The sequence below is a fragment of the Canis lupus genome, chromosome X, assembly GCF_011100685.1.
Source record: "Canis lupus familiaris isolate Mischka breed German Shepherd chromosome X, alternate assembly UU_Cfam_GSD_1.0, whole genome shotgun sequence".
In the NCBI taxonomy this organism is placed as follows: domain Eukaryota; kingdom Metazoa; phylum Chordata; class Mammalia; order Carnivora; family Canidae; genus Canis; species Canis lupus.
In genome coordinates this window covers 101,133,477-101,277,655 of record NC_049260.1, presented here as the reverse complement: position 1 = coordinate 101,277,655, position 144,179 = coordinate 101,133,477, and the positions used below count along the sequence as shown (strand labels likewise).

The window sequence follows — 144,179 nt, the reverse complement described above, 5'->3', positions numbered from 1 at the left end:
CTTTTTAATTCTTCCTTAATTTCCTGGTTAGCCTTTTCATCTTTTAGCAGGATGGTCCTTAACCTCCACGTGTTTGAAGTCCTTCCAAACTTCTTGTTGTGATTTAGTTCTAATTTCAAGGCATTATGGTCTGAGAATATGCAGGGGACGATCCCAATCTTTTGCTATCGGTTCAGACCCGATTTGTGACCCAGTATGTGGTCTATTCTGGAGAAAGTTCCATGTGCACTTGAGAAGAATGTGTATTCAGTTGAGTTTGGATGTAAAGTTCTGTCGATATCTGTGAAATCCATCTGGTCCAGTGTATCATTTAAAGCTCTCGTTTCTTTGGAGATGTTGTGTTTAGAAGACCTATCGAGTATAGAAAGCGCTAGATTAAAGTCACCAAGTATAAGTGTAGTATTATCTAAGTATTTCTTCACTTTCATTATTGATATATTTGGTAGCTCCCACATTCGGGGCATATATATTGAGAATTGTTAAGTCCTCTTGTTGGAGAGATCCTTTAAGTATGATATAGTGTCCCTCTTCATCTCTCACTACAGTCTTCGGGGTAAACTTTAGTTTATCTGATATAAGGATGGCTACCCCTGCTTTCTTTTGAGCACCATTTGAATGGTAAATGGTTCTCCAACCTTTTATTTTCAGGCTGTAGGTGTCCTTCTGTCTAAAATGAGTCTCTTGTAGACAGCAAATAGATGGATCCTGCTTTTATATCCAGTCTGAAACCCTGCGCCTTTTGATGGGGTCATTAAGCCCGTTCACGTTCAGAGTTGCTATTGAAAGATATGAGTTTAGTGTCATCATGATATCTATTCAGTCCTTGTTTTTGTGGATTGTTCCACTGGACTTCTTCTTAAAGGGGAATTTTAAGAGTCCCCCTTAAAATTTCTTGCAGAGCTGGTTTGGAGGTCACATATTCTTTCAGTTCCTGCCTGTCTTGGAAGCTCTTTATCTCTCCTTCCATTCTGAATGAGAGCCTTGCTGGATAAAGTATTCTTGGTTGCATGTTCTTCTCATTTAGGACCCTGAATATGTCTTGCCAGCCCTTTCTGGCCTGCCAGGTCTCTGTGGAGAGGTCTGCTGTTACCCTAATACTCCTCCCCATAAAAGTCAGGGATTTCTTGTCTCTTGCTGTTTTAAGGATCTTCTCTTTATCTTTGGAATTTTCAAGCTTCACTATTAAATATTGAGGTGTTGAATGGTTTTTATTGATTTTGGGGGGGGATCTCTCTATTTCCTGGATCTGAATGCCTGTTTCCCTTCCCAGATTAAGAAAGTTTTCAGCTATGATTTGTTCAAATACATATTCTGGCCCTCTGTCCTTTTCGGTGCCCTTGGGAACCCCATTAAACATAGGTTTTTCTTCCTCAGGCTGTCATTTATTTCCCTTAATCTATGTTCATGGTCTTTTAATTGTTTGTCTCTTTTTTCCTCAGTTTCCCTCTTTGCCATCAACTTGTCTTCTATGTCACTCACTCATTCTTCCACCTCGTTAACCCTCGTCGTTAGGACTTCTAGTTTGGATTGCATCTCATTCAATTGATTTTTAATTTCTGCCTGATTGGATCTAAATTCTGCAGTCATGAAGTCTCTTGAGTCCTTTATGCTTTTTTCTAGAGCCACCAGTAGCTGTATGATAGTGCTTCTGAATTGGCTTTCTGACCCAGAATTGTAATCCAGATTTTGTAACTGTGTGGGAGAGAGGACTTTCTGATTCTTTCTTTTGAGGTGAGGTTTTCCTTCTAGTCATTTTGCTCAGTGCAGAGTGGCCAAAAACAAGTTGTATTGGGAAAAGGAGAAAAAGAGAGGAGAGAAAGAAGGAAAGAAAAGAGAAAAAGAAAAAAGAGAAAAGGAAAAAAAAAGATAAGAAAAAGAGAAAAAGAAAGAAAGGGAAAAAAGGGTGGGGGAAGCAAACAGAAATCAAAAAGCAAAAAACAAAAAAACAAAAAACATGGGGGAGTATCTTCTGATTCTGTGTACTTTAAGTCCCTTGACTTCCCCTGGAACTTGTCTGTCTAGTTGGTCTTCTGGGGGAGGGGCCTGTTGTGCTAATTTTCGTGTGTTAGCACTTGGGGGAGCTGCTCTGCCCCCTGCCTGGTTCAGGGCTCAGTGGGGGTTGTTTACCCTGCGAGGCCCCAGGAGGAACAACTGCAGTGGCGGGGCCAGCTCTGGAGCCCTGGATTCAGCTCCCGCAGTAACTAAGGAGCTTTCGGTCCGCAGGGCCTGGAGGCTCCTGGGCAGGGCCGCTGATCTGCTCAGCTGGGGCAGGAGCGTCCTTGCTGTCCTGGGCCCTCCCGGCCTCTGCCTGTCCCGGGGGGAGGCCGGATCCTGGGCTGTGTCCCAGCGCCCAGTGCTCCCGGGCCTGCGCTGTTGGATTCGCGCTCCCGGGCCACGCAGCCCCCTCCGCGGAGCCGCCGCCCGAGGCCCCCCGAGCTGCTCTGGGTCCAACCGTGCACACTGCAGCCCTTAGGGAGCTCGGCGCACTCTCCCAGGGGCGCAGGTGTCTGTTAGTGTCCCAGGGAGCCTCAGGGAATCCCCGCCCTCCTGGGTCCTGCTCCTACTCCCTGCGAGCCCCTTTCTGCCCGGGAAGGTCGGTGCAGCTCCTGCTTCTCCTGGACGGGGCTCTCCTGTCCTGGGGACACTCGCCCGGGTCTTAGCCCGGCTCCTCGCGGGGCTCCTCCCACTTGGAGGCCTTTTGTTTCTTTGTTTCTTTTTCTCTGTCTTCCTACCTTGATAGAAGCGGGAACTCTTCTCACTGTAGCATTCCAGCTGTTCTCTCTTTAAATCTCTGGCCGAATTCGTAGATTTTTAGGATGATTTGAAGGTTATCTAGGTAATTTGGTGGGGACAGGTGATTTGGGGACCCTACTCTTCCGCCATCTTGCCCCTCCTCCCTCCCCAAATTTCTTTAAACATTTTTGTCTTTGGGCTTTCAACTGAGCATTCCTTTGAGGAATGGAACTCATATTCAGTACATGAAAGGCATTGGGACAACAAATTTCTTTAATCTCTTCAATATTCTATCAGTATCTTTTGCTTGACCAAATTGATGTATTCCAACAATGTTGACTATAAGACAAATCTTATTTTACTGTTGACTCACATTAGAATACTTGGAAATGTGTTCCCATGTGCACCTCTTCCCCCTTGCAAAATGGAATATGTTACAAATACTGAGTTGTGTGTCAAGGAGGATTTCTTAGTCCCACAATTATTTGCAGGGCGGAGGGGGGGAGGTGTTGTTTGGAGTCTCTCTTCTGCCATAGGTCCACTGTTCCTTTTATCCTTCTTGAGGAAAAAGATTTATCCTAAGCCTGGTTGACTTCCTGATCATACCTCTTTACTTTTTCTGTGGATCTAAATAGGAGAAAGTATAGGTGTGATGCTATATCTCACCACTCAGAATTATGTTTTAACACAAGTTATTCATTCCGGCATGAAAATTCCTTATGTTACATTCTTAGATACTTCAAAAAGTAAATTAAATGACCGTTTAAAAAATTATCCAAATTAGAATTCAGGTAAACAAAATATCATTTTAAAGCTCAGATTTCTATCACCTCCGTAACAACATTGTCAAAATGCTTTCATGGTGGTTTATGGCTTCACTTATAAAAAGTTAGAAAAAAAAAAAAAAAAGTTAGAAAAAAGCCAAATATTTAATCATAAATTGCTACTAATTTATTGTTGAAATGACTGAGGCAGTAAGATCTTTATAAACTGATAAAAGGTTGGACTGATAATTTCATGTGTTTCAGTTTCTAAATGTCATATTTGTTATCTTCAGACAAGCTACACAACCTCTGGGTTGTTACATTTAAAATAATAATTTATCACTATCCTATTTCCTTTTAGTATTGTTAAAAAAGCAAATTAAATTGAGTAAATTTGAAGACCTAATTGGCTTTACTAAATGGTTCATGAATCAGGCAGCATCCCATCTAGCAAGTAGAGAGATCTTCTAAGGAGTCAGTACAAAATAGCAGGTTTTTATAGAAAGGAGGGTGGGAAAAGGAAATTATTAGCAAAATAAGAAAAGGATTTTTCAGGCAGGTTCATCTTCCCTTGGGGGAAAGGGAAAGGGTTTTATCATGCAGATTACATATATTCCTTTGGGGGATGAAAAGTGCAGATCACCATACTGGTGCAGACCAGAAAGTTTCTGACTAACCTGTTAAACTACATTTCTGGGGGGGGGGGGGGTTGAAACCGCAACTAGATTAGGTATTAAATCCTAGTTTGGCAATTTGGCATAGCATAAATTCTGTGTCTTGAGCCTGTATTTTGTTTTTTAACAGTTTTATGTGAATATAAATTAATGATCAGAAAATCTTTTGAGATTCATGGATGAATCTGACTTTTTAAAGGTGTCTCATAGGCACTCAACTAGTTTATGATATAACTAGTTTATGCATTCTGAATGCATTCATATCTTTTCTTCAAATTATTTTGTCCCTTTCTCATGTTTTTATGAGAATTTAAGACCTTCCAGATTGAATCATATCAGTATTCCCTATAGCCTAAGATTCTACATTCAATTGTGGCAGTAAGAAAAATTTTGTGGGAAGATGGATATGTTTGCTTTTCATGACATCCACCTTAAAAGTTTAGAAACACTCCCTAAAAATTATAACTATTCCACAATTCATTAAGGGTCTGTCATACATAAATGTACCTTAATGTGAATATTAAGTATTTTATATTTGGACCACTGTGTTTTTCTACATGCTGATAAACACTAATCTGACTAATCTTTACCCATTGAATTGCCTGATTTATTGACAGAATAAGTTGGATGTTTTGGTATTTTATAGATGCAGCCAAAGACACACATGATAAACAAACTGAATAGGGAAAGCAGTTATGACAGTTAGGTCTGGGGACACTGTCAAGCTCTCCTGGCATTCAAGATCCTTTTTCAGGGAAACCAAAGGGCATGACAGAACCAATGGTCAGGTCAGGCTAGCATCAAATATCAGTAACCATTGAAAAATGTAGGGACTGATGGTAGACCTGGGTCAGGACCTAACTACCAGGTGGTATCAAACATATATGTGAGTCTAAGTGACCTCTCTGACTGTCTTATCACATATAAACTGGATGGTCGTTTAATTTCAAGATAAAGGTTAAGATAGAAAACTCCTATGGTCTGGGCCATATGCTTTCAGATAATTTAGACAAAATCACTTGTTTAAATTGAGTGATGAAGGAAGGAGGGGTTATTTATAGAAGTGTAGAATCTCAAACTAGTAGGGAAATGGGACTGATCTAATCATTACTGACCAGACTTCACCTAGAGTATTAGATTCCTTTTGGAAACCTTCCTTTAAAGAGATATGATTAGACCTGTGTCCTTTCAGAAGAGGATTACCAGTGCGATGAAGAGACTCCAAGCCACAACATAGGGGAACCCAGGATGTTTAATTGGAGTGAAAAAATATTTAGGGAGGGCTGCTACAGGGGATTAATTTTGTTCTGTGTGGCTACTTAAGACAAATCTAAGGGTAGATTTCAGTTCAATATCAACTGGAGGCTGTCCTAATAAAAAAGGTAGCCTTGATAGTGTTCCCTATTATTATTGGTCTTCAGGTATATAGATGTAGGGCAGGAAGAGAAGAGAGGATTCCTGAAGTACAACAATGCTTGGATCAAGTGAGTTGTTGGTAGAGTACTGGATCTGTATAACTAGTTAATAAAAATGAAAAAAAAATTGAAAATACCCATATGGATCTCCAACTTTTAATTTTTTTTAATCAAGTGAAGCCTGATAAGTTTTGGGGGATAACATAGTTTGGCAATGGATAACATTTTTATTCTTTTCTTGAGTGAAACTCATTAGAAATTGGAGCCAGGCTGCCTAGGTCCAAATGTAGACTGTGTCACTTAGCTTATCTGCTGAATGACCTTAGGAAAACTCCTTTAATTTTTGTGCCTCAGTTTCCTCATCTGTAAATGGGATAATAATATCTACCTCAAGTGTAAAGCATATGAACAGTGCCTTGTTTATAGTAACTATTCCCTAAGTGTTAGCTGTTGGTTCTTAATTGAGATATAGGTATAGGAGTTAGCTGGAAGATGAACTATCAGTGCTAGCACTGATTAAGTAGAAATGGAGATTTGGCTTTAGATCTGCATCCAAGTGGGTATGCTAATACGTTACCCCTGCTCAACTTACCCTCCTGGTCTTTGTCCCAGTTGGACAACCATAGGCCTTCTCTTTAGGAGTTAGTCTCTTTCCTGTTTGGCAAAGAATGTGAACATCCATGAGCAAGATGGTTCCAGAAAGTGAGAAACTCAGAAGGGGCCAAGTCGAAGATGCTCAGTTGCTTTTTTCAAACTTATTAAATCAAATAATTCACTTCTTCTCCCACAGAGAGGATTGAATGAGGGATAAAAGGGGAACATTATTCTAGTAAAGCTCTCTCCCCATGGAGATCTAAGACAAGAAATGAAGGTTCGCCCTCTAATGAGGACACTAAGAAAAAAATCAACTACCATTTCAAGCACCATCATTTCATATCCCCAAAATAGAATAAAGCAAAGTTCTTTAATAAACTTAGCCTTCTACCTTATTTTTCACAGTCCTGCAAAATTTCATTAGGATTTGGCACCAGTCCCTGGACTAGCCTTTGGGAGCCACTAAACTAGATGACTTTTAAGATGCTTCTAACCAGGAGATGTTATAATTCTATGATAGAATTTCATTTGTACCTGGTCTGCAGAAGAGAACCAAGGGACTAAACCTGGGTCAAGGGACAGACAGATCCTGAAAATGTGTTTGTGAAAGGGTTGGCAGAGCAGGGTATTTTTCTCCTTGGAATCCTTAATCATATTTCCGTACTGTCAATATGAAGAAGAATTTATCTAAAAGGCCAGAGGCTTGTTGTGAGGAGAACTTGATGTTGAACCTCTGTGCCCAATTTCAGGCTTTGGGATTTTCATTGCCAGCTTATACATCATGATAGTTGGAAGAAAATACAGTTGTGTCAGTTTCAGCATCTCTGTCAGTAATAACATTTCAAATATGTTTATTTCTTTGTCTTAATATTTTATTACTAGCTTGTTATTCTCCTCATCCCACATGTGGTCCCATTCCCCCCTTGTGAATGCATGAAGCTACTGTGCAGCAAATTGATATAGAAAACCACATATCCAGGGTGATTTATCATTAATGTGAAATTCTATCCTAATCTGAAAGTTGAGGAGCAAGAATCCCAAGCTATTTCAAAATTCATATTATAAGACAGAGAATCAGATGCCCCCAAACCACAACATCTTGTACTCTATTAATCGTACACTGACAGAGCCCTTTGGTTGCATTTGTATTTCCAAATAAATACAAACATATGTCACCATTTTTTATCGATTTTGGACATTCCCAGGAAGGAAATGCTGTTAAATTATAATAAATGATGTCAACTAAAACAAATAGCATAAAACCCATTAAGAAGGCATTTATTGCAGAACTTGGTTTGATTTGTGGGCATCAGCTGAAATCATGTCAAAATAATGTCTTCAGAAACCAAATAAAAATTTGTTTGCAAATTTGTCTGCAGCAAGCATTTCTAGAGCATAAAAATCCTTAAGAATCAATATGGTTTTATTCAGTATGCAAATGTACTGAAAAGCATTGCAGCAAAAATTCCATTGCTGCATTATATGATAGTGTTAGTGAATTAATAAATAATAATAGATGATAAATAATATAGTGACTGAATGAGATAATACATTTATGAAGAAGTAGAGGGAGAAAAAGATTAAGGGGATAGTCTTGGGAGAAGATCAATTTTCAGATAAGCTAAACTAACATTTTATATTCAGAAAATTAATGGAGTTTAGTTCTATAACTCATGAAGTCCAGTTAAACTAAATTTCACTGTAGCCTTTAAAAAGGGAAAGGAGATGCAAAGTGCCTACTTCTGAAGTGATAACCACTTGAGTTCTAATATTAGTCAGCCTGCATCTATAATTTGCATAACTGTGTTTGCCTTCCAGGTAATTGGGAATTTAATTGCTATCAGAATAAAATTTGAGTCTTAATTCCAAATGATGTCAGTGCAATGTATCCCAATGTGCAGTTTCGAGAGTCACTGTAATTAGGCAAATGAGAGGACTGCAGTTGGAGTTGGGTTTCAATATAAAATCAAAAAGTTTATTTTCAGTATACCCAGGTCCTCTTTTGCACCAATCTTCTTTCTCCTTTCATTGCCTTATGGGATGCAGTTATCAAAAAATGCCTCACCTGTGGAGCTAAAGCTGAGACTGCCTTTCTTTGGCTCTCTCTTCTCCTCCTACTGAAACAGAGCCACTTTACTTTCTACCCTGCTTCCAATCTCATTTCTAGTATGTTTAAAGTAGCTAATTTGATAAATGGGTCAATATCTTTATTCTTTGTTTCTCCCAGGTAGTTTATTTTTATTTTTGCAAAGTGATATAATAATAATAAAAATAAAAACAAAAATAAGCTGAATCTCAATTACCAACTATTATCACCATAGTTTCACAAATGAAAGAGCATTTTAATACCTTTCCCAGTTCAATGAAAGCAAGAAGGATATAATTGCAGAATAAAGGACAATCGTTTTAATCGAATACATTTAGCTTTATGACAAACTCTCATTACATTGACCTTATTCTAATTTTGTAAAATATCAGTGAGACTTCATCACAGCCCAGCACTATTTTGTAAACTGGTGTTTGAATACTGTTTTCTTTCTTTCTTTTTTTTAAAACTTGATGGCATTGCGGTGGTGTTCAGAAAAGAGGGCTATGGTTCTTGTTATTGATTTTCTGTGGTAAAGTATGGTTATGGAATAAAGCAGGACAAGGCTACCCGGCTACTCTTAGGTATTGGAGAATAAGCAGAGGTTCTGGAATAAAATAGAAAGAATGCATGGAGTACAGGAAAGACAAATAAGCCCTGATCAGCAGGGAACGGTAGCAGAGGCGTCATAGGGGTTTTACAAATCTGGCTGCTCAAGGAGAAACGCCTGCAGGTTCTTTTCCTGGCTCTTACAATCTCTTTGACATGAATGGTTGGAATTACAAGGTTTTGTATGGTGGGTTTGGCCTTTTGCTGTCCACATCACACTGTGCAGCCAATTCCCTTGTCTCAATGATTGGATACTGCAGTTTCCCTTCCTCTGTAAGGCACCATTGATATTACCCCATTCCAGGTTGTCAAGACAGCATTTCAAAATTGATTTGAATTTTGCAGTGCTTTGTAAGCTAAGTCTTTTAGAATCAGGGAGAGGGAGGTTGCTAAATTATGTGTATGTTATATGCACATAGTATATTTGTATGTGTATGTATATTCCAACTTCCAGTACAGATCATACCAGTTTTTTTTTTCCTTTGCTAAAAAAGGACCAAAAGAACTAAATCAAAGCTTGAACTAAGTGTTGTCAGGGCCCTGGCTTTGGGGGTTGTTAGAAGCATTGTGAGGAAAAATCCAAAAGAACAATGCCCTGTTGTTAGCTGTGAGTGAAACCCAGAGACCATCAGAGGGAGTACTTTAGCTGCTGTGAAAAGGCTCAGAGGGAGACAGATAATAAATGTACAACAAACAATCCAATGTCAGAAATGATCACAATTGCAAAATGAGACTGAAAACCTATTTTTTAGCAATTTCTACTGATAAAGTCCTAACTCCAGCTATGGTCAATATTAGCTAGATGATTCTTTGAATCTGGCTAATGTGGAATCTTGCAAGGACAAAGAGGATTTGCTCACTAACCAGTAAGAGGTACTGGTCATGCATGCTTAAATGTGCTAATAGTTCTGGTCTTTAATAGGACCAATTTAATGAAGACAATGTTATGCCTTTTTAATTGTTCATCTATGATTTGACATTAGCCATTCTTTCTGACAAATATGAAGATTTGTTGGCCAGCAGTGACATTATCTGAAACCTAGGTCTTTAAATTGTTAGATCCTCCCCACATTTCCTTTGTCTTTGCCTTCCCTAGTGTCTTGGTACTCTTTTGATGGGCCCCACTTGCAGCCCAGACCATATCCTACCCTATTCCTAAGTCAAATTTTTAAATGACAGAAAATATACCAGCAGCTTCAGACCTTTTTTAATGGAGCTTGAAACACTGAGCCAGGAATGAACTTTATGCGTTTATTCTACCCCTGAATTTCAGTGCACTGCACCTCTCTAGGTGACTTTTGCTTTAATCTCTCACTCTATCCAGTTTGTCCAGTAGTTCTGCTTTGTCTTCCTCTAAGGTTATGTCCCCACCCTACATCTTACCTACTTCCTGGCCATCTTCTTTCCCTGGACTCTTGCCCCAGGCCATTCCTTAATCCTATCATCTGGCAAGATATGGACAACTCAATGAAGATTGTGGGTGACCACGGACTAGCTGGAGTAACTGAACCAAACCAGGCCTGGACTTGCGTCCCTTATTCACTCAAAAGGCTCAGGAGCCTAAAGGGTAAATAGTTGGTTGACGCTTGAGAAAGGGCTTGAGCAATGGTTTTCAGAGCTGGCTTGTACATGATCGCCCACATAACACATTAGATGCAATGTATTCTGGCCTGGCCATAAAATTGAATAGGGGTCTGTGCTGTTCTTGCTGGTCTGTTAACTATATCTAATGTTCCTTTGAGGTATGTATATCTGGAGCAACAAGCTGATCTATTTACCAAGGTCTTCTGGCCCAGTGGGTCTGTCTTGCATGCTGATAAAGGGGAAGCTTGGAGGATTTCACAAATATGCTAAGAATAGATACTTCTTTGTCTTTGTTTTGCTCATGCTATATAATGCTGTAGAATCTTGAATAAAGCTGGCACTGCTTGGACATCATCCACTGTGTCCCTCCTGTCCCCATCTCTTTACTTTTATTTTCCTCATCCCCTTACCCTCGGGACCCTGATCGTGTTGCCGCAGAGTGCGCAACAGAAGATGAGACCCTATGCTTGACTTCTGCATTGGAAACTTTCTAGAATTTCTTGTTGCTGGATTGGATCTCTTCTTTTTGACCATTGTTTGAATCTATGGACACTGCTCTGGAAATCTCAACTGTCTTGGCTAAGGCCAGCCTCTGCATTCTGGTCAGGTTTCCTTAGGACCTATCCTAGTTAATGAGTCTTTATTTGGTCCAGCTTCCTTTTCCATCATACTCTGTGGCTCAATCCATCTACGATTTGTCTTTGTAGGTGATGTGACGGGTACTACAAAAAGCTGCATCCCTGAAATCTACATCTGTGATACCTGCAATTTATTACTATTAGATTTAACCCTTTGAAATAAGGGATTGTGTTTATAGCAGACATCTGTAAAAATGCATATATTCCAGATATCTTTGTAAGAGTAGACTAGGCTAGTTTGTGGCATTGAGTAAACCCAAATAAATATGTAATGTATCAACATAATAGTTTATTTCTTGCTCACACTGTAGTTTGTGTGAGTATTCAGTTAGTATTCAGTCTCCTACCCACAGTCATTTAAAGATTCAATTTTTCCCTATCTTGTGGCCCCTCAATTCCCTAAGGCCTCATTGGCATCTACACCCGGCTGGTGGAAAAGAAAAGTGAGCCTGGAGAGTCAATATATTTTGAAGGACAGCCAGCAGTCTCTGCCATACCAAGTAAGGATAACATACTGCTACATTTTTAGCCTTTGATACCTTAACACAGTTCTGTTCATTAAATTACCAATACTTTAGGAAACAGATTACAAAAGAATAGGATATAGGCTAGATTCAGGAAATGAAATAGGAAGGAGTAGGGCAATACATTGCCAATACATATGTCAGTGATAGGAAAGGTTTCTTTCTTTTCTTTTCTTTTTTTTTTTTCATTAAGTTAGCTCAGTGCCCAATGTGGGGCTCAAACCCATGACCCTGAGATCAAGAGTCACATGCTCCACTGAGTGAGCCAGTCATGTGGCCCAAGGTCAGATTTCTTTGCAGTGACATATATATGGGGTCAGGACTCTCAGAAAGCCAGAGGGTACTAGAAGAGGAGAAACAAAGGGATGGAAACAAAATAAAGATGAAAAGGATATTTCCGTTTTGTTTCAGGTTAGACGTGGTTTCACGGTCTATTCAAAATGCTTGCCAAGTGAGGCAAAATGTGAACAATCTAGTTTTGCACCTATTTCTGCCAGTCATCTGTCTTTTTCAAGGAGTGGGAACAAAATACTTCCAAAGCCCTGGTTCTCAGTATGCTCCACCAGGTTCCTGCTTCTCATAAGATTTTTCAACTTAGTATCACACCAGAAGAATTAAAATCCCATCAGTTTCATCATTCTTGGTCCTTCCTCAGCTTCACAATGAAGCAATAGCTTTCTTTTAGCTATACAGTTGGTGTCATGCTGCCCACTGGGAATCTTATAATGTATGAGGCAAAATCTTTTCATATAGATATTGGGTTCTGTTTCTTGTTTGGCCACTTTATACAAACAAGGACTGACCTCTAGTTCATTTTCATCTTCCTCTCCTCCGCAGCCCTACAGACTGTAAGAGATTGACCTATGCTAGTGACCCACTGGCAGATCCTTAACCACCTGGGCTGGAGCTTGAGTTGATTTGGCAGGAAACAGGGAGGTGAGTGGGAGGGAGGAGGTTGCCAAGCAATGAGCCTCAGCTATTGTCTGCAGAGTTGTTAATGGAACTGAATCTGATTTGTGTTTAGCTGAAAGCACTTAGCAAAGGCAGACAGGAGACAAAGGTCTGGAGATACAGGGGCAAAGAAACCATAGCTTTTGCTTTTTAGCTTGTGTCCTGGATATTTTCACTGGGTGGCAAAAGAATCATTGAAAGTAGAGAGTCATGGGCAGTCAATCCATCCTGGATGACTAGATTTCTAAGGGTCTTAGGGCCTCGTTAGTGGTAGATAGTTATCCATGTAATGGGATGTGAGGAATGCTCCAAAATATTCTTTTCTTGCAGTGCCTTACACTCTATTATTAAGGATTATCATTTAAGAACTTTCTAAAACAATTTTAATAAATGCAGTTTATTTAATAAATACTTGTGTATGCTAGGCCCTAAGGGCCTTATAGATATTAACATATTTATTCCTTTTAATTCGAGAGTCTGCTCTTAACCCTTACACTATTCTGCCTCTCAGAGCCTAGGATGTTACTTTTTTTGGAGATGTGTAACCCATTCTAACAGATATATATATATATATGTTTTTTACCTAATTATAATGCCATCGCTTCCACCTAGTAGAAAGCAGGACTCTGAATGCTTTGAAAGGAAGGGGCATAAATGAGTCTGATGAAACTGTTAGGAGGATGAGGGTGTCAGAGTGAGGGTCTTGTTAAAGGGCTAGATCCCCTAGTACCTGTGCTAGCTAAACATGCAACATTCAAGGAATAGTACTCTCACCTTTTTCTTCTAGTTTGAATTTGATTCCAGTGATTAGCATTTTCTGTCTCACTTCTTGTCTTTATTTTAATTTTGTTTCTTTTGTTTTGTTTTATATACTCAGAGGTGGTATAGGCTGTATATGAAACAGATGGACTTCCATTCACCCAGGGAACAAAGAATGTTTGGGGCTGACTAGGAAGCCATGGGTGACCATCTTGAAACTGATTTCCAGTTCTATATTTAAAGTTCGTGCACCTTGTGTGGAGGCTTCCCTGACAGGATTTCTTCTTCTTACCTGACTTTTCTATGGATTATTTGGTACTAGGTGCTGCATTCTGATCATTCAAAGCCCCCCTTAGCTTCCTCTACACACTGTACTTTATAGGTGACTGACTGCCTCCTTCATTGGCACTATGTGGCAAAGGGCCACTCTGGCTCTCCAGAATATTTTCTTAAAGATTTTATTTATTTATTCATGAAAGACACAGAGAGGCAGAGACGTAGGCAGAGGGAGAAGCAGGCTCCATGCAGGAAGCCCGATGTAGGACTCGATCCCGGGACCCTGGGATCATGCCCTGAGTCAAAGGCAGATGCTCAACCACTGAGCCACCCAGGTGTCCCTCTCCAGAATGTTTTCACCTGCTATCACATAGCCCATTGCTTTTAGTCTATACTGGCTTTTTATACACCCCTGTTTATGGCTCTTCAAAAATCTCAATTTTCTGTATTAGATTTATATGTCTCACTAAATACTCCAGAGAAATATCTGATGGAAAAGGGAGCTGGTGATTTTGGTGAGCATTAGCCCACCAGTCCTTGCCCCCATAACATTTTCCCCAATCAGATACTATAAATGAGTTTATCATTAATCAGAAATCTAAGCACCCACTATGTGCAAGGTGCTAAGCAAGCTACTCTGTAAAGTAAGCCTGCTTTAGGCACTCTGAGCTCTGACCTCACTGGGCCATTACATTCTCTGTTCCTGGAGAAAGAAAAGCTATCTTGACTGACAAACAGACTTTTCATTCCCTGTGTGTAACTGGGGATTCAGCTCCTGCACTTCAGCACTGAGCTCGTTGTCTTCATAATTAATGCTAAAAAGAACAGATTTGGAAAGAACACAGGAACAAGAGGCTAAGTCTCCAGAGGGAGCCTTAGAAGTGGACTCTGCATTTTCCCCTACACCATTAATCCCCCATGGTCACATGTGGGGAATACAAATGCCCTCCTCAGGCCCTCTGGTTCAATTTCACCATAAGACAATTGACCTATCGCCACTGTGAGGAGCAAAGCCTTGAACAAAGAAGCTGCCGAAAGGACTTTGTCAAGCTGGAAATGAATTATTAATATGGCTCTGAAAGGGAATGGCATCAGAAACCAGGCTCTTTATTATTTACATTAATGAGCTGGAAGACAGTGCAGTGAACAAAATCCCAAGTTTGGAGAATGCTACATTTTGAAGTTTGACAATGAAATCCACCAAATGTAAATCCAGACAAATATGTCTCTGCACAAAAAGCCCAAAGGGGAAATATTTTCAGAGAAGGGAAGGGCTAAAGCAGGGTGTCAAGTCATTACTGAAATTCCCTATTGTCAATTTGTTTGAGAATGAAACTTAGACTTAGGAAGAAAAAAATGCCCAGGTTGCCTACTGGACAGGCACAATACAATGCACCTATCAAAGGAGACAGCATTATCTCTATTAGAGATGTGTGCACAGTACAATATGCCATTCGTTTCTTATCTGGGTTGAACGATAAATTATTCCAATACAATATCATATTCTGCTCCTCAGATAGATACCAAATCTTCACAGCTTGATTGGCAGAAGCATGCATGTATGTGCAGGCTTTCTGTGAACATCCCCTAATGCTAGCTGTTTTCCTTCTGCTAAATATAGAGCCCTCTTTCCTACCAGTAATCTCCCATCCTTGATCAGAATAGGTCTTTTGTTTAACCCTCTCTTTCTTCACTCTAGCCATGTATTCTCAATTTTCTGTGAGCCCCAGTCTGGCAATTCCATAATCAATCCTTGCCTTCACAAGAAGTGTAACAATTTCCTGAGATGAGAGACAGGGCAATGTTTTGCCCCACTTAATTAGGTCCTCCCGCAAACTGGTACTTTTATTTTGTTTGAACTGTACTTAGTCCTATTCTACACCTCTCAGTTTCTCTACATTTGGTCACTTGTCTTCTCTCACATTTGTACCTTTTACAGAGCTCCTAGTTTCTGTCTTATTCTGTCTTCAAGCATCTGTGACCTCGTGGTTATTGGTTGTGTATCAGGCTTCTGACACACTACTTACCCTCACCTTCCCTGTTCCCCTTTGTTATGACTCTACCTTGCTTAGCCCACTTGGCCCAGACCCATGCCTACTCTGATTTCTAGAAACTGCATAATCTTTATTAAAATTCCTTACTTTGCTGGCCAGTTTTCTCTCCTAGGTAGTACTTGGATTTGATATAATTGACACTTTGGAGTGATACCATTATGGATACTTCTCTTGTACACTCTGTACTATTTTTTTTCCCAATAAGGCTTTGGGTCAATTTGAGGAGAGATAGAAGGTTGGCTAAGGGGTACTTTTGTATATGTATGTGCACTTGCACACTCCCCTAGGGAGATACTTGGAAATTAGTGTAATCACTTTCTGTTAAATATCTATTGCAGCAAAGCAGGAATTTAAAAATGATCTTAAACAGTGTCAATAATATTGCTTCACAGTGGTAGATCCAGGCTAACCTTGAGTCTTGAGTCAGGAAGGCCTTTGGCAAAATTTGAGAAAGAGGTTTGATCTGATTTAGCTGCTCTTATTAGTAGAGCATAATATAGCACATGTGCATTTTTTTTGAAGTAGCAAGAGTTATGACCAATCATAAATGATCTTTGGCATTTTATAGTTTAAAAATTGTTTTAAAATGTGTTATTATTTAGTTTTTTAAAAAAGATTTTATTTATTCATGAGAGACAGAGAAAGGGAGGCAGAGCCATAGGCAGAGGGAGGAGAAGCAGGCTCCATGCAGGGAGCCAGATGTGGGACTCAATCCTGTAACTCTGGGATCACACCCTGAGCCAAAGGCTGATGCTCAACCACCGAACCACCCAGGTGTCCCTATTTAGTCTTTTTATTAGGTCAAACCATATGAAATTACTGCTATTTGAGCATTTGAACCTACAAAAATGAAATGGTAATTTCATACAGTTCACCCTCATAGTTTACACATGAAGCAGCTGAGATTTAGCAAGATTAAATGGCTTCTCCAAGGTCACTCATTTGCACACTAAGTAATACAGCTGGGATTCAAATTCCCTAGTCTCACTTTATTTTCTCCATTGTTCCTTTGTTTCAAGTACAACATTCTCTTAAAAAGCACTGGCTACAAGTTCCAGAGCTCAAGTATTGGGGTTTCTTTCAAGATTTTTTATTTTATTTATTTTACAGAGGGAGAGCACAAGCAGGGGAAGTGGCAGGCAGAGGGAGAGGGAAAAGCAGGCTCCCCACTGAGCAGGGAGCTGGATGCCATGGGGCCTGGTCCCAGGACCCTGGGATCATGGCCCAAGCTGAAGGCAGATGCTCAACCAACTGAGCCACCCAGGAGCTCCTCAAGTACTGGTTTTTACCTATAGTGGTCCACTGGAATTAATGATTTTGAAATGCTCCTGGACATTTAAGAATAGTCAAAAATCTTAAACTGACAAAGAAAAAGAATAATAAATCCTCATGCAAATAGTAATGCCCCACCTGTGTATCCTCTGGTTTGGAATATGACAGTATCTGGATATCTGTCTCACTCTTGTTTCTCTTGTAACCTCTACTTTTAAAAAATTTGCTGTATCTTTTTTTTTGTCATCTTCTCTTATTATTCTTTATCCCTTCCACCTCAATCTTTTGATTTGAGTTTAAGCTCTTGAGCTTACTTCTCTTTTTGGAGGTCTTTTTCTTGGCCAAGATCTGATTGTACCACTGACCTCAACTCACTTATTTCACCAAATACTGTGGAATAGGAAAACTGGAGTCTGGAATCAGACATCCCAGCAGGAGCCACTGCCACTTGCTCTCTAAGAGCTTCCTGTTTTCTAACTGGAAGAGTTTCTGGAAGAAGCTGGCAGGTGCCCCACCCTGCAATGCTGCTAATGTTGTCCCAAGGGGACATCCTTCAAACCTAAACCACCTCCTCTCTCTGCTGGGCCACAATACTATTGTGAAGTGGTGCTTCACTTAATTAAGTCAAACTGGCTAGCACTGCGCATATTAATGAGCACCCTAATGAGCATTAATTTTTGATGTTCTTCGTTAACAAGCATTATAAACTATGACAAATTTTGGTTTGACTTTGTGCCAAAATGAGGATGAGTGGTTTTTTAAAGCTGTAAATCCAAAAGCTTCCCTTGGGATGTGGAGGGCTGCTCATTAATACTTCTGGAGCTCCTAATGTCAAATAAGACAGATAAATGGCCTGATATGGTTCCTATTGCCCCTTCCCCCACCTGCCTTCATCATGCCTTTCTCTTTTAAGGGGATACTCCCCTTAAAGCACACATACACTCTTACTCAAAACCACTTTTCACTTTAGACTGTTGGGAAAAATGTTCACATCTTGGGAGTTACTAGACCTAGTAATTGCCTGCAAATTTCAGATAATGAAACTTCCAGCTTCAAAACACAAATGCTTGGCAGGGATAAATAGATGGATGGAGAGATGTTTCTTTTAATTGAGAATTGGAAACTTCATTAGAATTTTTTTAAGGAAGCCACGTTTTGTTCTGCTAGTTGTTAAATGAGAAAAGTGCAAGCAATGATGTGTTTAAGGCACACATCAAACCCAGAAGGAAGACTAGGGATGATAGGAGGGGCATAAAAAGGTCTTTTGGCTTCAAACCTTCTGCCTGAGGGCCTGCCAAGGTGCTCAAATTCCTCTCATTAGGTTTCCTCTTTAGGGGTTTTCTGTTTTAATGGAGCTAATGCTTTATATTACCTGGGAGGAGTAATCCATTAGTTACTTGGTAACAGGATTTGATTATTTCATTACATTCATTGCCAACCCTCAGGCTGTGCAGCTAAGGGCCTGAAATATAGAATGAGTTTACTTTGTTGGAAGAATAAGGCTGGGATTTATTCTCAGCCTGATGAGGTCCCCTGGGTAGCCATAGATAGGGAAGTCATGGGGCAGGAGGTTGCCAGGTATCTGGGTATGGATGGGCACTGTTTAGTAACTTTTTCCTGTTTTCCAAATTTCCTGAGTCTGCTATAGATCTTTCCATGCTAGATCTACCATCACTTCTAGGACTTTTGGCTAAGATCAAGTGTAGTATCTGTTCTTACCATGTTAGATCTACCAAAATGAGGACATACGGGCTAGATATAGAGTGTGGATATTAAGAATATGGGTTTTGGCTTCAGATAGTTCTGGGTTCAAATCCCAGATCAAACAACTCCTAGCTGTGCAATCTTGGGGAAATCACTTAACCTTCCCCAGTCTTAGCTTCCTCATCAGGGAAATGGGACTATGTGTAGCAGTGTCTATCTCACAGGTATGGATTAACATGAGTTGATTTGTGTAAAGACCATAGCACGATTGCTGACAATAAACAAAAAATAGCAAATGTTATCCTTTTTTAAAATGGTCTTTATAGTCTGATGTGTGGAGTATGCAAGGCCTCAGAGTCATCTTTCTCTGTCTCTCTCTCTGCCTCTCCCCTTCCTTCCACTTTTCCCTCCCTCCCTCTGTCTCCATCTATTACTTGTTTTTTTTTTCCTGTTACCTTTGTTGTGTGTTACCTATGGAGTATTTATCTTTCTCAGTTTTCCTTCATCAGCCACTGCCATTGTCAGGTCCCGTGGCTCCCTCCTCATTGTGTTATAGTAGATGATTTCCACACTGTTTGAGGAAACCCTAATAAGTTCACAGCACATATGTCTTCTTGATCATAGAAGGGATTTCAAATTCAAGATTAAATAGTTTTAGGATTAACTGTGACATTATATCCCCTTTCACTGCTGCCCATAATAAAAGTTGTTCTCTCAATATGTTATCTTCTTAACCTGCCAGTGATGTGGAAAGAATAAATGAGACAATAATTTGGTATAGAGGACAGAGGTAGGGAAAAGAGGGGTGGATTTTGCAAGGATTCTCTATCTTGCTATAAAACCCAGAAGTAAATTTTGCCTTTGCTTGTAGGCACGCAGGCGCATTGAATGTGACAGGCAGACTCAGTCAACTGACAGCTACTCTTTGTGTATCCAGTTCTATGCCAGGTGCCCCAAAGCTACTAAGACTTATGAGATGCTATTTCTGACCTCACGTTGCTTAAAGTCTAGCTTAGAAGTTTAGATTATTGATTTAATAGTTGAATAATATTATAAATAATAGTTCATAAAACTATTAGATGAAAATGAAGTGGGAAAGGTTTTGTGGGGGAAATGGGACCTGAGCTAGGCCTTAAAGATTGAGTTTGCATAGCAGAGAGGGATGGAAGGCATCCCAGTTATACATATATTGGTGGTGGTAAGGAATAAAGAGAGGTACTACTAATAGAAAGCCTAGTTGCAGGAGATGTGTGCAGGAGACAATGAAATCAGGTTGACAGGAACAGAAAGTTCCTTGTAGAAAACAGTGGGAAATATTACTATAAAGCATAAATATGGCCAGCTTCTAAGGGAATGAAAGACAGGCTGAGGATTTTTTTGTATACAATGTGATGATTTGATATACATATGCTTTGCAGAATGATTACCAAGAACAAGATAAGTAACATATTCATCACCTCATATAGTTAACTCTTTTTTTGTGTGTATTTGGTAAGAACGTGTAAGATCTACTCTAAGAAATTTTCAAATATATAAGACTGTATTATTAAAAATAGTCACCATGCTCTATACTAGATCCTCAGAAGATATCCTTCTTATAACTGAAAATTTGTGCCCTTTGACCTATAGCACCCTCATTTCACCCTCCCTCCAGCCCCTGGCAACCACCATTCTATTCTGTTTCTATGAAATCAGCTTTTTAAAAAAGATGCCATATATAAATGATACCATACAGTATTTGTCTTTCTCTGTCTGGCTTATTTCACTTAGCATAATACCCTCTAGGTGCATCCATGTTGTTGCAAATGGCAGGATTTTCCTTGTATTATGGCTGAAAGATATTCTGTGTGTGTATCGCATTTTCTTTATCCATTTATCTGATGAAGGACACTTAAGTTCATTCCATACCTTAGCTATTGTGAATAATGTTGCAATAAACCTGGGGTTGCAGATATCTCTTCAAGATACTGATTTCAGCTCCTTTGGATATATACCCAGGAGTAGGATTGCTTGATCATATGGTAATTCTACTTTAATTTTTTGAGAAATTTTCATACCATTTCTATAATGGCTGTACAATTTTACATGCCTGTCAAGAGTGCACAAGGGTTTCCTTTTCTCCACATCCTCACCAACACTCGTTATCTCTTGTCTTTTTGATAATAGACTGAAATTATATGGTAGGCAATAAGGAGCCATCGTATGTTGGGAAACAGATATAATGGGGTTGGAGTAGAGAGATCATTGCAGTAGGGATTAGGTGAGAAGCCATTGCAATGGTATAGAGCCTACTACTAAAGCAAGTTCCAGCAGCATCACCTTTAGTGTCCTCTGGGAGCTTGTTAAAAATGCAGAATTTTTCAGAATTTACCCCAGGCCTACTGTATAAGTTATCTCTTGCTGTGTAACAAATCACTTCAAAACTTGGCATTTTAAAACAGCAAGCATTTCACATTTCTTGTGGTCAAGAATCTCAGTGTGGCTTAGATGGGTGGTTCTGACTCAGGGTATTTCATGAAGTTGTAGTCAAGATTTTGACTAGAGCTATAGTCACCTGAAGGCTTGACTGGAGCTTGACTGGAGCTCAAGGCTCACTCATGTGGCTATTGGCAGGAAGCTTTAGTTTTCACTAACTGCTTGCTGGACATTTCAGTTTATTACTATGTTGGCCTTTCCACATACTGCCTGATTGACTTCAACCTGGTAGCTGGCTTCTCCCAGAGTGAGTGATCTGAGAGAGAGACACACAGAGCAACTAAGACAAACGCCACATTGTCTTCTATAATCTTTTTTTAAAAAAGGTTTTATTTATTTATTCATTAGAGACACAGAGAAGGCAGAGACATAGGCAGAAGGAGAAGCAGGCTCCATGCAGAGAGCCTGAATGTGGGATTCGATCCCAGAACTCCGGGATCACACCCTGAGCTGAAGGCAGACACCCAACCGCTGAGCCACTGAGGTGTCCCTGTCTTCTAAATCTAATCTAAGATGTGATATACTATTATTTTTGGTCCTATTTTTCTTGGTCATGTAAACCAACCCTGATATAGAAGACAAAACAGGAAGTAAGTACTGGGAGATGGTGGATGAATATAAAAGCCATTTTATAGGTGGCTACCATACCTATTGGTTCTGTATCTGCATTTTAAAAGCTGTCCAGGTGATATGTATGCACGTTATACATTGGCCTAGGGCAATATTTTTACAAAGGCAAATAGGAAGAGATATGTGAAAGAATAAATTGATGGATTTAGTGGATCTAGAGGATGAAGTAGAAAGAAGAATCAAAGTAAAGAATCCAGTGTCTAGCTTGGGAGATAAAAAAATAGGGAGGTTGAGAGGGAGACAACATGCTCACATTGACATGCTGAGTTGGAGGCCATGGGATATCAAGATTTGAAATTTTGAGGATGTGATGCTGGCATTTTGGTGAAAGGTAAACTGGAGAGTCAGCAGTAGAATAAAGGTAGTGAAATCATAAATGAGTGTAGAAAGTTGGAGACAAATGAAAGGACTAAGGTGATAGAACGAGATACTAAAATTCATAAGAAGCAGTAGTGGAAATCATGGGAAGTGGAAATTATAAGCAAAGTAGAAGATAGATGGGTAGGAGATGAGGCCAGGCAATCTAAAGTGCTAGGGAACAGAAATTATTTCTATTTAAAATTATTTAATTTTTAAAATAAGTATTATTTAAGTATTTGGTATAATATTCAGGTGTAAAAGTAAGTCACCTTTCATTCTTGTCCTTCAGCTAGTTGTATCCACCCAAGTGTGTTCTCTGCATATTTATTTTTTAAATAAATGCATAAATAGTACTTACTATGTGTTAGGCACTGTTCTAAGACTTTTATAAGCATTGACTAATTTAATCCTTAAAAAGCCCAAATAAGGTAGGTGGATTATTTTCTCCATTAGATAGATGAAGAGATTGAGGCACAAAGAAGCCACATAAGTATTAAGTGGCAGAGCCAAGAAATCAAATTCAAGCTGGTTGACTTCAGCTCTTAATCATTATATTTCGCTTACTTTCACATACACATGCATACACATATTTCCCCCCAAATTTTAGACAGATGGTAGCATAATATGGACTATAACCATTGTTATGGTCCTCACTTTTTCATGTAAGTGTATATTTTGGAGAGCATTTTCCATCAGTAACATATAGATGTCTAATGATTGGGCCTACCATAATCTATAAACAAGTTCCCCATTGATTAATTTAAAATACTTCTAATCTATTATAAAAACTCTGGTTTATAACTTTATATGTTTGTCATTTATTATACATGAACATATCTGTAGAATAAATTCATAAAACTGGAATGTATAGGTCCAAAGGTAAGTACATCTCAAATTTGATAGATATGACCCCATTGTTCTCCATACTTACTGGTTGTGCTAATTACACTTCCTTCAACAATTTATGAGAGTGACTATTTCCCCACATCCTCACCAGTGCAGTGTGTTAGCAAACTTTTTCATCACCACCAGTCTGATGGGAAGATAAAATATCTCAATTAGGCTTTAATTTTTATTTTTCTTATTTTTCATGAAGTTGAGCAACTATTGTATGCTTAATTTTATATTTTATTTTCTACAAATAATCTATTTTACTTAAATCATTGTCTATTTGGTTTTCTAAAATGATTGATAGGAGATCTTTTTATATTAGGAATGTCCCTATTCAGTGATATAAATTGCAAATATTTTCCAGTTTGTCATTTTTTTTTAACCTCAGTGAGGTTTGTGCCACAGAGGAATTTTTATTTTTATGCAATCAACTCTATCAGATTTTTCTTTTTTTGGCTTCTTGGTTTTGTGTCATACTTAGAAAGAACTGCTACACTCCAAGATTATTAAAAAAAATGACCTCATTCTTTCTTCTAGTTTTTTCATGGTTTTGTTTTTCATGAAAACTGATCTATCTGGAATTTATTTAGGTCAGGTATGAGTTCTGGATTCACTTTACTCTATTTCTGGATTTCTACCTAGTTGTCTCAACACCATTTATTCAACTATCTCTTCCCCATGGATTTAAATATTTTTTGCATATACTAAATTCTTGTATGTTTAGGTTTATTTTTTTAAAAGAGTTTACTTATTCATTTGAGAGAGAGAGAGAGAGAGAATGAGCAGGGGGAGGGGAAAGGGAGGAGCAGACTCCCCAATGAGCAGGGACCCTGATTGATGTGGGGCTGGATCCCAGGACTCTGAGATCATGACCTGAGCTGAAGGCAGATGCTTAACTGACTGAGCCACGTGGGTGCCCCTATGTTTGGGTTTATTTCTGGACTTTCTAGTCTATTCCATTACAGAATTATTCCCTTTTTGAAAGGACTCTTCAGCTTATTAAAATATTCTTATAGGAGTCCTATAAATATTGGGTTGCCTTCTGTATTTGTGTTTGTTTATATATCATTAAGTACTTGGCAGAGAAAATTGGGGAAAAGAAGGGAGGAGGCAGTGAAGCATAAGACTAATTTGTTAAGAACAGGTACATATTGACAGTCCATCTTAAACTTTCATGTAAATCAGTGAGAAAATTGGAGTTGATTTGTAAAAAAGAGTAAGAAACCCCCTGTTTATCTAAAATGTGAGATGCATTTATAAAAGCCACTCACAGGGTGCTATTCCAAAATATGTACAGTGGATGAGAGTACTGGGTCTGAAGTGATCAAAATATCACCATTGTGAGCTCAGATTATGACATTTTTTATTCAAACAAGTTTTGTTTTCTTGCACATGTAATTGAATGAGTCAGGGTTAAGCCACTGATCAGCAACCTTTAGAGGCTGATGCTACCCCAGTAAACTAATTTGTCACTATCCATATCTGTCCTTTGGCACCTAGGTGATATTTTGCAGAGACATTCATCCATTAAAGTTTCATAGTGAATTACATGTATTTTCTTTTAGGATTTTTTTTTCAGAATTTTATGGTGGAATTGGTGGCTTACTGAGTTGCTGTCAAACCATGTTTAAGAACTATAAAGCTAGGCCCTTCACATTCCATTATTCATTCGTCAAAGATTTATTGAGCATTTACTATGTGCCAACAATGTGCAAGGTGTCAGGGTTACATAGCTAAGTAAGACACAATTTCTGTTTTCAAAGAGCCCATAATTTGGCAGGAGAAACAAGCAGGAACACCGACAATGACAATATAGAGTGATAAAAGCTGTGAGAGTGGAAAGTACAGGTGGCAGAACTCCAGCAGGTCATTAAACAGTACTTGGGGTCCTGAAGAATTGCTGTGTTTCCCCTCACACACAGAGGTGACACTTGGAGCCTTGTATCTGCTAGTTAGTTTTCACTGAGCCAACCACATACTCTCTCTTGGTGACCCCAGTGACCAGTGGCATAGAACTTGGAGATGACTGGCCAGAGTTCAAGGGTCAGTCAATGGTTGTGGAAGAGAGAGAGCTAATTGGCCCACAAGGGCTTCAAATTGGCAAGCATGGCCTCGTTAGCACTGTGCTTGCTCCTCCCTTCTGCGTGCTCTGGCTACCAACTCGGCTTCCCAAAGAGGCCTTTAGAATCCAAGTATCTTTGGTCAGCTTTTTGCTCTCTGAGTCTTATAAGCATCCCTGAGAGTATTCATCACCCTTGATTTTTAGAAGAAGAAATCAAGGCACAAAGAAAATCAGATTGAAGTGAAATTGCTGACTGTTTCATGAGGAGTTTTCTAGCTTTGCTGAGTTTTACATCCTCATGTGATCTGTGCACTACTAGAGTGAATAATAGACTGCTTCTACCAACACTTGACCTTCTAAGCCGTGGAGGGTTGCTCATCACAAATTGTAACATTAGCTCTGAAAATGAGTCTTTCAAACACAGATGGGGGAAAAGTCTCCTGATCGTCCCTTTCTTTGTTTCATCTTCATGTCTCTTCCAAGTTCAAACCACTCTGTTCCTCCAAAATTTCAAGTTTTCTCCCCAGCACTCCCCAGTCCTTAACAAGCTGTTGATGTTCCAGGAAATGTCTTTTCTTATGAAAGACACATCATGGCAGCTAAACAGCTGGAGTCCTCTGACAGCTAATCATCCAGGCCTTGGGGTATAAGTGTGATGAGCAACTCAGCTAGAAAGTGTCTATTCTCTAGCTGAGCAAATGTCATCTCCACCAGGAAGCTGCAAAAAAGATGGTGAGAGACTGCACTGAAGTGTCTGTGAGGCTGAAAAAAATCTATAAATACAAATATGCTGCAATATGGGAGTGCCTGATTCAAGGATAAATATATGAATGCAACTCTCTTTAGAATGTTCAGAAGCACTATTTACATGATCTGCACATTAAATGGAATAATTATGAGTCATATGTCTTAATAGATTTCTTAACAATATTAATTCATAGGTTTTCCTAAGATAGACCCTTGCAAGACATTAATAGTATTGTATAACCATACTGCCTTTTATGCTTGAGGAAAATGGCTACTTACCACCAGCAGGATAAGACTGCTGAGTTTGGCTGTTAATTCAAATTGGCTTGCTCTAATCCTTATATATACTCATTAAGTTTATCAGCATTTTTCTAAGCAGAGGTTGCTAGGCCAATTAAAAAAAAAGGAGGCAGCCCTGTGGCTCAGCGGTTTAGTGCCGCCTTCAGCCCAGGGTGGGATCCTGGAGACCCGGGATTGAGTCCCATGTTGGGCTCCCTGCATGGAGCCTGCTTCTCCCTCTGCCTGTGTCTCTGCCTCTCTCTCTCTCTCTGTGTGTGTCTGTCATGAATAAATAAGTAAAATCTTGAAAAAAGGAAAAATTGTGTATGTATGTGTGTAGATGGATACATATAGATATATATTTAGGGAACTAATATTAAATTGCCAGAATTCTATTTTGCCATGTAAACACACACACACACATACAACTACCAACTATTATTATTATTTTATTTTTAAAAGTTTTAAAACAAGCAAGCCAGAAGGCCAGAGTATTAAAATAAAAACAACCATTATAGTTGGCTATGTTAAAATATATGACATAGTCTCTGTAAAAAAAAGATATATAAGAACTTAGAATAAAAGACCAATATATAATTAAATTTAGTCTTTTTTGTCTTTATCTTTGCTTTTGTTTCATCTCCAGCGGAGGTAAACTCCATCACAGAGTGGCATAGATCCATGAGCTGGCATATGGGAACCACCTATTGAAAGTGTGGACCTTCCCTACTGTCTAAACCATGCCCTCTTATTATAGGATTTTGATAAAATCTCTAAGCATTTTTTGAAAAGATCTAGGTATAGCTCAGATTCTTTGGTCTGCTGACAGGATAATTAATGGAATGTGAAAATCTGTTTGATCAGAAAAATTGTTAGTGTGTTACAAGATGAAGCTACTCCTCTTTTATATTGGAAGAGTCAGCAAATAATGGCAAGTTTCCTAAAATTATACTCTCTGCCCTATTTTTACTGAAATAATTTGAAACTTAACCAGCTGACCATTATCATAGTGCATTAAGTAATCAAACTTTTGTATGGCTTTGACTATTTTGTTTCCATCAGTTGACTCTTTTTGACTTTATGCTCTGCAATTTCCCAATTTTAGTTATTTTCTCATTTTGGCTATCATGCTGGATTCCCATTATTTTTTTTACACTGCAACAGGATATTAGCAACTGTATGCTGTTAAAAAACAAAATTCAATGGAGTAAGTTTGAAGATCTAATTGGCTTTATTAAGCAATGCATGAATCAGGCAGCATCCCTTCTAGTGAGTAGAGGGGAGATATGAAGAGTTGTACAAAATAGATTTTAATAGGAAGGAGGATGAGGCTAGGAAGTTGTTAGCAAAAGAAAAGATTCTTTCATGCAAGGTCACTTTCCCTTAGAAGAAAGTGCAGGGGGTCTTGTCATGCAGATTACCTCACCATCCTTTGAGGCAGAGGAAAGGGGAGAGCATCTTCGTGACAGATTACCTCCTTGCTACTGATCAGAAAATTCCTAACTGATTAAGACCACATTTCTGGGGGAGATCAAAATTGCAGTTATTAAGCTCTAATTCTGTGACTTGGCCTAGCAGAAGTGACTCTATCTTGGACCTGTCAGTTTCTAACAATGCCGTCCTCTTTATGACCTTATAGTTTTCCTCCTGGCACATTCTCACGCCACAGGGTTCATACCCATCCTAACTTCCTTCATCATGCAGTCTTTTGGTATTTGTACATATTGCCTTCTGGCTATTTCTTATGCTGTTACAATTCTAACATCTTTTCCACTTTACATTTTTTCCCTCACATCTCTCACTCTTCTTGCTTCTTTGTTTCATAGCAACATGTACAATGCAGTTCTCAACTGAATATGCAGTTCAATTAACATATATTTGGATTCACTGCAAGGCACTGTGTTTGGCTCTGTGGAGGATTCAGAGATAAGTGTGGCACAATTTCTGCCTCTAAGGAACTTATGGTTGAATAGAAGATGAAGATAAATATTCACCCCAATATCTATTAATAGACTATAATAATTTCCCAAAGGAGAGATATGAGGAAGAAGAGATTGTATCTAGCTAAGTGATTAGAAAAGGTTCCGAGAGGAGAGAATATTTGGGATGGATCTTGAAGGTGTGTAGGATTTTGACAGGTAGAGATGGAATTGGGAGAAGAGCATGAGCAGAGAGTTGGAATGATTCTCCATGATGGGCCATACCTAGAGAATTTGGAGCAGTGACATTACCATTTGTCTGACTAAAGCAAACGATAGGTGCTATGACAAAGATAAAAGAATAAAAAATGGCAGTAATTGAAAGGTTCTATTGATTTAAAATCAGCAAATTATGGTAATTGGTTTAACAAAAGTATTTTTAATTTTAAGAGTAGTGAGTTGAATAAATTAATTTAAAACACATGGAATTAATTGAGTTCACATCTATTAGCCGTACAGTCTTCAGCAGGTTACTTCGCAGATCTATGCCTCAGTTTCCTTAACCTATAGAAAATGAGATAATGGTTAAAACAGTACCTGATATATAGTAAGCATACAATAAATTGTTGCCATTATTACTTAAAAACAGAGTCTGCTTATGGTTGAGTTTCAGTTTCTCTCTTGAAGTATCTCTGCACTTTGGGAGGGTCTAACTGTTAATTTGCAGACTGACCACTCCAGATCTATGCCTGGGATCCCTGCTTATTGCCGTGATCTGAAAGTCCTATAATAGGCAGAGCTTAGACTTGAAAGAAAGAAGAAATAACAAATAATGTGTATTCCAAATCATATGTAGTCTGTTAGAAAAGTTGGAAGCTTACCTGAAACACTAAAAGTAATTTTGCTTGAAATAGACAATTTTCCAGATTTAGTCACAAGATGCTCAGTGCTGTTGCCACCTTTTCCAGCACAGGTGTGAGTCAGTTAGGCATGGGTGTGTGATTTTCTGGTCTTTCAGCTGATACAAAAAAAGTCTGATTGCTTTGCTTTGTGCCTAACAATAAGCAGCAGCTGTGGGTTCCCTCAACACTTGCTGGGAGGAAACATTGTTTTCCTCCTGGGGTATGTTTAAATCAGGGAGGTTGTTTGGTGGAAGAGGCGCCACCAAAGACTGCTGGTGCCAGTGGCTCTGCTTTGCCAGGTTTGTCAAACTTACCTAAAATATCAACTATGTTATTGGCATGTGTGGTGTTTAAATGGGGTGTCTGTTCAATCAGATGGGGGCCCCCAAATGGATCAGATGGAACCAGTGGTGCATTCACCTGAGGAAGAACAAAGCAGACAGAACTTCATGGAACACACTGCAGGGGAGGGGGCGGGAGGACAGCACAGCACAGCACAGCACAGCACAGCACAGCAGAGGAGAGGGTGTCTGCCATGAGGCAGAGGATGTGGAATACACTGCAAGGGATTGGGCCAGCAGGCCAGCAAAGAATAGGATGGATGTTCACAGTGAGGTGGTGGGTGGGGGCTATTTTTAAAGGTGGGAAGATGAAGAGGTATGGCAAAGTATGGAATTTTCCCGTTTTGGTAACTGCCAAGTTATAAGTAGCTTGCTGATTAGTTAGGGCCTATGGATATTTTGAGGTGGCTTACCCTATGGGCCTTTCTGGATTCAGCCAGGGGGGGCCCTCTGGGCCCTTTATACATTCTACATCTCAAGCCTGTTGCCTAAAAGCAGCCTCTACAGGTTGGTTATTTTTTAGAGTGCAAAGGGGTACCTTAAAATGAAGGTGATTTTCTAGTGTCTCATGCTTTAACATATAGACCGTTGATTGAGAGGAGTCAAAATTAAATTGTTTGCAGCTTTTTGATCACTCGAATATCCATTAGAAAAATGCATCAGTCTTGGAGTTGGTGAAAATTCACTTAATTAATTTACTTAAATTCAAGTTAGTTAACATATAGTGTAGTATTGGTTTCAGGAGTAGAATTTAATGATTCATCACTTACATATAATACCCAGTGCTCATTCCAACAAGTACCCTCCTTAATGGTCATCACTCATTTATTCCATACCCCACCCACCTCCTCTCTGGAAACCCTCAATTTGTTTTCTGTAGTTAAGAGCCTCTTATGGTTTGCCTTCATCTCTGTTTTTATCTTATTTTAATTTTCCTTCACTTCCCCTATGTTCATCTGTTTTGTTTCTTAAATTCTACATATGAGTGAAATCATATGATATTTGTCTTCCTCTGACTTATTTCACTTAGCATAATACTCTCTAATTCCATCCATATTGTTACAAATGGCAAGACTTCATTCTTTTGATGACCGTGTATATATATACCCTATTTTTAACTTTTTGAGGAACTTCCATATTGTTTTCCAGAATGACTGTACCAGTCATTTCCCATCAACAGTATGATAGTCCCCCTTTCTCTGCATCCTCTCCAACACATGTTGTTTTCGGAGTTCTTACTGTTAGCCATTTTGACAGGTGTGAGGTGGTATTTTATTGTGGTTTTGATTTATATTTCCCTGGTGCTAAATGATATTGAGCATTTTTTCATCTGTCTGTTGGCCATCTGTATGTCTTCGTTGGAGAAATGTCTGTTCACTTTCTTTTGCCCATTTCTTAACTGGATTATTTATTTTCCAAGTGTTGATTTTTAAAGAGTTTTTTTTAATAGATTCTGGATACTAGCCCTTCCTCCAGTATGTCATTTGCAAATTTCTTCTCCCATTCCATTGGTTGGCTTTTAGTTTTGTTGATTATTTCCTTCACTCTGCAGAAGCTTTTTATCTTGGTGAGGTCCCAGTAGTTCATTTTTGCTTTCGTTCCCCTTGCTTTGAAGAAGTGTCTAGCAATAATTTGCTGTGGCTAAGGTCAAAGAGGTTGCTGCCTGTGTTCTTCTCTAGGATTTTGATGGTTATCTGTCTTACATTTAGGCCTTTCATCTATTTTGAATTTATTTTTATGTATGGTGTAGGCAAGTCACCCAGTTTCATTCTGCATGTGGCTGTTCAGTTTTTCCGACACCATATACTGAAGAAATTGTCCTTTTCCCATTGGATATTCTTTTTTTTTTTTAATTTTTTTTTTTTTTATTTATGATAGTCACAGAGAGAGAGAGAGAGGCAGAGACACAGGCAGAGGGAGAAGCAGGCTCCATGCACCGGGAGCCTGATGTGGGATTCGATCCCGGGTCTCCAGGATCGCGCCCTGGGCCAAAGGCAGGCGCCAAACCGCTGCGCCACCCAGGGATCCCCCATTGGATATTCTTTATTGCTTTGTCAAAGATTAGTTGGCTATAGAGTTGAGGGTCCATTTCCGGGTTCTCTATTTTGTTCCACTGATCTATGTGTCTGTTTTTGTGCCAGAACCATACTGTCTTGATGAGTACAGCTTTGTAATACAGCTTGAGGACTAAAATTGTGATGCCTCCAGCTTTGGTTTCCTTTTTCAACATTCCTTTGGGTATTCAGGGTTTTTTTTTTTTTGTTTGTTTGTTTGTTTCCAAACAAGTTTTAGGATTGTGTGTTCCAACTCTATGAAAAATGCTGATGTTATTTTGATCAGGATTGCATTGAATGTGTAGATTGTTTTGGGTAGTATAGACATTTTAACAATACTTGTTCTTCCAATCCATCAGCATGGAATATTTTTCCAATTCTTTGGGTCTTCAATTTCTTTCATATGTGTTCTATAGTTTTTAGCACATAAATCTTTTACCTCTTTGGTTAGGTATCTTTGTGGCTTTAGGTGCAATTATAAATGGGATCGATTCCTTGATTTCTCTTTTTGCTGCTTTATTATTTGTGTATAGAAATGCAAAAGATTTCTGTACACTGAGTTTTATATCTTGTGACTGTGGATTCCATGAATCAGTTCGCAGTTTTCTGGTGGAATCCTTTGGGTTTTCTGCATAGAGTATCATGTTGTCTGTGAAGAGTGCAAATTTGAATTCTTCCTTGCTGATTTGATTGCTTTTTAATTCTTTTTTGTTGTCTGATTGTTGAGGTTAGGGCTGCTAGTATTATGTTGAACAACAGTGGTGAGAGTTGACATCTTGTGTTCCTGACCTTAGGGAAAAATCTCTCAGTTTTTCCCCATTGAAGATGATATTAACTGTGGGTCTTTTGTATATGGCCTTTATGATGTTGAGGCACGTTCCTTCTATCCCTACTTTCTTGAGAGTTTTTATCAAGAAAGGATGCTATATTTTGTCAAATACTTTTCATGCATTCATTGAGAGGATCATATGGTTTTTATCCTTTGTTTTATTAATGTGCTATATCATATTGATTGTTTTACAGATATTGAACCACCCCTGAAGCCCAGGAATATATTGCACTTGATTATGGTGAAATATCCTTTTAATGTACTGTTGGATTTGATTAGGTAGTATCTAGTTGAGAATTTTTGCATCCATGTTCATCAGGGATATTGTCCTGTAATTCTTTTTAGTGGAGTCTTTGTTTGGAATCAAGGTAATGCTTTCTTTATAGAATGAGTTTGGAAGTTTTCCTTCCATTCCTATTTTTTTGAACAGTTTCAGAAGAATAGGTATTAATTCTTCTGTAATTTCGGTCGAATTCCCCTGGGAAGCCATCTGGCCCTGGACTCTAGTTTGTTGGGAGAGTTTTGATTACTGATTCAATTTCTTTGCTGGTTATGGATCTGTTCAAATTTTCTATTTCTTCCTATCTGAGTTTTGGAAATTTATATGTTTCTAGGAATTTATCCATTTCTTCCAGATTGCTAATTTGTTGGCATATAATCACTCATAATATTCTCTTTATAATTATTTATATTTCTACAGTGTTGGTTGTGATCTTTGCTCTTTCATTTGTGATTTTATTTATGTGGGTCCTTTCTTTTTTCTTTTTTGATAAGTCTGGCTTGAGGTTTATCAACTTTGTTAATTCTTTCAAAGAACCAGCTCCTAATTTCATTGATCTGTTCTACTGAGTTTTTAAAAAAATTTCTATATCATTGATTTCTGCTCTAATCTTTATTATTTTCCTTCTTTTGCTGGTTTTAGGATTTATTTGCTGTTATTTTTCCAGCTCCTTTAGGTATAAGTTTAGGTTATGTATTTGAGACTTTTCTTGTTTCCTAAGGAAGGCCTGTATTACTGTATATTTCCCTCTTAGGACTGCCTTTGCTGCATCCCAAAGATTTTAGACTGTTTTGTTTTCATTTTCATTTGCCTCCATGTATTTTTTTTTATTTCTTCTTTAATTTCCTGGTTAATCTATTCATTGTTTAGTAGGATGTTCTTTAACCTCCATGTATTTTTTCCAAGTTTTTTCTTGTGGTTGACTTCAAGTTTCATAGAATTGTGGTCTGAGAATATGCATGGTAGTGATCTCAATATTTTTGTAGGTTAAGGCCTGATTTGTGACCCAGTATGTCATGTATTCTGGAGAATATTCTATGTGCACTCAAAGAATGCTCTGAATATATCTGTTAAGTCCATCTGGTGCAAGATGTCATTCAAAACCATTGTTACCTTTTTGATCTGCTTAGATAATCTGTCCATTGCTGTGACTGTGGTGTTAAAGTCCCATATTCTTTTTGTATTATTATCAATGAATTCTTTATGTTTGCTACTAATTGATTTATATATTTAGCTGCTCCCAATTTGGAGGCATAAATATTCAATTTTAGATCTTCTTGTTGGATAGACCCCTTTATTATGATCTAGTGTCCTTCTTCATCTCTTACTACAGTCTTTGCTTTAAAATCTGGTTTGTCTGATGTAAGTATGGCTACTCCAGCTTTCTTTTGATGGCCATTAGCATGATAGATGATTCTCCACCTCTTCCTTTCAATCTGGAGGTCTCTTTGGGTCTAAAATGAGTCTCTTGTAAGCAGTGATGGGTCGTTTTTTTTTTTTTAATCCTTTTAGATTCCCTGTGCGTTTTGATTATAGCATTTAGTCTATTTACATTCAGAATGATTATTGATAGATATGAATTTATTGCCATGGTATTACCTGTAAAGTCTTTGTTCCTATAGATTGTCTCTGCTCCTTTCTACTCTTTGTTCTTTTGATCCCTTTCCTGCTCAAAGGGTCTCCTTTAATATTTCTTGATGAGGTGGTTTAGTGTTCACAAACTCCTCTAGTTTTTGCTTCTCTTGGAAACTCTTTCCTTCTATTCTGAATGACAATCTTGCTGGATATAGTATTCTTGGCTGCATATTTTTCCCATTCAGCATGTTGAGTACATTATGCCACCTTTCTTCTGGCCTGTCACATTTATGTGGACAGGTCTTCTGCTAACCTTATGTGTCTAACCTTTTAGGTTAAAGATTTTTGGTCCCTAACTGCTTTCAGAATTTTCTCTATCTTTGTATTTTGCAAGTTTCACTATGATAAGTGTTGGTGTTGGCCTTTCTTGTTGATTTTGAAGGGAGTTCTTTGTGCTTCTTGGACTTGAATAGCTGTTTTCTTCCCCAGATTAGAGAAGTTCTTAGCTATAATTTGTTCAAATAAATCTTCTGCACGTTTTTCCCCTGCTCTTCTTCTGGGGCTCCTATAATATGGATATTATTGCACTTTGTGGAATTGCTGAGTTCCCCAAGTCGATATTTGTGATCAAATAGTTTTCTTTACCTTTTCAGCTTCATTATTTTATGTAATTTTATTTTCTATATCACTGATTCATTCCTCTACTTCTTCCATGCTCATTGTGATTTCATCCAGTCAAATTTTCATCTCAGTTATAACATTTTTTATTTTGGCCTGACTAGTGTTTAGGTCTTTTTCTTTTTCTTTTTTTTCTGTAGCCAGGGTCTCTCTTGTGTCCTGTATGCTTCTTTCAAGCTCAGCTAGTATTCTTATGACTGTTGTCTACATTTTTTTGAGATATATTACTTTATCTGTTTTGAGCAAATTCCTGGCTGCAGTTTCTTCTTGATCTTTCTTTTGGGGAGAATTCCTCTATCTTGTCATTATGTCGAGGTTTCTGTCTTTTGCATGTTATAAAAGCTTGTTATGTTTCCTGTTCCTGTGAGTAATACTATATGAAGTATGTATCCTACACTGTCCAGGGCCTGGCACTTCAAGAAGGGTTTCTGGTGTATGCTGTGTGCACTCTGCTGTTGTGTTTTGGCTGCTCTTTCACACAAGTCAGATCTCTGCAGAGTTCCTCATTGCTTGCACTGGGGAGTATTTGGATCTGTAACTAGATATGCTTTGATTTGTTAAATTAAGCCTGGTTTTAGAAAAAGCCTGATTCATGAAATGGAAAAGGAACAAGAAAGCATACAAACAGACAAACAAAAAAATATAAGCCTGATTCCAAAGAAAAAGAGAGAAGGAAAAAAGAGGGGGAAAAAATAGCCTGATCCAAAAAATGAGAAAAGGAAACAAGCCATCAAATGAACAAAAAACTATAAGTGTGATGCCAAAGAAAAAAGAAAAATTACAAAATTTTAAAAAAGTAAAAAGCTAAAAAAAGCCTATTTCCATAAGAACTGAATTGAAGCTGACGCTTTGGAGCTCTACATGATCAGTAGCCTTGATGCATGTGCAGGGCCTGTGTTGGTCTTCTAAGGGAGAGGCCCACTGCAGTGATACACAGTCATATCTGTCTTAATAAATATGCCCCTGCTTGGTGCAGGGGGTTGAGGTTTGGTGTAAGCAACTCCAACCTCCTCTGGAGGTGCTGTATTTATCTCTGAAGTCCAACCACGCTGGTGGGCAGGGAGGTGGTTGAAGATGGCATCACCATGCCCTCTCATCCCTGGGGAGGGAACTTGCAGCTGCTGCTTTTCAGGAAGCCCTCACAGAAAAGTGAACAGTCTTCTCTTCTTTGTCTCATGCTTTCATCAGATCTTTGCCCTCAACCTGTCTGTGCCTGTCTGTCAGCATGCCCAGTACCACTGTTCTCCTGTATTTTATCTCTAGCTGGTGGCAGGGAATCAAAACAACAGATCTTAAAGTACTTGGCTGGGCATGGACCTGCTGCTCCCTTCCCCAGAGCAGGGCCTTGCAGCGCTGTACCCAGCACCCTTCTGTCCCAGAAAAACACTCCATGCTGGAATGCTGGTAGTCTATGCTGAAGCATAGCAAAAACCTGCAACCAGGTTATCTGCCCTCTGCATGAATCTCTGTCCCCTGCGGTCAAATGGCCACTCAATGCTGCTACCTGGCAGGTCTGTCCTTGGAGAGGCAATATACTCTTTTCAAAATGCTCTCCTGGAAGGGAAACGTTTTCTCCTTATGCAAGCCAGGGCATCCCCACACCACAGTGCCTTACGTGAACCCTACACATTGCTCTGTGCTCTCCTGCTTCTCCCTCTCTCCCTGACTTCTCTCTGGGGAAAAGTTTCCCACCCCTCTGCAGTACTGTGGTTTTTCTCTCTCTCAATTCACATCTCTGAACCTTGCATCTGCCACATTCTCTCCCCCCAGTTGTGCAGATTGTTTTCTTAATTCTTAGATTGACTTCCTAGTTGTTCAAAATGATTTGTTGTTGATCTAGCTGTGTTCGAGGGATGAGGCAAGCTCAGGGTCCCCTTATTATTCTGCCATATTAACTCCTCCCAAAAATTCACTTTATAATCGTTTGTTTGTTCCCTGTATTGAATTTCTAGAATGGACCAGGCACTGTAATAGGCACTAGAGAGGAAAGGATATTCTCTATCCTCAAGGATCTTCCCTTCTTGGAAGTGGTAAGTTCAGTAACAGAGACAGGAGTGAGATAGAGCATGGTCACCAAGGTGGGGTTGTTGGGGATTTTATTTTCTTCATTTCTGTGGTTACATGTGTCTCCAAAGGTTTGCCTGACAAATAGTAAGAGGTCAGAATAGTTTTTTAATTTACAACAGTAAGAGGTAAAATTTACACAATCTGCTGGAGTCCAGTATACAAAGTCTAGCCACTGAGACAAGACATAACATCCAGAGTCTTTTCTGCATCAAAGGCTCACTTCTCTGATGAATAAGCTATGAACCTTTCTCTCTCTCTCTCTCTCTCTCTCTCACACACACACACACACACACACACACGTCGTCTTTTCCCCCCATTTTATTTATTTATTTATTTATTTATTTATTTATTTATTTATTTTTTATTGGAGTTCAATTTGCCTACATATAGCATAACACCCAGTGCTCATCCCATCAAGTGCCTCCCTCAGTGCCCATCACCCAGTCACCCCACCCCCCGCTGACCTCCCTTTCCACCCCCCCTAGTTCGTTTCCCAGAGTTAGGAGTCTCTCATGTTCTGTCTCCCTTTCTGATATTTCCCACTCATTTTTTCTCCCCTCCCCTTTATTCCCTTTCACTATTTTTTATATTCCCCAAATGAATGAGAACATACAATGTTTGTCCTCCTTCAATTGACTTATTTCACTCAGCATAATACCCTCCAGTTGCATCCACGTTGAAGCAAATGGTGGGTATTTGTTGTTTCTAATGGCTGAGTAATATTCCATTGTATACATAAACCACATCTTCTTTATCCATTCATCTTTCAGTGGACACCAAGGCTCCTTCCGCAGTTTGGCTATTGTGGACATTGGTGCTATAAACATCGGGGTGCAGGTGTCCTGGCGTTTCACTGCATCTGTATCTTTGGGTAAATCTCTAGCAGTGCAATTGCTGGGTCATAGGGCAGGTTTATTTTTAACTCTTTGAGGAACCTCCACACAGTTTTCCAGAGTGGCTGTACCAGTTCACATTCCCACCAACAGTGCAAGAGGGTTCCCCTTTCTCCACATCCTCTCCAACATTTGTGGTTTCCTGCCTTGTTAATTTTCCCCATTCTCACTGGTGTGAGGACACATTAGTCTTCTGATCATTTCTCTACCTTTCAGGGATCTGTGCTCAGCTGAGGTCTTTAAGAGCCATCCTACACACTATTGGAGCCTGGCTGCATTGGTTGAGGTGGCTCTAGGACCCTTATATCCCCCTGGCTGCCACTTTTACTTAAGACCAGAGTGGTCAGTGCCATCCTTAAGAAAGACACAAAATCTATAAACAAATTATACTTGCCCCTATTCTGTTCAGTAATTAAAGGTGGCATATGTAGTTAGGAAAGAGGTATAGGGAAAGAAATAACAGAAAAGCTAGAGATGCTATTAGCTGAGGCAATAGTTTTGAGAAATCCATTTTCTTGGCCAGATGGGCCAATTTTTGATAGTATTAAAACGGGAATATTAAACTATTTTGCATGGGTTGGGATACTGAGGACCATTCATTTTCTTTACATTCCAAGCATTTGAAAGAACTGTCACCTTACTTTATATTTTTAACTTTATTTTTTTGTTTTTATTCTTTCTGTAATATACAGGCCAACCATAGGCAAAATTTTGTCAGAAAAATTATCTTTGGTACTCCCTCATTTTCACTGGTTTCCTACCCAACTTCCTTGTATTCCCTTGATGATCTGTCCTTTTTATCCCTTCCCAGATTCCCTGAACTTACGGCCTTTCTTCTATCCCACCACTGTTAAACCCTGCTCCAGGAAAGCATGGAAAACTTCTTCATTAAGGGAAAATGACTGATGGCAGCTACAAGAGCCACTGTATAGAAAATGACCTGACTCCTTTTAAGTAATAAGTCTCTATATGACCTCTTTGGCATCTGGCCCCAGTTGGTGGAAGTAGGTATGAGATGGGATAGGGCATTTTGTTTCCTTCTTAATGCACTCTGAATTTGAATCTCAATAAGCAAGTAATTTCTCTTTGCTCAGTACAGTGGAAAATAACCTAGGCTTTGAAATCAGACTGACCTGGATTTTATCCCAGATTTGTCATGTAATAGTTGAGTGCCCTTAAACAAGTTCTGTAACCCATGTTCCTCAATTTCATTTGTAACATGTGGATGAAAATACCTAGTAACTGGGTTAAGGATTAAGTAATACAGGTACGGCTCTGGGTCAGTATGTTAGCACAGAGAGTGAACATTTAAGTATTTAGTATTCTACGTACAGCCTTATTCATGTCACTCTTCTGCTCAGAAAAATTCCATGATTTCCTACTGTCCTAGAGAATCAAGTCCTAGATTCCTATCTTGTCATTTATAACTCTATAAGATTGGGCCGTAAATTAAAATACGCTAAGAATGTTTTGGACATTCTCCCTCCCTCAATTCTTTAAGTTATAGAGTTAGACTCAATTAAAGGAAGGAGAAGGCCTTTCCTGGATAGCAGTAAGCTGTGTATAAATATAGGTAAAGCCAGTCCTATTTTGTAGAGCAATGTCCTCTTCACATTGGGCTCTGCAGGGAGATTGCAGAGGCATGCAGAGGAGTACTGGTAATCCATGAATGGGTAACAGGTTCTTTTCACAATTAAGAAACTGATGCCCAAAGCAAATAAATCACATAGCCCAAACATAAAGACCTTGAACCAGGACCCTATAATCCTTTCAGTTTGGTGTTTTCTTTAAAAGCCAGCTTTCATTTACTGTACCATGCTGCCTCCTATTTTCTACAGTAAGATAGATGTGGAGCTAAATAACAAAACTTATTTTCAGACATTAACAAATTAGTTGTAATTAATTTCTCAGAGCTGCTTGCAATCCCATGTGATATTCTAAGGAAAGAGGTCACTTAAACAGATAAGTGTAGGTGAGAGACATGAGATACTGCAGGGAGGGCAACACCAGATGGTTCATAGCAATGGGAGGCAGCATGAGGGCACTGGGCATCTGGAGAGCAGAGAGCCAGAAGAGGAATGAAGGCATGCTCCAAGTGAGATTTTTTTTTTTCTTGCCTTTCAGGTGTACTTCATTTGCCTTTGGGGCAGTGGCAGGAATGGGGAATATAATGGTTAAGATTCAGGGTTGCCTTGAAATCCGCGGAAATGAGGTCACCTAATCTTGACCTTCATTCCTTGACTGATGCTGAATTCAGCAAACAAATTACTTTTTTGCAGTTAAGATCTCCACAGATGAGTCCTTTTATAAGCTATGGTTGGTATGCTAATGAATCATGCTTGTCTATAAATTTATCATTGAAGGGCTTATGAAGTGAAGTCTATCAAAAGTGGTTTATATCTTCATCCTGCCTCTAAAATTGTCATTGGTGAATGTGTACTGATGCTCAGAGTCCCCATTATGTCACCTTATTAGAGCTTATCCTGGGCCCCAAATATTAGCTTTGGTTGCCCTGTACCATAGCACCTTAGGAACCTTGCCATTCCTAAATTTTATGGAACTTAATCAGGTAAAAATTTTAAAATAGCTTTCCAGGGAACACAATACTCACGTTAGACGGCCAAGAGAACATTTCCTGATCTCCATGTACCCAAAAAACCAAATTGATAATGCAGCTTCAGTGTATTTGACATGAATACTTGACACTGACTAGCTGTGTGGTCTTGGTCAAGTCACTCTTCTTGAGTCTGGTTCCTTCTATGATACAGAGAATAATTTCCTTACCTCACAGGATAAGATTGTGGTGTTGATCGAATGAGGTGAGAAAGTATACTGTAAACCGTGAAGTACAGATGGAGCTCATTAGAGGAATAATATCCCAGAGGAGGTGAAATATTAATGCAAATGTCAGATATTAGTGTCTGGAGGTAATGGAATGCAGTGGTTTAGAGCATGGGCTCCAAAATCAAACTGCTTGGACTCCCATTCTGGTTTTACCATTTACTATCTGTGTGATCTTGGGTATGTTAATCTGTGAGGCTCAATTTCCTTACCTCTAAAATGGGATAATAATAGAGCCATTTCCATAAGGTAGTTATGAAGAGTAAATCATTAATGAATATTAAGTGCTTAGTATAGTATCTGGTACATAGTAGACTGCTGTTAAGAACAATGTAGTAAAGCAGAAAAGATTCCTTGCACTATGTAGCAAGGATCAACGTTCACATATGCAGTCACATTTGATTACTAAGCAATTTTGTGAGGTTGGAAGGACAAGTATAATCACTATTTTACAGAGTGCTTGACAATTCCCTCAAAGACCCTCAGCAAGTGGGTAATAGGCCTTTGATGAGAACCCAGAGCTCTGGATTTCTTACTTCTAAGGCCTGAAGTGAATTCTGAGACTTGTCTGGGTTATGGCATCAAGGCAGGGGAGAACTTTTTGGCTAGGGATCTTCTCCAGGCAGAAGCCTTCTCCTGTGCCTGTTTGGGCCCTGGCCTACCATATGGAATATTATAAAGCTATCAAATAAGCCATGGGCAGGGGCAAAGGAGGCTCATCATTTCCTTTTTGTATTGGGTAGCACACCTGAATTGGAGCCCCTTGCTTCTCGTGTTACTAACAAATACATTTCATTATGAATTAGAGTACAGCTTCTTTTTTTTTTTACAGCTTCTTTTTAATAGAATTTAAGAATGTTACTATCTATTGTGCTCTGTAAGCCTTTCCCACGCCTGTTTATGAGGCTTTTTTAAAAAAAACTTCTTTGTTAATCACAGCAGATATCTCTGTCATTTGGGGACCCACTCTGTATTAATGAATATGGATTGGACTCTTCCCAATTGTTCTCTGAATACCTCCCAATTTTCAGGAGGGTAATTGATTTCAATCAACTTCTTTAGTGCACTCTCTACACTCTTGAAGCCTGTAATTTTCAAGTTCAATATTTGTGTGCTTGTACCCTCAGGAGTGGTTCAGTTGGATCCTGTTATAATCCTAGAATTCTAACCAGTCACCAACTTGGAGTGTATTTATCATTAAACTATTTTTTTGGTATGGCTGAGCTATGATTTAGACTATAACCCATATACAAAATGTAAATTTTCTAAAAAGCCAAATTATAAAAGCACTCTTAAAATATAAAAAAGTCATTTGGCTTTAGTGAAGAGTATATTGAAATGTTTCCTATGCTTTTAGCTGTATAGTAGTCTGGGGCAAAGAAACTAAAGGTCAGGTGTCAGGTGTTTATTGTGGACAATTACTCAAAGAGAAGCTCATTGGGGAAGTAATATTTAATTTATAAAATTTGGTTTTAGTATAACTTCTAGAAACACAGAGAATAAAAATTAGTATATTTGGATACATTTCCACATAATAGCTAGCCCTTTCTGGTTCTGAAACTTTTCCTGTATCATATGCATATCATAGTGACTATTTTCTATGGAATTTGGGTGATTAATTTTACCCTATACTAGATATTCTATCATTAGTTCTGTCTCTGAGAGCTCAAAGCTTCTTACCAGATTTTTTTTTGGGAAAAATACCTAAATTGAGAATAGACACTTTCATCACTATTTTGTACTAGAATTAACTTCATTGAGGTTCTTGTTGCTATTCTTTGAGATTCTTTTTTAAAATATTTTATTTATTTATTCATGAGAGACACAGAGGCAGAGACACAGTCAGAGGGAGAAACAGGCTCCTTGGAGAGCCCAATGTGGAACTCGACCCCAGGACCATGACCCAAGCTGAAGGCATACACTCAACCCCTGAGCCACCCAGGCGCCCCTTCTTTGGGATTCTTATTGCCATTCTTCAGCTGGACTATCACCAAAACCTAACAGACCTTCTTACTTTTCTCTCCAATCCATCACACACTATTGCCAGAGTAATTTTCCCAAAACATTGTGCATTCCCTTGTTAGATCTTCAATGGCTACCTGTTATCATTGACCTGGAATGTCCTATCCCATAATCTAAAATTTGAACTTACTTTTCCAATTCTATTTGCTGTTACAATTTCATATACTGTATGCTCCAACTAGCAGAACTATTGTGATTTGTTGAATACTCCATGCACAATCATACATACTGCTGTGTCTACTTATGCTGTTTTTCAGCCAGTATGTCTTTCTCACCATCTCTCTGTATCTGTATTTTATGTGCCTGCATTTGTTAGGTAAACATAGGACCTTTGGGGGGGGGGGGCGGGGAGTGAGAGAGAGAGAGAGAGAGAGAGAGGGAGGGAGAGAGAGAAAGGAGGAGGGGAGAATAAAGTAGGTAGAATGGCTTTAAAAATTCAGAAGTTCATTTTTCTCTTATGTGACAGTTCTGTCATGTTTCAGAATGGCAGTGGTTCTGCTTTGCATGGCCATTCAAGAACTTAAGCCTCTCTATAAGTTGTCATTTAACAAGTTATTGCTCTACCATCCCTTAGGGTGCAGTCTTCCTCTGAGTAGTCAAGGCTGGCCCACTTAATCCAGGTTCCAGCTGGAGGAGGAGGGAGGGTAGAAGACAGGTCTACTTTCTTTAAGGTTTACACCCAGAAGAGGCACATGCCAACTTTTCACATTCCATTGGCAATAAATAAGTCATACATTCACACATAACTGTGAAGGAGGCTAAGCATTATAGTCTAGTCACATGTATGGAAGAAGTAGAGGGCAAATTTTGGTGGCCTACTAGAAGTTTATGCGACACTATTGAAATCTATCTTATATGCCAGTTTCCTTTTTTCAGGCCTTTCCTGAACCCCTCAGCTGAAAGCGATTTCTCATTCCTCTGAACTACTCTAGTCCAGGGTTTCTCCACCTGATGTGTATAAGACTCACTTGTGGTCTAGTTAAGCTACAGTCTTAATCAGTTGGTCAGGAGCAGGGTCTACAATTTTGCATCTCTAACAAGCTCCTCAGTGATACCCCTGCCCTGGTCTGCAGAACACACGGAGTATGGTTGTTCCAGCCCATTTTCTGTTCCTCTCTTCTGGGATGTAACTCTTCCTCCTGTTTAGTAGTTATTTGTGTACATATCTTAACCGCCTTAATAGACTATTAACTCTTATAGCAGACTCTGGCTTTCTTTGGCATCTTGTTTTTCTCACCCTGCCTCTCTCTAGCACCAAGCATAGTCTTGTACACTTAGAAGGACTTAATAAATATTTGAATAATTGATTAGTGTTAACATAATTTAGAATGCTGAGTATGAACTTTTTAAAAAGTTTTTACTTAAATTCCAGTTAGTTAACATATAGTGTAATGTTAGTTTCAGGTGTACAATATAGTGATTCAATACTTCCATACCTTACCTAGTGCTCATCACAACAAGGAGCATAAACTTTTGAAAGGCAACATTACTTATGCCAGGTTTTGGACTATGTTTAGTGCAATCACTTGTTTGAAAATGGTTTGTTGAAAAACCCATTTCCACAGAACCCAAACTAAGGGAGAATCTGCCAGATAGCTGAGCTAAGTGGAATTCAGCAAATGGAAACCACATTTTATCAAAGACTTTTCCCCTCCATGGGCTACAACTGTTTCAAAGGAAATGCTAATCCCTATGATTGGAATCCATTTCCAGAGAGCCTCTCTGTTCAACAAGAGTAATTTTGTGCCCACATAGCTTCAGGAGTCAGTTTGATAATTTTTGTTGAAGAGGTGGTTGTCTTGTTTCCCCCCCCACACCTGGAAGCACTCAATGATCTTCCATTTGGAAAGTGTCAAGTTGGGCTCCAGTTGGACTCTTCTCAGCTTGGCCCCCTTTTAGTCTATTCTTTTCTCAGTCCTGACATATGTTCTGGGCCTTGAGGGTTAGAGTGGAAGGAGAGAGAGGAAATGAAATGGGCTGCGGTTGAAAACAGAGACTACTTGGTAATCTAGTCTGATTGACATGGAGCAAAGGACACCTGAGGTGTCCTGCCTCCCCACTCCTCCAGCCAGCATAATGAAACCCCTAACCGGAACTATTTTCTACTTGGAAATTGTCATAAATGAGACAGGGCTGAAGTTTATCCTTTGGTCTCTGTATGGAAAAAGGTTTCACTAGTAAATGAATCATGTTACCAAGATTTTAGAGATTCTTAGCCTCATTGAAGAAATAAGTTTTAGTCTCTGTTAGCCCCTCAACTAATGCATCAGTCATAAACCACAGAACTTCAGAGTGAGGTCCTCACTTCTCACTTATAGGCTCTCTCCTTGGCAGTATCTTGTTAGCCCTTAATTCCATGATTAGCCTTTGGAATTGAGAAAAGGATATTCAGTTTTTTTTTTCAGTTTTTTACATTTGTTTTTATTTAAGTTCGATTCGCCAACATATAGTGTAATACCCAGTGCTCATCCCATCAAGTGCCCTCCTCAGTGCCCATCACCCAATTACTCCATCCCCCCCCCCACCTCCTCTTCCACAACCCTTTAAGAAAAGGATATTCAGATATGCTACTAATTTATACTGACTGCTCCCTTTCCTTACTGTGAGTATGTAAGGGTTTACAGTATTAACAGTGCAGTGTGTCCTAATAAGTTGTTATTTCACGTGGTATTGTGCATGACTTTGTAAATAGTCCACATTTTTTTAGCCGTCCCGTTCTATTGGTGAGCTCTTATAGCCTCACAATTCAAGAATGAAAATGTTCCCAACAAGGTTGGGACAAGGGTAAGCCAGGCCTCTAGGGAGCACAATTTAAGGAGGTGCTCATTCTAACACGCTGACCCTACACTTGCATGACCCCGAGAGTGACAGTCTTCTTAAATTTTGTGCCACAGGGGTTTGCCTTATATTAGTCCAGGTTCTGATTCTCAAGGCAGAGAGCCCAAAGTACTAGTTTCTGAGATCATTTGGATAATAGGCCTTTAAACCCTCCTATCCCCTTTTTGGTAACTGCAGAAATTGGACAAATGCAGATGGGAGAAAATAAAAATGAAATTCAGCAATCATGATTTTATTCATCATAAGGATGTAAGACTGTCATTCTGTTCATTTGCTCTCTATGCTACAGCTAAACAAAGTCTTGACATAGATTTTATAATGAGCATACATTCATTATTGGCTTTGGGGATCTCCTTTGATTTAACTTTTGACATTGTTCCTTAGTCTCAAAGCCCCCTGAATTTTCAGGCCATCAATGGCACATCTAAATGCAGACAAGAATATCATTCCTATTCACTGCCTAACTATACCCACTTGCAAGGCACATGTGGACACCACCTAATTAGCTGTGACATGCATTTTGGCATATGTCAGAAGTTAAAGCCACTTCCTTAGAGGAACTCAAACTCTGAATTTATCTTTATTAAGGCCTTGTCCAAATGATAAATATACACTGCCTCCTTGCTATCTACTGCCTGGAAATAAATCACTTTAGGATTGATTTGCTAACAGCTTTCTTCACTCTAAGGGTCCTCCTGCCCCAGAGGTCACACTGTCCTTCTTCACAAATGCTGATAACCAAACAGAAAACACCAAGCTGATCAAAGTGACAAACAAGGAAACCTGGGGCAAGGGTAAGCAATTCCTTTTGCACAGCCTGGAAAAAAATAGCCTTAAAGACACAATATCATATTCTAGAAACCTACCCCCCTCAAACTACTGGTGAGTATATGAGTTAACAGATGGGATATAGTCTCTCTCTCTCTAGTAATGTACTCTGAACTCTGGTACTTCAGTCAGGAATTACAAACTCCTTCAGGAATCTGACAAGTATTATAAATAAGTAAAACTGGCTGGGTTATGAGGCATCCAAGAGTGGTGAGGACTTCAGTGAAACAATGCATTTTCCATATACTCTAGCCCCGTTTGCCACATGGAAACATGGGCCAAATCTTAGATCTGATTCTTCAGGCGGAGGCAACTTGATTTTTTTCTAACATGATAGTTCCCATTTTCTAAATGTTTGGAAGTTCAAGAAATTAAACAAAAAAATTTTAAAGACATTTTTAAAGGCATCGTGGGGAACAAAGAAAATATCCATGAAGGACAGATATATCCCACTAAGTCTCAAAGTCTAATTCCAGCTCATTTTCGGTTCCTGCTCAGGATGATGGCTCATGATTTACTTGGTGACTTTTATTTTTTTCATTTAAAAAAAAATATTTTATATTTTATTTATTCATGAGAGAGAGAGAGAGAGAGAGAGAGAGAGGCAGAGACATCGGCAGAGGGAGAAGCAGGCTCCATGCAGAGAGCCTGATGTGGGACTTGATCCCAGGACTCCAGGATCATGCCCTGGGCTGAAGGCAGGCGCTAAACTGCTGAGCCACCCAGGGATCCCCTACTTGGTGACTTTTAATGGCTCAGCCACTCATGTTTAGATTGTATGTTCTTAAAATACCAAGATGTTAAGATTTTGAAGAGTCAGGTTTATGATGATCTTTGCCTTCCTGAAGCTTTAGCTGCTTCTCCACATTCTCAGTACAACACAACTGTAGACACTCCATTTCCATTAGCCAAACACAAGTGATTGTCCTGCCTTCATCTTTAGGGTAGGCCACAAGAACCCCCTGGAACCATCTGTTTTCTGAGGAAGAAGTACATGGAAAAAATCCCGTTTTAACCAGCTTGGCTTTCTTAAATTCTTAATATCTTGCTTTTCTCAACTGCTTACTTCTTGGACCTTTATCTTCTCTTGGTCTATTTCTGAATTTGGCAGTTGTTGACTAATAGAGGTGGAGCTCGACTCCAGGTGTCTACTTCTTGAGGGAATGTGTTCTCTAAATTTATTCCTTGTTGGTTGAATAACACTTCCTTGCTTTGCCCTATTTCTTTGATTTTTTTTTTCCCTGTGACCTATATGTTTTATGTCAGCTAGAGTTTTCCTACCTTTGTGATCTAAGATATGAAATTGCCTCATAGCCTTGGAAGTTCAAACACATCCCAAAGATTTTGGTTAACTTCCAGGGAGCTTCATATGTTTCCTGGGCACTCCTGTTGTCCCTGTCCCACCGTATATTTACTTGGTGTGAAACATAGCCCCTCTCTCTACCCCTTACTCCACTTTCCCTCTCTCAAACCATCTATGAATTCAGCAGGTTTTCCCCAGAGTGTATACAGGTAGGGTCACACTATCCTCCCCCCTAGGCTTGTTCTATCTCATTTTCCATATGACCCTCCTGTCTCAGCAACTCACGTCTCCCTCCCATAGTGTCCTAGCAACATTAAATTCTTTACCCTTTATATTCACAGAGCAGCCTCCTCACCCTTCTGTGGCCTTGTTGCCCATTAACACTCAAGTTGTTAGTGATGTGAGATCACCTCCACGAAACTGTACAAACTCAGATTCTGTTAATTAATGAAAGTAATACTGAAAAACCTAGTTCCCTAAAATCTTAGGTTGTCACAACTTTGCTGTTTGAAAATGTATTAGTAATAATGGAATATTCCATTCTTGCCTGGAAGCAGACTTGATTTCTAATACAGTTGCAGAGCTTCAGATACAGAGATTTGGGATACACCATTTCCCATTTATCTTAATTCTGTAGTTTCCAAGGAGACAGGACCCTGGGTCTACTGCTCAGCCTAGTGCTGATGTTTACCTATTTTACATAAGCCCTGCTCTACTCTAAGACCTTCAAACAGTGGCTTCATTTACACTGTGCTTATACTCTTCTCCCCTGATCCAAAGTTTGGTAGTTCCCCTTACCCGTAGTGGTTTCTGGTTTCACTTTCCACAGTCTGTTATCCATTGCTGCTGTCAGTTACAGTCAGGAAGCAGGTTCTCCTTCTGACGAATCAGCAGAAGGTCAATAGTAGCCTAACGCTGTCACAATCCTGCGTCACAATGCCTGTGTCATTCACATTTCAGCTCATCACTAGGCATTTTATCTCATTATCACAAGAAGGGTAAGTACAGTACAATAAGATATTTTGAAAGAGAGCTGCAGAGGGAAGTACCACATTCACATAAAATAGTATATTGTTATAATCGTTCTATTTTATTGTTAATCTCTTACTGTGCTTATTTTAGAAATTAAACTGTATCATAAGTATATATGGGGAAAAATAGTGAAAATGGGGTTCAGTACTATCTATGGTTTCAGGCATCCACTGGGGTTCTTGGAACATATCCCCTATAGATAAGGGGGGAATACTGTAACACTGTCACTTCCTTTGTTTGCTGAGTTGCCCCATGGTTACTCTAGTATGCAGTATCTCTTGCTGTAGCAATTTAATAAACTTAACTTTGTATGATTACAGGGATATTCCCAGTGGTGTTTTTCATATGGGCTTTGTCACTTTCTGCTCTAAGCATTTATTAAAATATTTGTCCCAATACAAATAGTTTTTTTCCCTAAGAGGACCTATCTTTCATTGTAATAGGACTTCTTTGAAGGCAAGGAATTTTGTTTTCTTCACTACTGTAAGAGCAGTGCTTAGGACATGTTGAAAGAATGAATGTGAATTCTCTTAACAGCCTTTAAAGTGATAAAATGATCTCCATATTCTTGTATAGAAAACTACGATAGCTCATTTCAGCTTCCCTTGAGACCTATCTTGGGTTTTAGAATCAGAAAGACCTGGTATAGACCCCATCTTAGTTCGAGTTGCTCTAACAAAATATAGACTGGGTGACTATAAATAGCATAAATATATTGCTCAAAATTCTAGAGACTGGGAAATGTAAGTTTAGGGGGCCAGCGTGGTTGTGTTCTGGTGAATACCTGCTTCGTCATTGTTGACTATGATTTTTTCCTTGTATTTACACATGGCAGAAGGGCAAAAGAGCTCTCTGTGGTCTCTTAGAGGAAAATAAATGCCATTTATGGGACTTCCTCCCTCATAATCTAATTACCTCCCAAATGCCCTTTTATTACTTTGGGAATTAGGGTTTCAATATAGGAATTTTCTGGGGGGATATATTGAAGTCTATAGCACACTACCATTCCAACATTGAACTACTCTATGATTTTGGGTAAGTTATTTAACTTCTTTATGCCTTGATTGTTTTCAGCTTTAAAGTGAGGATGACGCTACCTATCTGGTAGGTGAGGACTAAATGAAGTGATTTATACAAAGTGCTTATCATAGAATATGATACATGATAAATGCTCAGTAAACATCCACTAATATTTTTCTTTTTTTATTTTAATTTTTTTAATTTATTTATGATAGTCACACACACACACACAGAGAGAGAGAGAGAGAGAGAGAGAGAGAGAAAGAGAGAGAGAGAGGCAGAGACACAAGCAGGCTCCATGCACCGGAAGCCCGACGTGGGATTCGATCCCGGGTCTCCAGGATCGCGCCCTGGGCCAAAGGCAGGCGCCAAACAGCTGAGCCACCAGGGATCCCACTAATACTTTTCATTTTAATTCTCTTTGGCCTTCATCTTTTCAGATCCTGGGGACTTATATATCTCTGGGCCTCTGCTACTAATCAGCACTAAATTTCATTTTGTTCTGTAGTAAAGTAACATGTATATCTTCTTTGTCTAGTTGTAAACTCTAAGAGGGCAAGGTCCATGCATTATTTATGTATGTATCATTTTAGATAAATATATCTGTATATTGCCTGCACAAAGTAGGCACTCTAAATATTTGTGTTTGGAAAATTTGCCTGGAAAGGAGACTTTAGTTAAATGTGTGGAGCCAGACCTGGTTGTTGAATGCAGTGCATGCATCAAGTGGTAGATGATTATGATACAGCATTAATAGCTTCTTTTCTGAGTAGTTTCAGAATGTAGCAACTAAAGAGGAGGAACAGAGGCAATGAAGGAGCTTTTCTGAGTGCTGTGTTCCATGCTGAGTGTGTATTTGAATGACCCAGGGAAAATGAGAGGGGCCAAGGAAACAGGTGTGGATAAACTTGGTCATTTAATTCCTATATTTCTCAGGAATTGCCACTTGAGTCCAGTTTAGCAATTTGGAGTAGCAGGTGAGTTATGTGTAACTAATCTGTAACTAGAGACCATTGTGCTAAGGTGTACTGGAGTTTTGCTCTCCTGGTGACCAGGGTGGGATGGGATCCAAGACCCCTTTGTCTTATAGTCCCTCTGGAGGGCTAACACAATAGGCAGAGGCAGCTGTACTTTGACTGTTGGACAGGCTGAGTGCTCAGTGGGCTCTCCACTTGCGGGTGTATTTATGGCAACTGCTATCTTGGCCCTCTTATACATGTACTCTAGTGCAGGGCTGAGAAAGGGGGACAAAGCCAAGACCTAGGGGATGGTAATATGGCAGAGTTTCTCCAACATCCTTTTCCCTTACAAATTCACTCTTTTTGGCTTTTTCCCCCTTTTCCCAGTGTCCTAATCCTATCTCTTTAGTATTCTTCAGGAGGTTATATTTGATAATTACTAAGATCCCTTTGAGCTTATGATGAGCTAATAAACAATCTCTAAGAGGGAAACGCCCCAATTTGTAATATTTGCTGATTTCTGTGGTATAAATATTTCCATCAAGGTGGATTTCAAATTACTAACTTGTAGTCACTGAATGTGGGGTTGGGAGATATGGATAATTGGCTCTTTGAACCAGTTTGTGCTGGGTCCAGCATCCTATTGCCTTCAGCTCTGACATTTTATTACTGTGTAGTCTTGACCCTTTTCTTCTCCATTCCCCATACAACACACATGCAACAGGCATGATAGCAGAATTATACTACAAAGCTCCTTCTCGTACTCAAAATTGGGTCAAAAATATGAAAGTATTTCTTGCAGACTTAGTATAAATATACTATCATGTCAAGGTTGTGTCAAGGATGGGTGCTGGCTGCTAATTTTTAGTAGTAATTAGGCCAGAAGCAGTAGGAAGGACTGTGGTTTTGTGGTTCTGTAAGACTCTCTGAATTGACGAGAACCTTTCTGAAAGGCAAACTTCAGCTATGTTGATGGTAGGTCCCCTGAGCCATGTCTTATTTTTTTTTTTGAGCCATGTCTTATAATAGAGTTGCCTATCCATTAGTTATGGAAAAGCTGACAGAGAACAGTATTATCAAAATATAAACAAGTACTATATTATTCACTCTTGTATTTCACCTTTTGTCCATGCCTTCACAACATACATAAAAAAATGCCTCCTGTCACTTTTTTTTTAAATTTTTATTTATTTATGATAGTCACAGAGAGAGAGAGAGAGAGGCAGAGACATAGGCAGAGGGAGAAGCAGGCTCCATGCACCGGGAGCCCGACGCGGGATTCGATCCTGGGTCTCCAGGATCACGCCCTGGGCCAAAGGCAGGCGCCAAACCGCTGCACCACCCAGGGATCCCTCCTGTCACTTTTTAATTTAGCAATTTCTGCTGCCAGCAGAAGCTTCTGCAAATTGAGTGTGTTTACCCTAGCTTGGAAGACAATGATGAATTAAAAGAGCTATGCTTGCTTGCAATTGGTCCAGGTAGGGGAAGAAGACCACTAGAGCTGAGCTTGGCCGGAACTGCTTAATATATGTGAGGTTTGGCCCTATTTCCTTCAGCTTTCATAGGTATCTCCTGCCCATTCTCTAGCCTCTGCCCAGCTGCTTCATGCAGTCCTTCCAAATACAAGTTATTTGTTTTTCAACCCCTCCCTTTTTAAAAATAGAGTATTACTCATTTTGTTTTTATCTGCAGTTTCCTTGTATTGGCATTTAAGGCTTTGCATTCTTGGCCTGAGTACTGTATAAGTGATGAGATGTTCTTCTCAGGGTATATGGAGTCATGTGATATCCTTATGTCCATGTTCATTATGATAAGTGTACTCTTAATCCTCTTCACCTATTTCAAATCATTAAGAAATTTGTAGCATACTGTAAACATCAGAGACTATAAATTCCACATGCAATAGCATACCATTTAAAGTTTCTAACTTCAGATCTCCAACCTAACTTTCTAGATTCATCTATTATCTATCTATCTATCTATCTATCTATCTATCTATCTATCTATCTATCTGTCTATCTATCTAATTTGAGAGAGAGAGAGAGAGAGAGAGAGAGAGAAGGGGCAGAGGGAAAGGGAGAGAGAAGCTTAAGCAGACTCCACACTGAGTGCAGAGCCCCGTGTGGGGCCTGATCTCATGACCCTGAGATCACAATCTAAACCAAAACCAAGAGTCTGACAACTGACTGCACCACTCAGGAGCCTCAACCTTTTTTTAAATTTTATTTTAAATCTAGTATCCTTAACATACAGTGTTATATTAGTTTGAGGTATACCATAGAGTGATTTAACAATTCTATACATTACTTAGTAATCATCAAGATAAATGTACTCTTAATCCCCTTTACCTATTTCACTCATCCCCCACTGACTTCACCTCTGGTACCCATCTGTTTCTGTAATTAAGAGCTCTTTATTAGTTTGTCTCTCTTTTTTTCCCCTTTGTTCATTTGTTTTGCTTCTAAAATTTCACATGAGTGAAATCATATGCTATTTGTCTTTCTCTGACTTAATTTGCGTAGCATTATACTCTCTAGCTCCAGGCACATCATTGCAAATGGCAAGATTTCATTCTTTTTAATGGATGAATAATATTCCATAGTGGAATAATACTCCACATATATATTTTTTTAAAAAATATTTTATTTACTTATTTTAGAGAGAAAGAGAGCACAAGTGGTGGAAAGGGGAGAGAATCTCAAGCAGGCTCTGCACTGAGCACAGAGCCTGACATGGGGCTTGATCTCATGATCTCATGAGATCATGACCTGAGCTGAAACCAAGACTTGGACATTCAAGCAACTGAGCTAGCTACCCAGGTGCCCCTATACCATATCTTCTTTATCCATTCATCTATTGCTGGGACACTTGGGATGTTTCCATATCTTGCTATTGTAAATAATACTTATAAACATAGGGGTGCATGTATCCCTTTGAATTAGTGTTTTTGTGTTCTTTGTGTAAATATCCAGTTGTGCTATTACTGGATCATAGGATAGTTCTATTAACTTTTTGAAGAACCTCCATACTGTTTTCCTGAGTTGCTGCATCAGTTTGCATTCCTACCAACAGTGAAGCAGGGTTCCTTTTTTCCCCACATCTTTATTAACACCTGTTGCTTCTTGTGGTTTTGATGTTAGCCACACTGACAGGTATGAGGTGATATCTCATTGTAGTTTTGATTTGCATTTCCCTGATGGTAAGTGCTAATGAACATCTTTTCATGTGTCTGTCAGCCATTTGGATGTCTTTGGAGAAATGTGTGTTCATGTCTTGTGCCCATTTTTAATTGAATTATTTGCTTTTTGGTTACTGAGTTTTAGAAGTTTTCTATATAATTTGAAGACTAACTCTTTATTGCATATATTATTTGCAAATATCTTCTCCCATTCTGTATGTTGCCTTTTAGTTTTATTGATTCCTTCACTGTGTAGAAGCTTTTTATTTTGATATAGTATCAGTAGTTTATAGTTGCTAATGTTTCCCTTGCCTCAGGAAAACATCTTGAAAAAAGTTGCTAAAGTCAAGGTCAAAGGAGTTACTGCTTGTGTTCTCTTCTCTTAAATCCATTTTGAATTTAGTTTTGTGTTTGGTATAAGAAAGTGGTCCAGTTTCTTTCTTTTGCATACTGCTGTCCAGTTTTCCCAACACCATTTGCTGAAGAGACTGTCTTTTTTCCCATTGGGTGTACTTTCCTGCTTTGTTGAAGATTAATTAAGTGGTGAGAGTGGACATCCTTGTCTTGTTCCTGACCTTAGGGGAAAAGCTCTCAGTTTTTTTCCCATTAAGGATGATGTTAGCTGTGGGTTTTTCATATATGGCCTTTATTATGTTGAGGTATGTTCCCTTGAAACATACTTTGTTGAGGGTTTTTTATCATGACTGGATGTCATACAGTGTCAAATGCTTTTTCTGTGTCTACTGGAATGATCATATGGTTCCTATCCTTTTTCTTATTGATGTGATGTATCATGTTGATTGATGTGCAAATATTGAATCACACTTGAAACTCAGGATAAATTCCACTTGATCATGATGGAAGATTTTTTTTTTATGACGGAAGATTTTTTAAATGTATTGTTGAATTTGATTTGCCAGTATTTTTTGAGAATTTTTTTATTTGCTAGTGTTTTATTGAGGATGTTTGCATCTGTGTTCATCAGGAATATTGGCCTGTACTATTCTTTTATTGTGGTGTCTTTATTTGGTTTTGGTATCAAAATAATGCTGGGCTCATAGAAATGAATTTGGAAGTTTTCCATCCTTTTCTAATTTTGGAATAGTTTGAAAAGAATTAACTCTTTTAAATATTTGATAGAATTAGTCTGTGATGCCATCTGGGCCTGGACTTTTGTTTGTTAGGAGTTTTTTGATTCCTGATTCAGCTTCTTTTCTGGTTATTGGTCTGTATAAATTTTCTATTTCTTCTTGTTTCAGTTTTGGTAGTTTCTGTGTTTCTAGTAATTTATTTATTTCTTCTTGGGTGTCCAGTTTGTTTTATAGTTTATAGTTTTTCATAATTATAATTGTATTTCTGTGGTAGTTATGTCACCTCTTTCTTTTGTAATTTTTATTTGGGTCCTTTCTCCTTTTTTCTTGGTAAGTCTGGCTAGAAGCTTATCAATTTTATTGATTTTTTTTTCAAATAACTATCTCCTGGTTTCATTGATCTGTTGTGTTTTTAGATTCTGTATCACTTATTTTTGTTCTAATATTCATTATTTCCTTTCCTCTTTTAGGTTTTGTTTGTTGTTATTTTTCTAGCTCCTTTAGGTGTAAGATTAGGTTGTTTATTTGAGATTTTCTTCTTAAGATAGGCCTGTATTGCTATAAGCTTCCCTTTTAGGATCACTTTGGCTGCATCCTAGAGGTTTTGGACCATTATGTTTTAATTTTCATTTGTTTCCATGTACTTTTTAATTCTTTGATTTCCTGGTTGACCCATTCATTGTCTAGTAGCATGTTATTTAACCTCCAGGTATTGTGGTTTTCCCAGAATTTTTCTTGTGGTTGACTTCTATTTTCTTCATAACATTTTGGTCAGAAAAGATGCATGGTATGTATGGCTTTGATCTTGAATATTTTGAGGCTAGTTTTGTTGGATAAGATGTGGTCTATTTTGGAGAATGTTCCATGTGCACTTGAAAAGAATGTGTATTGTTTTAGAATGCAGTGTTCTGATATAAATGGGGTGTTAAAGTCCCTATTATTGTATTATTATCAATTAGTTCATTTATGTTTGTTATTAACTCTTTTGCGCATTTGGTGTATAAATATATACAGTTGTTATATCTTCTTGTTGGATTGTCTCCTTTATTATTATATAGTATCCTTCTTTGTTTCTTGTTACAGTATTTGTCTTAAAGTCAATTTTATCTAAGTATTGCTACTGTTTTTTTTTTGATATCCATTTGTATTATAGATGTTTCTCCATACCCTCTCTTTCAACCTGCAGATGTCTTTAGGTCTAAAATGGGTCTCTTGTGGGTTGCCAGGGTGACTCAATCCGTTAAGCATCCAGCTCTTGGTTTCAGCTCAGGTCATGATCTCCTGGGCGGTGGGATCAAGCCCTATGTTAATCTCTGTGTCTGTTTCTCTCCCTCTGCTCTTCCCCAGTTCTCTCTCTCTCTCTCTCTCTCTCTCTCTCTCTCTCTCTCATAAATAAATAAATAAATAAATAAATAAATAAATAAATAATCTTAAAATAAAATGAGTCTCTTGTAGGCAGCATGTAGATGGGTCTTACTTTTTTTTTTTTTAGAGATTTTATTTATTCATGAGAGACACAGAAAGAGAGGCAGAGACATAGGCAGAGGGAGAAGCAGGCTCCCCGTGAAGAGCCTGATGTGGGACTCGATTCCGGATTGATGATTACACCCTGAGCTGAAGGCAGAAGCTCAACTGCTGAGCCACTCAGGTGTCCCAGGTCTGATTTTTTTTTAAGAGACTTTTTTTTTCTCGTCCTCCTCCTCCTCCTCCTCCTCCTCCTCCTCCTCCTCCTCCTCTTCTTCTTTTTCTTCTTCTTCTACTTTCTTCTTTCTTCTTTCTTCTTTTTCTTCTTTCTTCTTTTTCTTCTTTCTTCTTTTTCTTTCTTCTTCTTCCTTCTTCTTCTTCCTTCTTCTTCTTTCTTCTTCTTTCTTCTTCTTCTTCTTCTTCTTTTCTTTCTTTCTTTCTTTCTTTCTTTCTTTCTTTCTTTCTTTCTTTCTTTCTTTCTTTCTTCTTCCTTTTCTTTTTTTTTTTTTAAGTAAGCTCTGCATCTGACTGAGCTAGCCAGGTGCCCCAACTGGTTTTTCTTTTTACCCATTCTATCATCCTATGTCTTTTGATTGGAGCATTTATTACATTTACATTCAAAGTAATTGATAGATATGAATTTATTGCCATTTTATTACTTATTTTGTGGTTGTTTCTGAAGATTTTCTCTGATCCTTCCTTGTCTTTCTATCTTTCATGTTTTGTTGATTTTCTTTAGTGATATATTTGGATTTCTTTGTCTTTGTTCTCTGAATGTTTATTAGTGGTTTTTGATATATGGTTACCATTAGGTTTGTATAAACCTCTTTGGCATATATTAGTCTATATTAAGTTAATGGTGGTTTAAGTTTGAACACGTTCTTCTCCCCTTCACATGTTTCAGGTAAATTTGTTTATATTTTATATCCTTTTTGGGGAGTTCCCTGACTGATTTTTTTTAACAGAAATTTTAATTTTTGCTGTATTAAATTGATGGTCATTTTTTTTGTATTTGTCTATAATTTATTATTTCTAAAAATATATTCTATAATTAACCTTATGGTCCCTCTACCTTTTACACAACGTGGCAACCTCTGTTGACATAGATAGGAAAATCTCATATATAGTGTGAAAATAAAGAGCACGTTCATATGATACTTTTTGGCAAAGACCCAATAAAAAACTTTTTTTTGATAATTCTTCATATGCTTTATTATGTATAATATATACAATTGTATGTAAACATTTTTTATTGGAGTTCAATTTGCCAACACATAGCATAACACCCAGTGCTCATCCCATCAAGTGCCCCCGTCATTTTTGTTTGAACCCATTCTTTACTCCTCCCCTCCTCATGTTTTAAGTATACACTGTCATATTTTATATCCTTTTATGTTGTGAATCCCTTGACTGATTTTTTAAAATAGAAATATTTTTTTTCTGCTTTTGTGTTTCCTACCTTTATAGTGTTACTTTTGGTCTCTCCTTTCTAGTAAGAGTCCTCTTTAATACTTCTTGCAGGGCTGATTTAGTGGTCACAAGCTCCTTTAGTTTTTGATTGTCTGGGAAACTGTTTATCTCCCCTTCTATTCTGAGTGGTAACCTTACTGGATAGAGTGCTCTTGGCTGAGATTTTTCCCATTCAGCACTTTGCAAGCCATAAGGGAGCAGCATAATAAATTCAAAGTTTCTGTTGAGAAATCTCCAGGCAGCCCTATGTGTTTTCCCTTGTAGTTATGGACTTATATTATTTTGCTGCTTTTAAGATATTTTTTCACTACATTTTACAAATTTAATTACAGTGTCTTGGTGTAGGTCAGACTGCCTTTGTTGATTTTTGATAGGAGCTCTCTGTGCCTCCTAGATCTGGATATCTCTTTCCTTCACCAGGTTAGGGAAGTTTTCAGCTATTATTTCTTCAAATAAATGTCCTGCCCCCTTTTCTCTCTCTTCTTCTGAGACTCCTATAATATGAATGTTAATTACATTTGATGGAGTCACTGAGTTACCTAAAGCTATTCTTGTTTTGTGTAATTCTTCTTTCTCTCTTTTGCTCAGTTGGATTATTTTCCATTACTGTCTTTTAGGACACTAGTTTGTTCCTCTGCTTCCTCCTTCCTATTATTCATTCCATCAAGTGGATTTCTCATTTCATTTATTGACCCCCCCTTTTTTTTTCTCTGCTATGTTCTTCCTTATCTCTGTGTTAGGGTCTCACTCTTTTCTTCTACTCTTCTCTTAAGCCCAATGAGTATTATTATGATCATTGCTTTAAATTCTTTCTCAGGCATGTAACTCATATCTATGTTGCTTAAATCTCTGGATTCACCTTGTTCCTGTTCCTTTATTTGGGATAAATTTCTCTATCGCCTCATTTTGTCTGTCTCTCTGTGTCTGTTTCTTTGTCCTAAGAAAGTCACCTATGTCTTCTGCTCTTAAAAGTAGTGACTTTATGAACAGGAGGTCCTGGAGTGACTGCAGTACAGTGTCATTGTTCATTAGAATCTGGCTCCTCACGAGAGTTGCTTATGCCCCATTGTTGTGTCTGAGTCACTTTTTTTTAAGTGCAGTAATCTGCCCTGCCCTTCTGTCTACTATTGGCTGTGCTTGCTCCCTGTGTGTTAGTGGGGTCCAGGCAGGCCAGCTCTGAGGTAGCCCACTGAGGAACTTGGGAGAGTTTGGTGATGTTAGCAAAATTTTGTGGTGGGCCATTTGTCCTATGCTGGATCCCTGAAAGTGCTATGTCAGCTGCGGTCTGTATGCTGGAGTGGCTGAGGGGTGCAAGGCTGGTGTGGCATGTGAGGATACTTGGTGTAGCTTAGCCTGGTATAAGACAGTGGCTGTGGATGCACAGTTGGGTTCTGTGCAGCAGCTGGGCAGGGCACATGATGGCAGCTGTGAGCCTAGGGGCTGGTTGTGGCACATGATGGTGGCTGGGGGCACATGGGTGGGCATTGCAGCTGGGCATGGTGTGTGGCAGCAGGTATGCACCTGGAGGCTGGGTGGCACATGTGCAATTTTGACAAAATTTGACCTGAACCCTGGGCCAAGGCTGCAAGTATCTGTGCAGCCCTGCTTCCTGTGTTTATGCTGGGGAGCAGGAGAGGAAAATGCTACCTGCCAGCTCCCTTGTTTTCAAAGAAGTCAAGAAGTCCCCCAACATGTTCCAAAATAAGTTGAGCAGATCTATTTATTTGCCCTCCCCCCACCCATTGTATAAACTGCCATTTTTATGTTGCCTCTCCGCACAGGCTGCTGTCTCTTTAGAGGGTGGTGATCCTGCTATCACTTGCCTTCTTAGCTTGCCTGGTGCTAAGTCAGCTAACTTTTAAAGCTCTAGGCTCCAAGTCCCACTTTTATAAACTCATGTAATTTAGCCCCTCTGGTTTTAAAGCCAAAATTTATGGGGATAAGTCTTCCCCATGTGCAAGGGCCCATTTCTCTGCCTTTTTTTCCACATGCACAGTTCCCTCCCCCCTGTGGGCAACCTCCTTCTGCCTTTCTGACCTTCCTAATCTTTCAGATGCAACTTCTCTGTACTTAGTTGTGGAGTTTGTTCTGCCAATCTTCAGATTGCTCTCTGGCCTTTTTTTGACTTGGATGTGGATGATATCTAGTTGTCAACATGGGACCAGGTGAACTCAGAGTCCTCATGCTTTGCCATCTTTCCAAGCTCCCCAATATTCCAATGCAACAGTTAAAAAAAAAAGATTTTATTTAAGAGAGAGAGAGAGGGAGAGAAAATTTCAAGCAGACTTCATGCTGAGCATGGAGCCTGACGTGGGACTCAATCTCGTGACCCTGAGATCACAGCCTCAGCTGAAATCAAGAATTGTATCACTTAACCAACTGAGCCTACCCAGGTACCCCTCCAATGCAACAGTTTTAAATATAATATGTGTTAACACTTTCCTCATCACTTTTTTTAGTTCAATAAACAAATGAGAAATCAAACTTGGATTTTTTTTTTTTTTAGCATTTTCAAATTCGTACATTGTAAATAGTTCCCTCTATGGTGGATGTCAACTACAATTGTGATGTTACTGAATGAGGAGTTGGAAGAGATGTGTAGCAACACACTGTTATAGGGTGTTTCCACCTTATACAGATTATAGATGTAAATAACCTCAAGGGCATAGAGAATAAAAAAATATAGTCTGAGAATTAGGAAATGATATCTTTTGAATATTTTCTTTAGTTTTAATATAATTTAATTTTAGATATATGTAATTTTTACTAATGGCTGTATTTAACAACCAGCTCACAAAATTTCTGAAGATTTAACAATTAGCTCTCATGAGCTGGGTTGGGACAACTTGAGCACATTTGTACCCAACTGAACTTTTGCAGGACCTAGTATGGGTTAGACACTGCATGTGTAGCTTCCAAGATTCCTTAGTTCTCAGCAGTTTTAATAATAATGGTACATAATTCAATACTACTGGCTCTTGCTCCACCTGCTTCTTGCAGGATCCTAGTTCTCTGTTGTGTCTCTTAAACTTTTCTTGAAGCTCCTAGCTGGTATTTCCCCTGTGATCATGAACAAGTCTGTCATATGTTGTTGGTGCTTTGCAGCACATTAACTAGGTATTCGTCTGTTCTTATTATCTCCCATTAAGGCTATTTCTTGGGTGCTGCCTCTACTCTGCTGAACTCAAGTGTCTTCTCCTGACCTTGTGGCTCTTCTTCTGGTTATTGACAACAGAGCACAGGACTGACCACACATGGTGCCAGAGCATCTAGATAATTTGTCTTAAGGTAGGGGAGAATGTATCTCTCTTGCTTTGTGTTATATTGTTTTGGAAGAGGTCCTCAAGCTGGACTTTTTTTGACTGATCTTTCATTTCAGAATAGTTTTTAGATTTATTTTTTTTCTAAAATTTTGTATATATTTTTTATTGGAGTGCAATGTGCCAACATATAGTATAAAACACAGTGCTCATCCTGTCAAGTACCCTCCTCAGTACCTGTCACCCAGTCACCCCATCCCCTTGCCCACCTCCCCTTCCACTACCCCTTGTTCATTTCCCAGAGTTAGGAGTCTCTCATGTTCTGTCACCCTCACTGATATTTCCCACTCATTCTCTCTCCTTTCCCCTTTATTCCCTTTCACTATTTTTTATGTTCCCCATATGAATGAAACCATATACTGTTTGTCCCTCTCCGATTGACTTACTTCACTCAGCATAATACCCTCCAGTTCTATCCACGTTGAAGCAAATGGTGGATATTCATCATTTCTAATGGCTGAGTAATATTCCATTGTATACATAGACCACATCTTCTTTATCCATTCATCTTTTTTTTTCCAGAGAGAAAAAATGTTTATATTGACAAAAGACACCATATTCAGAGTCTGAATGCATGTAATACAATAAAAAATTTTGCACTGTTTAACAAAAGATATCTAGATATGGATACATACATACCCACATATGATTTTAATGCCTTAAAGTCAGTAAGAAAAATACAGTGAATAAAATAAAGTGTGCAAAAGATAGGAATATATAAGTCACAAAGAGCACCATGAAAATACAAAGACATATGACAATTGCAACAACACTGCTAATAAGATCCTAATTCATAGAAGGCTTTTTTTTATAATAAATTTATTTTTTATTGGTGTTCAATTTGCCAACATACAGAATAACACCCAGTGCTCATCCCGTCAAGTGCCCCCCTCAGTGCCCGTCACCCATTCACCCCCACCCCCCACCCTCTTCCCCTTACACCACCCCTAGTTCATTTCCCAGAGTTAGGAGTCTTTATGTTCTGTCTCCCTTTCTGACATTTCCCACACATTTCCTCTCCTTTCCCTTATATTCCCTTTCACTATTATTTATATTCCCCAAATGAATGAGAACATATAATGTTTGTCTTTCTCCGATTGACTTATTTCACTCCACATAATACCCTCCAGTTCCATCCATGTTGAAGCAAATGGTGGGTATTTGTCGTTTCTAATGGCTGAGTAATATTCCATTGTATACATAGACCACATCTTCTTTATCCATTCATCTTTCGATGGACACCAAGGCTCCTTCCACAGTTTGGCTCTTGCGGACATTGCTGCCATAAACATTGGGGTGCAGGTGTCCCAGCATTTCACTGCATCTGTATTTTTGGGGTAAATCCCCAGCAGTGCAATTGCTGGGTTGTAGGGTAGCTCTATGTTTTATTCTTTAAGGAACCTCCACACAGCTTTCAAGAGTGGCTGTACCAGTTCACATTCCTACCAACAGTGCAAGAGGGTTCCCCTTTCTCCACATCTTTTCCAGCATTTGTTGTTTCTTGTCTTGTTAATTTTCCCCATTCTCACTGGTGTGAGGGGGTATCTCATTGTGGTTTTGATTTGTATTTCCCTGATGGCAAGTGATGCAGAGCATTTTCTCATGTGCCTGTTGGCTATGTCTATGTCTTCCTCTGTGAGATTTCTGTTCATGTCTTTTGCCCATTTCATGACTGGATTGTTTGTTTCTTTGGTGTTGAGTTTGATAAGTTCTTTATAGATCTTGGAAACTAGCCCTTTATCTGATACATCATTTGTAAATATCTTCTCCCATTCTGTAGATTGTCTTTTAGTTTTGTTGACTGTATCCTTGGCTGTGCAAAAGCTTCTTATCTTGATGAAGTCCCAATAGTTCATTTTTGCTTTTGTTTCCCTTGCCTTCATGGATGTATCTTGCAAGGAGTTGCTGTGGCCAAGTTCAAAAAGGGTGTGGCCTGTGTTCTCCTCTAGGATTTTCATGGATTGTTGTCTCACATTGAGATCTTTCATCCATTTTGAATTTATCTTTGTGTCTGGTGTAAGAGAATAGTCTAGTTTCATTCTTCTGCATGTGGCTGTCCAATTTTCTCAGCACCATTTATTGAAGAGACTGTCCTTTTTCCAGTGGGTAGTCTTTCCTGCTTTGTCGAATATTAGTTGACCACAGAGTTGAGGGCCCATTTCTGAGTTCTCTATTCTGTTCCGTTGATCTATGTGTCTGTTTTTGTGCCAGTACCACACTGTCTTGATGATCACAGCTTTGTAGTACACCTTGAAATCCAGTATTGTGATGCTCTCAGCTCTGGTTTTCTTTTTTAATACTCCCCTGGCTATTTGGGGTCTTTTCTGATTCCACACAAATCTTAAGATGATTTGTTCCAACTCTCTGAGGAAAGTCCATGGTATTTTGATAGGGATTGCATTAAGTGTGTAAATTGCCCTGGGTAGCATAGACATTTTCACAATATTAATTCTTGCAATCTATGAGCATGGAATATTTTTCCATCTCTTTGTGTCTTCCTCAATTTCTTTTAGAAGTGTTCTATACATTTTAGTGTATAGATCCTTTACTTCTTTGGTTAGGTTTATTCCTAGGTATCTTATGCTTTTGGGTGCAATTGTAAATGGGATTGACTCCTTAATTTCTCTTTGTTTAGTCTCAGTGTATAGAAATGCCACTGATTTCTGGGCATTGATTTTTGTATCCTGCCACACTGCCGAATTGCTGTATGAGTTCTAGCAATCTTTGGGTGGAGTTTTTTGGAGTTTTTAGATTTCTAGAAAAGTTGAGAAGATAGTACATACAGGGAGTTGTCATATACCTTATGGTTAGTCTCCCCTCTTGTTAATATCTTATATTAGTATAGTACATTTGTCACAATTAATGGATCAACATTAATGCATTATTATTAACTAAAGTTCACACTTTGATTTCTTCTGTTTTTCCTAATGGCCTTTTTCTGTTTGAATATTCCGTTCAGGATTCACAGTACATTTAATAGTCATATTTCCTTTGATTCCTCATGGCTGTGACAGTTTCTAAGACTTCTTATGTTTGATGACCCTGGAGGTTTTGAAGAGTACTGGTTAAACGTTTCATAGAATGCCCTTCAATTGTGATTTCTCTAATATTTCTCTCATGGGGATGCCTGGGTGGCTCAGTGGTTGAGTGCCTGCCTTCAGCCCAGGGTGTGATCCTAGAGTCCTGGGATCGAGTCCCACATCAGGCTCCCTGCATGGAGCCTGCCTCTCTCTCTGCCTATGTCTCTGCCTCTTTCTCTCTGTGTCTCTCATGAATAAATAAATAAATAAATAAAAATCTTTAGAAAGAAATAATATTTCTTTCACTGTTAGACTTGAGTTATAGGTTTTGGGGAGGAAGATCACACAGGTAAAGTGCCATTCTCATCACATTGTATCAAGGGTACCTACTGTCAATGTCACTTATCACAGTTGTTATAGAACTTGATTATCTGGCTGAGGCAGTGTTTGTCAGGTTTCTCCATTGTACAACTACTATTTTTAAAAAACACCTTTCTGTACTCTTTGAAAGGAAGTAGCTATGCATAGCCAATGTTTAAGGAATGGGGAATGTCTTGAAGATGGAGTATTTACATAAATTATTTGGAATCCTTTGTGCAGGAGATTGGTCTCTTCTCGCCATTTGTTTATTTATTCAACTATTTATATTGGTAGGACTCGTGGATATTTACTTTAAATTTCTAGGTTATAACCTAGTATAGTTAATGCTTATTATTCATGGATTCTGTGCTTTTTAATTTGCCTACTTGCTAAAATTTGTAACTCTTGAGTCAATACTTGTGGCACTTTCATTTTCATTTTCAGTTCTACCTTCTTGTTTCATCTCTCATACTATAAACAAGTACCCTTTTAATCATCTATTTAATGTCATGTTTTTCCCGGTTTTGTGGTTTTTTATTTGTGAATTCACTGGTTAAAATGTCCCTCAAGTTTAGTGCCAAAGTACTGACTTGTGTTCCTGAGTACAAGAAGGCTGTGATGGAGAAAATATATGTTAGATAGACCTTGTTCAGCCATGAATTATAGTGCTCTTGTCTATGAGTTCAGTGTTAATGATTCAACAATATATATTAAATAAGTTATCTTTAAACAAAAACCTGCATAAAACAAGGTTATATAGTGATCATTTAAAGAGAATGTTGTTATCAAGAGGCTTGTAGGAAGCTAACTCTGTATTTTCCTTAGGAACAGTGGTTCAGTATTTGCTAATGCAGTATTCATGGATAATTTGTAGAATGTAACTACCACAGGTAATGAGTGTAAACTTCTCTAGTGTTTTATTGATTTGTTGCTAAAATGGATACCACTCTAGCCATTGGAAGTTCTTTCATTTGACTCCTGCATCCCTTTGTCTCTTTAGTATAAATCTCTCATCAGTGCACGTGTGTGTGTGTGTGTGTGTGTGTGTGTGTGTGTGTGATTTTTTTTTTTTTTTCAAAGCAGTTCCTTAATGTCTGGCAGTTCCTTAATTTTATGCCTCATGTGTAGAGTCAGCCTTTTTTTTCCAAGGATCCCTGCTTCCTTTTTGGAGAATGTTATTAGAAACTAAGATGTGAGCACTAGCTGTGCTTGTTGCTGTAAGGTGTCAGTGCTTCTAGACCCTCTTAGCTGACAGAGTAAAGAGATATGTGTGTCTATACTAACACATGTATATACATATATCTATAAATATTTCTACATGTAACCATATACATTTATATTAAACTAAACATCAGTCCCAGCTGTTGACTCTAACTTTATTATCATATGGATCATTTTAGCCTCTCCCCTTAATTATCTGTGACTTCCCATTCCAATGGCAAGATAACTGGCTTCCACCATCTACCATCCATTTGCTTAATTATTCAACCTAGTATTCATGTATAGTGGTATTAAAATTGTTAACCCATTGTCCTGTGGGAAACAACTTTCTCAAATGGAGTATGGTGCTTGTGTACAGTGCCTTTTGTCATTCGTCTTACTGTTTCCACTTACCTCCAAAGCTACTTAGCACCATTTTTTACCTCACAGCTTTTAATAATACACTTTAATGTACTTATCTGTTCCATTACTACCTATTTAGACATAAGTCATGTGGGATTGGCAATGAAACAAATCCAAGTGAGAGATACCCCATGGTACTCAGGATTCCTAAGCTATTTTACCCCTCCCAGTCCACCTACTGATTCTTAATCCCTCCTGTACCACAATTCTCCTTCAGGAGCTTCCCTCATTTTTGCAGGGCTGTTAAAGATTGTACCACATGTACCCAAACATGTCTGAGTCCTAATTAGATATATGCTGTGACCCCTGCTTTACATGCTTCATTTCATTTAATTTCACTTAATCCTCATACAGATAGTTTCTAAAATTTATAAAGTGCTTATTATTGTCAAGCACTTTTCTAGGTATATTAGAAGTATTGAAAAAAATTTTAAAAAAGAAGTATTGATTTGATTAGATTAGACCTCAAAAACCTATGAGATATTATCTGTTAATATTCTGACATTTTACTGATAGGAAACAAAGGTTCAGAGAGGTTAGGTAACTTGCTCAAGGTTATACACTTCAAAGTCTGTGCTCTTTCTGTTAAACCACACTGCCTCAAGTTACAAAGAATCTAGAGCTGCATCTCAATTAAAAAAAAAAAAAACTTCAGATGTTTTTTATTTTTCTTTTTTAGAGGACACTTTTTAGGAAGTAATGTCATTGCTGACAATGGGAAAACATAAGGAAATATAGATCCCACTGCAATGTATTTATTGTAAAATTTGTCAAACACCTTGGTAAATAGTTCTTGGCATTCCCAGACTCTTCAGCCTTGGTGACTGAGTAGAAAGTTCACAAAGAAAAGGAAAGGAAGGTTGTTGCAGATGACCAGAAACTATTTTCCTAGTTTTGTCCCTCTCCCATCCTTAGCTATTTTTGAGATGCAAACGTATTTCAATTCAATAAACATGTATTGAGTACTTACTTTGTGTGGGCACTGTTCTAGGTACTAGTGGGAAATAGAGAAATGAGCAAGGGATAGTTCTACAAGACAAGGAATTTTATCTTGGTGGGGAAGAACAACATGTATCTAAAATAAAATTTCAAATAATATGGAAAGGGAGTAACATTATCTGATCTTTCAAGCCTAACCCGCTCATTGGGGGCTTTATCTTTTGTGCTATGCTTTATTCATCGTAATATTAGAATGATTGTTGGCTGAGTACCAATGACCTGGGCCTCTTGGGAATATTCAGAGACCCAAAGCGAGGCCAGCCTGTAGTTTGAGAGTAGCTGTGGATAATCACATTATACAGAGCATTATAAATTGGCTCTGGGCCTTTGTAAAGGGTCAGTGGTCCGAGTCCAACAGACAGTCAGATATGGTGCTTTGTGCTTGCCTGGTTCCTGCTTAATGCTCAGTGAGGGATAGCCTCAGCTTTGCCTAATTTCTTTTTGGCTCCAGACCTCTCACCCCTCTTACAGGTTGGCATTTTGTGGCTTCCTTGCCATCCGCTCTTCCTCTCTCCAGTCTAATTAGTAGATTGGTGGGAGGTAGGCTCAGAAAGGGAAGGCTTTTCCCTGAGTACCCATTCTTTACAGCAATCCAGCCATTTGGGCTTTAATTGGCTTCAGAGGGCCCCTTAGTGCTTTGTCCTTTGTGCATCAGGATGTTAATTACTTAATAAACCAAATGGGAGTCTTTCAAAAATGCAATGTTAGCTCTTCTCTTTCTTAGAGCACAACTTGGGACAGGCTAGACTACTCCAGTCACTGTAAGAACCAGCCTAAGATAAACCTGGGAGGCTGCAAAAGTTTGTGTTGAGTGCTCTGAATTTAAGAATCCTCTTTCATAGTATGGCTTCTCTTGGGTCCCCAGGGCCCCTCCCTACAGCATCTCCCCTAGGCTTGCCCTTTCCATGCTGATCTGTGCTTTGACTCTTTTAGTATGTATGCTCTATATTTAATTTCAAGGAGGCCTGTTCACTTAATCTGACAAAGCAATTTATAGTAACATTAGTAGCCAACACTTAAAATGTAAGCCAACACAGTCATTTGGCTAAGTGCTTTATACAAATTTGTTATATCCTCCCACCAACCTCATAAGGTTGATTGTTCTTATTATACTCACTATACAGATGAAGAAATTAAGACCCAAAGAGTTTAAGTGACTTGTTTAAGATCACACAGCTAGGAAACAGTGGAGCTGGGATTTGAATCCAGTTGTCTTGACACTGGAGCCATGGTCAACAAACCACCAAATTGTAACACCAAGTGTGTTTCACTAATGACTTATAATGACATGGTTGCTATAGCATGTTTGCATACTTTCTCTAACCCTAGAGTGCCTATCCCTTTATTAAGCACCTACTTTGAACCAGATATTTGCATTTTAACAGTGGCATTTAAGGTCTCAATTCTTTTTTTTTTTAAGATTTGTATTTATTTGAAAGAGAGAGAACACAAACAGTAGGAGTGGCAGAGAGGCAGATTCCCCACTGAACAGGGAGTCTAATGTGGAGCTTGATCCCAGGATCCTGAGATCATGACCTGAGTTGAAGGCAGACACTTAACTGACTGAGTCACCCAGGTGCCCCATAATGTCTTAATTCTTACAAGTGACTAATGTAGGCATCATGAAAGGATTAAGGAACAATTAAGTGTTAAATTGCATAGTATTGATCATAAGTACACTGGTGTTTTAGTGGGTAGAACTGTGCTAGGTTTGGATAGGTAGAGATAAAGGAAGGGAAAAGCATTTTAACCAGGGGCAAATAACCCAGCAAGGCATAGAAATGAGAAGAAGGTGAAAAGGAAGGAATGAGATATAGTTGGGTAACACAGTGATTTTCAAGTGTTTGTGTAACTAGGATAGAACCTCTCAAACTCTATGGCCACAGCCCTTCCTGTTGTATCTGCCACTGAATATCTCTAGCAGAGAAAGCACATTGTCTTGTAATAATAGCTAACATTTATTGAGTGAAATAGTTCTACAACATTAATGAAACTTCATCAAATCCTCAAAACAACTTTATGAAACTGGAACTGTCTCCTTTTTTTTTCTGAGATAAGGAAACAGAGGTTCAGGGATACTAAAAAACTCGCCCAAGGTTACATAGCTAGTAAGAAGCAGAGCTGGAAGATAAACCCAGGTAGTCTGGCTCCAGAGAATGGATCTTAACTATAAAGCTATACTTTATATGTTTGGACAGTCCTACTCCTATTTAGGGTCTTGTAACCTCTTTGTAAGCTCCTACTCTGGTTTGTTAATACAGACCTTGTATTTGAAAGGACTGCTTTTGTCCTTCGTGCTTATGGCCTAGACCAGGAACTGACCAACTAGCTTCTTTGATTATTTTTTGTCTGGGGCCCAACCTTGGTTTTGTCTGTCATTGTCATCACCACTTTTACAAAATGCAACACATAAAAACAAAACTAAGGAAATAGGGCCCTTCCTCCTAAAGTCTAGAGCAGAGCTGGCCTTAACTGTCCTTGCTAGGCTTCTTTATCTTGGGCTTAGCCATGATCCTTTTGGGCCTTAACAAGTGATGAGCTCCTTCTATTAGATGCTTGAGGAGGAAGACTTAGTTCTAAGAGAGAAGCAATGGAAAAAGTAGTTTTCTTAGTCTACTTACATATATAATCCCTCCACCATAAATTGTACCTTCTAACATGGTGGACAGATTGGGTTTTGGGAGGCCATTTTGACTTTCAGCCTTATGTATTGTGGACTTAGAGAAGATGGAAAGAAAGCTTTGAGTTTTTCTTTGGCTGTAAGGCAAAGCCTCTACTACACCACAATTTATTGCTTTGTTACTCAAGAGGGTTAATAGTCTAGCCTGTGGCCACTCAGGAGTGTTGATCCTTCTTTTAATGAAATGAGATGGGAGGTTAGGCCCTTAAAACATTTGTGAAAGTCTCTTTCATGTGGGCCCCCTCCCCTAAGCTTCTGAATTTTGTCTGTACAGAGTATGCATTGTCCCAAAATGGGCCCTCACCCCGAAAAAGTCAACACTGAAACCCTCCTCCCATTATCAAATGTTTCCCTGTTCTAATGATAATTTAAATTTCTAAAAATTAGCAACAAAATCCCTTCCCCTTCAAAATGATCTCCGTTCTCATGTTTGCACAGAAATAGGCTTTATTTAAGAGGCAGTAGGTAGCCATTATAAGTTCTTAAGTAGCATGATGAAAATGGTGTTACAGGGGGATTGATCTGGTAATAGCATACTATTGCTGTAATAATACTATCCTAACACAGTTATTTCTCACACTATGATGCATTTGCCTCTTTACTTGTCTTTCTCCCTCAGTAGATTGTAAACTTGTGGGACAGTTACTTAGTCATCTCTACCTCTAGTGCCCAGTGCAGTGCTCATTGAATGAGAAGAGACCAGAGGCAGAAATACCAAGTAAGGATGTAAGAGTAGGGTAGAGGAGAGGGCTACTGAAGTAGTTCAGATATGTGAGGTGACAAGAGCCTGGATAAGGACAGGATGTGTGAGATACTTTGTAGGCAGATATGTCAGAATAATATGGATGAAGGGATGAAGATATAAGAGGATGACATGATTTGTAAGTTGGAGAATCAGAAAATAGTACTATTGGGTTTTAGGGAGACAGAAAAGAGTACCTCTTTGTTCCTCTTCTCAGCTCAGAACCAACTGAGAAATAAGACTCAGTAAATGAATGAGTATCAAAATGTGAGTACCCTGTGAATTATGCAGCTTTCTCCTTATAGTAATTGGTCTACCAGGAAAACTATAGCCTTCCCCTCAAGAAACATAGCTCATCCTGTAAGATTCTCAGTTGGCTGAGGGCAGCCTAAAACAACTCTCTCAGGGCAGGTATATCTGAAAGAGAAAGCTCCAGAATCTGGGTCATCTAACTTATTCTTCAATGAGCAAGAAAATAAATATTTGAGGATTTTCAGGTCACATGGTTGGTCCTGTCCTAACTACTTCCTCTGCTGTTGAGGTATGAAAGCATCCATAGGCATTAAGTAAAGGAAGAAGCATGGCGGGACACCTGGGTGGCTCAGTGGTTAAGTGTCTGTCTCCGGCTCAGGGCCTGATCCCAGGATCCGGAATCAAGTCCCGCATCAGGCTCCCTGTGAGGAGCCTGCTTCTCCCTCTGCCTGTGTCTCTGCTTCTCTCTCTCTGTCTCTGTCTCTCATGAATAAATAAATCTTAAAAAAAGGAACAAGCGTCGCTATATTCCAATAAAACTTTAGTAACAAAAGCAGGTGGTAGGCTGGATTTGGTTCATGGACTAGAGTCTACCAACCGTGGAACAGTGAACAGTTTCTTCATTATTCTCACAAATAAGTTAATTCATACCTTGGAGGAAAGGGAATGAAGGGTTGGAGACTGGCTATGTATATTAACCTAGTAGAAGCTTCCTCAGGGAAACCTGAAACCTGGGAAATGCTAGATCCCTTCTAACAGGCACTATTGACAAGAGTAACAGGAGAGAAGTTTGTGGAGTGATGCTAATCTTTGGAGATGTTGAATTTGAGGTGACAGTAGGACCAAAAAGTGGAGGTTACCTGTAGCCACAGGCATGTGGGGATCCAGCTTGTACTGACTTGGGAGAACCAATTGTGCCCATCTTTTTTTCAACTCTGTGTTCAGTGATCTCATCATGGTAGCTTAAAATTGGCCATGGTGGCAGTATGGATAGCATGGAAACTGGCAAAATCTAGAAATCAGAGTTTCCCTGCTCTTGACATAAGCAGACTGTTAAACATTTACCAGCACAGCACTATGTGTAGAAGGTATGAAATATGGATCTGAAATACAGTTGCAAATAGGACCCAGTGGGGGAATCCTCTGCTTGGAGGTGAGAGCTAAAGCTCTGGCAGTGGATGAGTCTACTGAGCATGGGTTGGAAAAGAGCAAAGTAAATAAGCCAACATACTTGGGGAATATTCACAGTTTGGGTCTATAAAATAAATAAATAGAAGCTTGGAAGAGAGATGGGAGAAGTAGAAGGAGAATGGGGAAGATGCAGTGTCAGGGTAAATGGTCATCCCTCACTACCTATGATGTTAGGCCCTTTGGCAAACATCAGAAAAGGACCACTTACTCCTGGTTAATTATAAAACAAGGCTATATACCCCTGAAGAAGTTGAGTTGGTGGGGAAGAGACTCCAGGGAGCCTGTGGACCTTCCAAATAGACCCAACACCTTCCAAACAGACCCTTTAAGGCTTGGTCCTGCATGATATTTCAGACAAGATCAAGGAAGACAGAAGACAGAATTTGGAGCAGTTGATATAATGCCACCCAAAAAAAGCCCAACACTGACAAAAGCCCTAAATTCCACATTATTGCTCTTTAACTCACAAAGAAATCTAGCTGCTATTCTGATTTAAAGCCTTGGATTGCAGTCCTAGCTGAGAAATCTAACAGAGGAGGAATCCCCCAAACAAAAAAGGCCAAGTCTATTAACTAGAGATCAATTAATGCTTACACTAGACCCAGGGGCCTGCTTGTTTTGAGGTCACTCATTCCTGAGACTAGTAAGGACCTTGCCTTCTTCCCAGGAGATTCTAGAACTCATGGAAACTCTGCTGCTTTTGTAGTCTAAGGGCCTCAGAGTGTTTCTCCTGACTTTGGAGCTCACTTTGATCTTTTCTAGGCTAGACTCCTGAGGCCCTAGACACCCAGCTATTAGAAATGACAAATACCCACCATTTGCTTCAACGTGGATGGAACTGGAGGGTATTATGCTGAGTGAAGTAAGTCAGTCGGTGAAGGACAAACATTATATGTTCTCATTCATTTGGGGAATATAAATAATAGTGAAAGGGAATATAAGGGAAGGGAGAAGAAATGTGTGGGAAATATCAGAAAGGGAGACAGAACGTAAAGACTCCTAACTCTGGGAAACGAACTAGGGGTGGTGGAAGGGGAGAAGGGCGGGGGGTGGGAGTGAATGGGTGACGGGCACTGGGGTTATTCTGTATGTTAGTAAATTGGACACCCAAAATAAAGATCTATACTTGCTAATAATGGGCACAGACCCACACCTGAGCATAGTATATGAGGCCAAATGTAAGGCTTCAAACACAGATTCTGGTGAAGCACAGCAGAAACTGGTTTTTTAACATAGTACTTTGGTCTCTTAACATAGTGTTTATTTCCCAACTTTTCAAGGCCATGTTGGAGATTTGTAAGTCTAATCTGTCTACCTGTCTACCCTGCTTGGCTCTAATTGACAGAAAACACAAGGAATTAGTTGTAGATCAATGTTGTACCTTTAGTACCTCATTAATGATAACTAAAATTTATTAATTTATCAATGCTTTGCTGGATATTTTATATGATTGCTTAATCCTTATGTCAACCCTATGAAGTAGATATTATTAATATTCTTATTTTATAGAGGAGAAAATTAAGAGACAGAAATATTAAATAATGTATTTAAGGTCATGCTGTAGGTTGCAGAGCCAGGATAAAAGATAAAAACCTCAGTGATCCAACTCTACACATTACATCATTTCCTTTTCTATATCTAAAAGATCTGATTCTCTGTTAAAGTTGGGCCAGAGGATATGGTTTAGGTACGAGATAGAGTAGGGCTTATGATTATCACAAATCAAAATTAGCTATAGGCTTAGAAGCTGGAGAATGCAGCCTTGATTGATTGATTGATTGCAGTTGAGAGTCCTCACACAGGTCGACTTACAGAATGGGATAGTAGAAACTGAGAAAGTATATAGCGAGAAGAGGCAGGCCCACATTATTGTTTCAGTGAAGTGACCCTAAACATTCTGGTTAATATTGCCCAATTAACGTTTGTTGTTCCTATAGTAGAGAGGAACGAATGTGGGATTCTAATACTGTTTCTTTCTAAGCAATGGAGCAATAGTCCCTCCCTCCATGGAGATATGAGGCAGGGAATAATATATGCAAAATGGCTGGTACATAGTAGGTACTCTGTGCATGTTAACCCCAGCTGATTTAAATAGACCCAGTCTGCTCATACATATGCCTAAGACAAGGCATTTCTCCCCTGGCCTTCAGCCTTTGTCTCTCCCCACAGCCTCTTAACTGTTCTGACTTGTAATTCTTCAATCTCACCTCTTCTGGTTCTCTGTCCTGTCTCTTGGTGGTGGGAGAATCAGCCAATAAAGGGAAAAGTAATATAATATCAGATAAGTGCCATGAAGAAAATAAAACATGGTAATGGGAGAGAGAATGGCTGAGGGAGTGGCAACATTAATAGAAAGGCCATCGGAGGAGGTGACATTTGAGCTCAAAGCTGAATGAAGGAAAGACTCAGCCATACAAAGCTAGGAGAGAAGGGAGTCCTAGACAAGAAGGAACAGGTGCAAAGATTCCAAGCTGGGAAAGTTGGCAGGTCTAAAGAATATAAACATCTGTGTGGATGGAGAATAGTGACTGGGGACGGCATAAATATATGAAATAAAGTTGGAGAAGCTGACAGAGTCTGGGTTACTCAGGGCCTCATGGGCCATAATACACAACTTGAATTCGATTCTAAGGACAGTGCGAAGTCCCTTTTGGGTTGACCACTCTGGCTTCTGAAAAGTGCCTTAAAGTCTTCATGTTTCTTCATTTCCTAGGTCTTCCCATTGTGAATGATGCCCGGTTTTCACTGTCCCAGATAACTGATTCAATCTACAGTGGTTTAAAACCATCCATTCTGTGCTGTCACTGCCCCTCCCCAATTTCAGCTCTCCGTGCCCTGGCTCTAAGTGAGAATTCCTCATTATTCTCAACACAGGAATATCTTCAGACTGGGAGATCAGGTTGGAAAAGGACTCTCCCTGAAGTGAAAGGCAACATGAATCTTCCTGGAGTAGATACGTGCAATTTCTTGCAGCAGCCCAATGACAGATGTGTGAAAGTGCAGCTGTTGAGGTGGGGATGTGTCTAAATGGTAGACAGGGAAATGTCCCCTGGAAGACATCCATCTCAAAGGGAATTAATGGGAGATGCCCTGCAGTATCACAATTTCGGTCTGTGCTTCAGGAGATGTCAGGATAATAGGAACTTTTCCTATCTGAGGAAATTTTGAAATAGTTGAGTTAGAGATCTGTAATTTCCTCATGTGTCCAGGGGACAAAGACTATGTGCGGTGGCTTTGAGTCCTTAGAAAAGCAGACTTGTAGTACAGTGTAGAATGTTTTGGTTTCCACTAGAGTGAGGGTAAAACTGCCTACACAATTCTCCAGTTCCCCTTTCTCAGATTCTTTGTGCACTGAACTGCCGCCTTATTGCCAAAAATAACCACTTCGTTTGTATCATGTTCTCCCATTCACAAATTATTTTCAAATATCATAAAAAACAATGGTAGGTGATAAATATTATTCTCTTTTATGCAGATCAGAAAATCAAGGCCCATCATTGTTACATGAAGTCATTAACCTAGATTTAAGTTAACATAGTTCATGCTTATTTTCTCTTTAGATTTGTTTAAGGCATTTAATTTCTTTTCTAGAGACCAGGATAGTGGGCCGAAGTATTCTGGTTATTAGATAGGTACATCCCACCATCATCTATTAAAAACTTATCAGTTTAGTGTGAGTTTGGCTAGTCTGAGGCAGGCCCAGAGGCTGGAGAAATTGACAGAACCAAGGTCTTGTAGAGTGCCAGACCCTGGATTGTAGTGATCATACCAAGGTGCAGACATCCTCACAAGGCCTGGCTGGAAAATAATCTGCTGACCTTTTCCAAACTGACTTAACGGCATGATCACTCAACTCTTTCCACTTTATTTTTGAGCTTCTTGAAAAAGAGCAAACAACTCTAATTTAGCTAGCCAGTTCACCAGCTGGAGATGCAGAATGGCATGGGGAGCTGATTAAAATGAGGCAGTAGTTTAAAAACCAGGAGCCAATTGACCTTAACTGTGTTTCTTCCAGCTTAATATGTCATTGTTGAAGATGTAGATAAGTGATTTGCTGGCCTCTGCTCTGGAGAGGTTTTATATATTGCTCATGTAGTCATAATTCTCAACCATTTTCCTTTCATACCACTCAGTTAAGGGAATAATTACTGCCTTGGGTTCATGCTTTTGGTGTATTACTACGTGAGTCACTGAAAAGCCCGGCCTGTCTGTCCTTCCTTCTTTCTTCCTTCCTTTCTCCTTTTAATGTCTCTTTGTTTAGAAGAGAGAAATCAATTTTTGAATTGATTTCAAATTGCATTTGAATTTAGAAAATTAAAACAAATGAATAGCAAAATACCATTACTTTCAGAGCTCATAAGACAAAACCTGGCTGACTTGGGGTTTTGACTATTGGTTCTTATAACAAATGGCTCCTTTAAGATGGCACCAAAGTCAATACTAATGGTTATTATGATTAAGTACAGCTCCCTTGGTGTCCGTTTCCTGCTCTCTGGCTTCCTTCTCCTCTCTTCAGTGCACACACATGGATTCTGTAAAGTCAAGTGACCCTGAGATATACACAGGCCAAGGAGAGAAAGTTTGCAGCTGGCTCTTCCAACTTCCTTACTGTGGTTTCCCTCTGCCTAACAACTCAGTAGCCTGGTTTGAGCAGGGCCCCTGCTGCAGGTGTCCCCTTCCATGGTCTGAACTTCTAAAAATCTTCCAAGCTTAAGGCATTTCAAGGTTCTCCTCCCAAAACCCCTGGTCCTGAGACTGCCTATCCTGGGCACCATCCTCTAAGGACCCTTGTCTCTGCCAGGTAATGATAAAGTTAAACACCTGCACTAAAGGTTCACATGATTTTCAAGATAGCTTTAATCCAAGGGTGTGACTGATGGTTGCGTTTCAGGTACCTATGGTAGGCACCCTAGAGAGAAAGAAGAGGTACTGTTTTGGGTGCCTCACCAGCACTAAAATAATTCAGATTTCTTTTTTTTATTTATTTATGATAGTCACACACACACAGAGAGAGAGAGAGAGAGAGAGAGAGAGGCAGAGACACAGGCAGAGGGAGAAGCAGGCTCCATGCACCGGGAGCCCGACGTGGGACTCGATCCTGGGTCTCCAGGATCACGCCCTGGGCCAAAGGCAGGCACCAAACTGCTGCGCCACCCAGGGATCCCTAATTCAGATTTCTACAGAACATTTTACCAAGTACTTTTTCATTCATATTTTGTTTCTTTTTCCCCTTCCAAATAGTATTGTGAGGTAGGTGATATTATTTTATTTTTATTTTTTTAAAGATTTTATTTATTTATTCATGAGATACACGGAGAGCGGGAGAGAGAGGCAGAGACATAGGCAGAGGGAGAAGCAGGCTCCATGCAGGGAGCCCGACGCAGGACTCGATCCTGGGTCTCCAGGATCATGCCCTGGGCCGAAGGCAGGTGCCAAACCGCTGAGCCACCCAGGGATCCCCAGGTGATATTATTTAATATAAAAAAATGAGGAAACCAAGACTTTGAGAGGTTAAGCAATTTGTCTGACACCACACAGCTAGTAAATGGCTGAGACTGGAACCTAGCTCACTTGATCTGAAATTCTGTGTGGTTTTTGCTCTGCCAAACAGTCTCATAATCATTTAACTCAATTTTTTGGCTACTAATTGTCCTGTGGGGATGCAGGGAGCAATGAAACCTATATAGCCATGTCATATTATATTCTAAGAATATAGAGAACATAGATATATGGAGAGAGACAAAATATGACTGAATATATTTTAAAATGACAAATCATGGGAAGTGCTATAAATGAAAGCTGAGGTAAAAAATTGTGGTGGGGGAGCTTCTTTAGATAGGCTTCTTGGAAATCTCAAAGACCAAAAAAGAGATAGTGATGGTAGCAGAGGGAGACCAGTCTAGGTAGAGGGTATACAAAAGGCCCTGAGGCATATTCATATGGTTGCCTGCCCCACTCACTCTATGTCCTCAGGAGCTATGTTCTGTATACACAGATGCTTTTAGGGCTTGATGAAGTCTCCTCAGGAATTGTTATACTATCAATCCAACCATATATGCCAGCAACCCTACACACTGGGCTCATTTCCTTGCTTACTTTAAGAAGGCCCTTAGACACTAGGATGATTTTTTTTTTCATCAGAACTTCACAAGGTTTGCTGTTGAAGTTGGGCATTTCTTCCAATTTTCACAAATAATGTGTCCCAAGTATGAGCTTGTGGAAGGCTCAAACAAACCCATCCCCATGGGTGGAGACACAGATCACAGATGCCATACTGACAAAGGGCCACCAGGATGTGACCTGGTGGAATTTTGCATGTGAAGAACACATTATGTGTTCTTGGTTTGCAGGAAGAGAAGATTTGGGCATCTTTTGCTAATGGGGTTCTATCACACTAAAATGGATGGGCACTTACCCTTAGCAGGTACTCAATGTCTTGATTATATAGGAAATTTGGTTAATCTATTTACCTTACTCACTGGTAACTTTACTTTCTAGATATTTTTAAAGCATTTATTTAATTCTTAGCTATATGTTCCTCCCTGCAAAAGGCCTTATGATAAATGCAGAGGTATCACCATCACAGTCCCTGCAGTCTACATAGAGATAAAATGTACACATGTTTAACAATTTGAGAAGAAAGAAAATTGAATATTCCTTCAAATGCTAGCTGTTGGCATAGAGAAGCACAATATGAGTTCAGGAAAGGAGAGAACACTTCCTGGAAGCTGTCAGATTGCATAAGCATCTTCCAGGGTGGTAGGAGTTGGATTCATGGAAAGAAAATGCAAAACAACATCCCAGGAAGGTAGCATTGCTGTGCCCTGGATATAGTCAATTGGCCTTTTGGAGGTGGGACCCATGTCACTGTATGTGTAGACTAATGTACAGATATAAATGTGTGTGGGGAGAGAGAGAGAGAGAGAGAGAGAGAGAGAGAGAGAGATTGCTGTTGTGCTGATAATGCCGTAAGGCAAGGGTTATGAAATGCTCTCTTTCTGTTTCACTCATCTTACTCAGGTTGTATATTGCATTTTGACATTTTGGTTTCCCTTTCAAGATTACCCTTAAAGCTTGTTTGTGCTCACATTCTCCTAAATACAAAGAGTGGTGTATGTGAGGGGGGATAGTGGTGTTTGTACATGTATATGTTGGAGAAATGATGTAGTTGGAGTTCAAGGAGATCACATTCTTTACTCTGGACATTTCCCAAGGATGACCATGAATTTTACATTATCCCTCAAAGGTGGCCCTGGTATGAGCAGAGGGGTGAAGTTGGAGTGAACATAATTCAGGCTTGAGGAAGCAAAGCAGGTGTGTGGGAGAGGATAGTCACCACAGTGAAGAAACTCAGAGCCCAGCTAAGAACACTAGCTGGTATCCTTAGAGCCATCCAGCAACACTATGAAGATGCCTAAGGAGCAGGAGACATGCTCCATGCCCTCACAAACCATCTGTTGTAGTTGCAAAGACACAGTGCACAAACAGAAATAGCATCAGATGGCAGGATCAGCAGACATATTCCATGTAGCTCCACAGGAAATATAGGAAAGCAGATGGGAATTGGGGAAAAGGATGGCCTTTTAACCATTAGAGCTGTTCAACAGTAGAAAGGCTGCTGCCTCATGGCCTGCTGAGCTTCCTTCCAGTAGAGGTGTTAAAGATAGGATGCCTCTGTCTAGTATGTTGCAGTCCAAATAAAGTGTAGCTGGCATGACCTCAAGCCACCTTCTCCCTCTTAGAGTCTGAGAGTTTGCAGCTTCATGCCTTTTAACTGACCTCACACTTAGAGGACTATGTAAAGCCAGCCATGGTGACAGCAAAGGCTGGACCAGCAGTTTGGAAGGGCTCACTAGACTGAGAATTCATCTCCAGGCTCTGTGGCAGGATCTGTGGCTGACTAGGAAGAAAGACTGCTAAAGGTGGCAGTGACTTGACTGCTTCAGGGCTGCTCTGGGAAAGTGGTTTCAGCTGTCTGTCTTCACAGGCAGGTGTCAGCCCAACGTGTGGCAAGTCACCTCACCCTGGGAGGCACTTTTATGCCCAAAACCTGGGGAAGCACTAGAACTAAAACATTGCCTGAGGGATCAGCTGCTGGTTTGGCTCTGCAAACCTTACCATCCAGCTAATGAGGAAGGCATGATGGAAAACAGCAGAGGGAAATTAAAAACCAGAAGAAGTAGCTTTAACCATAACCTCCCTCCCATTCAACTAAGGGCTGAGGCCTGGACTCCAATGCTCCTGTGAGGAAAATTAGGCTCAGAAATACTTCCCGAAGTCTTCTGAACTAAATTCTGGGCTCTTTCCCTGTACTAGAGGTGTTTTTTTAAAAAGATTTTATTAATTTATTTGACAGAGAGAGAGCACGTACACAAGCAGGAGTAGGGGCAGAGGGAGAGGGAAAAGCGGACTCCCCTGCTGAGCAGAGAGCCCAACATCGGGCTCCATCTCAGGACCCTGGGTTCATGATCTGAGCTGAAGGCAGATATTTAACCAACTGAGCCACTTAGGTATCTCTTCCCTATACCAGAGTTAGGTTCCTCAGACTTGGAAAGTCTTCTTAATGGTATCAGGGGACCAGGGCTCCATGGAAAGCAAAAATTATTTCCCAGCCCTTTACTAATCTGGAGTGAAAGTCACAGAGCTAGACTGAGTTCTCTTAGAGAAAAATAAGCTATTTCTTATGTTTCAGAGAGGTCTTAGAGAAGCCAAAGAGGTCTGTTTCTTGCTAATGCAGTTCTTGGCCAAGGTCTGGTTCTCCACTAGGTCAAAAGGAATTATCACAATGATTCATATTCATGGTTGATCCAGTTTACATTTCCACTGTCAACAGAAATTCCAGGGGACTCCCTTGGGGGAGGGGGGAACTGGACTCTGAAGTTAACCTCAAAGCAAGGGATCTGACATTTCCTGAGAGCCTACTATGCATCTAACTTGAAGGTTAAGTATATCTTGGCTCATCTTAGCAGCAATTTATAATTTTATGGCTCTGCCATTAGTCATACATTTGTTTTTCCTTCATGCCTCATCTCCTGTTCTGTATGTATGTCTGTATGAGATAGGACAGCCTTTTACTTGACCTTAATAGTAAGTTACCTCAGAACTTGATTTCCATCACCCAAGTGCCTTGAGGTGGCAATGGAGCCTGTTTTGGCCTCCGTTTTCCTGGCAGGAGATCTTACAGACTGCCAAGGTGTGTCCAAGGTCATTCTGCAGTTGTTCTGGATCAGTGAGATCTGCCTCTGCTTCACCTGACCTGGTATAAACATTTTGTTTAATATAAAGGGACTTGACATAGTAATTGTTCTAGACCAGGTGTGGCCTGCATAGCTCTCTCAGCAGATTACTTAAAAGTTTCCGGTGCCTGAGAGATACACAAAAGCACAGCTGCAATTTTGTTAAACTTTTCATAGGATTTCAAAATCTGAGGCTCCAAAGGCCCTAATACATACCCCACCCGCCTTGGCATCTTCATCATTCTGGGCTCTTCCTTCTCTCTCCTCTTTTCTCCTTGTTGAAATATGTTTCTAATCTTCCAGGCCTCTCAAATGCATCGGTGTTTCCTGCTTCAGTGGTCCCGGTGGAGTCACTCATTCTGTATTTAATGTATTCAGCACTTTAAATGGGCCTGTTAATTACTCCCTCCTCACTCTGAATTTACTAATTTATTGATCAAATTTCTTTTTGTGCATGTGAGTTTTATTTTGTATGAGCAAAGAATTTATTTGGATCAATTTTATTGACCCCCCTCCCACCCCTGCCTCCCGGGATACTTTCCCAAACTTTAATTAAGTCTCTGGGAAGTCTCTTTGCTTAAAGGGGAGCCTCTTGCTTCTTCCTTTTGTAAGCACTGATGGTATCTGAGTATCACATTCTCAAGCAGGTGGATATTTGAAAGAGCAATTAGATTTGAGAACTAGGGCAGGGGCTCTCAAAAGTGTGGTCCCTAGACCAGGAGCCTCAGAATCCCCTGAGAACTTGTTAGAAAAGCAGGTTCTCAGACTCCACCCAGAACTACTGAATTGGAAACTCTGAGGGTGGGTCCTAGCAGTTTATATTTTAACAAGTCCTTCAGGGGATTCTGATGCAGGCGAAAAATTGAGAACCACTGCTCTAGGGCAGGGTTTCTTAACCTCCTTGTTCTTGACATTTTATGCTGAAAGAGTATTTGTAGCCGGAGCTATCCTGTGCATTGTATCCTGTTTAGCAATCCGCTAGCCTCCACTCACTGGATGCCAGGGGCATCCTCCAGTTGTGACAACCAAAATGTCTCCAGACATCGTCAAATGTCTCCAGGGGATGTTCCCACTGAACCAAGGGTTCAAATCACCCGCCCTTCCCAATCTAGACTTTTCTCCTCTTTATTTCACTTGGGGTTTCATAAATCAGATAAAAGTAACTGTGAGTGAGTATCTCGTGGTTTCTAGCATACTGCCTTGTTTCATTTTGTGTTTCATATGTGTACTTTTCCTATCCCTAGCTATTCCATTTTGGGGCCAGGCAGATAATAAGCTCAGTGCTTGATTTGTTTTAACAGTTTATTTAACCACCTAGCATTAATGCCCCATTTTCCTGGCCTTTGTACAAAACTCCTTAACTTTTCAAAAGAGTGATCTGATTTTTTGTTTCCCCCAGAGACTTGAAGACATTTCTAGGCTGTGAAAGAAATGAGTGGGTGGGGGATTCAGACACTATCATAACTAAAGTGGGAGTAGGGTCTAGGCGGCAGGTTCTGCTCTTGCCCCCTCCCTGCTGAGAGCACCCAAATACCCAAGTGTCATTGTGAAGAGGATAGGTGTTATTGTCTATGCCTAGAGTAAATTGGTTTGGTTGAATGAATTTGCCTTTCGATAGGAATATTCCTTCCTTTCTATTGCAGCCTGCTTCCTCTTTGTATATCTACTGCCTTGTATCTCTCTTGCATACCCGGTACATGGCAAGCCTGCCCTCCAATCCTGTATCTGAATGACTCTGTCCTCATTCTTCATGAAGCACTGCCATTAGTATCAGGGACCATAATGCAGACTGAAGAAGGTGCTGGGTCAATGGGAATACCACTCTCCATTCCAGCCCCTGGGCTACTGAGAGAGGTACAAGTCAGAGGAGAAATCATGGAAACCAGCCTTCAACTGAAGAAAGGTGCTGGAACATTTAGTTTTTGTCCAGTGTACCAGTCTGGGAGATGAAGTGTCTGCTCTTGAGCAGTACCAGTAAGCTCACAGGGCATTTTTCCTCCCCACTCAGGCCAGGTGGCCAATTAAAAGGCAGCCAACTGGAAGGCTTACCATAGCTTTCTAGTCTAGATGGGCCTTAAAACATAACTGGAAAAACTAGCAATATAGTGCCAATTTATTCAGGTTTCCATACACAATTTCACATAACTAGTGACATGCAAATTGGTTCTGCTACTTCCAAAGTAGGCAACATCCTTAAGTGGAAATTAAAAAACAGACAGCACCACCACACGTTCATTTTACAATTATAACTGAAATTCTGACACCCAATCAAGTATGGAATAGTGCTGATAATGGCAACAAAAGATTTATTAACTAAACTTTAAACCTTTTAATAGGACTCTCAAGAAATTGTTTGGTTCAGAAATTTGCAAAAGACTATGTGGAGAGCAAGAATTAAGCAGAAAACATGCTGCTAAAATAGCTTTGGCCAGTAGGAGTTAATTAATAAATGACTCAGTTTTTAATAATAGAAAATCAGTTTTATCCTATCCCTACTAAATTAATGTTAATCAAATATTTGCAAAATATGCCTAAAGCATCCCCAGGCCTCAAGCCTTCCCTGCCCAGTTCTGCAGAAAGCTCCTACACATGTACTGCATTCATTAACTCAGGGAATGAAGGCCCCTCCTACTTTCTCACTGTGGCACTATGGCTTGCTTTGTGTGTATCTGTGTTTTCAGACACCTTTGGGTTCCTGTCTTGGCTCTCCCTTCTCACTTTTTCTCTAGACCTTATAGCTTGGTTCCCATAGGAGCTGCCAGTAGGAATTTCCCCACACTCCTATCTTTAGAAATTCTGTTCATGTGTACCTGCAGCAGCAATGAATCTCAGTCCCAAACTCAGGTGTGCATGAAATGTAGCTTTCTTAATTTTCTTTAAGTTGTTATGGAAAAAGAAAGTGCAGACTCAGAATTTTTAATTAAGTCTTTTCTGTTTATAAGAAGTGTGTTACAGGAAGGAGGAGGTAGAGAAGTACTCACTAGCCAGAGGCTGAGACCTACCATACCCCTGATCCTATAATGTCAGGGTGAATTTTATATATGAGTACAATCTAAGATTCCTTCCCAAGAATTGTCTTGTCTTGTGATAGCAGGGAATGAGGATCCTCAAGATCCTCAGATGGAGGTATTGAGACCTAGTAACATTCAGCAAGGTATAAGTAGTCCTAAGTTATCAAACTTCCAAAAGCATACTTAAAAGAGATGCTGGTAACATCCATTTGAAAGGGGTGATGTCACTGTGTTAGTCTAGTGGAATATTAGAGATTTATCATTATGCTGGCACTTTTTCTCTTCTAATTAGTAACATGGGACACCACCCTGAGATCATGACATGAACTGAAATCAAGAGTCAGATGCTTAACTGACTGAGCCACCCAGGTGCCCCTGATGTTGGACTTTTTTAAAGCTTTAAGGGCATGTTTGAAATTTTGTACCATAAAACAAAAATTGAGTTCATGTTAAGAGGAATTCCACAGGGAAAATGTATTCTGGAGCATTTTTTAAAAACTATGGTAGTAGCAACGTCCTTATTGCAGAAGAAAGCCTTGGGGCCTCCAGGAAAAAAAGGTACATGACAACTAAGAAATGGGAGTATCGCACTTCCTGGAGACAGTCAATAAAATCAATTTGTGGATAGGTGAAGGTTCTTTAACCTACTTGTGTCCTATATCACATTTGTAGCAGCTTCTTTGCATTATAATTAGCACAAAGTAGCATGTGCACACTGAGATGATACTGTATTGGAAAATCTCATAATAATTCCAGCATTTTAAACTTATTCCATTATATATTCCCGTTCACCCATTGTGTGCTGTAGGATTCTGGTCAGGGTATAGTGAACAGAATCTAGAGGAGACAGGTTGCTGGCCAAGCAGGCTTCCTCTTAGCGAGGCCCCATCATGTTGATGGGACAGGTAGGACCTGGGGAAAGAACAGAGGGGCTTCTGCTGTGAGCTGACAGTCTGTGCATCTGTGTGGGAAGCAGTGTTAACAGCTGTATCACCTTGAGCATGTACCAGTACTTTAGTATTTTAACTCTCCTGTCTACCAAACAAATCTACCTAGAAACTATAAGTTTCTTAAAAATTAAATAAATTCATAAAAATGACAAGCCTTAAGGGTCTTAAACGTGTCAATACTGAAAAACACAAGATTTCATTTTGAAATCCAGACCCCAAATTAATTACACACTTAACATTAGGTTTACAAGGCTACCACTGACAGGGCAGATCTTTTCATGTATCACAAATACATAAAATATCGAATATGCAGAGCTTTCTTCTTTACACAAAAATATAAATACAATGGGCTATCTCTTTTAAATATCTCTATAATTCTAAATCATCCCACATAAAGAATTACCATACCAACTAAATAAGGATATTTACTACCAGAGATTTAGGCCTGGAGGCTGACTAGATTCTCATTTATGACCCTGGTAGTAGGGTATTTTAACCCTATTTATGGTGTTCTGTGAGTGATCCATAACCTTAAGAGATGAGTGATCAGCTACTTAGCCTACTTCCCTGGATTAAGGTTTTATACATTGCATCATAAGGTCTACGGCTTCCATTCCAATTGATAAAACCTCATATTGATGTATTTCTTCTAACTCTAAAGAACTTGAAAATTTATGGGATCCTGAGGTATGTTAATACTTTTCACACTCACTCATGTTCTTAAACCATAGAAATCTTAAGAGTACTTAAATTTATACCCAACTGAGTTCTAGATATTTCACCTGGCTTTGTCTGATTTGAGACCACAAACTATTCTGATATTCCCCTGGAGTCAGAAAATGCCCTCCAACTGATGTATTTACTATTTTAATTTCTATATTCTCCATTGCAACAATAAATTAATCAATATTGCTTCATGAATGAGAAATAATACTCCATGGAAATATGCATTCAATTCTATTCACTGTCTTTTACTTTTTAAAAAATATTTTATTTATTCATGAGACACACACACACACACACACACACAGAGGCAGGGATGCAGGCAGATAGAAGCAAGCTCTATGAAGGGAGACCGATGCAGGACTCGATCCTGGGACTCCAGGATCATGCCCTGGGCCAATGGCAGGCACTCAACCACTGAGCCACCCAGGCATCACAATTCACTGTCTTTTAAAAATCACTTCTTATATTTTCTCTTTGTGTATCATTATAGAAATATGGCTTCTCATATATTTAATCAACTATGGTCATTATGTTCTCTTTTAAAAAATCATTTTATGGCCAGTGGGAATCCTTTTTAATTGCTCTTTGGGGGTGCCTGGGGGGTGCAGTCTGTTGAGCATCCAACTCTTGGTTTCAGCTCAGGTTGTGGTCTTGGGCTCATGAGATAAAGCCCTGTCTCAGGCTCCATGCTCTCTCCATCTCCCTCTGCCCACTGTGCCGCACTCTCATTTTCTCTCTCCCTCTCTCTCTTTTTCTCTCTTTCTCTCTAAAATAAAAATAAATTTGCTCCTATGTCTTCCTCATACTATCCACTAATCATCAAAAGCTTTGTTGCTTTCTGGCATAAGATTTTCCAGTCTTATATTGTACGTTTCCGACCCAGACAGGGAATCACTCATTTCTCCAAGGACCTGATTCCTTTTAGTGGAAAAATAGTATTAGACCAGAATCTGAGCACTAGGGGGCACTGGCGGGGTTTCATTGCTCTTGGGTCATTTCAATGAACAGAGCTAGAAAAGATTTTGTGCTTTTTCTTGTTTCATCTTGGTATTTCCAATTCTTTTCTAAAAGTAAAGAATTCCTTCCTAAATTTTTGATTCCTAATATAATAAATGTAATTATTTGTTTAGTCTGATAAAACAAGAGTTCCAAACAATACACATTAAACAATAAAATTATGGAACAAAGTTAAAGATTTTCAATACAGTTCTTTTTGATCTTCGCTGCATCCCATTAAGAATGTACAGTCATATTTCTTCTAAAATCACTCTTAGCTTGTCGTTCTGTGTGGTTAAATAAATTTATCTGATAGTTTCATTCAATTATTTGCTTTCAATTTGAAGGCCTTAATTTTTAGCCATTGATAATTCTTAGGCTTTAGAAAGTGAAGGTCTCTACTACTCTGCATGGTAGAGACAGGAACTAAAGTGGACGGGGGAGGGTCTATATATCTGTCTACCTAAAGATGATGGAAAATTACAAATGTTCAGTTTACAAGGTTCTGTTCCATATAGAATTGTACAAGATTCATGTATATGATTTTTGGCTGAATGAACCAATTCTGACTCCTATTATATAATAATATCTAGTAATATTAGAACTTCACATTTTCAAATATTTTTAACTCTACTGTATTTTGTCCTTATCTTAAAACTACTTAATTTCTTGCTCTTTTCTGAGCTACACGCTCTTCTCCTTTGTGATATACCCTTAATAATTACGTTTCATGCTATGTATTATTAACTAAACTTTATAGTATATAAAATTATTTTTCCAATTAGTATTATTTTAATGAAGTGACATTCATTATCTTTAACTTTCTGTTAAGGATCAAGATGATACCTAGAATATTAGAATTCCGTATGATTACCAAAAACACTACTCTAAAGTTTGAAGGTTTTGTCCCAAACCCTCCTTTGATTCATGACTCATAATTCAGATTTTACTTTGTATATATTACCAATATCCTTATTTAATTTTATCTACTTGTGTTGAAGAATTTTAGTTTCTTAGAGGCTCTTGGATAAGTACCTTAATACTATATGAATTCAAACTTCTAAAAGCCAATTTAAGATGTTAGAAAATACAACCAGAGTATATAAAAATGAAATATAGTAATTACTGGAACACACATCTTTAAAATCTACCCAGAAGCTTCAAGGAAATTTTTTTCCTTTAGATTTGAAACACTTCCAGATTATCTGTCTCTGTTAGAATTTGTGAGACAAATTTGGAATTAGAACAATTTCCATTGAGATCAAAAGGTTTAGATTATATTTACAACAAAGCTCTAGATATCTTCATTTCAGTACAGAATTCCTAATCTTTGCATGGGATCAAATATGCCATGCCCCCATTCCTGATTTTACATTCTGTAAGTCTACATATGATTGCATTCTTTAATTTTAAGGCAAACCCAAATTTCATATTTTCATTATGTGATGTGCTTTACAATCACCTTTTGGAATTTAAAAGGTATTCATTACTAAATTTCCACATAAATTATACATGTATACAAAAGCAAGATTTAAAAATTAATATTATATATCAGAAAAAGTGATTTAAGATGAACTAATCATTAAGATGAGATTTTGTCCATGTCTTATAATCCTTTCCAGCACTTCCAGCCAGGAAATTGGGGGTACTTATCTCTTGTCCTTTGGCCTGAGGAGCACCAATAGGAAGTCCATCTATTCTAGAGATGAATACACCCCCAATATTTTGAGGTTCTAATGTGGAATATTCACAACAAAAGTCCACTGACAGGCTAGATTCCTACCTGAAATTGCAAAGCCTTTCTGAGCTGAAAAGAACACCAATATAGAAGATTCTCAGGCAGCAGAGGGAGCATGAGTAAAAATAAGGTCTTGCTACAGGTGTGCACTCACTCTGTATCCTCTTATTCATCTCCACCTTTCATTGGGGGGGGTCTATATTGCCTTTTCTTCTGTGGGGTCTTGATGTCTCCTTAGGATAAAACCTGAAAATTAGGGGCTCTAGGCTCTTCTATTTTGAAGATCACCTCATTCTTTAGCATCTTGCTTTTGCCCTGCAGGCAAGGTCAGAAAGTGGGATGAAGAACACCTGTCTCTCAGGCTCTTACTTCCCCCAGCTGTGGGATTACATCTTCCTTCATAGGTGGGGCTATTCCTTGTCTTTTCCAGGAATCCTCTCCTCCTAAGGGCTTTAGCTTTGGGAACTTAAAAGCCAGAATAATTGGCCAGCTCATTGTTTTCTACTCTGCCACATGCCTCTTCTGAGACAATAAGCACAGAGCAACAACTTCCATTTTGAATGAAGAGAAGGGAAAGAGGAAAATGCCAGGGGGAATCCACCCCCACCTTCTAAATTAATAATTAAGAAAGCACTATGATAGTCACACATCCAGGCCCAGGGCCTTTGGAAATAAAGGCTATAAGGAAGGATTGCATCTTTGGAGGGTTATGCAAATCTAAGGTGTATATGAGCCCCAAAGATCTGTGAGAACAGTGTTATAGGGAGTCCATTAGATATAAAAAAGGAAGAAGCATATCAAGGGACCATTTTAGGGAGAATTCAGGAAGACTCCTTGCTTCTAGATTTAGAAGTTGTATTTAGCATCTCATTACTCTAAAAGACCATTTATCTCCTTTGTTGTATTTTTTTCTCTTTGGAAAGGTTGGTGGAAAAGAGAAAGAGGATTCCCCAGCTCTTTGAGAATTTTTGAAAGAAAATAAGTTTTCAAATCTTACCCCACTCATTGAGTGACCTCAGGGAAGAAGGTGGGTGAGTTGTTTTCAACTAGTGGGGACCACCCCCCACAAACTCTCCCAATGTCCACTGTCAGTGCCTACAAAGAAGACAGAAAAATACCACTCTAGGAGATGACAGGGAGATAGGGAGAGACAGGGAGAGAGTTTTTGTTCTACCACAAACCCTTTCTTTTAGCTTTATGATCAAGGCTAGGGAGGTTGGCAGTACTGGCAGTAGGAATCTGTAACCAAATCCTGTGATGGGGAAGAGGTATGATGGCCCCAGGAAGGAAAGTGCAGGGCAGAGTAACACAGGGGAGGAATGAGCCATGGCTAGCCTGGCGAGAATGTGGTCATCTACTTGGCAGTGGAACTGATCAGTGCATGGTACATTGCTTATCTCGTAAAAAAAAAAAAAAAATCTCAGAATGCCTGGGTGGCTTTTGTTGAGCCTCTGCCTTTGACTCAGGGCGTGATCCCAGGGTCTGGGGTCGAGTCCCACATTGGGCTCCTGCAGAGAGCCTGCTTCTCCCTCTGCCTATGTCTCTGTCTCTGTATCTCTCTCTCTCTCTCCCATGAATAAATAAATAAAATCTTTTTAAAAAATCCTAAATGCTCAAGTATAGCCACGTCCTAAAACAATAATGATAAGCTGAAATTTAATCAATTAAAACAAGAAAAAAATCCACCCTCAATGCAGTGAGGTAGGACTGTAGCATCCAAAAAATATTTGGGTAAGAAAACAATTCAAGGACGTTGAGGCAAGTGAAGTTGCCAATTGACTAAATTCTCTTATAATTTTCTCAGAAAGACTCCAGAAGACTGATCCTTTCCATAAGTCTTTATTTTCTACTTTATTTCAAAAGATAGAGCTAGACTGTCTCAGACTAATTACATAAAACAAAAACAAAAAACAAAACTGGTTATGAGAGCTTGCTGGAAGTCTGATAGTGACCTCTATGAACCTATTATCTATTCCAAAAAAAAGTAAAACCAATGCCACTGGACTGACATACAGAACGAAATTGGAGAAAGCTTTTCCAGAAGCTCTTAGGCTATCATGTATGGAGAAGCATTCACACAGGCTTACTGGTCCAAAAGCCTGTTAAAGTCGCAAGCATTTACTGTGTGTTTAGTAATTATGGAGCACACTTATGCTAATGAGACCAGATTTACAGATTAGCAATGCATTTTAACGATTTAATTATAATCCTGAAGTGATATACAAGGGATGAAATTGTACATTGCAGTGCTGTTACTGATCTGAGCTGCTTTGTTTTCTTATATTTTTAAAGGTGTGCACACATGCATGGGGCGGAGGAGGAATGAAATTTATAGGAGTTCCAGGAATGCTCATGTAATAGATCCCTGGCTTATAATAAAATAACTAGAGCAGAAAAACTGCAGCATTGTAAACTCAACAGAAGAGATTTCTAAGAAGTGTTTAGTTTCTGAAAGGATAAACTGAGTAAGGGACCATCTACCTCCAAATGCCACCCCCTAGTAAAAGCCAGTCAATGAAGGATTTTGTTGAAATTAGCATTTAACCAGTGTTAAGGCATAGTAAACCACTGAGAGTCAAAGACAATGTACTAGTAAATAGCTTTTAAGAAAATCATTTATCTGAATTGCTTATTTAGCATTTACTGTCATTTAGTTGAGAGCATAATCTCCAGGGGAGCTTGATTGAGGTTTAGTAGAGAGAAAAGGAGAAAGAGTTGCAAGATGAGGAATGTTTAGGCCTTCCCTGGCTTTGGGTGTCACAAGCATGATGGCATGAGGGCCAGGGGACAGAATCAAAGATAAACTTTATCCATTTCCAAATTTGACTGTGGTTAGTTCTATTATTCACTTCACCAGGAAACCTGAAACTAGAGAGATAATCCCTTCACATTTTTAGAACATTTTTCTAAGTTTGTAATGAGCACTGTTTGTTATCACTTTGATCTTCACTTTGATCTGTGAAGTTATCAGGGTCAGGTTTTATTATATCCATTTGGCAAATCGCCGCCTGCATTTTCATCTTCTCTTTTGCGGTGACTCATTCTTCAGTAGGGAGGAGGCTCAAGGAATTGGTTAGGTACTTAATCTGACAACTGGAAACAGAACATTTACTATGCTATCTGGATTACATTTTAAAAATTGATTTATTGAAGTATAATTGACATACATGATATGACTACACAGTGTCAAGTATACTATTTGATAAATGTTGGTATATGTTTACATCTGTGAAACCATTACCACAATCAAGATGATGAGCATATTCAATACTTCTTAGTTTCCTCATGCCCCTTTGTAATTCATCCTGCCCTGCCCTCCCTGCTCTTACTGTTTTTTCTTTCTTCTTGTTCTGAGTTTTATATGCTTCCTTCTAGTTTCTTTTTTTTTTCTTCCTTCTAGTTTCTTAAGGTAGAAGCTGAGGTCACTGACTTGAGATCTTTCTTCTCACATAGGCATTTAGCACTAGAAATTTCACTTTAAGTATTGCTTTGGTGGTAACTCCAGCCTTGGAGAGGTTGTGTTTTCATTTGGTTCAAAATACTTTCTAACTTCCCCTTTGAATTCTTCTTTGACCCACCGATTATGAGTGTAGTATTAACTTTCCAGATATTAGGGAAATTTCCAGATATTTTCTGCTACTTATTTATAATTTTTTATTGGAGTTCAATTTACCAACATATAGCAGAACACCGAGTGCTCATCCTGTCAAGTGCCCCCCTCAGTGCCCATCACCCAGTCACACCAACCCCCTGCCCACCTCCCTTTCCATTAGCCCTTGTTCCTTTCCCAGAGTTAGGTGTCTCTCATGTTCTGTCACCCTCAGTGATATTCCCACGCATTTTCTCTCCTTTCCCTTTTATTCTCTTTCACTTTTTTTTATATTCCCCAAGTGAATGAGACCATATAATGTTTGTCCTTCTCCAATTGACTTAATTCACTCAGCATAATACCCTCCAGTTCCATCCACATTGAAGCAAATGGTGGGTATTTGTCGTTTCTAGTGGCTGAGTAATATTCCATTGTATATTATAGACCATATCTTCTTTATCCATTCATCTTTCAATGGACACCGAGGCTCCTTCTACAGTTTGGCTATTGTGGACATTGCTGCTATAAACATTGGGGTGCAGGTGTTCCAGCGTTTCACTGCCTCTGTATGTTTGGGGTAAATCCCCAGCAGTGCAATTGCTGGGTCATAGGGTAGCTCTATTTTTAACTCTTTGAGGAACCTCCACACAGCTTTCCAGAGAGGCTGTACCAGTTCACATTCCCACCAACAGTGCAAGAGGGTTCCCCTTTCTCCACATCCTCTCCAACATTTGTTGTTTCCTGTCTTGTTAATTTTTCCCATTCTCACTGATGTGAGAGTCTCATTGTGGTTTTGATTTGTATTTCCCTGATGGCAAATGATGTGGAGCATTTTCTCATGTGCTTGTTGGCCATGTCTATGTCTTCCTCTGTGAGATTTCTGTTCATGTCTTTTGCCCATTTCATGATTGTATTGTTTGTTTCTTTGCTGTTAAGTTTAATAAGTTCTTTATAGATTTTAGATACTAGCCCTTTATCTGATACGTCATTTGCAAATATCTTCTCCCATTCTGTAGATTGTCTTTTAGTTTTGTTGATGGTATCTTTCGGTGTGCAGAAGCTTTTCATCTTGATAAAGTCCCAATAGTTCATTTTTGCTTTTGTTTCCCTTGCCTTTATAGATGTATCTTGCAAGAAGTTGCTGTGGCCAAGTTCAAAAAGGGTGTTGCCTGTGTTCTCCTCTAGGATTTTGATGGAATCTTGTTTCACATTTAGATCTTTCATCGATTTTGTTTATTTTTGTGTATGGTGTAAGAGAATGGTCTAGTTTTCTTCTGCACATGGCTGTCCAATTTTCCCAGCACCATTTATTGAAGACACTGTTCTTTTTCCAGTGGATAGTCTTTCCTGCTTTGTTGAATATTAGTTGACCACAGAGTTGAGGGCCCATTTCTGGGTTCTCTGTTCTGTTTCGTTGATCTATGTGTCTGTTTTTGTGCCAGTACCACACTGTCTTGATGACCACAGCTTTGTAGTACAACCTGAAATCTGGCATTGTGATGCCCCCCAGCTCTGGTTTTCTTTTTTAATATTCCCCTGGCTATTCGGAATCTTTTCTGATTCACACAAATCTTAAGATGATTTGTTCCAACTGTCTGAAGAAAGTCCATGGTATTTTGATAGGAATTGCATTAAATGTGAAAATTGCCCTGGGTAGCATTGACATTTTCACAATATTAATTCTTCTAATCCATGAGCATGGAATATTTTTCCTTTGTGTCTTCTTCAGTGTCTTTCAGAAGTGTTATGTAGTTTTTAAGGTATAGATCCTTTACCTCTTTGGTTAGGTTTATTCCTAGGTATCTTATGCTTTTGGGTGCAATTGTAAATGGGATTGACTCCTTAATTTCGCTTTCTTCAGTCTCATTGTTAGTGTATAGAAATGCCACTGATTTCTGGGCATTGATTTTGTATCCTGCCACGCTGCCAAATTGCTGTGTGAGTTCTAGCAATCTTGGGGTGGAGTCTTTTGGGTTTTCTATGTACAGTATCATGTAATCTGCAAAGATGGAGAGTTTGACTTCTTCTTTGCCAATTTGAATGCCTTGTACTTCTTTTTCTTTCCTGATTGCTGAGGCTAGGACTTCCATTACTATGTTGAATAGCAGTGGTGAGAGTGGACATCCCCATCTTATTCCTGATCTTAGGGGAAAGGCTCCCAGTGTTTCCCCATTGAGGATATTTACTGTGGGCTTTTTGTAGATGGCTTTTAAGATGCTGAGGAATGTTCCCTCTATCCCTACACTCTGAAGAGTTTTGATCAGGAATGGATGCTGTATTTTGTCAAATGCTTTCTCTGCATCTAATGAGAGGATCATATGGTTCTTGTTTTTTCTCTTGTTGATATGATCTATCACATTGATTGCTTTATGAGTGTTGAACCAGCCTTGCATCCCGGGGATAAATCCCATTTGGTCATGGTGAATAATTTTCTTAATGTATTGTTGGATTCTACTGGCCAGTATTGTTGAGAATTTTTGCATCCATGTTCATCAGGGATATTGCTCTATAATTCTCTTTTTGGTGGGGTCTTTGTCTGGTTTTGGAATTAAGATGATGCTGGCCTCATAGAACAAGTTTGGAAGTATTCCATCCCTTTTATCTTTCGGAACAGCTTTAGTAGAATAGATATTGTTTCTTCTTTAAACGTTTGATAGGATTCCCCTGGGACGCCATCTGACCCTGGACTTTTGTGTCTTGGGAGTTTTTTGATGACTGCTTCAATTTCCTCCTTTGTTATTGGCCTGTTCAGAACTTATTTATAATTTAATTCCATTTGAACAGTGAATATAATTTTTATGACTTGAATCTTTTGATTTACCAAGACTTGTTTATCAAGACGTGTCCATAATATGGTTGTCTTGGTAATGTTCTATGTATACCTGAAAATAGTTTGTATTCTGCTATTGAGTAGAGTGCTCCATAAATATCAATTAAGTAAGGTTGCTTGGCAGTGTTCTTAAAATATTTTATATCTTGATTTTCTGCCTAATTAGTTTTGTCAGTTGCTGAGAGAGAGGTGTTGAAATGTCCAACTATAATCGTGAATTGATCTATTTATCCTTGCAGTTTTTTCAGCCTTTATTTCATGTGTACTGAAGTTCTGTTTTTAGGAGCATAAATGTTTAGGGTTGTTTATGTCATCTTGATGAAATGACCCTTTTATCATTATGAAATAGTTTTCTTTATTCCTGGTAATATTCTGAAATCTAATTTTCCTGATAGTAATACGGATGCTCAGCTTTCTTTTGATGAATGTTAACATGATGTATATTTTCTATCCTTTTACTTTTAACCTACCTATATGTATCTAAATATATGCCTATATATTTAGATATGAAATGTGTTTCTCATAAGCAGCATCTAGTTGGGTCTTGCTTTTCTATTTAATCTGATGATCATGGCCTTTTAATTCAGATATTTAGACCATTTACATATAATGTGACCATTGATATTGTTAGGTTTAAATCTGTCATCTTGCTACTTGTTTTCTGTTTATCCCATCTGTTCTCTGTTCCTCTTTCCTATTTTTGTGCATTATTTTGGATAAATTAAATATTTTTTATGATTCTATTTTTATAATTTTTATTTCCTTTGTTAGTTTATTAGCTATAACTCTTTGTTTTATCTTGGTGGTTACTTTTGAGTTTATAGAAAACATCTTTAACTAATCACAGTCTGCCTTCAAGTTACATTATACTACTTCATATATGGTATGAGAACTTTACAATATTTTATTTCTATTTCTCCCATTCTTTGTGCTTTTATTGCCATACATTTTACTTTTATATATGTTATAAATTTCACACTACCTTGTTATTTTTGTTTATATAGTCCATTATCTTTTGAAGATATTTTAAAAATAAGAAAAATCCATATATTTACCATTTCCAGTATTCTCTATTCCTTGTTTAGATACAGATTTCCACCTGGCATCACTTTTTATTTTCCTGACCCTAACTAGTAATAAGGAGGATCTGCAGTCTCAGAATTAGGCTCTTGAGGAGGAGTAGTAAATAATTCTTGTTGATAAAAATCAAGGTTTGGTTTTAGAGATAATGACCTTCACGTATGTGGTCATAGACTTTGCTTTGGAAGAGTTTGAAAGTCTGAACTCTGAAAGTCTGAACTCTGTTCAGAGGGGTCCAGATATTATTACTTTAATGGAACAAAGCAAAGAGCCCTGGATGGTTGTGAGAGAAGAAATAAGAAGTGGGTACATAATGACATCTTGGAACTTTGCCTCTTGCTAAAAGACTTGGCCTGTAATGGTTCTTTCTGACATGGCCCACTTAGGGAACTCTTCATCAGATTCAAATATGGCAAGATATTTCTGAGCAGTGTAATGTATGAGTTTTTAAAAATTCAACAGTGTGACTGATATGGATGATATCTTGTGTGTATGGTATGATATGGAATAGGACAGAAGAAATAGGAAGCAAGATCTCTGCTTATCTTTTACACATTGTTACACTAATCCACATCAAATATGATGAGGCTCTGTTATGGCACTGGCAATGGAGAATAAATAAATTAATATAATGAAGGTAAAATTAAAAAAAGTTTAGATACTAATGTGATGTGAGGAGAGGGAACAGAATATTTGAGGGTGTTTCTCAAACACTCAAATGTATGTATGCTGTAATTTCCAGGATCCCATTTGAATTTTCTAAGAGTTTTTTTTTTAAACAATAATGGTCTCCAGAAAACCACAGGCTTCTGGTATAGTTACTTAAGGTCATCAGATTCAAACCATAAAGTTGGCTTTTTCATAGAGTTACCCCTAATTTCCATTCTACCCTTCTTCAACAGTAATAAGAATCACCAATTTCTTGTTGGGCTTATGACCATCCACAAAAAGAACTCCTTTATTGTTGTCAGATGTAGCCATATTATGCCAATGGGATGATAGTAGAATTTTGTGGCAGTTTTGAGCAACTTCTCTTAAAATTAGCATGTTCGGTCTTCTTTTTTCTTCCTCCCCTCCTCATTCAGTTTCTGGATGAATGTAAAGTCCCTGAAATTTTAGTGGACCACAACTGCAATTGCAAGTTTTAGATTGCCTACCTCCAGACTTTCATGTAATAGAGAAATGAACTTCAGATATTTGAGGTCCATCTTATAGCCAAACTTAGTTCTTTTTTAAGATTTTATTTATTTATTTATTCATGAGAGAGAAAGAGAGAGAGAGGCAGAGACACAGGCAGAGGGAGAAGCAGGCTCCATGCAGGGAGCCCGATGTGGGACTTGATCCTGGGACTCCAGGATCATGCCCCGGGCCAAAGGCAGGTGCTTAACTGCTGAGCCACCCAAGGTTCCCCACCAAACTTAGTTTTAATTGATATACTAGGTTGCTGTATGTTAAGATTAAGAACAGTCAACACACCCTTCTATCTTGTCTAGCTCAAAAACCATTGGCTTATAAAGAGAAAGATTTCTTAAGTGTATTCTCATATAAATACTCATCCCCATCTCATGAAGATGAGAAAAAAAGAGATACATTTTTTCCACTAGAGTATGTTATTCTCTTGTCAGTGATTCTCCAGAATGAATTCCCAGAAAGTGTTAAGTGATTTGTTGAAATAATACATGAACTTTGAGAGAACAGGCTTTGGAGGAGGACTTGTTGCTGCTTGGACAATCCCTATAGCCCTATTATTTGATGTAATGGGATGAACAGCATTTAGGAAGAGAGAAATTCCCATGATACTTGGTGTATTAGTTTTCTATTGCAGCAAGTGGTGGTCAGAATAATGGCCTCCCAAAGATGTCCACATTCTAATCTTCAGAACCTCTGAATGTGTTACCTTATATGACAAAAGAAACTTTACAGATGTGATTAAATTAATGATCTCAAGGAGATAATTTCGAGTTATCTGAGTATGCCCAATGAAATCATAAATTTCCTGATAAGAGGAAGGTGGGAAGGTCAGAGTCAGAAGGAAGTATGATAAAAAAAAAAAAGAGGTCAGAGAGACAGACAAAATGTTGAAGATGGAAGAAGGGTTCATAAGCCAAGTAATCCAGGTGACCTCTAGAAGCTGGAAAAGGCAAGGAAACTGATTCTCCCCTAAAGCAGGAATGCAGCCCTGCCAACACCTCGATTCTATGACTTTTGACTTCCAGAATTGTAAGATAATAGACATGTGTTGTTTGAAGATACTAAGTTTGTGGTGAGGTTCTATAGCAGCAATAGAAAATTAATATACCATGTCACAAATTAGCACAGTTAGTGAGGTAAGACAGCACACATTTATTATCTCAGTCTCTGTAAGTCAGAAGTCTGGGCATGGCTTAAGTAGGTCTTCTGTACTGCAATCAAGGTGTCACCCAACTGTATTCTCATCTGAAATCCTGACTGCGAAAAATCTATTTCGAAGATCGTTTAGTTTGTTGCTAGACTTAATCTTGCAGCTATTGGAACTCAGTTTCTGTTTTCTTACTGGTTGTGGACCAGAGGCCACTTTCAGCAACTAGAGGCTATCTGCAGTTACTTTTCAGGTAGCCCTTCTATAGCCTTTTTACAATGTGTGTGTGTGTGTGTGTGTGTGTGTGTGTGTGTGTGTGAGAGAGAGAGAGAGAGAGAGAGACGGAAAGAGAGAGAGAAAGAGAGAGAAAGATATCATAGGAGTGACAGCCCATCCCTATTGCTATATACCTATACCTATAAATATATATATATTATAATGTATATGTATAAATATAATATAGCGTAATCATAGAAGTGACAGCCCATCACCTTTGTCATTTCCTCATATTGAGAAGCAAATCAGGAGTCTAACACTCAATAGAAGAGGATTATGTAGGATGTGAACATGGGGGCCAAGCTGTTTGCCACATTTGGCACTAAAAATCACAATACTTAATTAGTCCTATCAGCTGCTATGTAGTGAGATTTAGAATTGGGCACAGCTTTGAGCTTGGCAGAGATGGGAAAGCTAAAGTCCATGGGAATAAATATATATATATATATATTCATTGTGCTAGAATGTTCAAAGCAACCTTATTTGTGACAGCTAGTAATAAAGAAACTACCCAATTCCCTTCAGTAGTGGAATGGATAAATAAATTAGTATTACTTTGGGTGAATATATAATTAACAGAAATGAGAAGGATCATTCTAAAACTATATTTGACCATTTGAATGACCCTGTAAAACACAATAGTGAGCAAAGAAATTAGACATAAGTACATATTCTAGGATTAAATTTACATAAAACACAAGAACACAAGAAATTTAAGCTAGTAGAAGACAGCATAGTTATCCTTGGGTGATAGTGATTAGAAGGGAATGGGATCTTTTAGGATACTAGCAGTAGTTTAATTTTTGGTCTGGGTACCAGTTACATGGATGTATTTAGCTTGTGAAAATAAACTGCTGGACACTAGGGTTTGTGTGTTATATATATAATTCCTCAATTAAAAGCTTTTCTTAAATCCAAACAGAAAAAGAAAAAAAAAAAAAAGCCAAGGTTTTGAATGGTGGGATCCAATGAGATGTGTGAGAATGGCCTAAAGGCAGCAGGAACTATAGTGGAATGGACTGGCCAATCCTTTCAGGAGAAGGGCCTGGGATTATAGTCAGGGACCTGCATGTGCTCAGGCACTGAGCACACTGTCAGGAGGTATATGGTGTTCCTCAAGCCCTTCATTTAATCCCCGGTTGGAGGTGGCCTTGAGGGTGCTGCTGTTTACAGCTTCTCCCCTGTTACCAAGGATACTTTTTATTTTTAATTTTTATTTATTTATTTTTTTAAAGTAGGCTCCATTCTGGGCCTGAATGCCTTGAACTCATGACTCTGAGATCAAGACCTGAGCAGAGATCAAGAGTCAGATGCTGGGATCCCTGGGTGGCGCAGTGGTTTGGCGCCTGCCTTTGGCCCAGGGCGCGATCCTGGAGACCCGGGATCGAATCCCATGTCGGGCTCCCGGTACATGGAGCCTGCTTCTCCCTCTGCCTGTGTCTCTGCCTCTCTCTCTCTGTGTGTGACTATCATAAATTAAAAACAACAACAACAACAACAACAAAAACAAAGTAAATATAAATTCATCTTTAAAAAAAAAAAAAAGTCAGATGCTTGACTGACTGAGCCACCCAGGCACCCCAAGGCTACTTTTTAAAGTCTGTGGATGAGCAAAATGGAACACTCCCCTCCACCCTGAGGCCCTTGATAAACTAGTAGTATGACTTCAAGAAGCCTTCTGTGCCTGTGAGAAAGCTATCTTGGCTGGGTTCCTGAGTGGCCTTTTTGTGAGCTCACTCTATCTGTCAGCTGATGCTAGGGGAAAGCAGCAGGGCCTAAAATGGGGACAAACTCTCACAAAGGCTTTCTGAGGCAAATAGGTACCCCAAAGGAGTATTCTGGTTTGTGGTTTCAAGTCACAGTCTTCAACTTGGCCTCCTTGGACCTTTTATTTACTTTTAGGACTCTACTTCCTACTGGAGTCCAGAGGAAGCAGCAAGAGGATGGCAGAAAGCCAGACTCCTCCACGAGTGAACTCTTTATCTTCCTTCTACAGAAGCTCTGTGCAGAAACAGTGACTCAGTCTGTCCCTTAAGCAGCTTCATTGTCAAAGGCTCAATAGAATTCTCCTTCTGAACAAAGGGAGATACATTTCTTTATCTCTCTAATTAATGCTTAGACTTAAAAATTGTGTTTAGTCTGCAGCCTAGAGGATGAACTACCTGAAAAAGAGTATTTTTCTTCAGAAGGAAAAAAATGTTGAAGCCGTCTCTGTTGTATGGATTTTTACATCAGTCAGGGAGCTTGATAAATAGAGATTCAGAAAAAAATTCCAGGGGCTGTATTCTGCCCCAGACTAGACATTCAGGCTCCAATTCACATTATCTAGCAGTCCAGTGGGTTGAAATGGAGCAAATTCAGATCACTGTGAGCTACAATAAATGTGTGTTGCACCAACCACTGATTAATATGTACCGTGCTTTCTGCCTTCACAGTTATGCATTTTTTAAGTCTTGTGCCAAAAGACCAATCATCAAATATAGTGTTCTGATAGGGAGCAGAAACAAGTATAGAATGCATTCAAACTTTTTGTCTCCCAAATCAATTCTAAATGACCCTGCTGGCTTAGGGAACCCAGTACATGGATGTGCTAAAGCTAATCTCCCTGAATAAATCTCTTTTCTTCCCCTTTTATCCTTCACACCACATTCTGTTCCTACTCTTTCTGTCTTTGTTCTATCTTATTGCTTATCTCCTCCCTGCTTCTTTCCAGGTAATTGGACTGTGATGCTTTCCTTGCCACATCTCAACATGTGCTCATTTGAGTATCTTCTAGGAGCCACAAAACAAGTAAGTATTAGGCTACAGTACCACTATACGATTAGCATTTTATCTTGGTGAACTAATGTCTCAAGATAGTTTAGGAAAAGACATGAGATCTTTGTAACATGAATGGCCAGAGAATATTCTAGAAATTGAATAGCTAAAGGCTTGTATTCTGTATGTATTGTAAAGTGTAACCTTCAACTATGAGGCTATGAACATAGAAGCCAGGTAACAGAACAAATGCTTTCTATTCTGTTTGTCTTGGAAAATAGAGAATTTTTAATAATTCATGTGAGGTTTGTATTCCCTAGATTCTCTTCTGAGACCAAAAGATCCTCTCCAGAGCCAGCAAATTCACATTTCATCCAGAGGCATTATTATACTTCATCGTCAACAATTCTAGTCTTGCTTTCTTCTCTTAGGTTGGAATCCCTTTTCTCCAGGGAAACTTGGTCTAGTGTGGCCCTTCTATGCCATTCTTGGTTAGATGCTAGCCATCACCTTATGTACACTTCTGGCTTAGGCTTTCTTGTTGGTGTACATCACAAAAGCTCATCTGATTGAGAGCTTTGGGGCATGAAGCTTCATGATTGAACACAGCAATACTGACTAACCAACACACAATTTCAAGGAGGAAAGAGAAAGGAAGTTGATAGAGGAGTGAGGGCCTTGGTAGAAAAGCAGCTGCAGCCCATCAACTTTGGAAGCACCCCAGAGCCTGCACACTGAGGCTCTGCCCCAAAAGAGCTGTTCCAATTTTCCTAACTCTTCCAGATAAGCTCACTTTCCGTATTCACCCCTGTGGAATTTGGTTGGTTTGGTTCAAAAGACTTTCTCTTGCCTGAAGCTTCTAGTTGCAACTTTTTGGTTTGGATTTTATGGTGACCATCACAAAGATACTGCCACTTTAAGCCCTCTCACTTGAGAATTCAAAGCTGTGACATTACATGACACCTCTATATAAAGACATTGATGCCACCATTCCCACTAACCAAAAGTGTTATAAAAAAGAAAAAAAATGAAGGTACAGTTAAAGGAAACAGTAGGGAAGGCAGATATATTGACAAATATAGCATTCCATCTCTTCTCACTCTCCCCAGCCCTTTCACTTTTTTGCATAAGTCTTGAAATGATCACTAGAGCCTATAACCACAGGCTACATTTCTGCAACCTCTGCTCCTCCTTTCCCTCAACAACCTCCCTTTGATTCCTGTTCATTGTATGACCCCATTCCTGAAAGTTCCATCATCAGCCTCTCTGACAAACACCCAGGGAAAGATAGTATATTTCACTGGTCCCCAAGTCAGCTCAGACTACTCCCATGAGGCCTCTTCTTGTAAGATACACTCCAACTTCTCCCATTCAGGCCCAGCCTTCTACTGGAATTCTTCTCTGGAAGGTTTTAAAGGCTACCTCTATGCTATGATAGACAATCTTGTATATCTCCCCTTTACAGCCCTGCCCTTTACTGTGGAGTCCCAACAAGGTTCACAGCAATAAATTTTTTTCCTCATTAACATATCTCTTGACTGTCAGGGCCAGCTGTAAATAGAACTGTGGAGTATTTATTGAGCACACGGTATCTTCCAGCATTATACAAGTGTTATCTCACTTAAGCCCTGCAATGACCGTAGGAAATAGGCATCGTTATCCCTGTTGCACAGGTGAAGAAATTGATATCCAGAAAGGTTGAATAACTTGTCTAAGATTAAGTGACAGAGTCAGGAGTCAAAACTAAGGGTGCCTCTTAACCAAAAATCTACAGAGGTAATTTGGCAGAGTCTGTCCCAAGTGATGGGGACTATCCTGTCCATTTCCCCTGTACCTCCTTCTCCGTCCCCCTCCAGGTGCCTGGCACCATCAGGTTTCACTAGGCCCCTCCTGGCATTGTGGGAAGTAATGTTTTAAAATCTGTTTTACTTCTGGAGAAATATGGGAGCTGGAAAAAGTCACCAGGAAGATAAATCTCCAGACGGCCTACTTCATCTTAGTTTCGCAGCAGGGATAGACTTTGAGGCGAAGAGTGGTTCTTTTCTCCTCAAATCATATGATAGATATGAGTGCCTACTGTGCTCATATGTAAAAGCTAGTCTAAAAACCACATTTCACATGGTTAAAAGCCTTACAATTTGGAGGAGGAGTTAAAAAATTGTATAGAAGTACTGTATTGGTGCTTCCTCTCATGTTTCTTAGCACTCTGCCACTTAGCAGTGCTCTGAAATCTTAGGGGAGACTCCCTGTGTTCTTCGGTGAGATGTCTATGCTCCCATATCTTTTGTATTTTTGTGTTTCAGCTAAAGCAGCCATTTCATTCCCTTGTATTTTCTAGTTCTGTTTCTCATTTCTCTTCTGTACCATAATCTTCTTAAAGCCTGGGGACCACATCCCATGTGGGTTAGAACAGTACCTCACTTTAAGATTTATTTATTTATTTATTTATTTATTTATTTATTTATTTATTTGAGAGGGAGAGAGAGAGAGCGCACGAGAGAGTGTGCAAGCAGAGAAAAGGGCAGAGACAGAGGGAAAGAATCTCAAGCAAACTCCCTGCTGAGTACAGAGCCTGATGCAAGACTCAATCTCATCACCCCTAGATTATGACCTGAACTGAAATCAAGAGTCAGATGCTTAACCAACTGAGCCACCCAGGTGTTCCAGAACAGTACCTTACTTTAAGTAGAAGCCCCATACATCTTTGTAGAATTGAAATGAAGTCAAAAGGATAAATGCTATTTGAAACTTCAGATCTTGGCGCAGGCTAGAGGAAGCTCCTTATGTGTCATAAGACAGGCTCTAACTACAAAAACAACATTGATTTTTCTTTATTCATCCTTCCCTCTCTCTGACTCCTTGATTTCCTATCCTCTCCTCCCACCATACCAGACCATCTGATGTAAGGCACAGAGCAGGTTAGAAAAGATAAAGAAATCCAAAAGTGAAATCTTGGCATGGAAGTGGTGTGCTTTGAATCAGCTCTATACATTAATAACAGAACCAGTGAAGGGACATTCTTCAGGATGAAAGGAAAGTCCTGAGATTAATAGCATCTAGGTTCCTGATGGATACAACTGTCTTTCTCTGGGCCTTGGGATAAAAAACAAAACATTTCCTGCCTTCATCTGTGATCATGGGCTCACAGAAATCACAACATAGGGAAAGCCTCCAAGAGGAGCTTCCTTAGTATATTTCCCTTTCTTGGGTAGCTAAGCCTGTGAATAATTGGGGGTTATGCTAGTTGGGGGTACATAGAAGGTTGCCAAAGCTAGAGATTTAAGCTTCTATCAACTGTGCATTTGTTTCCAGTATTGGGAGACAGGTGTTGGTACAGCTGCAGTTGGGTCTTACTTTTGTTTGTCTATGTGCTAAAAGCCTCGGAAGGCCACAGCTTTGTAGTACAACCTGAAATCTGGCATTGTGATGCCCCCAGCTATGGTTTTCTTTTTTAAAATTCCCCTGGCTATTCAGGGTCTTTTCTGATTCCACACAAATCTTAAAATAATTTGTACTAACTCTCTGAAGAAAGTTCATGGTATTTTGATAAGGATTGCATTAAATGTGTAAATTGCCCTGGGTAGCATTGACATTTTCACAATATTAATTCTGCCAATCCATGACCATGGAATATTTTTCCATCTCTTTGTGTCTTCCTCCATTTCTTTCAGAAGTGTTGTATAGTTTTTAGGGTATAGATCCTTTACCTCTTTGGTAAGGTTTATTCCAAGGTATCTTATGCTTTTGGGTGCAATTGTAAATGGGATTGACTCCTTAATTTCTCTTTCTTCAGTCTCATTGTTAGTGTATAGAAATGCCACTGACTTCTGGGCATTGATTTTGTATCCTGCCACGCTGCCAAATTGCTGTATGAGTTCTAGCAATCTTGGGGTGGGGGCTTTTGGGTTTTCTATGTAGAGTATCATGACATCGGTGAAGAGGGAGAGTTTGACTTCTTCTTTGCCAATTTGAATGCCTTTAATGTCTTTTTGTTGTCTGATTGCTGAGGCTAGGACTTCCAGTACTATGTTGAATAGCAGTGGTGAGAGTGGACATCCCTGTCTTGTTCCTGATCTTAGGGGATAAGGCTCCCAGTGCTTCCCCATTGAGAATGATATTTGCTGTGGGCTTTTCGTAGATGGCTTTTAAGATGTTGAGGAATGTTCCCTCTATCCCTATACTCTGAAGAGTTTTGATCAGGAATGGATGCTGTATTTTGTCAAATCCTTTCTCTGCATCTAATGAGAGCATCATATGGTTCTTGGTTTTTCTCTTGCTGATATGATGAATCACATTGATTGTTTTACGAGTGTTGAACCAGCCTTGTGTCCCGGGAATAAATCCTACTTGGTCATGGTGAATAATTTTCTTAATGTACTCTTGGATCCTATTGGCTAGTATCTTGTTGAGAATTTGTGCATCCATGTTCATCAGGGATATTGGTCTATGATTCTCCTTTTTGGTGGGGTCTTTGTCTGGTTTTGGAATTAAGGTGATGCTGGCCTCATAGAATGAATTTGGAAGTACTCCATCTCTTTCTATCTTTCCAAACAGCTTTAGTAGAGTAGGTATAGTTTCTTCTTTAAACGTTTGATAGAATTCCCCTGGGAAGCCATCTGGCCCTGGACTTTTGTGTCTTGGGAGGTTTTTGATGACTGCTTCAATTTCCTCCCTGGTTATTGGCCTGTTCAGGTTTTCTATTTCTTCCTGTTCCAGTTTTGGTAGTTTGTGGCTTTCCAGAAATACGTCCATTTCTCCTAGATTGCCTACAAAGCTGTGGTCATCAAGACAGTGTGGTACTGGCACAAAAACAGACACATAGATCAATGGAACAGAATAGAGAATCCAGAAGTGGACCCTCAACTTTATGGTCAACTAATATTTGATAAAGGTGAAAAGACTATCCACTGGAAGAAAAACAGTCTCTTCAATAAATGGTGCTGGGAAAATTGGACCTCCACATGCAGAAGAATAAAACTAGACCACTCTCTTGCACCATACACAAAGATAAACTCAAAATGGATGAAAGATCTTAATGGGAGACAAGATTCCATCAAAATCCTAGAGGAGAACACAGGCAACACCCTTTTTGAACTTGGCCACAGTAACTTCTTGCAAGATACATCCACGAAGGCAAAAGAAACAAAAGGAAAAATGAACTATTGGGACTTCATCAAGATAAGAAGCTTTTGCACAGCAAAGGATACAGTCAACAAAACTCAAAGACAACCTACAGAATGGGAGAAGATATTTGTAAATGACGTATCAGATAAAGGGCTAGTATCCAAGATCTATAAAGAACTTATGAAACTCAACAGCAAAGAAACAAGCAATCCAATCATGAAATGGGCAAAAGACATGAACAGAAATCTCACAGAGGAAGACATAGACATGGCCAACACGCACATGAGAAAAATGCTCTGCATCACTGGCCTTCAGGGAAATACAAATCAAAACCACAATGAGATACCACCTCACACCAGTGAGAAGGGGAAAATTAACAGGAAAGGAAACCACAAATGTTGGAGAGGATGCGGAGAAAAGGGAACCCTCTTACCCTGTTGGTGGGAATGTGAAATGGTGCAGCCACTCTTGAAAACTGTGGAGGTTCCTCAAAGACTTAAAAACAGACCTGCCCTACGACCCAGCAATTGCACTGTTGGGGATTTATCCCAAAGATGCAGATGCAATGAAATGCCGGGACACCTGCACCCCGATGTTTCTAGCAGCAATGTCCACAATAGCCCAACTGTGGAAGGAGCCTCGGTGTCCATCGAAAGATGAATGGATAAAGAAGATGTGGTTTATGTATACAATGGAATATTACTCAGCCATTAGAAACAACAAATACCCACCATTTGCTTCAACGTGGATGGAACTGGAGGGTATTATGCTGAGTGAAATGAGTCAATCGGAGAAGGACAAACATTATATGGTCTCATTCATTTGGGGATTATAAATAATAGTGAAAGGGAATAGAAGGGAAGGGAGAAGAAATGTGTGGGAAATATCAGAAAGGGAGACAGAACATGAAGACTCCTAACTCTGGGAAACAAACTAGGGGTGGTGGAAGGGGAGGAGGGCAGGGGGTGGGGGTGAATGGGTGACGAGCACTGTGGGGGGCACTTGACGGGATGAGCACTGGGTGTTATTCTGTATGTTGGCAAATTGAACACCAATAAAAAATAAATTTATTATGAAAAAAATAAAAGCCTAGGAAGGAGAATCACAGCTAACAAAGCTAACCCTCAGCCATATCACAGCATGGTGGCTTGTGTTTGAACATCCACGGCATTTATGGATGTTTTAGTGTTTGAAGTGTAGCTCCAGTGAAAGGTGCAAGGTGGACCTGGCTGCTAATATCATGTGCTCTTGAAATGGACAATGTAAATGCTGGCTCAGATTTTCAGTTGGCATTTTCTTTTGAAGCTGGATAACAGGGCATGGCCTACAAGATGTCCTATGAGATGCATGGAATTCAGAATACTACATTTTATTTTTGATTAGGTGCCATACTGGGGTCTATTTGATTGATAATAGAAAGCCTATGCCAGTGTCCTTTCATTCATTCCCTAGAATATCCACCATTTCTTTACTGATAAGTTAGAAAGTAAAAGCCTAGGTGTAGTCTCTCTAGAGGCCACCATTACATAATCATCATAATAATATTGATAATGCTATCATTATGAATCACAATAATATACATAGAAAAGTCTAATATTAGGATAACAGTGAACTAGGATAGCAGTATAGAAATCTTTTAAATTTTAAACCTTATACTCGCATTCTCTGCCAGGATCCTGATTATCAGGAAGACAGAAAAGCTTTGAATGGCCATCTATCTATGGTGTTTCTTTCTTTCCCTTCTGATTGGAAATACTTGTGTCACACACCCATGGCTTGGACCTAGTTATATCTTCTCTGTAAATGAGGGTAAAAGTGGGGAAAAAAGAAGAATTTGTTTCTTCCATTTGGTACAGAAACATCAGAATTTAGGATTTTTGAGGTTTGGCATGGGTGACAAAGATGAGTTTGGTCATGGTCTACTTTGAAAATCAATGGATGAGATAAGACCTGAGAAAAGGTGGTATCAGAGACAACATAGGACAAAAACTAAAAGTTGCAACATCTACTAATTTATACTATCTCCTGTGATCTTTCCTCCACCACCACCCCTTGGTCATATGCCTCTTATATCTGGGAGGGGGACACATTTAGTGGAAAGGGCCTGGGTAAGTGGCACTTATAAAACCTTTGTGAAAACTTTTCTCCTGAAATAGGCTTTAAGTGTAAATGTTAACACTTATGATGTGGGGTTTGCATTGTGTTGATAATATTGTCATAGGTTCTTCCAGGTCAGTTTCTGTTCTCTGATTTCATTTGCATTTCTTACCCCAGGATCCTAGATGCCATGGCTATAGGGACAATGGCTCCTGGTTTTGGTCAAACCAAATAAATCTGGATCATTGCCTCCCCTTTTATTAGTGTTATTTAATTAGCCAGATTCATTTAATTGTAGCAATTAATTTAATTATGATAAACCTAACCCCAGATTCGAATGGAGTTGGTTGGCGCAATATCTTCTCTCTGGAAGATAGATCCCTCTGATTCCCTCTTTAATTTTGATCCCTGTTTGTTTATTCATGTTGCCCATGCAGATATCTTACATTGTGCTAGTCTTCTCCAGCTAATCACTTTGATAGCCAAGGTTTAGGGCGTTTCCTGACTGCCCAGAGTGAAAGTTTAATTAAATACCTAATCGAGGGATCCCTGGGTGGCGCAGCGGTTTGGCGCCTGCCTTTGGCCCAGGGCGCGATCCCGGAGTCCCGGGATTGAATCCCACATCGGGCTCCCGGTGCATGGAGCCTGCTTCTCCCTCTGCCTGTGGCTCTGCCTCTCTCTCTCTCTCTCTCTCTGTGTGTGTGTGTGTGTGACTATCATAAATAAATAAAAATTAAAAAAAAATAAAAAAAATACCTAATCGGGTGCTGCACTTGTAGTCTAACCTGTTAAAAATGTACACTCTACCATTATTATAAGGATTGTCTAAGCATAGCTATTGCTTTGGACCTTTAAACTTTCTGACTGATCTGTAGAAGAATGTTTTGTACAGCAAGAGTTTATCCCCAACAGATGGTTTATTAAGTAAAAATCAGCTTTTAAACAAATATGCCACAATTATTTTATTCTCTGTAGCAGAATTCCTACTGTTGACGAACCCCTAATTGGAATTTGGTTCCGGCAAGGAATGAAAAACAGAGACATACTGTGAGGACGCAATGCCAAAAATAGCACACTAAGCAATACGAAGGACCAGAGTGGTCCTACCTTGTGTTTTCTTTAGGCGCCTTTTCTTTCCTTTCATATGGAGGAGACCATTTGGCCCCAGTACAATCTCATTTTGTGGCCAGGAAACACTAATAGGCATCCAAACCACATCCAGGATGTCTGATGAGTTCTCTTCTGGGTGTGCTGGAATAAACGAGGTCCCAAGTTGATCTACCCTTAACCACTTCTCCCTAATACCCAGAATTACCATTGCTAATGTATCTCTACAACTTTCCCACTGAAACACCAATAGTCCTAGAGAGGAATGTTATCAGCAGTAAGGTCAAAGTGGCTAAAATTTATTGGACATTTGCTATATGATGGGTTTTGTGCTAAATTCATATACACATCATCTCACTTAATACTGGCGAAACCTCTGAGATCTATACTATTATCTTCCTGGATTGCAGATGAGAAAATAGAGGCACACAGTGGGTAAACGACTCATTCAAGGTCCTGTAGCTAATAGGTGATACAGCTGGCATGACAACCCAGCTCTTTTTGACTCCTAACCACTATACTACTAATCTGACATACATATGTGTGATTATTTAGCCATTAGTGCCCATTAATATATTAGGCTGGATTCAGTTATTAGATTAGCAATCACTTACCTCTGTGCCTGATTTAATGGCACACAGGACAGAGGGGGTCCGAGTGTGGTGTGTATGAGGGAGAGGAAGAGGGAGAGAGAATAGAAGGATAAGTCCACAGCAGTGTTCTACTCCTTATTGATTGAAGTGTAATACTAGAAAATCCAAGATGGTTGCAGTGAGGGACATTAGTAGGGGCATTATGAATATCCTTCAAATTAGATTTTATTCATGGTGGTATCTGATAAAGTAGATTTACTGGCTCAAAGACTCAAAGCAGCGCAGACCCTTCCCTTTAAGCACGCTGATTGCCTCATTATTGGCTGTGCTGAAGCATGTAGTTTGAAAAATCTACCTATGATAGATACAGGCACCAGACCTTGCTGGGGGAAACAATGCAGTCTCATGTCCTAGGGGATGCTGCAATGAAAGAGCCCCACGTGGTCTGCGAAATTAATAGCTTCTGAATGGTAGCCTTTTCTCTGAGCTGGGGGCACCAGGCACACTTGGCTTCTAACTCACCATATGGCATGTGTTATTGGGCTGAGCTGCTCTCCTCCATCTCTGGTGTGATGTGGCACCTAATGCTGTGGAATTATTTCCTTACTCAATTAAAAAAAAGTACCCCGCTCTAAATCCTCATCTGTTTTTTCCCCCCAAACTCCCCTGTCAATCCCCTAGGCACAGCACATATTTTCTGCTTTTGCTCCTTGCTTGTTCTTTCTTTTTCTTTTTCTAAACCTTTTCCCCTCTAACTGAAAAGTGCAGCAGGAGAATGGAGTGTGGGTGCACACATTGGGCCTGGATTCTCACAAATCCACTGATCCCTGAGATATGGCCATTCCTTTTCTGAGGAAGGCTTTTGGTTATTTCTTTCTGGGCATATTTTTTAGGATTCCACTCTGATTAGAGTTCTTGAAAGCAACAAACAAAACAAAAAAGAAAAAGAAAGAAAAAACTGAAACTAAGGTACTCTCTTAGAAGACCCATTGATTTTTCTCTCTATGGCTCCTCACTTTCTCCTTAGTTCTTTTGAGTCTCTAATCCCATCTTCTCTCTGGTTGTGCTTACACATTAGTTGTTCAAATAATCACTCTCAATGTTTTTATCACACTGCTACCCTGCTCAGGAATCTCTAAGTGTATAGGATTTCCTGAATCTCCCCTATGCATCCTCCACAAAGCTTGAAAGTCCTAAGAATTGAATGGTCTCCTGAAGGCCTCAATGAACAATGCAAATGGTTCCTGGGATGCATCCTGCATGAATTTATGAGCATTGGTCTATCCAGAGTTTGCATCAGGATCACTTGGGGAGCTTATTACAGTGCTTATTCCTGAACCCTATTCTAGCTCTACAGAATTAAAATTGCATGTGTGTGCATGCATGTGTGCAGGAGGGAGGAGGGAGTCAGGCCCAAGATGCTGCATTTTATAAATAAGTTCCTAGGTAGGGGGGGTTCCTGGGTGGCTAGGTTGGTTAGGCATCTGACTCTTGATTTTGACTCAGGCCATGATCTTAGGGTTGTGAGATTGAACCCTGTGTCAGGCTCTGTGCTTAACACGAGTCTGTTTGAGATTCTCTTTCCATCTCCCTCTGCCCTTCCCCCTGCTTGTCTGTCTCTTTCTTTCTTTTTAGGGAGGGCGGAGTGCGGGGGGGGAGGCTGAGGGAGGGGGCGGGAGGGAGGGGAGGGAGGGCGGGGATGGGAGGGAGGGAGTGGGGAGGGAGGCGGAGGGAGGTCTTTCTTTCTTCTTTCTTTCTTATTTTTTCTTTGCTTTTCTTGTCTTTTTCTTTCTTTTCTTTCTTTCTTTCTTTCTTTCTTTCTTTCTTTCTTTCTTTCTTTCTATCTCTCTCTCTCTCAGTAAATCAATAAACAAAATCTTAAAAAAAAAAGCTCCTAGGCAGTGCACACAGCAATCTGAGAACTTGTCATAAGGTTTTAGCAGGGAAGAACTGTGATCAGATTTTTTTTAAGGAAAGAACTGGAAAGATGTGGAGATGTGGAGGTTTTCTGGCTGAGGGCAAAGTAAAGATTCATACAGGAAAAGCAACTTAAAAACTGTTGTGGTGGGCAGCCCAGGTCCAGGTGGCTCAGCAGTTTAGCGCTGCCTTCAGCCCAGGGCCTGATCTTGGAGACCCAGGATCAAGTCCCACATCAGGCTCCCTGCATGGAGCCTGCTTCTTCCTCTGCCTGTGCTTCTGCCTTTCTCTCCTTCTCTCATGAATAAATAAATAAAATCTTTAAAAAAACTGCTGTAGAGTGGGCAAAAGAACAGGCTACCTGTGGGAAAACAATAGAAGGTTCTGCTTTTAGGTGTTAAGAAAGAAGTTGGAAGTCTGGAATAAATGGCCACAGTTTCTGAAACTCTACCTCAGGCCTCTCCTGTAGCAGTTTGCATCCTTTATTTAAAAAATACTTTAGAGGGCTGTTGATTCACCCTTGTCCATCAGAAGGAAAGAGTTGACTTTTTCCCATTTAAACCAGAGCTAAGAGGTATACCATAGTATCTGTGTGAAGGATTGTTCTAGTGAAGCAGCATATCCAAGTAGAGCTTCTCAAAGTGTGGTCCTCTGATGACCTGCATTAGAATTAGATGAAATGCTGGCCAAATTTCAGATTCTTGGGTCTCACCTCAGGCCTCCTCAACTAGAATGGGAGCCCTCAAATCTGCGTTATAACCACCTTTCCAGGTGACACTGATACATAATAAAACTTGAAAAAGCAGTGTTCTATAGTATTTGTATCCTTGCTCTTCCTGGGAAATTCTTTGCCTCCATCTCTACCTGTGAAAATCTTGCTTCTCTGTACAGTTTCAGCTTTCCTTGATCCACTTGCCCCGACTCCAACAAATGCAACCTTCTCTGTTGCTTTGAAGATAGGAAATATGGGGAGACATCATGGCTGAAGTACAGGGGAGGTTTGGGGAACATGGAGGCTGGAGGTGATGGGAAGGACCTAGGGTTTGTACTTAAAATTTCTGCAATTGAGTTGAGGTTACAAAAAAGCAGGAAGCCCAGAGCAAACCAATGACAAAATTACCCAGGCCAGATATCTATCTGGGCTCAGCCATGAATTCAGCCCTCACACAATCATGTTTGGGGATGAGGATTGAAAATCATTGCCAGGGCAGGGGTCTGGAGTGGAAAATGATAACAAATCCTTGCCCATGTGACAAATGCAGATGGGGGAAGGAAGACAGGCCAGTCTGGATTCTCCTTGCCCTCTGTCTTTGCCTATTGGAACCTTATCCCATCTTTAGCATCATAGCACCTTGCCCAAGCTACTTGGGGGACCATACCCTGTCAGTAATAACTGACCCCTGATGCTCTCCTGCCCTTTTCATTCGAGGAGCATGAGTATGAACTTTCCTGGACTCTGGTTGAGATCCTTAAAGGCCCTGGGATAAAAAATACCAAGAAACAGTCCACATTTCTTGGGAGCCCAGGCTACAAAGTACGTCCAGGGCATAGTGAAGTCTGGGGACCGCCTGCATTAGCTGAGGCTGCTGTAATAACATTCCACAGACTGGACAGCTCAAACATTTATTTTCTCACAATTCTAGAGCCTGAAAGGCAACTGATTTGCAACCCCTTTGCTAGTACAATTATTTTAATATTTGTCAATAAGCATTTGTTTTCCCATCGACCCATTTTCTGGGTTTTTAGATTTCAACCACAATCCATTTTCACTCTTCTCTCCACTTTTAATTGGCACTGCCTGATGTAAGTATTTTTAAAGGTTACTATTTTAAATGCGGGTCCTATATAAGCAACCACATTGTAACTCTTCAATGGCAGGAACTAGGCCTTGTTTCTTTTGTCTCCCCTCAATAATGTTTAGTTCAGTGTTCAGCTCACACTGGGCACTCAGTCACCGATGAATAATTGACTCACTGTCAGGACCAGGACAGTACTTCAGAAGACGAGTTCACTAAGATGGCTGAGATTTAGAGATAAGGACTACATCCTATGTGATCAGCATACAATTTCTCCTAGTTTGAAGAGGGGAAACCAGGATTTTTTTTAATGAAGTTTTCCAGTATTAGAACACAGATCAGGCTTACTCAACTGCTATTGTTTTGAATTTAGCAGGATATGTTGTGTTTGCAGCTTCTGGACTTACTTGATCTGCTATTTTTGGTGCTCTTCATTAAATGGATTGTTGATATGTAAATACACAAGTTGCTATGCAAAATTGCCCTAATTTTCTTGTGAACTTTCTTCCTGCAGCTTGTGGAAAGGCATTATGTTACTTCTGTACATTCAAGAATATTTTAAGTACTTGGAGCTAAATTGTGCTAAACCAATTGTCAAAACTTGGGAGTGTACCATAAAAGAAAATTGATACAGATAAAATCAACTTGTTTTCATGGTCTCCAGTTTATTTATATATATGCAAATATATCTGTAGGTGGCATAGATATACATACACGTTGTGTTATGGCTTAGAGATTCAACTGGAGTTAATGACCATACACAGGGAAGAACTATTAGCAAATTAATTAAGAACCTGTCAGGCTATTATAAGTTATTTGTTAGCTTAAAGAGGAACTCTCCCTCTCTGAAAATTGTGATTCTATAGACTACTAGCTGACCTCTGCTAGAAAAGAGGCTTTTCTTCATTTTTAATTTAATTTTATTTTTTAATTTAAATTCAATTAACCAACATCATTAGTTTCAGATGTAGAGTTAAATAATTCATCAGTTGCATATAACACCCAGTGTTCATCACATCACATGCCCTCCTTAATGCCCATCACCCAATTACCCCATCCTTCCACCTATCTTCCCTTCAGCAACCCTGTTTGTTTCCTATAGTTGAGTCTCTTATGATTTGCCTCCCTTTCTGTTTTCATCTTATTTTATTTTTCCTTCCTTTCCCCTATGTTCATCTGTTTTATTTATTAAGTTCTACATATGAGTGAAATCATATGGTATTTACCCTTCCCTGACTTACTTCACTTAGCATAATATCCCCTAGTTCTATCCATGTCATTGCAAATGGCAAGACTTTATTCTTTTTGATGGCAGAGTAATATCCACTGTGCATATTCCTCATATGAGTGAAACCATATATAATTGTCTTTCTCTGATTGACTTATTTTGCTCAGCTCCAGTTCCATCCATCCACCCACATCAATGTAAATGGTAAGATTTTATTCTTTCTCATGGCTGAGTAATATTTTATTGTATGTATATACAATAGAATTTTTATCCATTCATTTATTGATGGATATCTCAGCTCTTTCCATAGTTTGGCTATTGTGGACATTGTGGTAATAAAGTTTGGGTGCATATGAGTGGCTTCTCTTCAAATAAAGGGTTGTAGATGACTAGTCAACCAGAGTAGTGTAAACGTGAACTGAATTGAATACTTTTGATTATGATTCTTTACTTTTTCATTTGTTCAACAACTGTTGATTGATCAAAAAGCCTTCTATGTGTCAGATGTAGTACTGGGCACAGATGAACAGGGGTTAGTTATGATAGTGAACAAGATATTCATGGTCCTCACTTTCTTGAAACTTACACATTAATTCCAAGTTGTATCATCAACATGCATATGTGTGTCTTAGTCCCTTTGGGCTGCTATAACAAAAATATCATGACTGAGGGGCTTAAACAAGAAATATTTCTCATATATCTAGAGAATGGGAAGTCCAAGACCAAGGTGCTGACAGATTTAATATCTGGTAAGAGTTGTCTTCTTGGTTTATAGATGACCTTTTTCTTGCTGTGACTTTACATGGCAGAAAGGGTGAAGGAGCTCTCTGGGGTGTCTTTTGTAAGAGCATTAACCCTGTTCATGAGGGTTTTACACTCATAACTTAATCATCTCTCAAATGCCCCACCTACTAATACTATCCTCTTGAGGGTTAGGTTTCAACAGAAGAATTTTGAGGGGACACGAAAATTCAGTCTATACCAATGTGTATTCGTATAGTAATCATAACAATCTTAGTTATCTCCTTTATATAATCAAAGAATTATACAGTTGGTAGATGCCTTAAAATTACATTTAATTTATTTCTTCATCCCTCAGATACCTGGTGGAAGTTGTGGGTGTGTAACAGCCATTCTGGTTAATGAGCCCCATTCCTTTCTCTTAGGTACTCATCATTTCTGTCCACACACATCTAGCAGCTTTGAACTACAAGCACCATGCACTTGTCTGTATACTTTATCTGGTGTCTTGTGCCAGCATCTTGTCCCCCTATGTTGGGGAATTAACACAACTCTCTCAAACAGTGGAATCAGCTCTTAACCAAGAACTGTTTGGAATTGGTAAGTAAATACCCCAGCTTTAAAAAGTGCCAATTGGCTTTCTTTTTTAAAAGATTTATTATTATTTGAGAGAGCACAAGTGGTAAGGCACTTTTGAAATTGATTAAACCTTGTTTTAGGATTTGGCTACCTCTTTTAATCTCTTCTCACCCCTTTCTTCTCCCATAACCCACTTCTGCCCAGGATAGAGTGTTGAGCTGGGTTGAGCTGGGTGGTTACAACACAACCCAAACCTCACCTCCTCTTTGTTTCATTTTCTGTTGTCTTTTGTTGCTGTTTTCTGTCATCCACAGCCTATTTCTGTTTTTCTCTATCTTGAATGGAATCTTAACCCCTAGTTTTATAGACATGTTGTCCAGAATTTCCCTTTGCAGTCTCATAAACCAACTGCAAATATTTCTCTCTCCCCTTTATTGGTGGTGAGGAAGTCATCTGATTTTATCAGACTTAGAGTATTCCAGTCTATGAATAATATAATGTGGGAAATGAAAATAGACAAGCAACAAAATTGTTGGGCTTATGGGTAGGACTAAAAGACTTATAACATGAATTTTTTATACTTGGACATTTTATGTATGTATACTGAGATATATTTACCTCATCTTAACTTCATTCTTTCCTCCAATTCCCTGCAACTATTAATATTTTTCCATTTGTGAGCTTGAGGGTGGCCATTCCCAAGGAAGGAAGCATAGGAGAAGCTCCCTGATTAGGTAGTAGGACTTGTCTTCAGTTATTAAAGCCTTTGTTGTTAGCACTCCATGTTACTTTCCCTAATTGCTTGTCTGGATTCTTGAACTCTTTCCTTTTCCTACAAATATCTTGGTTCAGGATGTTTGCTTAGATTTTGAACTTTGGACCTCTGTCTTATTTTCATTTTCTATGTCCAATGTCCCTGCCTACCTTGCTACCTGTTATGAATTCTTGTACCTAATAGGCACTGAATAGATATTTCCTAAATATTGGATATACTCCCTTACTTGCATTATCCTTCTAAGGCTTCTGTGACTTCTAAGACCTGGGCCCTTTATTCCTGACTCTAAAATTTGTCCTGAACTCATGTTTTTGAGTAATTTCCCAGGGCTGGCAAGCTCTTCTTCCTGAATTTTCTCTTCACCCCCTGCCCTGCCTCAATGTCTTGGAGTTCTAGTTCCTTATTTTGCACCATGTCTTGCTGTAATGCTGACAGTCCAATACAGATAATGCAACTAGAATGCTCACTATAAGGGAGCAAGTTAACAAATCTGAGATACACAATTCTGTTTACACTTTTATTTTGAAGGATAATTATGTCTTTGCTTAAATAAGACCCTATGCATTGAGTGCAGATGTCAGAGCAAGAAAGTGTTGACTAAGACTGGGTTCCTGCTGTGAAGTGCAAGATGCGTGAAATTCTAGCATATGTGCAGAAATTTAAACCTATCATTTACTGACAGGCAATAATTACTTTAATGAAGTCAGGAAACTATTTCAAATAAGCAATTAGAGTTAACAATAAAACTGTAAACAGGACCCTAATTAATGCATTTTCAAACTGCATTTCCCTACTCTGAATGCTGTGGGCTATAGAAAGAATGAGAAAAATAACTCATATTATTATTGAAAATGTATGTCATGCTGTGTACTGTGTCAGGTACTTTACATATATTGCCTTATTTTATCCTCATAACAATTCTGTGAGATATATACTAGTATAACTCCCATTTTGCAGATGAAACTGAGGCTTAGAGGTGAAAAACATTGCCCAAAGTCATACAGGTTAGTAAATAGTGGACCTGTGATTTAAACATTGATAAGTGTGACTCTGGAACCCAAGGTCTTATCTAGAGCTAGACTATATCTAGCTAGACTATCTATACCTAGACTATATGGTCTATAAAACACATATGTAAAACTGACCTTCCAATTGTGTTGGTCAATATGTGCTAATAGGAAACACATCGTACATTCAGATTGGAATAATTTAAGGAGGCTCTGTTCATAATTGGACTATTTACCAAGGTGTAGGAATAAAAGACCCACAAAGGGTAACATGATAATATCAAAAGGAGGTGTTACTATTTCTAAGTTGAAAGGGTAAGTGGAAGGAGCAGTTATAGGCACCCAGAAGGACAGACACAGTATGAGGGGGCCAGTTATATCTGTTTAGAGGCACAGTCAGACCAAGGCAACTTTGCAGGGATGAAGCCAGGGAAATAAATCACCTCACCTCACCTTCCTTCCTCCTTCCCTCCTTCGATTCACGTTTCTGGGCTCTCCATTGGCCAAATCTAACCAGAAGCCAGAGTATAGTCTTATGGGTTATTTGTTAAATGTGTTGGAACAGCATACCCAAATGTAAAATATATTTGCTTCTGAAATCCAAAGAAGCCTGCCAAGCATTGTGCTTCTTTCTTCAGGGTGGGCATTACAAGGTATAGCAACTTGTCTTTTACTGTAGAAAAGATATCTAGACTTATCTCAAACCACTGAACCTTCTAAAAACATCACCAATGTTGTAAGCCCCCGAACTTTTGCAGAATTTATCTTCTACTCTCTGGCATATATATATTCTCACAGAAGCATATAGGATTCTTGCTACTTGGTCTATAGGTCTATAGGTCTATGGTCTATAGGTCATTAGGTATGTTATCATGTAATGAAACAGTAGGATGTGAAGGGGCCTCTGGACTATATTATGACAGAGAGCAAGAGAACTGACACAACCCTGGGGTGCAGTGAAGATGTACTATTGCTCCTACCATGTAGATTCTGCTTGTAATTTTCCATCCTGTTTGAGATGGAGAAGAAAGCATTTTTCCAAGTCAATAGCTTTATACTGGATGCCAAGGTGCCAGGGAATATTTTGACTTTATTTAGTGAAGGCACCATATCTGGAACCACAGTTGTGATTGACATCACTATGTGATTAAATTTATGATGTTTATTATCATTCACCAAGACCCACCTGAGCCTTTTTTTTTCCACCTGAGCCTTTACACTAGCCAAATAGGTAGGTTAAGTGAGGATGTGGCAAATATCACCAACCTTGTATCTTTCAGGGGCTTGATCTCATGACCCATGAGATCATGACCCGAGCCAAAACCAGAGTAGGTTGTTTAACTGACTGAGCCCCCCCCCAGGTGTCCCCCAGGTATTATTTTTTTCCCTAGTATATGGCCACAGGTACTTCTGGGAAAAGGTTAGAGAAGATTTAGAGTTTACTCCTGTGGCCTCAAGGGCTTCAGGTCTGTGAATAGACTTAAGTTTGGGAATTGTATGAGAGGCCATGAATTGCCCCTACAGTGAGTTGAGTTAGGTTTCTGCTTAGTAGACCAAGATTTTTTTTCTGCCTATATATGCCAAGCACCATGTTGGTAGGCTTCATATATTTCATTTTCAGACCTTCATGATCAATTCACTGTTTCCACAGATCCCTGCAGATCAACACTCTGATTGCCACTTTGTCCTTGGGTCTTATGTAAATTGCACTTACAAAATCACTGATTGTTAAATGACACCATCTTGCCATTAGTACTTTAGGATACCATTATTCCCATTGAGAACAGGAGACACAATTCTACGATAGCATCCCCTACCATCATCTATAACCTATATGAAGATAGCTACCACAGAACTTTTTGAGATTGATGGTACTCTCCCTTGCCAATATTTGTTGTAATGCCTTGATAAGGAAATGTCAAGGCCCTCATGGACTAATTGCTATGGTTATTTGATATTCCGAGACATTGCCCTCTATCTGCACTTTATTCTATGCTATAATAGGTGGTAATTCAAATGTTTATAATGCCACTGCCTGTCATGGATTACAGATTACTATTTTTCCCATTCAGGGAGGTTATCCTCGTCTCCTTCAATATTTCCAAACCAATATCAGAATTTCATTTTAAAAGTCTCTTTCTTGAGGACACTGTTTAGATAAAATTCTAACTGAAATAAAGTGGAAAATTAGCATAATTCATGGAAGATTTATTTATGGATTTTTTTTATAGAGGTGTAGGTGTAGAGAGACTGCAAGGGATTGTCGAATAATGCAAGGATGGTAGCAGTAAGGACATTACCATACCTAGACCCATGGAATGAAGGAGAGAACATTTAGCAGCACATGGAAGGGCAGAATTGTGTAAAGGAGACTATCTGGAGAGGAGCAGTGTGATTAGGATTTGGATTAGGGATACAGCCAGACCAGAGAAACCTTGCAGGGAGAAAGCCAGAGGATTAAATACCCTGACCTTATTTTCTCTTTTCTTCTGATCTACAATAAAGTACACTGGCTAAGTCCATCCAGAAGCCAGATGGAAAGGAGCCAATCGATAGGGTCCATATACGTCACCTTGAAAAAGCAGAGAGCATGATGAAGGCTGGAGAGTAGATCTAGGGGGCAAGTGGAAGGTATCTGCCATCTCATGTATTAATAGAACCTTCTCATCTACCAATATGCTCTGCTTAGGTTTAGATAGCTTTTTACAATTTCCAGCTAAGCAGAAAATATGAACTCTTCACCAAGTAGGGGTTTATACCTTTCTAAATGATTACATGCAAAGAAAAGTAGCAATACAAAAGCACCATGAAAATTGCCAAATGGATTGTAACCATAGTAATGACAAATAATAGCAAAGTTACAGTTACAGCAAAGTTGTCATTTAATATCTCAGGAGCACCTAACAATGCATTCACTATTTTCTTTATTCTGTTGAATTTAAGTTAGAGTTAGCTTGACATTTACATTATTATAGTTTTCTTAAGGTGATAGTTCAGTTATTTATAAGTGTGCCTAAAGTTTTTGTATAACTTTTCATTTTTATTTCCCATTCCTCAAGACGTTTTAAAAATTTCTGTCAAAAATATCCCAAACTGGAAAAACTGGAGTCATCTTTGTCATACCCATATTGCTGTCCAATTAACATCAAGCCAGTCACCAATCAAGCCAGTCACCAATTACAGTTAATTTTTCCTCTAATTTCTTTTTTTAGTCCCAATTTCTCTCTCTTCTATTGTAATCACACTAATACAAACCTTTACCACTTCACACCTGGATTTTAGTGATAGCCTCTTAATTGCCACATTAGTCTTAGATGGTTATTTTGAAAATGAAACTCTACTCTCAAAAAATGTCAGTGAATCATCAGTATCTGCAGAATAGGGACACACTCCTTAGCATGGCATTCAAAGCCCTCTACAATTCATTTGCCATCTTCCTTTCCAAACATATCTCTTAACAGTTTTACCAGCCAATTCTACTCTAGTGAAATCACTTAACTCTTTGTGTCCTGAAACTGCTAAATGCATTTCCCTTTCAATGTGTTGCCTCAGGTTGTTCTTTCTTCTTGGAACAGCCTCTTTCTTTCTCTTCAGTTGTCTAAATCCCATTCTTCACTTGAAGCTCAGCTCAGCTCCTGTTCTTTTTCAGGACTGCCTGTACTCAGTCCTCAGTGAGATCTTCTGCATCCAGTAGCCATTACTGTCTATAAGTCAAAGTAGTACCTATTTCCTAGGCCTTTAAAAAACAGTGCTTTCCTCATAAGTTTGTTGTGAGTCTTACATAACTTGATATATCAGACATTTTTAGAATAATGCCTGGTATGTAGTAAGCACTCATTAAACTTTAGCTGCTACCATAATTATCTATTATTTGTCATTACTATGGTTACAATCCATTTGGCAATTTTCATGGTGCTTTTGTATTGCTACTTTTCTTTGCATGTATATAGAATATTTCCCTTACTAAATTAGATTGCCATTCCCATGAGGAAAGTGTATGTTTTTTTTTTAATCAATTGTCTCTCAACATTTAGCATAGAGCATGGCAGAGAGTGGGCCTGAATAAATGCTTATTGTCTGGTAGATGATGGTGATGATGACGATGATACCTGCTACTTTATTCTCTGTTGCTTTTGCAAAGTGGCTGTAATATACATCAATTCATAAAAGCATTTGTTGTATTGTATAGCTGGCAAGTACCTCTCAGATAATTTGATTCCACACCATCACCTTCTGGATGGTAAATCTGAGATTCAAGGGAGAGGAAAGGATTTGCCCAAAGCCACATTTACCATTTGGTGACAGATACAGGGCTACAACTCAGAATGCCAGAATGCCTTCTAGACTGAACAAATATTGGGACGCCTGGGTGGCTCAGCGGTTGAGCATCTGCCTTTGGCTCAGGGAATGGTCCTCGGGTCCCAGGACCGAGTCCCACATTGGGCTCCCTGCATGGAGCCTGCTTCTCCCTCTGCCTGTGTCTCTGCTTCTCTCCCTCTCTCTGTGTCTCTCATGAATAAATAAATAAAATCTTTAAAAAAATAGATTGAATAAATGTTTATCAAGTACCTACTATGTGTTAAGTACTGTGCTGGTTGTTGGAAACATATCTGTGACTAGGACCGTGTCCCATCTTTTCATACCACTTACATTTTAATGGTAGGGAGAGACATAAATAAACATATAGGCAAACAAACAAAAATAAAGTGATGACTGCTATGAAGAAATAAGAGGGTGATGTGAAAGAAAGACTAACAGAGTGAAGGAAGAGGTAGGTAACTTAGGTCTTCTGAGGTAACAGTTAAACTGAGCTCTGCATGATGAGGAGACAACCAAGGCAAGATATGGGCAAAGATGGTTTCAGGTACATGTAAGAGTAATTGCATAGGCCTTGGGGGTGGGAATGAGTCTGCTGTGTTTTAGAAACTGAAGATAAGGTTGTCTAGCCAAAACAGTGTCTGAGTGAGGGAGTGGTAGGATTTGAGGTCAGAAAGCCAAGCAGAGATCAAATCAGGTAGCACTCTGAAGGCTGTAGGAGGAATTTGTATTTTAAATTTATGACCCTGTTTATGCCTTAAAATGATCTTTTGGGCTGTTATGTAGAATAATAGTCTATACAGAGAAGGACAATGGTATGTCAGGAAAATTATACAAAATTTGGAGCTAGGTAAAATAGGTTACTGAACTACCTTTCAGGGTAAGTGCAGGGCTTGACCTTCTGTCGTCTAGGCTATTGTACAGTTCTTTGAGGTGGAGGTTAACTTGTAGACTGTTGCCCAGTAGAGAAGCAAATAATTTCTTTGCCATTCCCATTGTAAAACATAACGTGAAATTATAGTTGTGACCTTATTGAATATTAATTATTCTTATATCTAACCCATAAATAATATCTTTTTTTGCATATTTTTATTGGAGTTTGATTTGCCAACATATAGTATAACACTCAGTGCTCATCCTGTCAAGTGCCTCTCTCAGTGCCCATCACCCAGTTACCCCATCCCCCTCTCCATCTCCCCTTCCACTACCCCTTGTTCATTTCCCAGAGTTAGAAATCTCTCATGTTTTGTCACCCTCTCTGATTTCTCCCACTCAGTTTCCCTCCTTTCCCTTATAATCCCTTTCACTATTTCTTATATTCCCCATATGAATGAACCCATATAATGTTTGTCCTTCTCTGATTGACTTACTTCACTCAGCATAATACCCTCCAGTTCTATCCACAGTGAAGCAAATGGTGAAACCCATAAATAATATCCTTTTTTAAATTTTTTTTCATAAATAATATCCTGTTACTTATAAATAGCTTCTCAAGTGGTCTCTGGATCAGATTTAAAACTCTTACTGGCTCCTGCATAAATTAATGAATTCACCTATGTTTTTGATATGTGTTTATTTGAATCATGAGTTTACCTTTTTAAATGTCAAACTTTAACAAGTGGAAGCAGGCCAGAATAGTCAGCAACTGGAGTAGTCCACGTGAGCTGTGACAATGTCTTGGGTCTAAGGATTGTGATAGTGGGCATAGTTGGAAGTGTTTAGATTCCTTATAGGTTGGAGGCAGAACCAACAGGACTTCTGATTAATGAAACATGAAAGATCAAGGAAAGAGTAATCAAGAAAGATCCCTAGGTTTTTGGCTTCAGTAACTGCTAGCACCATTAACTGAAATGGGGGAGATTAGGGTTAGAAAACTTTGGCAGAACATGTGAGGTGGAAAATCAAAAGTCCAGTTTTAGATGTGCTAAGTCAAAGGCATCGATTAGTTTTCCATGTGGAAATGTGAAATAAACTCTGGGATATATGTATGGGTCTGGAACTTAAGGAATTCTGGGCTAGAGATAAAAATTTGGGTATCATTAGAATTTAGGTGATATTTAAAGCCCAGGCCTGGATGGAGCTGGAGTTCCTAAGGGGATTTAGAAAAAATGGATATTATTAGGCTCTATTACATATTCAGTACATTTAGGGCAGAGCCTGGAAATCTCCAATTCTATCACATGATCCAGGTGGTGATTTTGACACTGAGAAAGTGATGTCAACAGAATTTGGTAAACTGTTTTCCGTTAAGGTCCAGCTAGTAAATATTGTAGGCTTCCTGGGCTGTATAGTCTATCTCAGCTCTGCCACTGTAGTAGGAAAGCAGCCATAGATAGCACATAAATGCCTGAGCATGGTTGTATTCCAGTAACATTTTATTTATGGACCTGAAATGTGAATTTCATATAATTTTCACATGCCACAAAATATTATTTTTCTTGTGATTTTTTTTCACATTTTAAAATATAAAAATAATTCTTAGCTTATATGCCCTACAAAACTTAGCAGGGGGCCAGATTTGGCCTACAGGCTATAGTTTGCTTACACATGATCTAGATCAGTGATCTGTCAAGGGACATATGGGAATAAAGTGTGTTTTTTTAAACGTTTATTTTTTTCAGATTTTATTTAGTTATTCATGAGAAAGAGAGAGAGAGAGAGAGAGAGAGAGAGAGAGAGGCAAAGACACAGGCAGAGGGAGAAGCAGGCTTTATGCAGGAAGCCGGATGCGGGACTTGATCCTGGGACTCCAGGATCATGCCTTGAGCCAAAGGCAGACGCCCAACCGCTGAGCCGCCCAGGCATCCCTTACATGTCTAATCTCCATTAAAATGTCTAGTTTTGTAATCTCTACAATGTGATAATCATAACTACACTTATGTAGTTCTTTCCATGTGGAAGCACTTTACATATATTAAGTCATTTAATTCTCACAAAACCCCTTGCGTTAATAATAGCCTGATCATGTGATTAGCATCCTCATGTTATAGATGAGGTAATAGGTAAGGAGAGGTTGAATGAGTTGTCCAATATTACACAGTTGGTAATTAACAGTCAAAATCTGATTCCAGGCAGTTTGGTATAAAAGTTTGTCTCTTAACATGTGCATATTGATTCTCATAGGTAATATTTTTCTCCTCCCCAATCCTGTCTCTGTCTCTCTGTCTTCTTTCTCTGTCCCTCTCTCTGTCTCTCTCTCACACATATACACTTATTATTTACAAATAAGTATCCACATACTGAGGAATGTATTAAAAAATTTACCTATGGGGATGGGATCACAAAAGTTTAGAGATCACTGATCTAAAACATAGGAACCATATTAGAGTTCTCTAGAGGAACAGAACCAATAGGAGATATCTATATATTATATATATCTGAGAGAGAGGGAGAGAGAGAGAGAGAGAGAGGGGGAGAGAAAGGAAGACACTTATTGTAAGGAGTTGGCTCAAATGATTGTGGATCCTGAGAAGTTCCAGATCTGTAATGGGTTGGATAGAGATCCAGAAGAGCCAATGGTATAGTTGTAGTTTGAGTCTGAAGGCCTGAACATCAGGAGAACTGATAGTGTAAGATCCAGTCCAAAAGCTGGGAGGTTTGATATCCAAGAATAGCCAATTTTTCAGTTCATATCCCAAAGTAGGAAAAAAACAATATTTCAGCTCAAGTGGTCAGACCAGGAGATTTCCCACTTCTCAACACCAAAGTAAGCCTTTTTGTTCCATCCAGACCTTCAACTGATTAGATAAGACCCACTCATATTAGGGAGGACAGTCTGGTTTACTTACTCTACCAATTCAAATATTAAACTCATCCAAATACACTCTCATAAACACTCTCAGAATAATGCTTGACTAAATATTTGGGTACCCCAATGCCTCAGTCAAGTCAATACATGAAATTAATAATCATAGGGACTGTATTAGTTAAGTCTCTGTTTACCCCTCTGTGCTCTTGTAATATTATGTCCTTAGCTTGAAGGCAAATTCCAATTGTAGCACTGAAGTAATGGTAGACCTCCAGAAATTGTATAGATCTGCTCATAGCATACCCTAAATGTACTATATGTCCCAAACTACCTCACTACACTCTATACTGTTAAGTGCTTTTAGATCTTTAGCTTCATGAAATTTCTTTTATATCAACCAACTTTTCTTATTAAACCAATCTAGGTCTTTAAAAACAGAAGTATTGCTGACAAATGTCAATACATAAAAACATTTTCAAAATAAAATAGAGCATCTGGCTCTGAGAGAAAAACATTTCAGAAAACTGTATTTCCTTATTATATTTGCTTAAAGGAAGCCATACCTCAAGCTGCTTGCCTGCTCACCCTGATCAGTGAGAATTCCTGTTTGTTAAGTAAGTGAAATGCCTAATTGTATCTGTTTTCCTGTGTTATATTTTGTTGAAGGGGGATGAGTTTGAAGGCTACACTATTTGGGGACCTGTATCCTTTTAAATTTCCCCTAAATCCGTTTAACTCCGGCTCCACATCTGTTGTTTTCTCTAAGATCCACAGATAAGAAAAAAGAGAAAGAAACTAGATAAAGGTCAGCACGGGTGGGGGGGGGGGGGCGGGGGGTTTGTGTACAGAACTGCTCTGCTCAGTCTCCTCTGGAGTATGGCAGATGGGGAAGGGTGCCATTGTTGCCAGGGCATAGGCGCAGCCCCCGAGCTATAAGGTCAGCAGGAGAGGCAGTGTCAATTTCAGAGAAGATAATTAGTTTCAGCCTGTAATCTTCCACCCTCACAGTCCCCTGTAGCCTACTTCCTGTATACAAAATGGGTCTCAAGGGTGTGTGGGTGGCTGAGGATAGAGGAAGAAAGGCCTTGTACAATGTGTTTGGCCCTAGCCGGCCCAGAGGAGAACTCTGTGGAGGTTTCACTAAAATTCAAGGAAGGTGAGAGAAGGTGTTTGCAGAATGACAAGTAGTAGAGCTGTGTCAGAGAAGGCAAAGTCAGAACAAAGGGAGATCCTGAACTCCTTGAAACGCTCTGGATACAACTCATTTGACACAACAAACCTTACCCACCTCGACAAAGCCCATCTCTTGCTCCCATACCCTCCCTCAATCTAAAGGCATTTGGGTTGTTACATACCAGAAGTCTATGGGGCCATGGGAGAAGGGGATAATGCTAAGAGGGTCTGCACAAGAGATCCTACACAGTAGAGTTGTTTGAATAAAAAAAAGCAAAGAAAACAGCAGGAGACCAATCCTAAGGAATGGAACATTAGAAGAGAGAAAAGTAGGAAATGGCATATAAAGCAAGTATGGTTTCTCTAAAAGGGGCTTTTGCTTTATTTTTCATCTTTCAAAAGGTGTCAACTTAAGAAAACCTTACAGCTCCTGTGGGCTGCTTGCTCTCAAAGGGAAATGAATTATTTAGGAGTGTGATGAATAGTTTATCAAACCTCCCTCCAACAGGGTTACTGCTTAGGCTGGGAGAAATTGGCCAGGAGCAGAAGAGGGAGGGCCCTTTCTTCTTCTCCATCCCTCCCATTCCCCATACCCCCCCCCCCCCCGCCCCGCCCCGGGACAAATGCAGGAGGGTGAGAGTGACTGTCTGTGGTGGATCTGTCATCCCAAGTGGGAGGAACAAACAGACCAAGCCAAAAACAGAGGTCATTCCTAGGACAGGCCTGCAGGAGGAGCCAGCGCCCTTCAGTGAAACAAGCTCTCTTCCAAAGGGAGATCTGTTACCTGGAGGAGCTCCAAGAAGCCGCAGATTCGGCCCTGAATCCCAGACTCCCCTTGAGACCAGAGGCAGCAGGTACTCCCAGGCCATTTCAGTCTCCACTTTTCCCTATTGCAGGCCCCGGAGGCTTTTGGTTGAAGGTTGTCTAACAGAGAAGTGCAGTGTAGCATCTAGCCACAAAACTGTGTGTCCAAGTCTATCTTTGAGCAGTCTTGCTTCATCCCCAATCTTCCCTTGTTCCTCCACTTACTTTTTCTCACAAACAACAAAATAACACCCACCTACACACACCTATGCAGCCACACACTTAATGGAAATGGCAAAGAGATGGGCCCAGGCTTATGAAAACAGATTTAATGCTGAAGAAACTGCATCTTTTTAAAGGCAAAGGAAGAAAGGGCATAATCAGAGTTATAAAATCACCGATAGGATTGGAGGAAGAAAGATGAGAGCTATAGCTGCCCTCAGCCCTATCAGTAGATGAGGTGCGATGTAATATGGTGCAGTGCTTCTCTTTTGTCTGCCAAATATGGGTTCAAATCAGGAATGTGCTTCTAAACTGTTTGACCTTGGGCCCTTTACATAATACCTCTGAGACTCAGTTTCCCTGTCTATAACTTGAGATGGTAATACCTCTTTTGCAAGAATATTGTGAGGATTAAACAAGTTATAAAGTTCTTGGCCTATAACAAGCATTTCGATAAATGTTAGATGTTGCTGTTATTATTATCCATCCTCCACATTTGTCATACATCACGTTGGGGGACTGGGTAGAAGAATTTGGATGGCTCTGGGAAAATCCACTCCTTACTGCTGGACAGAACAATTTGTGTCCAGTTCCTACATCCTATCTTTTCTAAGCACTGGATTGCTTTTCTCACGAAACCATTCTGTTGCCATTCTAATGCACTTTTGCTCTTTCTCTCTTTCCTTCTCTCTGTCTCCCTTTTCTTTCCTTCTGCCACTTGTGTTCTGGGGGAGTTTTTCTGGAGTGTTTTGAAATGTATGCTTTATAGTACCACATTCTATTAAAGGATTTGCATAATATTACTAAGCCTAGTTGGCCAAAACTTCATTACCTGCTGTTCCAAACCTAACTTTACTTTGCACAAAGAAGAATAATTTAACTGCGTGCACGCGCGCACACACACACACACACACACACACACGAATCCAAAGTGTCCCAGTTTACTCCTTGTTCTTCTAAAAGATTTAGAAAATAATTTAGTAAAATTATTCCTAATATGTTGCCCATCAGCTCTGAGGCAGTTCTGTGAAAAACAGCTGCAGTCATTTCACTCAAAGTAATGGATTAAGATGATAAATATGACAAGACCTGACTAGCAAAGTTAGCATTGAACTAACATAGTTATTTTCCATCGTTTGGAATTGCTTCTTTTGACAGAAGAAATGTTCTGAGTAGGAGCATGTTATGTCTCCCAATAAGTAGAAAGTTGCAAACGTGGGGTGCTCGTGCAGTATGCTCATAAGCTCAGTTGCTTAAGGACTCTGGCAATTATGTCTGGATGTTTACTGCTCAGTGCCAGTGTTCTTTGTGGCTGAGGTGCAGTGAGCTTGCTGTCAGCGGAAGAGCTCTATATAAGTGCAGATGATCTTCAGGCTTTGTGTGTGAGGAGCAAAGTCTCTGTGGCTAGGAGGCTTTCAAATGCCCACTAATAGGCATGATAGTGTGTTTATTCATTCATTAACCTGATGTTGGCACCTAGCATTCATGATATTCTAGGCAATGGAACTACAGAAAGGACTAAAACATGATCTCTGCCCTCGAGGAGCTTATAATGTAGTCATGGAGACAGGCACATATGAGTTGAAATTAAGAGGCAAATACTGTATACGTCTGGCACACTGCTGTGGTGGGTCTTCCAAGCCATCTGTCTTTAATTATCTGATCAATTTCATGTGGGAGAAGGATTTGATTTGCTCTCCATAGCTGTTCAGGGCAGAACTAGGAACTAAAAATAAAAATAATTCCACTATTTGAGTGCTGCTTTTGTACCTGGTACTTTATACATATTACCTCCTTTAATCCTCATAGCAACTGTATTAGTCAGCTAGGACTGCCATAACTAGGTAGCTTAAAGAGCAGAATTTTATTTTCTCATAGTTCTGGAGGATGGGAAGTCTAAGATTCAAGGTGTTTATTGATTCAGTTCCTGGTGAGATCCCTCTTCTTGGTTTACAGATGGCTACATTCTTGCTTTATGCTCACATAGCCTTTCCTCAGTGTGTACTCATTTTGAGGTGAGGAGGAAAGAGAGAGAGCTTTCTCCCTTGCTCTTCTTACAAAGTCACAGTTTTATTAGATTAGGACTCTGCCTTTATTTTTTTTATTTATTATTTATTATTATTATTTTTTTGGACTCTGCCTTTATGACCTCATTTAACCTTAATTACCTCCTTAGGGCCCTATTTCCACTATAGTCACATTGAGGATTAGGGCTTCAACATATGGATTTTCGGGAGGGACACAATTCCATCTATAGCTGTAAGCCTGTGCCTTAGATGATGTTATCTCTATTTTCCAAATGAGGGAAAGGAGACTCAAAGAGGTTAAAGACTTCCCTAAGTTTACACAGCTAAGAGGTTGCAGAGATAAGATTCTAGAGATAAGATATCTGACTAAAAGGCATCTGCTTTCTGTTATACCCTGTTGTTTCTTGGATCAGTGGTACCTCCTATACCACTGGGTGGTAGATTTTGAGTCAATATAAGAGAAAGTTTTGATGTTTGGGATAATTAGGATTGGTAACACATTTTTAAGAAAATGAGGTCCTCATCACTGAAAGTGTTAAGAAGAGGTCAGACGCTATAGAAGAGAATCTTGGACTGGGAAGAGGTTGTACTGGAACAGTGATTTTCAGTGTGCCAAGTAAGGAGTTGAGCTCTGGGATGCTCATACCTATTCCTTGTTCAATCGGAGCCACTCAGTATTTATCTACTATGATAATATGATTACATTTATTGAACATTTGCTCAGCACTGTTTTACAAATTTCCTGTGCATTTATTCACTTAATCACAACAGCAATGCTCTGAGGTAGATACTGCTATTACTCAATTATACAGGTAGCAAAACAACAACAACAACAACAACAACAAAAACCAGAGGCCTGGAGAAGTAAAGAAACTTGTCCAAGGTGATGCAGGTGAGGTAAGCAGTAGAGCTGGCATTTAACTTAGGATGTTTGGCATGTACACCCTATGCACATGCCAACCAGTTTCTCTATTTTATTAGAAATAATAAGTTTCTTTGAAAGAATTCATATAAATGAAGAGTGATATGGATAATTTTTGAAAATTACTAGAATTGTAGGGGATCCCTGGGTGGCTCAGCAGTTTGGCGCCTGCCTTCGGCCTAGGGCATGATCCTGGAGTCCTGGTTCAAGTCCCGCATCAGGCTCCCTGAATGGAGCTTGCTTCCCCTCTGCCTGTATCTCTGCATCTTTCTCTCTCTCTCTGTCTCTGTCTCTCATGAATAAATAAGTAAAATCTTTTAAAAAAGAAAATTACTAGAACTGTATCCTCACAAGTTTCAAGTTTCATTGGTTCAATCATTGTCCTCCATGTTGGGTTGGTTAAGAAACTTCTCTGACTCTACCCAGAATAAGACCTTGGTCTCAACCTCTGACTGCAGACTTGAATCTTGCCCTTGACTGCTAGTCTAGAACTTGCTGAATTTGACCCTGGTTGTACTTGCAAACTGGCAAGGTACTGCAGCCTGACCTAGTTTTCTGGTTCTAGACTTTACTCTCTTGCTCACACCTCTTGATACCAGTCTGTGACATTTCTATACACTAAAATCAGTTTGAACGTAAATGGGGATTAAGGTTCATTAGACACATCTGATGAACTGATGGAACACATATGCCCAAGGAGCCTTCTGGGGAGGGGTACTTTTCCCCAGGGAAGAAGGAGCCAGGTAAGAGTTATGAGCATGACCCAATGAGAAAATCCTAGTCATCACATTGGTAGGGAATAATCATCGTTCAGTATGGTTGTTGGTCTCTCAGATTTATCTCCTGGCCAAGACTGCCATGGACTTATGCTTCATTGTTGTGGGGAGTAGGAGGGTTGTATATAAAAAATTAAGAGCACTTGTTTATGTAAAACTCCATAAGACAACTGGGCACCAGCAGTGCTGCTTAAGTATGGCTCTAGCAGAGCCAAACCTGAACGACAAAGTCAGTTGTTTAGTTGCCACTTAGTTATCAACATGGATTGAACACCTATGGTGTTCAGAGTCCAATGCCTGGCTTTTTAGAGAGCAAGGAATATACATTTTTTATTGGAAAGGAAATATAGAATAGGGAAAGAACATGGTCTTTATCTGGCAGTGTCATCAGAGAGAGGGAATAAAAAATACAGTACTAGAGTATACATGACAAGAAAGCACCTAAATGTGTATGAACTGTATATAACTTGTCAGAGATTCAGTTTCCATATCTTCCAAATAGGGCTATTAATATCTACATTGCAGGATTGTTGGGTGAATTAAATAAGAAAATGTATATTCATGGATATAAAATGGCTCATTCAGTGCCTATCACATAAGGTTACTGATAAGTGAAAGATATTATTATTAGTAGTAGTAATAGTAGTAGAGGTAGTATAATTATTGTTATTATTAGCACCGACAAAATATATTGTTCTAAGTAGTAAAGAACATGAATCTAGAAATAATCTGATCATGGTTATGTTTTGTTTGTAAGTACTAGCTTCAGTGGCATAATCTATATGATCTTCTTATTGCATATACTCTGGATATTATTTCTGACTTACTAGCTGGATAAGGGGTTCTTTGAGAATAGATATTTCGATCAAATTAGAATCTGGCTATGGAAGAGATTATAAAGTTTCCAGCCTATTGAAACTGTAATCAGAGTCTGTAATCAGACATGGAACTATCTGGATACAAGTCTCCACCATTGGACTTTAGGTCTCTGTGTAAGGACATAGAACCATCAGAATTCTCTTTTTTATTACTAGGGAGTTAGTATTATAAGTCATTTAGTATTACGCATTACAAGTGACTTAGTATTACTGGTAAGCTGAACTGAAGTAAGAAGGTAGCAAAGGGAAGGGATCAGATTGGGTCCAGAAGCCTCATCATAGTTGAAATTCAATGAAATATCAAAAACCATTTTACCATTCAATATTTTGCAGCTAGCAAATGTCTCCAGATACTGCACTAAGATGTTTTTCTTCATTATAAGCCTGGGCACATTTTAGGACCTATTGAATCCATGTGCTTCCAATTGATTTACATTCAACACATCAAAATGTTGTTTTGTAAGAGAGATTTGATGTTCAAAAGCCCACTGAGCTGGTTTTATGAACATTTTAAAGCCTTTCTCTTTGAAAGGATTGAAACCTGGGCAGTGCTCCCTGTTGTTTCTGGTCTCAGAAGGCCAGAGGGTACTAGAATTGTAGAGGGTCCTGGGATAGCCTATCTCATATAGAGTGACTGGTGATCTGGAGTCAGTGAGAGACTGAATTGAAATGTGGGTCAGGAGTGGATGGGGGTACATTCTTTGTGTATGGTGGCCAGATAAACATCTGAAATACCAAATATCACCTATTAAAACATAGTTCAGGTCCTAACTCTTTCAATGAGTCTTTCTTCTTTCTCCTTCTGACTTTGCCTTCTTCAGTTTCTTAAACTTTATTCTAAAAACCACAGTGCTAGACACAGAGAAGTTGCTTGACTCAATGTTACTTTGGTGAGGGGGTATAGAGTGTTCTTGTTGGAAGAGCAAAAGAGTGCAAAAAGCATAAAAAGCCATTAGAACTGAATGAACATTAGGTATAAGGCACCTGATACAGTAGTCCTAAATGAAAATGTCCATGAGCGAAGCTGGTGGATGGAAGACACTAGGGAGTAGAGGACACTTGGGGGAAGTAGAGTATATATTCTCCACCTATAATAAAAAAATTGAACACCAAGCAAGCTAAACAAAGTATTTTAATGGACCCAGTTCACCACACAGGTTTCCAGCTTACAGAATCTTGGTCTAATTCAATCCTCAAATTTATCAACAAAGAAAGCTAAGGCTTGAGAACTGTAAAGCAAATTGTCAGAAGGTGCTTAGCAGGTAAATGGCAGAAAGAAACTTGAATTTAAGCTTTTTTCTTTTCTTTTTTTTATAGATTTATTTTTTATTGGTGTTCAATTTGCCAACATATAGAATAACACCCAGTGCTCATCCCATCAAGTGCTCCCCTCAGTGCCCGTCACCCAGTCACCCCCACCCCCACCCACCTCCTCTTCCCCCACCCCTAGTTCGTTTCCCAGAGTTAGGAGTCTCTCATGTACTGTCTCCCTTTCTGATATGAACTTTAAGCTTTTTGAATATAAGCACTCCGAGTCTAGTGCTTTTTTTCATTACATGATGCTACCTCCGTAGGTTGAATAATATAAATTGAAAAAAAAAAAGAGATATACACATGAAACCAGTGAAGGAAACTCATATGAATAAATCATCCCAAAGCCTAGTTCTGGAACTTACATGGGGAGAAGACTTACAAATTTACAAAGGAGAAAGAATGAAATAGTGGCCTGGACATCAGAATTGAGGCAACGATTGATGGCAACAGCCAGTCCCTCCAAAGAATTAGGTAAGGGAGTCTGAGACAAACATTTAGTGGATAGTCATCTATGGTTGATATTTGAGTTAGCAGTTTAAAAGCATGCCTGAAACTACCAAAGCTAAGAACTGGAGGAGAGAATATTTGCATTTTTCTGGAGGCTTTGATTTTGAGCAATGTAATGTAAGCACATGCACATGCGTGTGTGCATACTTCTGTGTCTAGATCTGTGAGTTAAATCCTACTGTATGCCTAAGATCAGATGTTTGACTGACAAGAAAATTAGTTACACTGTATAAGTGTCTCATGTTACATATAGCTAAATTTTGGCAGCTTCTCCTGGGGGAAATTGTACCATCCACATGTATCATGATCCTCATTTAATTGCTGTCTAATTTTTACATGCAGTTAGAGGTTGATATATATGCACCTGTGAGGTGTCATTTCAGGCCCTCTGTTTTCCTAGCCAACTGTGTGATATAATTTTGAGGGTTGACTGTATTCAATAACACCCCTAAAAGAATAAATTTTCAGGTAAATTGAAGGGAGTCATAGAGTGGATTACTTCAGGGACATAGTCATATTGGGGTAGTAGGTTCAAATCTCAGTCCACAAATTTAGGTTTATATAAACTTAATTTCTGTTGAGACCCTTATATTTTTTGGGTGGAAGAACTCAGTACCATTCTATTCAAGGATACCTCTCTCTTTTCCTAGGGTCATGTACACTGGGGAGCCATCTGGTCCTCTGTGTCATATACCAGGCATGTTGCAGGTTGACTTTTCTTTACCTGTCCCCTTCAGCTCTAATGATACTTCTCTGATACTTTCATGCTTCATTTGAGGATTTGGAAATTATTCTGTTTCTTCCAGGCCACAATCAGGCTCAAAAATTTCTTTTCCTTTCAATTTCCCAAGCTGTTGTCCAGGAAGCAGGTTGCAGAGACCTTCTTGCTAGGTTCCAGTCATATTTATAGTCTCAAAATTTCCCTGTCTCTTTCCTTTTCATGGCAAAGGGTCTTTTCTAGTCTGAGGAAATATGAAATATTTCCCTCCTCCATAAACATGTTAACTTTATGCTCTGTCCTGTCTAGTGCCATCAGAACCTAAGGTTTTGGACACCAAAGCTGAACAACATTTTTCTGCTTTTGTTTAGGCATATCCCTCTCTACAGAAATGAAAATAGAACTGCTGAACTGATGGAGATGGGAAAAGAGTGGTGGTCATTGGCATAGAGACTGAACTACCAGGAGAAAAATAATCTCAAATACTGTTATCCTGATGTAAAAACTAAATGATCTAAAAATCATCATGGTGATCAGCATAACTATTCTTTGTTACTTCTCTTGACCCATTATATGCACTTCGAGTTACTTCTCAAGGACGAAGGTCAAACTTTTCTGGGGCTAGTCCTACCATCCTTATTCCCAAGGAACTCCTAGGACTCTGGGATATAACATCAGGGGCAGTATATGGCCTGAGAACTAACTAAGCAAAGCAGCTCATGTGGCAATTGAATGATGCCAAATCTTCCTTGCACTTCTCACTTTAGTGTCTAAAGTCAATGCCTTGCTTAAAGATGAATTCCTTTTTGAAAGGGATAACTACTCTTTAATAATTCTGAAGAAGCAGTGTGTGTAATTCTTGGTTTGCTTAAGATTTCTAGTTGGAAATACAGATACCATTGCAAATATTTTCAAACCTTAACACTTCTGCTTGCAGAATATGTATGTGTGTATGCATGTGTTCACATAGGGAGGTAGATCAGGAAGGAACACAAACAACAGACAGAAAAAAAAACCAATTAGGACAGTATACAACGGGGGGGCAATAAAAGGCTTTTCGAATTTCAGAAAACCAATAGGTACTTGAATTATGGGTAAGAGCAATAGAACGAAATGGATGTGTAGAGGGTTAAAATAGGAAGATTGACTTTGTTTTCAATAAGAAACAAGAGGCTTGCAGAATAGGGGAGAAAAGAAGCTGCAAATGTTAATTCAAGCTCATTGCCCCTTCTTTGCTCTCCTCTCACCCTACCTCCTCATCCCATGGTGAGAAATAATGATCATGTTCCACACTTGGAAGATTGGGTAATGGGAAGCATGGTGAGAGGAAATGACTTTCTCAGCTAATTGTTAGCGGAGTTTGAAGGACCCATAAGTAGTGGCTCCTGGAGTGCTTTTTCATACACAATTCCAAAGCAGACTCTGTCTGGTTAACTCAGCTGGTCAGAGTCTGGTGTTAATGAGACCATAGTTGTGGGTTTCTTCTCTTTTGAGCCAGGTAGCTTCACTCTGTTCCCAGCTATAGACTGAACCCATAATTTTTAAACCTAAGGGTAGTCTCAGTCTATGGCCCTAAACCTCATTATGGGTTGATTCCCTTAACCCAGCCATAGATTGAACCCCTAACCCTTCTTAGCTACTTTGGATATATGCATTATGGGTCATAAAAAGGACCAGGAAAGGAGGTAAAGATATTGTAGTGTGTCTCTATTACTTCTACTAAAAACAAAACAAAACACAAAACTTACTCGGCTAATAGGACAGGAGTGATCTATTTTCATATGGTAAATGCTACATATATGATTTTATACTAGCAGCTACAGTACTGGAGTATGAGAACTATTACCCCTAGCTCAGAGGATAGGAGGAAGGATAAAAGTGATAAGATCTCTTTGAAGTTGTGTCTGGCATTCCCTGTATTTGTTAAAAGGATAAATAACAAATAATGTCTAGTTTATCTTAATCTACTTTCTTATGTTTAAGATTCGATGGCCAATGGCCACGGCAGCCATTTGTGAAAATGGCACCGAAGACTGAAAGTCCTTTTTATTACTGAATCATTTACCCCATGAGTGTGCCAAAGCATCTGAAATGTTCAGCATTAGTCACTCTTTGGGTTTTAACATTTAGTAGCCTGTTTATCTGAAACTTTCGAAGAATATAGATACTGAGAATTCAAATGCTTTTGAGAAATGAGTCTATTCTGAAAAACCAAAATAAATGATTTCCAGAATTCAAACCAGCCCACAAGTTGGTGAGGAAAGTGTACAAGAGATTTAATTACAAATTGGAAAAGAAGACTTAAAATGGAGTAAATCTTACTTGATAGTTAGAAAAAAAATAATGCAAGTTTAAAATCTTCCAACATTTGTAAAAGTATAAGGAAAAGCTAATTTTAGATACCTAAAGGGAAGCTGTGTTAAAAGCAGGAAAAACCAGAGGGTGACCACTTCTAACTAATAGTTAAGGCCTAAGTGATAAATTGAAGTTGGCTAGAAGGTAGAGTATTTCACATATGCTGCCTAAGGATAGGCTTTTGGCCATTTGAGATTTTTAGTTGGAAGTCTAGCTATCCTAGCATATATTTAAAATATTGACACTTCTGATTATAAGGAGGCTCACATCTATTAGGGAAGCATGGAGTTTGGATTGCTGGAAAAGATGGTGGGACTATAAAAGGCTATCTTCTGATTCTTCAGTCTCTTTCTCTGTTCTGTTTTTAATCAGTCTCATGTAACTTGGATCAACATAAACAAAACAAAAACTGTCATTCAATCCCATATTCCCATTCCTAGCCAAAATGTATCAAAAAATAGGGTAAACTAAAAAAAAATAGGGTAAACTTACTATCTCCCTCATCTACATTTAATATTATTACATTTCAAATTTATTGAGGTACGATTTACATATGATAAAATGCATACTTTAAAAGTGTACATTAAAGATGCTTTGTACACAAATTTTATATCTGTGGTGTGTAACCATCATCACAGTCATGATACAGTACATTTTTATCACCACAAAAGTCAATTGCTTCTTTCCAGTCAATCCTTCACTTCCCAGGCAATGTCTAATCTGCTTTTTGTCACTACAGATTAGTCTTTTCTAGAGTTTCTTATCAATAGAGTTAATGGAGTATAGCAAGGTAACTTTTACATCTGACTTTGGCTAAGTATAACGTTTTTGAGATTTATCCATGTTATAGCATGTATCAGTAGATTGTTAGCTATAGGGTTTTTAAAAAAATCATTTTATTTTCATCATAAGTATACTTCTTAATCCCTATCCCTTAATTCCCCTCTCCCCCAACCTATCTCCCCTCTGATAACCATCAGTTTGTTTTCTGCAGTTAAAAGTCTATTTCTTTGTCTCTCTCTTTTTATCCTTTGTTCATTTGTTATACTGTCTAGCTCCATCCATGTTATTGCAAATGGTAAGATTTCATTCCATTATGTACATAGTGGAAAATTATTCAGGCATAAAAAAGAATCAGGCCCAGATGTTTTCACTGGGTTATTATTTTTTTTTTAGATTTTTATTTAATTATTCATGAGAGAGACAGAGAGAGAGGCAGAGACATAGGCAGAGGGAGAAGCAGACTCCATGCTGGGAGCCCAAAGTGAGACTAGATCCCGGGTCTCTGGGATCACGCCCTGGGCTGAAGGTGGCGCTAAACCACTGAGCCACCCAGGCTGCCCAAATTGTCACTTTTATTAGTAAAAGTTCCTCATGATATTCTCTTAATGGCCTTTTAATATTTGTAAAATTTATACTAATGGCACCACTCTCATTTCTTACATTGGTAATTTGTTTTTTTTCTTTTTTTCCTGATCAGCCCAGCTATAGGTTTATCATTTTTGTTGGTCTTTTCAAAGAACCAGATTTTGGTTTCATTGGTTTTTCCTTATTGTTTTTCTGTTTTCTATTTCATAAATTTCCATTCTGATTTTTATTGTTTTCCTTATTCTGATTATTTTGGGTTATATTTGCTCTTCTTTTTCTAGTTTAATATGTAGAAGACCTTTCTTTCTCTCAAATATATGCATTTAATGCTAAAAATCCCCTCCTAACTACTGCATTATCTACCTCCTATAAATTTTCATATGCTATGTTTTTATTTTCATTCAGTTCAAAATGCCTTGTAGTTTCCCCTTTTTCCATTCTTGTTTAACCCATGGTCATTCATAAGTGTGTTGTTTAGTTAGAAATTAAACATTTCATCCTTTATGGGTGTTCCTCCCCACCACCAGGATTGGGTAGTTTCCTCACATGGATATGCTAATACTCAGCCAAGTAATCAAGGAGGACTCTCTACAGCTTTCCAGAGTTCTCTGCTATCCAGAAACTTGCCCTATCTAGCCTCCTGACCTCTCTAGACTTCTGGCTCCGTCTTATCAACTCAAGGATTCTGTTAAGCTAGGACTGGGTTTCCTCTTCCTGTGCCATGGCCTAGAAATTCTTTCCATGTAGTAAGCTGGAACAACCACATAGGCATGGGGCTCACCTCATTTACTTCCCATCTGTTGAGCATCATTGTCATTTGTTGCTTGATGCCCAATGTTTGAGAACTATTGTTCCATTTATTTTGTTCCTTTTTATTAGTTGTTTCAGGCAAGAGAGTATGTTCCATCCCTAGTAGTTCATCTGGACCAGAAGTAGAAGTTCCACTTACTTTTTTTTAAAGATTTTTATTTATTTATTCGAGAGAGAGAGAGAGAGAGAGAAACAGACAGACAGACAGACAGACAGACATAGGCAGAGGGAGAAGCAGGCTCTATGCAGGGAGCCCGATGTGGGACTCGATCCTGGAACTCCGGGATCATGCCCTGGGCCAAAGGCTAAACCACTGCGCCACCTGTGCATCTCCCCCGCTTACTTTTAAATACACTCAAATTAGTCTTCTATGCTCATCATACTGAAACTATCCTGTTATGAGAAACCATCAACATTTTCTTGACAAATTCAATGCATGATTTCTAACCTCTTATTTGACCTTTTGGTAGCATTTGACCCTGTTAGACTAGTACTTTCATCTTGAAATACTCTTTACCTTTGACTTTTGTGAAATTACATGCTGTCCTACTTTTTCTCCAACATTGCTAGTACCCCTTCTCAGTCTATTTCATTAACTCATTTTCTTCTAGTTGTCTCGTTAATATCAGTATTTTTAAAACAATAACAAATATTAATTGAACCATTCCTACATACTAGATACAGTGCAAAGTGATACAGGGACCTCAAACTCAATATACCTCAAACTAAAATCATATTCCTTTACTTCTGACCCTGACCTCGTAATTTACTTTTTCTGTGTTTCTTATCTGAGTAAATGCCTTCTAGTAGTCCCAGCTGGAAACTTAAGAATAATCCTTGGTTTTCCCCTCAATGTCACTATTTATCTTTGTCCATTTGGGCTGGTATAACAAAATGTAATAGACTGGGTGGCTGATAAACAACAGAAACTTATTTCTCACAGTTCTTGAGACTGAAAAAGTCCATGAGCAAGGAACTGGCAGATTTGGTGTCTGGTAAGACCTCTCTTCCTGGTTCATAAATGACCATCTTTTTGCTTTTTGTAACCTTACATGGTAGAAGAAGGGGAGAGTTTGGAAGGGTTTTATAAAAGATAAGGGCATTAATCCCACTCATGAGTGCTCTCCAAGGCCCCACCTCCAAATACCGTTAGAGAGGAGTTAGCTCTCTTTTTTTTTTAATTTTATTTATTTATGATAGTCACACAGAGAGAGAGAGAGGCAGAGACATAGGCAGAGGGAGAAGCAGGCTCCATGCACTGGGAGCCCGAAGTGGGATTCGATCCCAGGTCTCTAGGATTGCGTCCTGGGCCAAAAGCAGGTGCCAAACCGCTGCGCCACCCAGGGATCCCCAGGAATTAGCTTTCAACATATAAATTTGGGGGGGCACATATAAATATTCTGTCTGTAGCATTGTGCTCCTGGCCCCTCAAAATTCATGTCCTTCTTTTTTTAAAATTTTTATTTATTTATGATAGTCACAGAGAGAGAGAGAGAGAGAGGCAGAGACACAGGCAGAGGGAGAAGCAGGCTCCATGCACCGGGAGCCCGATGTGGGATTCGATCCCGGGTCTCCAGGGTCGCGCCCTGGGCCAAAGGCAGGTGCCAAACCGTTGCGTCACCCAGGGATCCCTCATGTCCTTCTTATATGCAAAATACATTCATTCCATCTCAGTAGCTCTTCAAAGTAATATTTTCCAACATCAGTTTAAAGTCTAAAGTCCAGGGCAGCCCCAGTGGCTCAGTGGTTTAGCGCCGCCTTCAGCCCAGGGCCTGACCCTGTAGTCCTGGGATCGTGTCCCGTGTCGGGATCCCTGCATGGAGCCTGCTTCTCCCTCTGCCTGTGTCTCTGCCTCTCTCTGGGTGTCTCACATGAATAGATAAATAAAATTAAAAAAAATAAAGTCCAAAATCTTATCTAAATATCAGCTAAATCCGATATGAATGAGACTCAAGATACATTCATCCTGAGGCAAATTGTTTTCCAGCTGGGACTCTCCAAGGTCAAACAAATTATGTTCTCCCAAGGTACAATGGTAGGACAATCATAGGAAAGACTATACCATTCCAAAAAGGAGAAAGAAGAAAGGAGTGTGATAAGTCCTGAACAAGCCCTGAACTTTTACCCCATCAGCGCACTTATCATATTTTAATTATAATTGCCTATTTGTTATTCGTCTTTAGAGCTTGACTGTAAACTCCTTGAAAGCAGGGACTCTTTCTTGTTCATCATTATATTATCAATGGTGAGCATAATTTCTAGTACATAGCACATTTTAGAAACAGATTTATGAATGGTAAATTTAACCAACATTTAAGAGGAGCCAATACCTTAAATGTGTCTTTAAGTACCCCTACCTTGCCCTCAGGTTCTCTACTCTATTCCTGTGGAAGGTATGGAGGAGGGAGAGAGTACTTCTCCATGGAATGATTAGCGAGGCTCTATGGGAAAGTGAATTTTGAGCTAGATTTTTAAAAACAGATAAAAGATTGCTAGAACTCAGACAGCAATTTGGCAGGTGGGCAGGATACAAAATCAATGCCCAGAAGTCAGTGGCATTTCTATACACTAACAATGAGACTGAAGAAAGAGAAATTAAGGAGCCAATCCCATTTACAACTGCACCCAAAAGCATAAGATACCTAGGAATAAACCTAACCAAAGAGGTAAAGGATCTATACCCTAAAAACTACACAACACTTCGGAAAGAAATTGAGGAAGACACAAAGAGATGGAAAAATATTCCATGCTCATGGATTGGAAGAATGAACATTGTGAAAATGTCAATGCTACCCAGGGCAATTTTCACATTTAATGCAATCCCTATCAAAATACCGTGGACTTTCTTCAGAGAGTTGGAACAAATTATCTTAAAATTTGTGTGGGATCAGAAGAGACCCCAAATAGCCTGGGGAATATTAAAAAAGAAAACCATAGCAGGGGGCATCATAATGCCAGATTTCAGGTTGTACTACAAAGCTGTGGTCATCAAGACAGTGTGGTACTGGCACAAAAACAGACACATAGATCAATGGAACAGAATAGAGAATCCAGAAGTGGACCCTCAACTTTATGGTCAACTAATATTTGACAAAGGAGGAAAGACTATCCACTGGAAAAAAGACAGTGTCTTCAATAAATGGTGCTGGGAAAATTGGACCATTCTTTTACACCATACACAAAGATAAACTCAAAATGGATGAAAGATCTAAATGTGAGACAAGATTTCATCAAAATCTTAGGGGAGAACACAGGCAACACCCTTTTTGGACTTGGCCACAGTAACTTCTTGCAAGATATATCCGTGAAGGCAAGAGAAACAAAAGCAAAAATGAACTATTGGGACTTCATCAAGATAAGAAGCTTTCGCACAGCAAAAGAAACAGTCAACAAGACTAAAAGACAACCTACAGAAGGGGAGAAGATATTTGCAAATGACATATCAGATAAAGGACTAGTATCTAAAATCTATAAAGAACTTATTAAACTCAACAGCAAAAAAACAATCCAATCATGAAATGGGCAAAAGACATGAAGAGAAATCTCACAGAGGAAGACATAGACATGGCCAACAAGCACATGAGAAAATGCTCCGCACCACTTGCCATCAGGGAAATACAAATAAAAACCACCATGAGATACTACCTCACACACATGAAAATGGGGAAAATTAACAAGACAAGAAACCACAAATGTTGGAGAGGATGTGGAGAAAGGGGAACCTTCTTGCACTGTTGGTGGGAATGTGAACTGGTGCAGCCACTCTGGAAAGCTGTGTGGAGGTTCCTCAAAGAGTTAAAAATAGACCTGCCCTACGACCCAGCAATTGCACTGCTGGGGATTTACCCCAAAGATACAGAGGCAGTGAAATGCTGGGACACCTGCACCCCAATGTTT

General features: G+C 39.2%; 1 long non-coding RNA gene and 1 other non-coding gene across 2 annotated transcripts; both read left to right on the top strand.

Moving 5' to 3' along the window:
• Nucleotides 1–18,603: 18,603 nt before the first annotated feature.
• On the top strand, nucleotides 18,604–18,794 carry LOC119868621. Its single transcript, XR_005386607.1, has one exon. It is a non-coding gene; the product is annotated as a U2 spliceosomal RNA (small nuclear RNA).
• Nucleotides 18,795–48,084: 29,290 nt separating this feature from the next.
• Nucleotides 48,085–136,217, top strand: LOC106558464. The gene is made up of 5 exons (XR_005386433.1): nucleotides 48,085–48,449; nucleotides 60,815–60,953; nucleotides 101,336–101,412; nucleotides 116,408–116,582; nucleotides 136,121–136,217. It is a non-coding gene; the product is annotated as an uncharacterized LOC106558464 (long non-coding RNA).
• Nucleotides 136,218–144,179: the final 7,962 nt, after the last annotated feature.